This window comes from Canis lupus, chromosome 1 (genome assembly GCF_011100685.1).
Source record: "Canis lupus familiaris isolate Mischka breed German Shepherd chromosome 1, alternate assembly UU_Cfam_GSD_1.0, whole genome shotgun sequence".
NCBI classification, from domain to species: Eukaryota; Metazoa; Chordata; class Mammalia; order Carnivora; family Canidae; genus Canis; species Canis lupus.
This window is the reverse complement of record NC_049222.1, coordinates 434,219-567,338: the sequence shown is the minus strand read 5'-3', so window position 1 is coordinate 567,338 and position 133,120 is coordinate 434,219. Positions and strand designations below refer to the sequence as shown.

The 133,120-nt window shown below is 47.5% G+C and overlaps 2 protein-coding genes across 2 annotated transcripts; one reads left to right on the top strand and one right to left on the bottom strand.

Moving 5' to 3' along the window:
* Positions 1-31,328: 31,328 nt before the first annotated feature.
* PARD6G (par-6 family cell polarity regulator gamma) lies at positions 31,329-112,317 on the bottom strand. The gene is made up of 3 exons (XM_038525687.1): positions 112,150-112,317; positions 88,322-88,544; positions 31,329-33,984 (listed from the first exon to the last, which is right to left on the bottom strand). The coding sequence occupies exons 1-3, from the start codon at positions 112,219-112,221 to the stop codon at positions 33,152-33,154; spliced, it is 1,128 nt and encodes a 375-aa protein (XP_038381615.1). The 5' UTR covers positions 112,222-112,317; the 3' UTR covers positions 31,329-33,151.
* On the top strand, positions 112,220-112,810 carry LOC119870691 (basic proline-rich protein-like). Its single transcript, XM_038529556.1, has one exon. The coding sequence runs from the start codon at positions 112,220-112,222 to the stop codon at positions 112,808-112,810; it is 591 nt and encodes a 196-aa protein (XP_038385484.1).
* Positions 112,811-133,120: the final 20,310 nt, after the last annotated feature.

Sequence of the window (133,120 nt, the reverse complement as noted above, 5' to 3'; positions counted from 1 at the left end):
GCGGGGGGTGGGTGGCCGGGAAGGCGGACAGACGAGCACGTGCTCTTACACCCTCATCCTGCAGCCCCTTTAACCTGCTGGTTACTGTGCAGGCCCAGAGTTGGTAATAGTGTCCTAAACACAGCAACATGTGACTCTAAGAAGGAAAACCTGGCCCCAAACTCCACCCTCATTTTCACATTAGTTTTTAAGCAGTGTTTCTCAGCAGCTGTCGGCTGCTTCCTGTTGCTAGAAGATGGGCTGGTTACTGTCATAATAGTGCTAATGACAGTGTCACTGTTCACCTCTGCCAGAGAGCAGTCTGTGCCCTTGCAGTCCTCACAGCACCTGTGCAGAGTAAGAGGAGGCTCCCATCTCAAGTGCATGGGGATGGATGGGCACGGGGCATGCGGTGCCCAAGGGGTAAGGGCCGCGGTAATACTCGGGAGGACAGCTTCACACTCTGGATGTGTAAGGTGTGCTCCTCTTGTTTTATCTGTATTTCACAGGCGGAGAAACGGGGCCACAGGGAGAGTGACCAGCTGTCCCAGTTTGCTCTGGACTTGACAGTGCCCAAGCTGGGAACATCCAGGCAAGGAGGGACAAAGTGGTCACTCTGCTCACAGACAGTGTACTCCCCAGGGTGACTGCCCCTTCATGGTGTCCCTAATGCTGCACCTGCTGTCTCCAGACACAGACCTGGTTCTTTGTGAATCGAGGTCTAGAGGGTATCCTGCTATAGTGGAAAGTCAGACTAGAAATCTGTTGTCTGTGTCCACTGTGTTGTCATATCGAGAACAAACACGAATACCAATCATTCAGGCACACGATCTGCCGACACATGACCCTGGAAGCATCTAGAAGGTGCTGAGTAGGTGATCGGGGGGAACTTTCCTTAAATAGCCCTTACAGAAGGTGCTCCCCTGACCACTGTTCTTTGTCCCACTCAAAATCATGTGCTTTGTGTTTATTTTTAAAAAGACACATGAAATTCTTTTCAGAAGGGAAGCTTTTCCAATAAAAATTTTAAATTTTATTAAAATTTAAATCATAAACCAAACTTTAGCAATTGTATAGGCATACTTAGTACAAAGATTGTGTCATCTTACATTCAAATACAAATTCAGAATTAGTTGTCATGAATGAATATATTTTTTCAGAAATTGATTTCTTACAGCTTACAGTCCATGATCTGGAAAGTTTAATGTTAAATAATCTACCATTTACCTACAAATGAGCTCAGGAAATTGAATAATAGCAACGAATAATGCGGTTTTAATGGCTTAGTTTTTAAGACAACTTTTCTGTAAAGATATATGGATCTATCTTCAAAGATAATATTGGGGGCAGCCCTGGTGGCTCAGTGGTTTGGCACTGCCTTTGGCCCGGGGCATGATCCTGGAGACCTGGGATTGAGTCCCACGTCGGGCTCCCTGCATGGAGCCTGCTTCTCTTTCTTTCTGTGTGTCTCTCATGAATAAATAAATAAAATCTTAAAAAAAAAAATATTGTTAGTTGAGCTGTAAGATCCATAAAAAACAGTTTTGCCAGAGTTTACAGATAGGTTGTCTCATTTTGCTTCCCCAGCCCCCACCAAGCAGCTTTCAAAACTGGAAGACTGAAGACATAGAAAACCCTATGCATCTATGAAATAATCGTGCAGAGAAAAGCAGCGGAAAATAAGCAGAAAAGCCCACGTTCCCAGCACCGTGGATGCGGGAGAGAGTTCGCAGGCAGATTCCCGTTTTTTGGAAGAGGACTTCTGGAAACAACGGGAAATTCAGAAAGATCATTTACAGGGAATTAGGCACTTTGCAGGGAAGGTAATTTTTGGTTATTTTAAGAAACGTCTAAATTTTATATTTGCTTTTTTTTTTTTTTTAAGATCTTATTTATTTATTCATGAGAGACACAGAGGGGCAGAGACACAGGAGGAGGGAGGAGCAGGCTCCCTGGATCATGTGCTGGGCCAAGGGCAGATGCTCAATTGCTGAGCCACCCAGGCATCCCTATATGTGCTTTCAAATGACTAAACAGAATGACTGTATGTCAGGAAGATAACTTACACAAGCAGACACACAGTGATCCATGTGGGAGTTTCTGACATGTGCCAGGAGCCCTGAGGACCCAGGAGCCCTGTGACCCAGGAGCCCTGAGGACCTAGGACCCCCGCGACCCAGGAGCCCTATGACCCAGGAGCCCTAGAGGACCTAGGAGCTCTGAGACCCAGGAACCCTGAGACCCTGGAGCCCCACGGCCAGCCCCTCCCACTCGCCGCCCCACTCTGGTCACGGGACCCCCATGTCATCCCCAAGGGCTTGCAGCTACATTAGTTCCAGGGTGCTCTTGTAGTGACTCAAAGTCAAGAACGTGGTCTCACTGGATGCAGCTCCTGCAGGGCTCGTCATAAGGTGTTTCACTCTGACTTGGTTTTTCTTGCACGATGGTCCAGAGTGGTTCTGATTTAGATGTGAGCAGTAAGCAGAGGACACACATGGACACCCACCACTCTGCTTTCTAGCTGTTGACATGTCTGTGTAACCTTCTGTGTTAATGGATTTGATGAGATACTAACAATAGATTTATTGCTACTGAAATGCAAAATGTATTGATTCAGTATTTTAAAAACTAAATGAAAAAGTTGGTAAATTCAATGTGAGACCTAATTCAGTAATACAAGTTTAATGGTCTAGGGATATTACCAGGTGTCTAAGTCCCACTTAGAGATAAATCCTTAAATACATGTTTAGAACTGCCCACTGTTGGGGCGCCTGGGGGGTTGTGGGTGGAGCATCTGCTTTCAGCTCAGGTCATGACCTCAGGGTCCTGGGATCGAGCCCTGAGTCAGGCTCCCTGCTCAGTGTGGAGTCTGCTTTTCCCTTCACCTCTGCCTCTACCCCTGCTTGTGCTCTCTCTCACTCTCAAATAGATAAATAAAATCTTAAAATGAACTGCACACTGTTGTCCAAATGAAACATATGTTCTTTTCATGGTCAAAATACTTACTATAATGTCTGAGGGACTTAGTGTAATTTAAACAATATCCCCTCATTTCTCAACATTTAGGAAGTTCTGAAAAGAATTATTTAACCTTATTCCGTGTGAGAATGGATGCCAAGTTGTTGGCCTATAGGCTGGTTTTTCCATTTACAAAATGGTGGGTGACGGGGTGCTGGTTCCTTCTGTGTTTCATAAGAAATGGTCTCAGTATCATCATGCATCTTCTTTTCCATGCACTGGGAGTAGCAAATGCGTCTTTGTCATTCCTAAACACTTAATTAACAGCCTGCTTACTTGCAGTGAGCTGTGTAGTCGGTCTATAACTTGCTTTCCCACAGGGTTGCCAGTGGCTGCCCAGAAAGACTAGACACCTGGGTGGCTCAGTCGGTTGGGTGCCTGACTCTTGGTTTTGGCTCAGGTCATGGGCTCAGGTCATGATCTCAGAGTCATGAGATCGAATCCTGTATCCGGCTCATGCTCAGTGTGGAGTCTGCTTGTCTCTCCCCCTTTGCCCCTCCCCCCACAGTCTCTCTCAAATAAATAAATTAAATTTAGTATTTATTTGAAAAGTTCATTTGGTGATGTTATATTCTTCCAATGGGTGTTTTCTCATTAAAACTCTGGGCATCCTCTGAGATTATCAGCAACATTACGGTATTTTATAAATATTTCACTTAATAGAAGTGACCGCTGGTTCAACTGGGTTCCCATCTTTTTCCTGGTTCCTCCCTCACTGCTGTTAGTTGTTGAACTGAGAACATCGTTTTCACATGCTGGGCTGGCACACCACATGTGAGATGCGGTGCGTAGCAACTAGTGAGGCCATAGAGCGGCAGGCACAGCCATCTAGGTCTCCCCTGCCACCGTTCCCTCCATAATGAATAACAATGGTAGAGCGAGCAGGTGGGTGCTCAGGTTGACACCTCATGGTGCGTCCTGACCTGAGCAGCAGTTGAACACCTGCCCCTCTTGTCTGGATAAGAAATCTGTCCCCCTAAGCTTCTCTTTTCCAGTGGGAGGGAGAGTGTTCATACTACTTGAACCATGTAAACTGTGAGTAGAGAAACTTTCTTTAAAGGCCATTTTTGAGAATTCCAATGGGAAATAGGTATGGTTTTTTGGGAGGTTTCGGTAGAATGCTTCTTGAGAGTATATTCTACATTTATGTAGTGCCTACAGCCTGCCCATCGGAGTCTATTGTCCTGTGCAAGCGACACATAAGGCTTTTCTTTTTACAAACAAGCAAATGGGCCCAGAGGGTTGGAGGCCTTTCTTAGGTTATATGGGACAGTGGTTGGTAGAATCCAGATCTAAACTGGAGCTATTATTTCCTAGCAGAAGCTAGTCTTTATTTATTTAGAGAAGGGGAGGGGGGAGAATCTGAAGCAGGCTCCATGCCCATCAGAGCCCTACTGGGGGCTCCATCTCAGGACCCTGAGATCATGATCTGAGCTGAAATCAAGAGTCAGATGCTTCACCGACTGAACCACACAGGTGCCCCAACACAGGTCTTTAGAAAAACAATGTTTTTAGTATGTGAAAACCACTGACCTCCATGAGCTCATGGTCCAGCAGGAAGGAGGGTGAGGAGGGGTGCGATGGCTCCTGAACGCTGCTCTCAAGCTGGCCTAACACCAGCCTTCCACTTCACATCCCTGTGATTGCGACGGCAAGGGAAGCTGGGCTCTTCATCAACCCGGGCTTGGCTTTAGGCTCCCTAAAAGCGTTTGAAATGGGGGAGGCCAGAAAACACTACAGAAGAGAAAGTCACAGAAAGAACAGAAAGATTAAAAAAAAAAAAAAAACAAAAAAAAACCAGGGATCCCTGGGTGGCGCAGCGGTTTAGCGCCTGCCTTTGGCCCAGGGTGCGATCCTGGGGATCCAGGATCGAATCCCACGTTGGGCTTCCGGTGCATGGAGCCTGCTTCTCCCTCTGCCTGTGTCTCTGCCTCTCTCTCTCTCTATGTGTGACTATCATAAATAAATAAAAGTTTTAAAAAAAAAAAACAGAAGATGAGAGAAAGATCCTTGTGGAAGTGCAAACAAATTAAAGTTGCCAAAAGTTGTTGCAAACCTGACTGCAGCATCCCCGCCTATACCCTCCGCCGCCGGTTCCCAGAGGATGGCTCCCGTGTTGAGGGCTGCTCAGGTCATGCTGGGGAAGGTCCGATGCCTAAGCGAAGGCTCCCAGGTCTGACGGAGTCATGTGTGAGGAGCTGCCGGCTTCACAGGTCCAGAAAAAGCTCCGGCTAAGTCCTTACAGCGTCTGCGCCTCCCCTTTGGCGGGGATGAGGAGAGCCTCCGTGGGGCCCCCAGGGTGGGCGCCGATGCTGCGGGCGGAGCAATGATGCTGGGCAGCCGTGCAAGTGTTCGCTCTTCAGGACCCTTGGCGTGTGAATGGTGCCGGGGTTCTGCGTCGGCGGGCAATCTGTGCTGCTCCTGTGGGTTTGCATGTTCCTGCACGGGATTCAGGTTACCGCACCCTGACGTCACGCCGTTTCCCTCTTCCCCACCTCCCTGTTCCCGCGGGAGACACTCCCAGCTGTGCTCCAGTCAGCAATCATGCTTTGTCTCTTGCAGCTGCAGACTAGCCCAGTACCTGCCTGCGGAGATCAGCGTAATTGGGGGATGGTCAACCAACCGTCTGGGCCTTTCACACGGGCTGCGGTGATTCGCTGCTCCGTCTTGGTCCTAGAGTCTTCTCAGGCCACAGGAAACAGGACAGGTTTGTGCAGAAGAGCGGAGTCCGCGGGCACCCCTAAACAGAGGAGGAAGTAGTTTCCAGGAGGCAGCAGTCACAGATCCAAAGTGTATTTCTACAGAGTGTGCAGCTGGAAATTCGTACTCCTTTGCTTTTTAAATTTTGAGTTTTAAATTCCAGTTAACATACAGTGTGCTGTTAGTTTCAGGAAGGAGTAGGATTTAGTGATTCATCACTTAACACCTAATATGTGGCACTCACCACACCTTAATGCTCGACACCTGCTGGCCCATTTCCCCTCCAGCAGCCCTGGGTTCTCTGTCATTAGGAGTCCGTTCTGTGTTTGCTTTTCTTTCCTTTCTCCCATGTTCATCTGTTTTGTTTCTTATATTCCATATTCCACACATGAGTGAGATTATATGGTGTTTGTCCTTCTCTGACTGATCTATTTCCTATAGCATCATACCCTCTAGCTCCATCCATATCCTTGCAAATGGCAAGTTTTCATACTTCCCGATGGCTGAGGAATATTCCATTGTGAATACAGACGACATCTCCTTTATCCATTCATCTGTCAAAGGACATCAAGGCTCCTTCCACAGTTTGGCTCCTGTGGACATGGCTGCTGTGAACACTGTGGTGTGAGTGCCCCCTTCTAATGTGCATTCTTGTCCTCTTTGGGTAAATACCTAGTACTGCAATTGCTGGATTGTAGGGTAGCATATTTTCACCTTTTTGAGGGGTCTCCATCCTATTTTCCAGAGTGGCTGCACCAGCTTGCATTCCTACCAGCAGTGGAATAGGGCTCCTCTTTCTCTGCATCCTCACCAACACCTGCTGTTTCTTATGTTGTTAACTTTAGACATCCTGACAGGTGTGAGGTGGTATCTTATCATAGTTTTAATTTGTATTTCCCTGATGATGACTGATACTGAGCATCTTTTCACGTGCCTGTTGGCCCCCTACATGTCCTCTTTGAGAAAAACATCTGTTCATGTCTCCTGCTTGTTTTTTAACTGGGTTGTTTGTTTCTTAGGTGTTAAGTTTAGTAAGGTCTTTATAGACCTTGGGTACTAGCCCTTTTTCTGATATGTCATTTGCAAATATCTTCTCCCATTCTGTAGGTTGTCTTTTAATTTTGTTGACTGTTTGCTTTGCTGTGCAGAAGCTTTTTATCTTGATGAAGTCCCAAGAGTTCATTTTTGCTGCTGTTTCCTTTGCCTTCATAGATGTGTCTTGCAAGAAGTTGCTGTGACCAAGGTCGAAGAGGTTGCTACCTGTGTTCTTCTCTAGGATTTTGATGAATTCTTGTTTCACATTTAGATCTTTGAACCATTTTGAGTGTATCTTTGTGTCTGGCATAAGAGAATGGCCTAGTTTCATTCTTCTACACGTGGCTGTCCAGTTTTCCCAGCACCATTTGTTGAAGACACTGTCCTTCTTCCATTGCATATTGTTTCCTGCTTTGTGACCATAGAGTCGAGGGCCCATTTCTAGGTTCTCTATTCTGTTCATTGATCTCTGTGTCTGATTTTGTGCCAGGATTATACAGTCTTGATGATCACAGCTTTGTAATAAAGCTTGAAGTCAGGCATTGTGATACCTCCAGAATTGCTTTTCTTTTTCAGACTTACTTTGGCTATCAGGGTCTATTTTGGTTCCATACAAATCTTAGGATTGCTTGTTCTAGCTCTGTGAAAAATGCTGGTGGTATTTTGATTAAATGTGTAGATTGCTTTGGGTAGTACAGACGTTTAACAATATTTGTTCTTCCAATCCATGAGCATGGAATACTTTTCCATTTCTTTGTGTCATCTTCAATTTCTTTCATAAGCGTTCTGTAGTTATCAGAATATAGATCCTTTACTTCTTTGGTTAGGTTTATTCCTAAGTATCTTATGGTTTGGGTGCATTTGTAAATGGGATCAATTCCTTAATTTCTTATCATTAGTTTATAGAAATGCAACAGGTTTCTGTACATTGATTTTATGTACTGCAACTTTGCTGAATTCATGCTTTGGTCCTAGCAAGTTTTTGGTGGTCTTTCAGGTTTTCTACACAGAGTATCATGTTGTCTGCAAATAGTGGAAGTCTGACTTCTTCCTTGTGATTCTGAGGCCTTTTATTTCTTTTTGTTGTCTCATTACTGAGGCTGAGACTTCCAGGACTATGTTACATAGTAATGGAGAGAATGGGAGTCCTTGTCTTGTTTCTTGACTATAGAGGAAAAGCTCTCTTTCTCCCCATTGAGGATAATATTAGCTGTGGGTTTTTCATATATGGCCTTCATGACATTGGGGTATCTTCCCTCTATCACTACTTTGTTCAGGGTGTTTATCAAGAGATGATGCTATATTTTGTCAAATGCTTTTTCTGCATCTCAGCATCATATGGTTCATTCTTTTATTAACATGGTGTATTACCTTGACTAATTTGTGAATATGGAACCACCCTTGCAGCCCAGGAATAAATCCCACTTGATCATGGTGAATGATTCTTTTAATGTACTGTTGAATTCGATTTGCTAGTATTTTATGAAGAATTTTTGCATCTGTGTTCACCAGGGTTATTGGTCTGTAATTCTCCTTTTTGTGGGGTCTTTGTCTGATTTTGGAATCAAGGTAATTCTGGCCTTATAGAATGAGTTTAGAGGTTTTCCTTCCATTTCTATTTTTTTGGGAACAGTTTGAGGAGAATAGGTATTAACTCTTCTTTAAATGTCTGGTAGTATTCCCCTGGGCATCCATCCAGCCCTGGATTTTTGTTAGAAGATTTTGGATTCCTGATTCCATTTCTTTGCTGGTTATGGGCATGATCAAATTTTCTATTTCTTTCTGTTTCACTTTCGTAGTTTGTGGGTTTCTAGGAATTTGTCCATTTCTTCCAGATTGCCCAGTTTGTTGGCATATTATTTTTCATAATATTCCCTTATAATTGTATTTCTGTGGTGTTGGTTGTGATCTTTCCTCTTTCATTCATGATTTCATCTATTTGGGTCCTTTCTATTTTCTTTTTGATAAATCTGCTTAGGGGCTTATCAATTTTATTAATTCTTTCAAAGAACCAGTTCTTAATCTGTTCTACTGGGTTTTTTGTTTCAATACCAATTATTTATGCTCCAATCTTTATTATTTCCCTTCTTCTGCTGGTTTTAGGCTTGATTTGCTGTTCCTTTTCTAGCTCCGTTAGGTGTAGGGTTAGGTTGTGTGTTCGAAGCTTTTCTTGCTTCTTAAGGTAGGCCTGTATTGCTATATACTTCCTTCTTAAGACTGCCTTTGCTGTATCCCAAAGGTTTGGACATACGTGTTTTATTTTTATTTGTTTCCATGTATTTAAAAAAATTTATTCTTTAATTTCCTGGTTACCCCTATTCATTCTTTAGTAGGATGTTCTTTAATCCATGTATTTGTGGTCTTTTCAAATTTTTTCTTGTGGTTGACTTCAAGTTCCATAGCGTTGTGGCCTGAAAATATGCCTGGTATGGTATCAGTCTTTTTGTACTTGTTGAGGGCTGATTTGTGACCTAGTATGTGATCTGTTTTGGAGAATTGTTCCATGCACACTTGAAAAAAATGTGTATTCTGCTGCTTTAGGATGAAGTTTTATAATATATTTGTTAAGTCAATCTTGTCCAATGTGTCATTCAATATCACTGTTTTCTTGTTGATTTTCTGCTTAGGTGATCTGTCCATTGCTGTAAGTGGGGTGTTAAAAAGTCCCCTACCATTTTATTGTTATTTTAAAGATTTTATTTATTTGAGAGAGAGAAAGCATGTGAGAGAGAGCACAAGCTAGGGGAGGGACAGGGGGAGAAGCAGACTCCCATTAAGCAGGGAGCTTGATCCCAGGGTCCTAGGATCATGACCTGAGCTGAAGACAGGATGCTTCACCGACTGACCCACCCAGGCACTCCTATTATTTTATTATTAATGAGTTTCTTTATGTTTATTAGTTGATTTATATATTTGGGTGGTCCTAATTGGGGGCAAAAATATTACAATTGTTAGATCTTCATGATAGGTGGACCCCTTAATTATGGTATAATGACCTTCTTCATTTCTTGTTACAGTCTTTGTTTCAAATCTAGTTTGTCTGGGGGAGCCTAGGTGGCTCAGTCAGTTAAGTGTCTGCCTTTGGCTCAGGTCCTGATGCCAGGGTTGGGCTCCACACCGGGAGCCTTTTTGGGGTTTTCTCTTTCCCTCTCCCCCTGTCCTCTCCCTTTGTGTGCTTTCTCTCTAAAAAACAAGTAAGTAAATAACAATAAATCTAGTTTATCTGATATAAGTATGGCTACTCTGGCTTTCTTTTGACATCATTAACATGATGGATGTTTCTCCATCCCCTCACTTTGAATCTGCAGATATCTCTAGGTCTAAAATGAGCCTCTTGTAGGCAGCATATAGATTGATCTTGTTTTTTGTATCCATTCTGATACTGCCTTTCAATTGAAGTATTTAGTCCATTTACATTCAGATTGATTATTGAACAATATGAATTTATTGCCACTGTGTTACCTGTAGAGTTGGTGTCTGGTGATGTTCTCTGGTCCCTTGTAGTCTTTGTTGATTTGTCTTTTTATTTCTCCACTAGAAGAGTCCCTGTTAAAATTTCTTACAGGGATGGTTTAGTGTTCATGAACTCCTTTGGTTTTTATCTGGGAAACTCTTTATCTTTCCTTCTATTCTGAATGACTGCATTGCTGGATAAAGAATTCTTGGCTGCATATTTTTCCCACTCAACATGTTGAATATATCATGCCACTTCTTTCTGGCTTGTCTAGTCTCTATGGACAGATCTGCTGCAAACCTGATCTGTCTTCTCTTGTAGGTTAAGGATTTTTTTTTCCCTTGCTGCTTTCAGGATTCTTTCCTTGTCTGTGTATTTTGTGAATTTGATTATGCCATGCCTTAGCAATGGTCAGCTTTTGTTGAATTTAATGGCAGTTCTCTGTGCTTATTGGATTTTTTTTTTCTTTAAAGATTTTATGTATTCATGAGAGACACAGAGAGAGAGAGAGACAGAGACAGAGACACAGGCAGAGGGAGCAGCAGGCTTCATGCAGGGAGCCTGATGCGGGACTCGATCCTGGGACTCCAGGATCTTGCCCTGCGCTGAAGGCAGGCACCAGACCACTGAACCACCCAGGGATCCCTGGATTTTTATTTCTGTGTCCTTCCCCAGATTAGGGAAGGTTTCAGCTATAATTCATCTGAGTAAACCTTCTACCCCTTTTTCTCTCTCTTCATTTTCTGGAACTATGACATGGATATTATTAGGTTTTAATAAGTCGCTGACTTCCCTAATTATATCTTCATGATCCATTACCCTTCTTTCCCTCCTTTTTTTCAGCTTCATCATTTTTCATAATTTTATCTTCTATATCACTGACTCGCTCTTCTGCTCCATCCATCCTTGTTTTCATGGCTTACACTTGGGATTACATCTTGGTTACAGCATTTTTAATTTCAGCCTGACTAGATTTTAGTTCTTTTATCTCTGCAGTAAGGGATTCTCTAGTGTCTTCTATGCTCATTTCAAGCCTAGTTAGTATCCTTATAATTGTTTTAAATTCTAGTTCAGACATCTTAGTGATATCTATATTGATTTAATCCCTGGCCATGAGTTCTACTTCCTGTTCTTTTTTTGGAGGGGGTTGAATTTCTCTGTCATTTCATTTTGTCCAGAAAAGAAAAGAAGAAAAAGAAAAAACCCACAAACCACACAAAAAAACTGGATCCTGGATGTGTTTTGGTCTGCTTGTTAAAAGAATCTAGATCCCAAGGGTACCTGGGTGGCTCAGTTGTTAAGTGTCTAACTCTTGATTTCAGTTGAGGTCATGATCTTAAAGTTGTGGGACTGAGCCCTGCATCAGGCTCCATGCTCAGCAGAGTCTGGTTGAAAGTCTCTCTCTGCCCCTCCCCCTGCTTGTATGTTCTCTCTCTCTCTAAAATAAATAAAATATTAAAGAATCTAAATCCCAAAATAAAAAAAAAGAAGGGCACCTCGGTGGCTTAGTGGTTGACCATCTGCCTTCAGCTCAGGTCGTGATCCCAGGGTCCTGGGATTGAGTCCCAGATCAGGTTCCCCACAGGGAGCCTGCTTCTCCCTCAACCTATGGCTCTGCCTCTCTCTCTGTGTTTATCATAAATAAACAATAAATAAATAAATAAAATCTTAAAAAATGAAAGTAAACAAAAAATAAAGTATATATAAAAATAAGATTAATAAATAAAGGAATGAATAAGAAAATAGATAAAAAATAATAAAGAATAAAAGTAAAAAGGAAGCTAGATCCTATTTTGTCTGGAGCTGATGCTTTGGAGCACTCTGATCAGTAAACTTGGTGCAAACAAGTTGTTTGTGCTGGTTTTCTGTGGGAGGAACCTGTTGCTCAGATTCTCAGGTGGATTCACCCTAGTGGAAACATGCCTCCAGGGCACAAGGAGGTGGGGCTTGGTGAACAGGGCTCCTGACTCTGCTGGTGGCACTGTTTTGCTCCCTGAAGGCTCTCAGCACTGATGGGCAGGATGAATAGGGCTGTGCCCAGCTCTCTAGTCTCCCACTCTTCCTGAGCCCTCACAGAAGAGCAATTAATCACTCTGTGTCCTCAGTTTCCACCAGAATCCTGCATTCACCCTACATCATCTGAGCACACAACTGAGTTTCAAAACTCCAAATTTTAGGAACTCTCCTGGTGAGGATCCTTGCTATTCCTCCTGGAGAGGGTCTTGCCGTGCTTTTGCCACTTGCCAGGCAGTCCCAGGAAAGTGGTCACCTAACTGCAGTTTATGAAGTTTATGGCAAAACAGAGCAGAAAGCCGACACCTGCTGCTCTCAGCCCGCTTCCCTGCACCTGCGCTTGGGCACCACCTGTTCTTCTTGCGACCTGGGGCTCCTGAGACCATGAAGTCACACCTGGGATTTCACCACCTGAGCACCTTTAAGCAAGGCATGTCCCCCCACTGCAGCAGACTTCTGAAAGTTCTGAATTTATGCTTTGTTGCTTATAATACTTAGCAGTAGCCTTCATAAGCAAGCTTCCTCCCTGCATCTACATCCACAGATATGTCTTCCCCAGTTTAACTCTGTACTGCCTACCTTCCAAAAGGTGGTTGCTGCTCTATTTGTAGACTTGCAGGTTTTGTTCTTTCAGAGTGATTTCTCAGGGGTTCAGAATGATTTGATAACTAGTGTTTGAGAGACGAGATAAGCTTAGGTTCCCCTAATCCTCAGCCATCTTAACTCCTCCTCCTGTTTATTTCTGATTTCATGTACTTGATCCCTCTCTTTTTCCTGGGGGAATCTAGCTAAAGGTTTGTCAATTTTATCTTTTCAATTATCTAGTTCTCAGTTTAATTTTTTTAAAAGATTTTATTTATTTATTCATGAGAGACAGAGAGAGAGAGAGAAAGAGAGAGAGGCAGAGACACAGGCAGAGGGAGAAGCAGGCTCCATGAAGGGAGCCTGATGTGGGACTCGATCCTGGGCCTCCAGGATCACACCCTGGGCTGAAGGTGGCGCTAAACCCCTGAGCCACCAGGGCTGCCCTAGTTCTCAGTTTCATTGATCTTTTCTATTGTCTTTTTAGTCTATTTATTTCTGCACTGATATTTATAATTTCCTTCTTTCTACTACTTTCAGGCTTTGTTCTTTTTCTAGTTCTTTGAGGTGTAAAGTTAGATTGTTTATTTGAGATTTTTCTTGTTTCTTGAGATAGTCATGTATTGCTATGAATTTCCTTCTTAGAACTGCTCTTGCTGCATTCTGTAAATTTTGGTAGGTTGTATTTCCATTTTCATTTGTTTCAAGTTGTTGATTTCTTCATTGACTAACCATTATTCAGTAGTATTTGAGAATTTTCTAGTTTCCTTTTGTGATTGATTACTAGTTTTATATCATTGTGGTCAGAAAAGATGTTTGATATGATATCTTCTTAAAGATAAGAAGACCTGCCTGTTGGTCTAACATATGGGGTATCCTGGAGAATGTTCCATGTGCACTTGAGAAGAATGTGTATTTTGCTGCTTTCAGAATGGAATGTTCTGTGTAAATCTGTTAAGTCCTTCTGGTCTAATGTGTCATCTAAGACTGATGTTTCCTCATTTGATTTTCTGTTTTGATGATCTATTCATTGATTAAAGTTTGGTATTAAATCTCTCTACTATTATTGTATTGCTATTTCTCCTTTTAAGTCTGTTAATATTTGTGTTATATATTTAGAAGCTTCTATGTTGGGTGCATAAATATTTACAAACATTCTATCTTTTATTAGATTCCCCCTTATCATTATGTAACGTTCTTCTTTGTCTCGTAAAGTCTATTTTTTCTTTTTTTAAAAATATTTATTTATGAGAGAGAGAGAGAGCAAGAGAGGGAGAGAGAGAGAGTGCACAAGCTGAGGGGAGAAGAAAAGGGAGAAGCAGACTTCCCGCTGATCAGGGAGCCCCAAGTGGGGCTTGATCCCAGGACTTCAGGACCATGACCTGAGCTGAAGGCAGTCACTTAACCTAGTGAGCCACCTGGGTGCCCCTAAAGTCTATTTTTTCTGATATGGGTATAGTACCTCAGCTTTCTTTTGGTTTCCTTTTGCATTATTCCATTCCTTCATTTTCAGTCTGTGGGTATCCTTACATCTGATGTGAGTCTCTTGTAGGCAGCATATAAATGGGTCTTGGTAAAACCATTAAAATAAGTTTTTATCTGTTTATTGAAGTATAAAAAATACAGAAAAGTACAAACCACAAATGCACAGCTCAGTGAATTTTTTTTTTTTTTTTTTACAAAATGAATACACCAAGGACAAGAAAAAGAATGTGACCAGACCCCCAAAGTCCTCATACTATCTCCCAGGCCCCCTCTCTGCTCTGCTCCTCAGTGATTATTACTGTCCTGCCTCCCAACACCATCATATAGTGTTTGCTGACTTTCATATAAATGAAATAATTCAATATGTTTGTGTTTAGCTTTTTTTTGTTCAACATTATGGTTGGAAATTCATCTGTGTTGCAGTACATAGCTGTGATTTGTTTTCCCGTAAATATTCCACTATAGTAACATTATTTATTTGTCCATTCTACTGTTGGTGGGCATTTTGTGCTTTTGGTTTTGGCCTTTAGCATTTGCTGCTACAAACATTCTTGTACACAACTTGTGTTGTGCTTGGGCCCACATTTCTGTCAAATGATTTTTTAAAAAAATCCAACCACTGTGTCTTTTGATTAGAGAATTCAGTCCCTATACATTTAAAGTAATTATCCATGGCCATGTAGTTACTACCATTTTGTTAATTACTTCTGGCTATTTTGCTGTTCCTCTGTTTCTTCTTCTCTTTCTTTCTTTGTGGTTTGATTATTTTTTTCTATAGTATGTTTAGATTCCTTTGTCTTCTCTGTATCTACTAAGTGGTTACTGTCTGGAAAACTGTCTTTTCATCAATTCTGAATGATAATTTTGCTGGGTAGAGTAATCTTGGTTGGAAGTTTTTTCCAGCATTTTGTATATATTGTGTCACCTCCTTTTGAGCTGCCAAGTTTCTGCTGCAAAATCTGCTGCAACTTGTACATAACAAGTTGTTTTTCTCTTTCTGTTTTGAAGATTCTGTCTTTAACTTTTGATATTTTGATTGTAATGTGTCTCAGTGTGGGTCTCTTTGTATTTGTCTTATTTGGAGCTCTCTAGGCTCTCCTGGATCTGGATGTGTTTCCTTCCCCAGTTTAGGGAAGTTTTCAGCCACTATTCCTTCAAGTAATTTCCTGCCCCTTACTCTCTCTTCTTCGGGAGCCCTATCATGGGACTGTTTGTCCTTCAAAGTCCTTTAAGTCCCATAAGATGTCTTCACTTTTTTCATCCTTTTTTCTTTTTACTGCTCTGTGCTTGAGTTCATTGATTTCTTTCTTCTGATTCATATAGTCTGCTATTGAACCCTTTCAATGTATTTTTTAAATTCAGTTATTGTACTCTTCAGCCTGTTACTTCTAGTTGGTACTTTCTTATATTTCCTCCCTCTTTGTTGAAGTTTTCACTGTGTTGATCCATGCTTCTCTCAAGTTTGGTAAGCATCTTTGTGAACACTACTTTGACTTCTTCATCAGGTAAACTATCTCCATTTCATTAAGGTTATTTTCTAAAGGTTTATCTTGTTCTTTTGTTTAGAATGTATTCCTCTGTTTCCTCAGTTTACTTGATTCTTTGGTGCATTTCTTTCCTTTTTTAAAAAAAATTTTATTTGAGAGAGAGTGAGAGAGAGCAAGGGCATAGGCGGGGGGGCGGGGGTGGCGTTGAGCAGAGAGAAGCAGGCTCCCCGATGATCAGGGAGCCCAATGAGGGGCTTGATCCTGGGATTCTGGGATCATGACCTGAGCTGAAGGCAGATGTTTAACTGACTGAGCCACCCAGGCGCCCCTCTCTGTGTGTTTTTTTATATTAGAAGAAACAGCCATTTTTCTCCATTCTAAAGGAATGGCCTTCTGTGGGAGATGACCCTTCTTGTTCAAACTTGCCCTAGCTCTTTGTTGTCTCTAGAACCTTTGTGATTGTCCAAGCAGCCTATTTTAACAGCTCCCAGTTGTTGACGGTGCACCAGGGCCTGTCAGTGTTCCAGTGGGTGATATCTCTGTCAGCATCTAGATTCAGGCTGAATGGAAGCCAGCCACTCAGGCAGCAGCTTGTATGCAAATATGTACGGTCCTGTGGGATCACAAGCATAAGCCCTGTTGGCCACTAGAACAGATGATCTGGAGGTCCCCTGGCCTCTGTTCCCTGAGAGCAGCACTGGAGCTTCTAGATGTGTGCCAAATCTGAAGCATGCCCCTGAGGCTGAAGCCCCAGGACAAGCAAATAGGCCATTTTTACAGAGAAACTCAGGATATGTTCCAATCTGCTGTCTGCAGTGCCCTGGGGGTGGTAGGCTACCAAGAACAGCCTCTGTTGCAGCTCCAGGGAAGACCCAGGAGTGTAAGCCCCTTGGCCACCAGAGCCAGTCATTCAAGGGGGTGTCCAGGGTGGCCTCCACAAAAATTAGGACACTAGATGCACCAGCTGGAGCACGGCAGAGGGAGAGCATGAAGGTAGAATCCACCTTCCAAGCTCTCTAGGAGAGTTCATGGTCAACCCTTAGATGTATGTTTGATTAGAAGCCTGTTCCTCTGGCTGTGGCACTGAATAGCTTATAGGCCTCTTTCTCCAAAAGACTGAACTCTGGGCTCTGTTGCCTCTTACTCTGACCTGGGGGTGGTGGCTATTTGGGAGCTTGTTCTCCATTGGTTACAGGTCTAGGGGACCCGTGAGCATAAAGCCCCATGGAGCCAGGTGATGTAGAGGTGGTCCCTGGCAGCAGCTGCAGAAGCTGGGGTGCCAGAAAGGTATAAGCTCCCACCTGGGTGATCCCAGTGAGCTCCAGTGAGGCAGAGGAGAGTATACACTGGCCTCTGCTCCCCGAGAGCACCTCCGTAGCCCCCAGATGTGTGCGGAACTGGAGCCTGCCTCTTTCTTGGAGAGATGGAAGTAGGTTTCAGACTGCTGTCTGTTCAGTGACCTTGGGGAGGTATTTTGCCAACAGCTGTCTCTGATTTTTACAGTCCTATGGGCCCCCAAGCCCTCTGGCTTCGACAGCCAGACTTGACGGGTGTTCCTTGGCTGTAGCTGCAAGAACCAGGGCACCAGGTATGTGTAAAAGCTCCTCTCTGGGAAATACTATTATTGTGGAGTGTGGCAGAAGGGGAGCATAAACACGGTGCCTGCCATGCCTCTGTCCCCAGAGAACAGGCCAGGCCCTGGCCCCTCAGGCCAATGCTGTAGGATTAGCAAATGGATCTAAGGCACTTTTCACACTGCTGCTTCGCCCTGGCCCAGGGTGCTGAGTGGATGCGACCCCTGAGGAAGCATTTCTCCGGTTCTCTAGCACTCTGGGTCACCTGCCCCATTGTTTCTCAAAACCACGTTTTGAGGCTTTGTTCCTCCAGTGCAGCTCTTAGACTTTGGGGTGCTGATGCGGGGCAGAACACTTTGCTCATCAGGGAGAAGGTCTGGGTTTGTGAGTTCCCTCCCGATTGTGGGTCATTGCACTGGGGGTAGTGATTCTGGTGAAATCAAGACTTAGCCTCTCCTGCCTGCGGTGGTGTGGCTCTTGTTTGCAGATGTGAGGAAAATGAGTAGGTGCTCCACTCACTTCAGAGGCACTTGTTTTATGTGTGATGGTAGATTTGGCTCATCCATGGGTTTCAGTGGCTGTCCTGGGGCTCCGCAGGAGAACATCCTCTTGGTAGGAAGTTGTAACTAACAGTTCTGAGGCATGGGTTTGGCTACACTCTTCAGCCTTTTGCTGTATTTGTAACTTTTCTGTGAGATTTTTTTTTTTGAACTTCTAAAGCGTTCATACCTTTTCTTTTTTTAATATTTCATTTGACAGAGAGAGAGAGAGAAAGCAAGAGAGAGGGAGAGAGAGCGAGCACATAAGCAGAGGGAGGGGTAGAGGGAGAGTGAGAAGCAGACTCCCCCACTGAGCAGGGAGCTTGATGCAGAACTTGATCCCAAGACCCTGAGATCATGACCTGAGCCACCCAGGTGCCCCTGTTCATACTCTGTTCATTTCATTTCTAGCAATCTGACCTAAGCAAATAATCATAAACCCAAGCTAAGATTTAGGTACAAAGCTTACACACTTTTTGTAAATAACCCAATATCTATCTGGAAAATGGCAACTTAACCCAGGTACAGTTCCTATTTTGCAGCTAATTAATTAATTAATTAAAAATATGTTATTTATTTATTCACAGGAGACACAGAGAGAGAGAGAGAGACAGAGACATAGGCAGAGGGAGAAGCAGGTTCCCTGAAGGGAACCTGATGTGGGACTCGATTCTAGGACTCCGGGGTCACGACCTGAGCCGAAGGCAGACGCTCAACCACGGAGCCACCCAGGTGTCCCTGTAGCTATTTAAATACTGTTTTGGAACAATTTTTATTGCTTCAGGAAAATTCTTGTACTATATTACATGAGAAAGTAAGATGCATCTTGCTGGGTAGTGTCTCCATTACATATCTAGCATCTCTTGAGTTATATGTCTGATGACTTTCTTTTTTTTTTTTAATTTATTTTTTTATTGGTGTTCAATTTACCAACATACAGAATAACCCCCAGTGCCCGTCACCCAGTCACCCCCACCCCCCGCCCACTCCCCTTCCACCACTCCTAGTTTGTTTCCCAGAGTTAGCAGTCTTTATGTTCTGTCTCCCTTTCTGATATTTCCCACACATTTCTTCTCCCTTCCCTTATATCCCCTTTCACTATTATTTATATTCCCCAAATGAATGAGAACATATAATGTTTGTCCTTCTCCGACTGACTTACTTCACTCAGCATAATACCCTCCAGTTCCATCCACGTTGAAGCAAATGGTGGGTATTTGTCATTTCTAATAGCTGAGTAATATTCCATGGTATACATAAACCACATCTTCTTTATCCATTCATCTTTCGTTGGACACCGAGGCTCCTTCCACAGTTTGGCTATTGTGGCCATTGCTGCTATAAACATTGGGGTGCAGGTGTCCTGGTGTTTCATTGCATTTGTATCTTTGGGGTAAATCCCCAACACTGCAATTGCTGGGTCGTAGGGCAGGTCTATTTTTAACTCTTTGAGGAACCTCCACACAGTTTTCCAGAGTGGCTGCACCAGTTCACATTCCCACCAACAGTGTAAGAGGGTTCCCTTTTCTCCGCATCCTCTCCAACATTTGTTGTTTCCTGCCTTGTTAATTTTCCCCATTCTCACTGGTGTGAGGTGGTATCTCATTGTAGTTTTGATTTGTATTTCCCTGATGGCAAGTGATGCAGAGCATTTTCTCATGTGCATGTTGGCCATGTCTATGTCTTCCTCTGTGAGATTTCTCTTCATGTCTTTTGCCCATTTCATGATTGGATTGTTTGTTTCTTTGCTGTTGAGTTGAATAAATTCTTTATAGATCTTGGATACTAGCCCTTTATCTGATACGTCATTTGCAAATATCTTCTCCCATTCTGTAGGTTGTCTTTGAGTTTTGTTGACTGTATCCTTTGCTGTGCAAAAGCTTCTTATCTTGATGAAGTCCCAATAGTTCATTTTTGCTTTTGTTTCTTTTGCCTTTGTGGATGTATCTTGCAAGAAGTTACTGTGGCCGAGTTCAAAAAGGGTGTTGCCTGTGTTCTTCTCTAGGATTTTGATGGAATCTTGTCTCACATTTAGATCTTTCATCCATTTTGAGTTTATCTTTGTGTATGGTGCAAGAGAGTGGTCTAGTTTCATTCTTCTGCATGTGGCTGTCCAATTTTCCCAGCACCTTTTATTGAAGAGGCTGTCTTTCTTCCAATGGATAGTCTTTCCTCCTTTATCGAATATTAGTTGACCATAAAGTTCAGGGTCCACTTCTGGGTTCTCTATTCTGTTCCACTGATCTATGTGTCTGTTTTTGTGCCAGTACCACACTGTCTTGATGACCACAGCTTTGTAGTACAACCTGAAATCTGGCATTGTGATGCCCCCAGATATGGTTTTCTTTTTTAAAATTCCCCTGGCTATTCGGGGTCTTTTCTGATTCCACACAAATCTTAAAATAATTTGTTCTAACTCTCTGAAGAAAGTCCATGGTATTTTGATAGGGATTGCATTAAACGTGTACATTGTCCTGGGTAACATTGACATTTTCACAATATTAATTCTGCCAATCCATGAGCATGGAATATTTTTCCATCTCTTTGTGTCTTCCTCAGTTTCTTTCAGAAGTGTTCTATAGTTTTGAGGATATAGATCCTTTACATCTTTGGTGAGGTTTATTCCTAGGTATCTTATGCTTTTGGGTGCAATTGTAAATGGGATTGACTCCTTAATTTCTCTTTCTTCAGTCTCATTGTTAGTGTATAGAGATGCCACTGATTTCTGGGCATTGATTTTGTATCCTGCCACGCTACCAAATTGCTGTATGAGTTCTAGCAATCTTGGGGTGGAGACTTTTGGGTTTTCTATGTAGAGTATCATGTCATCGGCGAAGAGGGAGAGTTTGACTTCTTCTTTGCCAATTTGAATGCCTTTAATGTCTTTTTGTTGTCTGATTGCTGAGGCTAGGACTTCCAGTACTATGTTGAATAGCAGTGGTGAGAGTGGACATCCGTGTCTTGTTCCTGATCTTAGGGGAAAGGCTCCCAGTGCTTCCCCATTGAGAATGATATTTGCTGTGGGCTTTTCATAGATGGCTTTTATATGTTGAGGAATGTTCCCTCTATCCCTACACTCTGAAGAGTTTTGATCAGAAATGGAAGCTGTATTTTGTCAAATGCTTTCTCTGCATCTAATGAGAGGATCATATGGTTCTTGGTTTTTCTCTTGCTGATATGATGAATCACATTGATTGTTTTACGGGTGTTGAACCAGCCTTGTGTCCCAGGGATAAATCCTACTTGGTCATGGTGAATAATTTTCTTAATGTATTTAGGATCCTATTGGCCAGTATCTTGTTGAGAATTTTTGCATCCATGTTCATCAGGGATATTGGTCTGTAATTCTCCTTTTTGGTGGGGTCTTTGTCTGGTTTTGGAATTAAGGTGATGCTGGCCTCATAGAACGAATTTGGAAGTACTCCATCTCTTTCTATCTTTCCAAACAGCTTTAGGAGAATGGTATGGTTTCTTCTTTAAACGTTTGATAGAATTCCCCTGGGAAGCCATCTGGCCCTGGACTCTTGTGTCTTGGGAGGTTTTTGATGACTGCTTCAATTTCCTCCCTGGTTATTGGCCTGTTCAGGTTTTCTATTTCTTCCTGTTCCAGTTTTGGTAGTTTGTGGCTTTCCAGGAATGCGTCCATTTCTTCTAGATTGCCTAATTTATTGGTGTATAGCTGTTCATAATATGTTTTTAAAATCGTTTGTATTTTCCTTGGTGTTGGTAGTGATCTCTCCTTTCTCATTCATGATTTTATTAATTTGAGTCTTCTCTCTCTTCTTTTTAATAAGGCTGGCTAATGGTTTATCTATCTTATTAATTCTTTCAAAGAACCAACTCCTGGTTCTGTTGATCTGTTCCACAGTTCTTCTGGTCTCGATTTCGTGAGTTCTGCTCGAATCTTTATTAACTCCCTTCTTCTCCTGGGTGTAGGATCTATTTGTTGTTTTTTCTCTAGCTCCTTTATGTGTAAGGTTAGCTTTTGTATTTGAGTTCTTTCCAGTTTTTGAATGGATGCTTGTATTGCGATGTATTTCCCCCTTAGGACTGCTTTTGCTGCATCCCAAAGATTTTGAACGGTTGTATCTTCATTCTCATTAGTTTCCATGAATCTTTTTAATTCTTCCATAATTTCCTGGTTGACCCTTTCATCTTTTAGCAGGATGGTCCTTAACCTCCACGTGTTTGAGGTCCTTCCAAACTTCTTGTTGTGATTTAGTTCTAATTTCAAGGCATTATGGTCTGAGAATATGCAGGGGACGATCCCAATCTTTTGGTATCGGTTCAGACCCGATTTGTGACCCAATATGTGGTCTATTCTGGAGAAAGTTCCATGTGCACTTGAGAAGAATGTGTATTCAGTTGAGTTTGGATGTAAAGTTCTGTAGATATCTGTGAAATCCATCTGGTCCAGTGTATCATTTAAAGCTCTCGTTTCTTTGGAGATGTTGTGCTTAGAAGACCTATCGAGTATAGAAAGAGCTAGATTGAAGTCACCAAGTATAAGTGTATTATTATCTAAGTATTTCTTCACTTTGGTTAATAATTGATTTATATATTTGGTAGTTCCCGGATTCGGGGCATATATATTGAGGATTGTTAAGTCCTCTTGTTTGATAGATCCTTTAAGTATGATATAGTGTCCCTCTTCATCTCTTACTACAGTCTTCGGGGTAAATTTTAGTTTATCTGATATAAGGATGGCTACCCCTGCTTTCTTTTGAGGACCATTCGAATGGTAAATGGTTCTCCAACCTTTTATTTTCAGGCTGTAGGTGTCCTTCTGTCTAAAATGAGTCTCTTGTAGACAGCAAATAGATGGGTCCTGCTTTTTTATCCAGTCTGAAACCCTGCGCCTTTTGATGGGGTCATTAAGCCCGTTCACATTCAGAGTTACTATTGAGAGATATGAGTTTAGTGTCATCATGATATCTATTCAGTCCTTGTTTTTGTGGAATGTTCCACTGAACTTCTTCTTAAAGGGGAATTTTAAGAGTCCCCCTTAACATTTCTTGCAGAGCTGGTTTGGAGGTCACATATTCTTTTAGTTGCTGCCTGTCTTGGAAGCTCTTTATCTCTCCTTCCATTTTGAATGAGAGCCTTGCTGGATAAAGTATTCTTGGTTGCATGTTCTTTTCATTTAGAACCCTGAATACATCCTGCCAGCCCTTTCTGGCCTGCCAGGTCTCTGTGGAGAGGTCTGCTGTTACCCTAATACTCCTCCCCATCAAAGTCAGGGATTTCTTGTCTCTTGCTGCTTTAAGGATCTTCTCTTTATCTTTGGAATTTGCAAGCTTCACTATTAAATGTCGAGGTGTTGAACGGTTTTTATTGATTTTAGGGGGGGATCTCTCTATTTCCTGGATCTCTGAATGCCTGTTTCCCTTCCCAGATTAGGAAAGTTTTCAGCTAGAATTTGTTCAAATACATATTCTGGCCCTCTGTCCCTTTCGGCGCCCTCGGGAACACCAATTAAACGTAAGTTTTTCTTCCTCAGGCTGTCGTTTATTTCCCTTAATCTATCTTCATGGTCTTTTAATTGTTTGTCTCTTTTTTCCTGTTTCCCTCTTTGCTATCAACTTGTCTTCTATGTCACTCACTCGTTCTTCCACCTCGTTAACCCTCGTCGTTAGGACTTCTAGTTTGGATTGCATCTCATTCAATTGATTTTTAATTTCTGCCTGATTAGCTCTAAATTCTGCAGTCATGAAGTCTCTTGAGTCCTTTATGCTTTTTTCTAGAGCCACCAGTAGCTGTATAATAGTGCTTCTGAATTGGCTTTCTGACATTGAATTGTAATCCAGATTTTGTAACTCTGTGGGAGAGAGGACTGTTTCTGATTCTTTCTTTTGAGGTGAGGTTTTCCTTCTAGTCATTTTGCTCAGTGCAGAGTGGCCAAAGCAAGTTGTATTGGGAAAAGGAGAAAAAGAGAGGAGAGAAAGAAGGAAAGAAAAGAGAAAGAGAAAAAAAAAGGAAGAAAAAAAATGAAAAAAAAGAAGAAAAAAAGAAATAAAAAGAAAGAAAGGAAAAAAAGGGGTGGGGGAAGGAAACAAATCAAAAAGGAAAGCAAAACAAAACAAAACAAACAACAACAACAAAAAAAAAAGAAAAAAGAAAAAAGAACCACGGGGGAGTATCTTCTGATTCTGTATACTTTAAGTCCCTTGGCTTCCCCTGGAACTTGTCCGTCTCGCTGGTCTTCTGGGGAAGGGGCCTGTTGCGCTGATTTTCAGGTGTTAGCCCTTGGGGGAGCTGCTCTGCCCCCTGCCTGGTGCAGGGCTCAGTGGGGGTTGTTTACCCCGTGAGGCCCCAGGAGGAACAACCACAGTGGCAGCGGCCAGCTCTGGAGCCCTGGAGTCAGCTCCCGCAGTAAATACAGAGCTCTCAGCCTGCAAGGGCCTGGATGCTCTGGTGGCGGGGCCGCTGATCTGCTCAGCTCGGGGCAGGAGCGTCCTCGCTGTCCTGGGCCCTCCCGGCCTCTGCCTGTCCCGGGGGGAAGGCCGGATCCTGGGCTGTGTCCCGGCGCCCTGTGCTCCGGAGCCTGCGCTGGTGGATTCGCGCTCCCGGGCCGCGCAGCCCCCTCCGCGGAGCCACCACCCGAGCCCCCCCGAGCTGCTCCTGGAACCGCGCAGCCCCCTCCGCACGGAGCCTCTTCCTCTGCCCGAGCCCCCCCAGCTGCTCCCGCCCCGCAGCCCCCTCCGCGGAGCCGCCCCCGAGCCCCCCGAGCTGCTCCGGGCCCCGCCGTGCGTGCTGCAGCCCTTAGGGAGCTCGGCGCACTGTCCAGGCGCGCAGTTGCTCTGTTACTCTCCCGGGGAGCCCGAGGGCATCCCCGCCCTCCTGGGTCCTGCTCCAGCTCCCCGCGAGCCCCTTTCCCCCGGGAAGGTCGGTGCAGCTCCTGCTTCTCCGGGCCGCGGCTCTCCTGTCCTGGGGACACTCGCCCCGGCCTCAGCCCGGCTCCTCGCGGGGCCCCTCCCCCTCGGAGGCCTTTGTTTCTTTATTTCTTTTTTCCCCGTTTTCCTACCTTGATAGAAGCACGAACTCTTCTCACTGTAGCATTCCAGCTGGTCTCTCTTTAATTCTCAGGCCGAATTCATAGATTTTCAGGATAATTTGAAGGTTATCTAGGTAATTTGGTGGAGACAGGTGATTTGGAGACCCTACTCTTCCGCCATCGTGCCCCTCCTCCTGTCTGATGACTTTCAAGGAAGCCCCTGAACATCAACATGATTGTCTGCTGGGGTTACTGTGGGTGGTTTTCTTCTTTATGCACATGCTATTTTTCAGATTTTCCAGAATGAGAGCATATGTAATTTTTTTATTGAAAAGAAAAAAGTTTAAAAAACAGACATAATTTCACTGTCTCCCAGGAACCTTTCAGAGGCTTCAAAGGAGTCTGGGCACTTGAAGTCCTGTAAGCACATGGCAGTCCTAGGGCTTCTCTGTTACTGTCATTTGCTCTGTTTACTTTCCTTCTTTTTAAGTGAGAGATTCTGTATTTTTTCTGACTTCAGAATGGATTACTTGCATTTTTCTGAAAACCTCATTCCCAGATAACTGGTTTTCACGTTCATGCCTTACATTCTGTTTTGGTGTTGACCTGTGTGGATGTCTGTGCTGCTTTTCCTCAGGGGTTGTGTGCCTGCGATTCACACTTTCTGCAGCACTTTGTGGGTAGTTTGGGTTGGTGCACTTGGAGACAAGGAGGCAGGAAAAGGCTCTGAGAGTCAAAATTGTGGTTCGGTACGTGAAGACACCTGGTGTGAACTTCTGTACAAGCCTCACATTTCTCATGGCATTCCCAGGTTCCTGCCTGAACACCTAGAGGCCTGAGGGAGCTCAGGTGCAGGGAAGACTCCATGGGGCACCAAGTCTGCACCAGGTCTGGGCAGTGCAGGAATGTGAATCCTGAGTCAGAAAACCTTGCCTTTGTCTCAGCCACATATGACTGAGCGACTGGTTCAGCATGGCCGTGAGGCCATGTTCCCACCTTCTTTGGGGGTGTTAGGGCGTCCGGGTAGGATCATGTTGTGACCTAAGGGCTCCTGGCAGTGCACATAGGTATGAATAAAAAGTAAGCATCCGTAGAGGAAAAAGCAACTGCAGCTTGAAACCAAAGGTCTCTGTCCTGGGACGAAAGTCGTTTTCTCCCTCCAGCAGTGCTGGCTCCATGTAACCCTCCCTCCTCTGGATGATTAGTTTGAGGCCAAGATGGTTCATGTCAAGAAAAAAATCAGGTGTTCATTTTTATAGCTCCCTGGGGAAGGGAATTGGGAAAATGGCACTTGTTTCCTGGGCTGGAGAGACCAATGTTGAATCATTTTGTTTGCTTTTTATTAACATAATAGGGGTTATTCCATTCCTTGGGAAACATGGTTCATTAATGAAAAGTTCTCAATTCCTGAAAGTTCTCTTTTTATGAAGATAAAAGAGAAGAAAGCAAGATGAGGAAAGATAAAAGGGAAAAAGAGTTTGTATATTGACCTGGGGTGTCTTCCCGGCGGAGAAATACTGAGGACCTGGAGGGAAGGTGGGTGTACAGGTAGGGCAGAGAGTGTTCCTGCATGCTGGGAAGTCTGTGTTCAGGTCACTGGGGGTCACGTTACAGTCTCAATGCCAGTGTGTAACAGATGAGAGGAAAATCCCAGATGCTTGTTGGATGGGCTCTTGGTCATTATTGTCATTTGCTCCAAGGCAAATCCTGTAACTCTCTAGGCAACAATTGTTTTGGGGATTAGCCAATGGTTCTCAAGGTGTAATTCTTGGACTGGCAGGTTCCACATCATCTAGGAACTTGTTACAAATGAAAACTTTCAAGCCCTAGCCACAGATCTGCGTTTGAGCCTCTGGGGGTAGGTGAGCCAAGTGCTTTGGTTGATTCAGACATGGATGCCACACTCTGGGCTCAGGGTGTGGGAGCACCCTCCAGGCTGTTTTAGTGGGAAGTCTTGAAGTGTCTACTGAGTATCTTTTCTTCCTAGAAATTAGGAATCAGCTAAGCAGGTTTATACTTTCAATAGAAACAATGTATATTGAATATTTTTTCCAAGTTTTTATTCCAGTTCACAAATAGTGTTCCATTAGATTCAGGTGTAGAATTTAGTGGTGATTCATATGAAATATTTTTGTGCCTTTAGGGACTGGCCACTAGTTCAGCCTTTTTCTGTAATTTTAAGTTGAACTTTCAGACCACTGTGACTGATGTTTAGAGCTGCTACAAAAACCACAGCACACTAATTCCTGCTATGAATAAGTTTTCTCCAACAGAACAACCTGCTACCACCCAGTCTAGCAGCTATTTCTTTTCACGCAAGGACTAAAAGGGGGCCTTTCCCCCATATTTGGCTCATTCTTGCATCAGAGCTTTCATTCCTTCATTATAATCCCCATTTCACCTGTTTCTAGAGAACAGGTGTTCTTTAGTCCTTAAGGACTTTGCTCCTTACCTGGGCATTGGGGGAGGTTGTGGGGCAGCAGCCATGGGTCTAAATCGGGGTGGGGTGCTCAGTCCTTCTGTGCTTCCATGGAACGGAGCCTGACCACCTTGTTGCGAATGGCCTGGCTCACACAGTAATGTAGGTTCACATAGAGCTCAGGAACATAGGCATCCAAGATACTGGCTTCGGAAATGTCTGTGATGGTGGTAGCCTCCACTGTGTGCTGAATAACCAGCTCAGTAATGGCTGTGTCTCTGGGTCCACTGGGCGCAGCTGGTGTGGTGGATAGGCTTGCACAGCCCTGGCCCTCCTGGGCATGATCACTCTTCCTTCTTTTCCTGGTCATCTTGGAATCAAGGACCCCAGAAGTGCATCAGAGTTCTTAAGAAACATTTGATGGAGATGTGAAAATAACTTTATGGCCTTCTTTTGGAACACTTGTCTCAGATTTTTGCTAAACTGGATTTTTAAACAATCAGCATTTAAAAAATATTTAAATGCAATTTGCTAACATAGTATAACCCCTAGTGCTCATCCCATCACATGCCCTCCTCAGTGCCCATCACCCAGTTACCCCATCACCCCCCCACTTCCCCTTCCACGACCTTTTGTGTGTTTCCCAGAGTCAGGAGTCTCTCATGGTTTGTCTCCCTCTCTGATTTTTCCCACTTAGTTTCCCTCTTTCCCTTATAATCCCTTTCACTATTTTTTATATTCCCCGTATGAGTGAGACCATATAATGGTTGTCCTCCGATTGACTTATTTCACTCAGCATAATACCCTCCAGTTTCATCCACATTGAAGCAAATGGTGAGTATTCATCCTCTTTGATGGCTGAGGAATATTCCATTGTATCTATATATACCACATCTTCTTTATCCATTCATCTGTCAAAGAACATCGAGGCTCCTTCCACAGTTTGACTACTGTGGACATTGCTCCTATAAACATTGAGGTGCAGGTGTCTTGGCTTTCCACTGCATCTGAATCTTTGGGGTAAATCCCCAACAGTGCAATTGCTGGGTCATAGGGCAGATCTATTTTTAACTCTTTGAGGAACCTCCACACAGTTTTCCAGAGTGGCTGCACCAGTTCACATTCCCACCAACAGTGTAAGAGGGTTCTCTTTTCTCCACATCCTCTCCAACATTTGTTGTTTCCTGTCTTGTTAATTTTCACGATTCTCACTAGTATGAGATGGTATCTCATTGTGGTTTTGATTTGTATTTCCCTGATGGCAAGTGATATGGAGCATTTTCTCATGTGCTTGTTGGCCATGTGTATGTCTTCTTTGATGAAATTTCTGTTCATGTCTTTTGCCCATTTTATGATTGGATTGTTTGTTTCTTGGGTGTTGACTTTGATAAGTTCTTTATAGATCTTGGATACTAGCCCTTTATGTGATATGTCATTTCCAAATATCTTCTCCCATTCTGTAGGTTGTCTTTTAGTTTTGTTGATTGTTTCTTTTGCTGTGCAGAAGCTTTTTATCTTGATGAAATCCCAAGAGTTCATTTTTGATTTTGTTTCTCTTGCCTTCATGGATGTATCTTGCAAGAAGTTGCTGTGGCCAAGTTCAAAAAGGGTGTTGCCTGTGTTCTCCTCTAGGATTTTGATGGAATCTTGTCTCACATTTAGATCTTTCATCCATTTTTGAGTTTATCTTTGTGTCTGGTGTAAGAGAATGGTCTAGTTTCATTCTTCTGCACATGGCTATCCAATTTTCTCAGCACCATTTATTGAAGAGACTGTCTTTTTCCAGTGGACATTCTTTCCTCTTTTGCCAAATATTAGTTGACCATAGAGTTCAGGGCTCATTTCTGGGTTCTCTATTCTGTTTCATTGATCTATGTGTCTATTTTTGTGCCAGTACCACACTGTCTTGATGATCACAAGTTGTAGTACACCTTGAAATTTGGCATTGTGATGCCCCTGGTTACTCAAGGTCTTTTCTGGTTCCACAGAAATATTTTTTTTTTTTTTTAAGATTTTATTTATTTATTCATGAGAGAGACAGAGAAAGAGGCAGAGATACAGGCAGAAGGAGAAGTGGGCTCTGCACAGGGAGCCTAATGTGGGACTCGATCCCAGGACCCCGGGATCATGCCCTGAGCTGAAGGCAGATGCTCGCTCAACCATTGAGCCACCCAGGCATCCCTGGTTCCACACAAATCTTAAGATTATTTGTTCCAACTCTGTGAAGAAAGTCCATGGTATTTTGATAGGTATTGCATTGAATATGTACATTGCCCTGGGTAGCATAGACATTTTCACAATATTTATTCTTCCAATCCATGAGCATCAATACTTTTCCTCAGTTTCTCTCAGAAGAGTTCTGTAGTTTTTAGGGTATAGATCCTTTACCTCTTTGGTTAGGTTTATTCCTAGATATCTTATGCTTTTGGGTGCAATTGTAAATGGGATTGACTCCTTAATTTCTCTTTCTTCAGTCTCAGTGTATAGAAATGCCACTGATTTCTGGGCATTGATTTTGTATCCTGCCACACTGCTGAATTGCTGTATGAGTTCTAGCAATCTTGGGGCAGAGTCGTTTGGGTTTTCTATGTACAGTATCATGTCATCTGCAAAGAGGGAGAGTTTGACTTCTTCTTGGCCAGTTTGAATGCCTTTTATTTCTATTTGTCTGATTGGTGAGACTGGGACGTCTAGAACTATGTTGACTAACAGTGGTGAGAATGGGCATGCCTGTCGTGTTCCTGATCTTAGGGGAAAGGCTCTCAGTTTTTCCCCATTGAGAATGATATTCTCTGTGGACTTTTCATAAAGGGTTTTTATGATATTGAGAAATGTTTCCTTTATCCCTACACTTTGAATAGTTTTGATCAGGAATGGATGCTGTATTTTGTCACATGCTTTGTCTGTATCTACTGAGAGGATCATGTGGTTCGTGTCTTTTCTTTTACTGATGTGATCTCACACATCAATAGTTCTACGAGTGTTCAACCACCCTTGCAGCCCGGGAATAAATCCCACATGGTCGTGGTGAATAATCCTCTTTATGTACTGTTGGATCCTATTGGCTAGAATCTTAGAATTTTAACATCCATGTTCATCAGGGATATTAATCTGTAATTCTCCTTTCTGGTGGGGTCTTTGTCTGGTTTGGGGATCAAGGTAATGCTGACCTCATAGAATGAATTTGGAAGTATTCCTTCCATTTCTATCTTTTGAAATAGCCATAGTGGAATAAGTATTATTTCTTCTTTAAATGTTTGGTAGAATAACAATCAGCATTTTGAAGGTATCTTTGCAACTTGCCATGAGACCCACTGCCCATATATGATCACTTTGTCTAATACTGCAAGATGCTATGTAACTTGTGATTCATGGCTAGCCTCATTGCCCAGCTGACAGGCTGGCTCCTCTGAAGGGCAGCATAGGCCCTGGGGTTGACAATGTGGATTACCAGGTCAGGGAGATCTACATCTCTGCTCAGTGCCATCTCTTCAGACTGTGGAGGGACACTCCAGTTGTTTGAGTGTCCCCAGCTGTAAACTGTAAAGTCACTGACAGGGTTAAGTTGATGAATGCCTGTACAGAGCACATTTCTTCCAGGAGTTATTGGTGGTTGCTGATGTCACCAGAATGTCTGTAATGACTGAATGGGGAACTCATGCTGCTATGCATCGTACGTAATGTCAGGGTGAGAAAGGATGAATGGCAAATTTGCAAACCTGGGCATATTTAGGGAGAGATGTGTAGGAAGTATTTGGAAAACCTTTTTCAAAAGGACTTAAAAAGAAGTTTCTAGATCTAAGATGCATCCATCTCCCATCAAATACAACTATAATTTCATTATTTGAAATGACCTACACATGCTTGTGTTTGAGTCCATTTTCTCTCTGCAAAATGGGGATAATGCTATTGGCTACGTGTGATGATTAAGTGGAAACATATGGCACAGGATAGGCTCTTGCTAAATAGCATTCCATTCTGAGGGATGAGTTTCTGCTCATCACCAACACTGCTAACCTCTCCAACATTTAGAACACAAGTGAAAAATATTAAATGCAAAGAAAAAGTTTTTATTCTTTGATATATAAAACCAAGAAAACTTTAATGTGTAATACAACATAGTATTTTTGTTTTGTTTTGTTTTAAAAAGAAAATGGCAGAAGATATGGTACAAAAATACACTGAAGCAGCTGTTCCAAGAAATTCAGAATCCCTAAAATTATGAACAACAGCATACAAGTCTGAGGAGGCTTCTTTTTTTTTTCTTTAAAAAATTATTCACATTTACTTAATTTAAAACATGGTAAGAAATATAACGTTCCTTCTTGGTAACAGATCCAGTTACTCAACAAGATATTCAATAACCAGCAATAACTTAGTAAAAGAACATTTCATTTCTGATAGTAAGTAGCACTAGAGTTTTGGTTCTATACTTATTGTAGTAAGAAAAAACCCACTTCTGACTGCTTAGGTGCCAAAAAAGATGCTCATACAGTTCACTGGAGCCCGTAAGTTTGGGTGCATTTGGACTCTCTGCCTAGACCTCAAAGGGAGAGCATCTCTGGTCCTCCCTTTGCTTAGGAATAAAACCAACAGTGATCCCGGTATACAAATAATAACATCAAACATAGGTGCAGGAGACCACAACTACTCAATAAAAGCTATTTCTGCCCAATAAATAGTTTCCAAAAGAAAATTAATTTGCTTTTACACTTAACGAATTCAGGAAAAATGGAGATGTTGACATAGGGTTTTCCCGTTTGTTAGCAGCAGGACAGTTCTGCCACCGACCAGCAGGGGTTGCTGTGCCACAGGAGAAGCATTGCCTGGAAAGGCATCCTAGAAAAATATTTTTACCTGTATTTATATGAAAGCTTTGTTTGGTCAGAGTTCTCGAAGTATAAGTGTAATATTTTCTCCTCGACAGTGGACTCAAACAAAATACACTTCATGTAAAACTGGGTCAAACATGAATAAATCTTTAAAATTACTGAATATATAAAATATTTCTGGAAGATCAAAAAGGAAGTGACAGTGAATTTAATGTGTTAAAAATAATTAATTTTCATGTGACTTGTAATTTAAAAACAGAGATAAGAGAAACTATACAACCAAATGACAGCTTTTAAAGGCGTATCTGGGGTTTGTGGTAGGTGGATCCATCCTTTCTGCTGACAATATTTCAAAAATTGCCCTCAATCAGTCTACAAGACTAGTTTTTATCTATATTGGCTTTTGGTCAGAGAAGTATTGCTGAGCATACAGTGCCATCCAGCAGAGGTGGCGTTTGCCCTCAGAGGCTGAAGACAAGCCGCCTCTGACCACCTGCAGGCACTGCCGGACTGTTTCACACCAGGTCTTTTTTCCAGGGATGTCTGAGAGTTCGACACCCACTGGGCTATCTGAAATAGAGCTGTAAATAATGTGAAAATTTGAGATTCATTGTTTATAGTCCTACCTGTTAAAGGTTTGGTATGTATTGTTAGAAACCAGTCTCTGCAAGTCAGCTGGAGCACAGTAAAAACAGTGCTGACTCGACAGGTTGTTTTTGCACAAGTCACGTTAAAAACACAAATTCGACTGTATTTAAAAAGTAATTTTAAAGCTTCATTTATAAAAGTATCTTTAAAAATTTCTGAATGAAATCTTTTCTGCACGCAGTCAGATCCTTTCTGCCATTTCGGGAAAGGGCCGGGACCGACCTCGGCAGGACGCAGACCGCAAATGAGTGCGTGTGATGTTCTACGCAAAAGTTCTGTAAAAATAGCATCTGTATTTTCTGTCGGCAGGTTTGAATAAAGCGAGCCCGGGGTGCGGGCCAGGAGGCGGGATGGACGAAGAGCCGGGTGGCGGGCTGCCGGGCGGCGCGGGCCTACAGCGTGACCGCCGGGCCGTGCTCCTCCACCGCCCCCGGGGGCAGCGGCAGGGCCAGGCTGTGGCGCGGGTCTGCGCGCAGCGAGCTGAGCAGCCGGTGCGCCGGGCCCTCCCTGCCCAGCCCGGGGCCTGCGCCGTTGACCCGCGCCTGGCTGCCCGGCGGGGGCGGCGGGGGCGGCGGGGGCAGCCTGGGCACCGGCCGCGGCCCCAGCACGCCCTCCAGCACCACGTCGGGCTCGTCGTCGCTGTCCACGTCGTCGGGCTGCAGGCGCAGCAGGGCGGGGGCCGCGGGCAGGCTGTGGCGGCTGGCCCCGCTGTCCGAGGAGCGGCCCGAGCCGCCCGCCACGCGGCTGCCGCGCACCACGTTGTTCCTCTGGTTGGCCGGCTTGACCGTGACGATGAGGTTGTGGCTGTTGGCGATCATCATGTCCGTGACCTGGTCCAGCGTCTTCCCCGCCACCTCGATGCCGTTCACCTCCAGGACCTCGTCATCCACGGCCAGCAACCCGGTGCTCTCGGCCAGGCCGCCGGGCACCATGCGCGAGATGAAGATGCCAGGCACCTTCTCCAGGCCCTGCGGGGCCACGCGCACGCTCGTGCCATCGCGGATGTAGAAACCCAGCGGCTTCTGGCAGCCGTGCCTGTACAGCCTCACGCGGCGGTGCGTCTCGGGCAAGATGTCCACGTCGATGATGGAGGACACCGGGCGGAAGTCGTGCGGCAGGCCGATGTGCAGGTGCGTCCGCCGGCGGGGGCCGTCCTCACGCAGTGCCAGTGCCTTCCTGCGGCGGGACAGCGAGCCAGCCCCGAAGCTGCCATGCTCGGCCTCCTCTGAAACAGCAGAGGGGACGATCAGGATGGGGCACAGTAGTGGAGGGTGGGGGCCCTGGGCCCGCCTCTCTGCTGCCCACCTGTTGGCTGGGCCCCGGGCTGCCAAACTCCCAGGCACTGAGCACCACAGTTACCTCTGGCTTCCATGGACTCCCAGGACTCTCACCCACATGCCTAGCAGGTCTCAGCCGCCAGGATGCTATGGAGGGACTTCCTGAGTTGTTTCACTGAGTCCGCAGTGATCCTGGCATCACTTGAGCTGGCCCAAGAGTTCAAGTCCAATCCCTAAAGTTAGCTCTCTGCAAATCTCCAGAACCACCCACAGGCAGTCGACAAAATGAATGAAAGGTGGAGAGGAAGAAACAAGAAACTGCAATAGATGGAAAGTTTAAGTGCCTGATTGGACTTTGGGAGGAGGGCAGCTCAGGGAGCGCCAGGACTCTCCCCGACCTCAGCGACCACTGCAGGGGCAGAATCTGGCTGATGGGACTATTTTGGGATAGTGGAGTCTGCTGAAGGATTCCAACTGTCCAGCAGAAGGAGCCAGTTCTGGTCTATTCTAGCTTGGAGCACAGGGGCAGCTACTCAGCCCTGCAGCAGGCAGCTGTGCATGTGTTTCAGGAGCCGCCTGCTGACGCCAGGTCAGCAGGAAGGACCCTTTCCTTCCAAGAGCAGAGTCTGTGCTCTGACTTCACAGGTGCAGATACAGAGGCTGCGGCCACTGCTGTCGCTGCTCTGGCTCCAGCTTGCGTGACTGCAATGGCACTGAGAGGGCGGGTGCCCCCTGATGCCCCTGTGGTTTCTCACTTTTCCCCTTTGGGGAGCCACACATTAGGACATTCAGAAACAGCTGCACACGTGGGAAATTAGGACGGATGGTGCCTGCCCAAGGGAAGGCTCAGAGAAGACCCCAGAAGACACTGAGCTTGCACCTTGGGCTGATCCTCAGCACAGAGGCAGCCTGCCACCATCCAAAGAATGATGACAACAAAACAGCAAAGCCTGGGAAAGGGGGGTGGGGAAGGGGAGTCTGATTTCCAGAGTCACCACATCAGGAGATTCGAATGTGCCATGTTCAGCCAAAAAATCACAAGGCACAGGGAGTTTGGCCCATTGAAAGGAAAAAGGGAATTCTACAGAATCTGTCCCTAAAAAAGACCTGATGTCAGATCTACTGGTCAGACATTAACATGAATGCCCTGAGACCGTGGGGCTGAGAGTAGAGGAGTCTGAGCTCACCTCCCCCCACGGACACACAAGGCATCCACCACACAGAAGGCAACTCAACCCGAGAACCTGAGGCTAGCAGGACAACTCTTCCACAGCCAAGGACAGAAAGAAAAAGCCACACCAAGAAGGGCAGGAGGGGCAAAGACAGGAAGCAAATTCCTGGCACATGACCCACATGCAGGATGGCTATCACAGTTGCAGAGGTCCTCCCTGAGGACTGATGGCATCAAACCCCCAGGGTGACCCTGTACGAGGAAGATGAGCCCTCCTGATGTCTAGCTTTGAAAATCAGCAAGGCTCAACCCCGGGAGCTTTGAAAACTAGTGGAGCCTAACTCCAGGAGAGCAGGGCTGCTTTTGGAAGGCTAGTGTACTGTATCACTTGGCTTCAGAGCCAGTACAGAGGCAGCAGTCTGAGAAGTGCCTGGAGTATACGTAAGGGAAACTTACTGACAGATTTTAGGGCATGTGTTGCAGGGGCAGGAATCTGCAGGTGCTTTCTTTGGGAATGGAAGTGCTGATGGACACTACTGTTTTGCCCTCTTTCAGCCTAGCTGGCCAGGCACCACTACTGGCACTCTCCATCTAACGTGCTGGTCCTGCTTGCCTGGCCTTGGCAGGCACTCCTCCATCTGCCACACCCAGGGGGTAGCCCCAGCTGGGACGGACACTGCTGCACAGGGACTCCTGGCCCCAGGATGGGGGACAGCTCCCCCTACCAACATACTCCCAGCAGCCCACCCAGGGGACAACCCTGAAGCACATGCTTCTGATGACCAGAGGGGACTATGGCCCCAAAAGACATCTTTTGTGTGAGTCTATCACTTCAAGACCAGGAGACATAGCTGATGGATCTAATACATAGAAATAAACACAGAATCAGACAAAACCTCCGAAAAGGACCTAAGGAAATGAAGATAAACCACCTTCCTACTTGATAAAGAATTCAAAGTAATGGTCATAAAGATACCCACCAGACTTGAAAAAAAGAGTAGATGAACTCTGAGAACTTTAGTAATGAGAGAGTATTAAAAAAGTTGAATCCAATAAGTATAATGAAAATTATATCAGAGAAAACAAATAGCAGATTTGAGGATGCAGAATGGATCAATCAATGGTCTGGAAGACAGTCATGGAAAGCACCCATGCTGAACAACAACAAAAGGAAAAAATTAAATGATGAGACAGGTTAAGGGCTAAGTGTTTAAGATTCATGGGACAGGGGTCTTAGAGGGAGAGGAGATAGAGAAAGGTATAGAAAACCTATTTGAAGAAATAATAACTGAAAACTTCCCTAACCTGAAGAAGGAAAGGGATCTAGGTCCAGGAAACAGAGAGATCCCCAAAAAGATGAACCCAAGGAGTTACATACCAAGACATATGATAATTAGAATGTCAATGTTAAACAGAGAATCTTAAAAGCAAGCAAGAGAAAAGCTACTAGCTACGTAAAAAGGAAAGCCTATTAGACTGTCAGTTGATATTTCAGCAGAAACTTTGCAGGGAGGAGTAATAGGTTATAGTCAAAGTGCTGAAAGGAAAAAACCCTACAAGAAGAACATTCTGTCCAGCAGGGCTATCATTCAGTACTGAAGGAGAGATGGAGTTTCCCTGACAAACAAAAATTAAGAATTCCTAACTACTAAGCTGGCCTTATAAGAAACATTAAAGGGACTTCTATAAGTGGAAAAGAGAAGGCCATAACTAGAAGTACAAAAATTATGAAAGGGAAAAATTTCACAGATAAAAAGCAAAAACATAGTAAATGTAGTATAATTAATATACTCATTAAGAGTTACAAAACTAGTATGAATATTAACAAGCAAAAGTGGTAAAATAAATTATATCTATAAAACTTGGGGATACACAAAATAAAGTAAAATACATCATGTCCATAAATTATTTTTTAGAGTGCTTTTGACTTAATATAGATTGCTGTATATATGCTATACATATATCATGAATCTCATGATAACCACAAGCCAAAAACCAATAAATAGATACACAAAAAATAGAGAGGAATCCAAGCATAACACTGAAGAAAGTCATCAAATCACAAGGGAAGAGAACAAGAGAAGAAGAGAGGAACAGAATTATATCAGAAAACAGTGAACAAAATGGCAATAATTACATAACCTATTGATAATTTAATGCTCCAATCAAAAGACATGGGGTAAATGGATCTATAAACAAGATCCATCTATATGCTGTCTGTAAGAGACTCACCTTAGATCTAAAGACATACACAGATAAAAAGAGAAGGGATGGAAAAAGATATTCCATGCTAATGAAGAAAAAAAAAAAAGCAACTGGGATAGCAATACTTATATTGAACAGACTAGACTTTGAAATAAAGACTATAACGAGACAAAGAAGGGCATCGCATAATGATAAAAGGACCAGTCCAACAAGAGGATATAACAATCACAAACATGCATGCAACCTGAAGCAACTAAATACATAAAGCAACTACCAACATTCTAAAGGGATAAACTAATAATAATAGTAGGAGACTTTAGCACTTCACTTGCATCAATGGATAGATATTCCAGACAGAAAAATCAATAAAGAAACAGTGGCTGTAAATGACACATTAGACCAGATGGACCTAACAGATATATGTAGAACATTCCATCCCAAAGCAAAAGAATATACATTCTTATCAACCACATGTGGTGCATACTCCAGGACAGATCATATTTGGTCACAAAACAAGTCTCAATAAATTTAAGAAGATTGAAATCATATCAAGCACCTTTTGTGACCACAATGGTATTACTAGAAATCAAATGCAAGAAAATGGAAGAAGCCACACACATGTCAAGGCTAAGTAACATGCTACAAAGGATCAACAAAGAAATCAAGCGAAATAAAAGTTCCTGGAGACAAATGAAAATGGAAACACAGTAGTTGAAATTCTTTAGGATGCAGCACAAGCAGTTCTAAGAGGGAAGTTTATAGATACGCCTACCTCAAGAAACAAGAAAAGTCTCAATCTAACCTTACACCTAAAAAAGACTATTAAAAAACCTAAAGCCCAAAGTTAGCAAAGGAAGTAATAAAAGATCAGAGTGAAAATAAATGAAGTAGAGACCAAAAAGATAATAGAAAAGATCAATGAGGGGGTCCCTGGGTGCCTCAGCGGTTTAGCGCCTGCCTTCGACCCAGGGCATGATCCTGGAGATCCAGGATCGAGTCCCACATCGGGCCCCCTGCATGGAGCCTGCTTCTCCTTCTGCCTGTGTCTCTGCCTCTCTCTCTGTCTCGCATGAATAAGTAAAGTCTTTTTGAAAAAAAAAGATCAATAAAACTAAGAGCTGGTTCTTTGATAAGATTTAAAAAATCGATAAACCTTTAGCCAGACTCATTAAGAAGAAAAGACGACTCATGTAAATAAAATCAGAAATGAGAGAATTTAAAACTGACATCACAGAAATCCAAAAAATTACAAGAGATTGCTATGGAAAATTATATACCAACAAATTGGACAACCTAGAAGAAATGGATAAATTCCTAGAATCTTCAAAGACTGAATCAGGAAGAAATAGAAAATCTGAACAGACTGCTACTAATGAAACTGAATTGATAATCAAAACCCTGGAAAAAAAAAAGTGCAGGGCCAGATGGCACAGGTGAATTCCACTAAACATGTAAAGAAGAGCTAAAACCTGTCCTTCACAAGCTCTTCCAAAAAATAGAAGAGGAAGGAAAACTTCAAAATTCATTCTTCAAGGCCAGCATTACCCTAATGCCAAAACCAAAGACACTACAAAAAAAGAAAATCAGAGACCAATGTCTCTGATGAACATAGATGTGAAAATATTCAACAAAATATTAGCAAACCAAATCAACAACACATTAAAAGGATCAAGTGGGATTCATTTCAGAGATGCATGGAAGGTTTGGGATCTGCAAATCAATCAATATGATGACCACATTAGCAAAATGAAGGATAAAAATCCTATGATCACCTTAATGGATGCAGAAAAAGCATTTGGCAAAGTCCAACATCTGCTTATGATAAAAATTCTCAACAAAGTGGGTGTAGGGAATATACCTCAACATATTAAAGGCTATATATGACAACCCACAGCTTACATTATACTCAATAGTGAAAAGCTGAAAGCTTTTCCTCTAAGATCAGAAATAAGTCAAGGGTGTCCACTTACCAGATTCATTCAACATGGTACTGGAGGTCTCAGATGGAGCAGTCAGACCAAAAAATGAAGTAAGGGGCATCCAAATTGTGAAGGAAGAAGTAAAACTATCACTATTTGCAGACTACAAGATAATATATATAGAAAACCCTAAGGACTCCACAAAAAAACTATTAGAATAAATGAATTCAATAAAGTTGCAAGATACAAAATCAATATGCAGGAATCTATCAGGTTTTTATACACTAATAACAAACTAGCAGGAAGGGAAATTAAGAAAATAATCCCATTTACAGTTGCAGCACAAAGAATAAAAAACCTAGGCAAAAACTTAGCCAAGAAGGTGAAATACCTATACACTGACAACTCTAAGACACTGATGAAAGAAACTGAAGAAGACACAAATGAATAAATGAAAGATATTCCATGCTCATTGATAGGAAGAATTAATATTGTTAAAATGTCCATACTACCTAAAACAATCTATAGGTTCAATGCAATCCCTATTAAAATTCCAATGGCATTTTTCACAGAAATAGAACAAACAACCCTAAAATTTGTATGGAATCCCAAAAGACCCCAAATAGCCAAAGCAATCTTGAGAAAGAAGAACAAAGCTGGAGGCATCATGCTCCCTGATTTCAAACTAGATTACAAAGCTCTAGTAAACTAAACTGTATGGTTTTGTCATAAGAATAGACACATAAACCAAAAAACCAGAGTAGAGAGCCCAGAAATAAACCCACACATATACGGTCAACTAATGACAAAAGAGACAAGAATATATACTAGGTAAAGGATACTCTCTTCAATAAATAGGCCAAGAAAACTGGGCAGCCATATGCAACAGAATGAAACTAGAGTACGATCTTATACACAAAAGTTAACAAAAACACTAATTTGAAAAGATATAGGCACCCATATGTTTATTGCAGCATTATTTACAATAGCCAAGGTGGAAGCAACCCAAGTGTCCATGATGGATAAATGGATAAAGATGTGCTGTATATACATACAACAGAATATTACTTAACTATAAAAAGAATGAAACCTTGCTATTTGTAACCATGTGGATGGATCTTGAGTGTATTATGCTAAGTGAAATAAATCAGAGAGACACAAACACTGTATGATTTCACTTGCATGTCGAATCTAAAAAGAAACCAAAACCCCCAAAATCAATAACAATAACAACAGCACCAGAAAGAGTCCTAAAATACAGAGAAAAAACTGGTGGTTGCCAGAGGGAAGAGGGGTAGGGGACAGGGTGAAAGAGGTGAAGGAGATTAGGATTATAAACCTCTAGGTATAAAGTAAGTAACACTGATGAAAAGTACAGTGTAGGGAATATAGTCAATAATACTGATAACTTTTTATAATAACAGATGGTAATTACACTTATTGTGGTGACCATTTAATAATGCATATAATTGTTGAGCAACTGTCATATGCCTGAAAATATAATGCAACTATTCTCTAAAATCACTAGGGAGATTCATGGTATGAATAGGTAGAAGGAATCAGGGAACCTGGAACTTGGCAACAAAAGTTATCTTGTCTGAGGAACAGAGAAAAAAGTTTGAAGAACAGTTAATAGAACTGAAAGAAACTTTGAGACACCATTTAGGAAACCAACATGTGCATCATGGGACTCTCAGAAGGAGAAAAGGGGGAAGAGGGAATAGTGGAAGAAATAATGCCCAAAAACTTCCCAAATTTGATGAAATGCATGAATATAAACATCCAACAAACTCAGCGAACTCTAAGATGAACTCAGATCCACACCTAGACAATTACAATCAAACTTTACAAAGACTCTTGAAAGCAGCGAGAGGGGAGTCACCATATATGAGGAGCCTCATCAGATGATCATTAATTTCTCATTAACATTTCTCATCAGAAACTGGTGGCCTGGAGGCAGTGGGCTAATATACTCAAAGAACTAAAAGGGAAAAACTGTCAACCAAGAATCCTGTATCCAGCACACTGTTTTTGCAAAGTGAGGGAGAAATTCACACATTCCCAGATAAATGAAAGCTGAGAGAGTCTGTATCTAGACCTGTTGGGCAAGAAATGCTCAAGGGAGTCCTGCAGGTGAAATGAAAGGCAACTAGACAGTAACTTGAAGCCATGTGAGAAATAAAGATCCAAATCAAGGTAAGTCCATGGGCTATTACAAAAGCTATTATTGTAACAACAGCCTGTAGCTGCTCTTACTGTTACCACATGGTTTAGACTAATATATTTAAAGGATAAACATTATTTGTCTAAAAGCTGGTATTATTGTAACTTTGGTTTGTAATTTCAAATCTTGTCTTCTACATAACATAAAAGACTAATACATTTACAAGAATTATCAGTTTATGTTTCTGGTCATGCAATGTATAAAAATGTAACTGTGACAACAACTACAAGAGATGGGGGTTGTAGAACTGTTATGCTTTGTTACTTAAATTCTGTTGCTATAAGTTAAGTTTAGAATGTTATATCCATAAGAAGTTCGATGTAATCTCCATGGTAACCACCAAGAAAACAGCTACAGAACAGACACAAAGGAAATTAAGGGATTTAAATATTTCACTACAAAAAATTTAACTGAAAAGAAGAGAGGAATGCAGACAATGAGGGAGGAAAGAGGTATCGGGTGTATAGAAAACAAACAGCACAAGGACAGAAGTAAGTCCCTTCTTACCAGCACTTTATATGTAAATGAATTAAGCTCTCAAATCAAAGAACAGATTGGGATAATAATGAAAACACATGATCCAACAATATGCTGTCAACAAGAGACTCACTTTTGGCCCAATGACACAAACAGAAAGTGAACAAATGGAAAAAGAGGTTCCATGAAAATAGTAACCTTTGGAATGGCTCTACTAATGTCAGACAAAAAGACTCCAAATAAAAAAGTTACTCAAGACAAAGGACATTATATACTAATAAAGTGCTCAGTGGAGCAAGATAATAATAATTACAAACATTTACACACCTAGTGACAGACCATCAAAATATATGAGGCAAATCCCGACAGAACTGAAGGCAGAAACAGTTCTAGAGTAACAACTGGAGACTTCAGTGCTCCTCTCATAATAATGGATACAAAAACCAGATGAGAGAAGTAGGCAAATAGAGGACTTAATGCAATAAGCCAAGTGGCTTTAATACATACGTGTAGAACCCTCCACCCAGCAAGAAGAGCATACTCGATTTTCTCAAGTGCACACATGTGACACTTTCCAAAACAGACCAAATGTCAGGCTACAGATTAAGCCTCAATAGATGTTAAAAGATATCTTGTATGCATGGTATCTTCTCTGACCACAACATGACAAAGTAAAAATCAGTAACAGAGAACTGGAAAATTCACAGAAATGTGAAAACTAAACACCACTTTATAACAACAAATGGATCAAAGAAGAAATCACAGGGAAGTTAGATAAAAACTTAGATATGAATGAAAACAAAACACAACATACCAAAACTTATGGGATGCAGCAAGAGCAGTGCTAAGAAGGAAATGTATAGCTATAAATGCTTGCATGAAAACCAAGAAACATCTCACATTAGCAACCCAACTTTACAACTTAAGGAGCTAGAAGAATAAGAACAAACTTCAAAGCTACCAGAAGAAAGAGAATAATAGAGATTAGAGCAGAGATATACAAAGTAAGAACAGAAAAACAATAGAGGAAATCAGTGAAACAAAAAATTGGTTCTTCAAAAAGATCAACAATATTGATAAACCTTTAACTAAATGGACTAAGGAAAAAGACTCAAATTACTAAAATCAGAAATAAAAGTGGGGACATTACTACCATTTCTATAGAAATAAAATGGATTTTAAGAAAGTACTATGAGTAATTGCATGCCAATAAATTGGAGAGTCTATGTGAAATGGACAAATTTCTAGAAACACAAAACCTACCAACACCAAATCATGAGGAAATAAAAAACCTGAATAGATCTATAACTAGTAAGGAGATTGAATCAGTGATCAATAATCTCTCAACAAAGATAAACTCAAAATGGATGAAAGATCTTAATGTGAGACAAGATTCCATCAAAATCCTAGAGGAGAACACAGGCAACACCCTTTTTGAACTTGGCCACAGTAACTTTTTGCAAGATACATCCATGAAGACAAGAGAAACAAAAGCAAAAATGAACTATTGGGACTTCAAGATAAGAAGCTTTTGCACAGCAAAAGAAAGAGTCAACAAAACTAAAAGACAACCTACAGAATGGGAGAAGATATTTGCAAATAACCTATCAGATAAAGGGCTAGTATCCAAGATCTATAAAGAACTTATCAAAGTCAACACCCAGGCAACAAACAATCCAATCATGAAATGGGCAAAAGACATGAACAGAAATTTCATCAAAGACATACACATGGCCAATAAGCACATGAGAAAATGCTCCGCATCACTTGCCATCAGGGAAATACAAATGAAAACCACAATGAGATACCACCTCACACCAGTGAGAATGGGGAAAATTAACAAGACAGGAAACAACAAATGTTGGAGAGGATGTGGAGAAAGGGGAACCCTCTTACACTGTTGGTGGGAATGTGAACTGGTGCAGCCACTCTGGAAAACTGTGTGGAGGTTCCTCAAAGAGTTAAAAATAGACCTGCCCTACGACCCAGCAATTGCACTGCTGGGGATTTACCCCAAAGATACAGATGCAGTGAAATGCCGGGACACCTGCACCCCGATGTTTATAGCAGCAATGTCCACAATAGCCAAACTGTGGAAGGAGCCTCGGTGTCCATCGAAAGATGAATGGATAAAGAAGATGTGGTCTATGTATACAATGGAATATTCCTCAGCCATTAGAAACGACAGATACCCACCATTTGCTTCGACGTGGATGGAACTGGAGGACATTATGCTGAGTGAAGTAAGTCAATCGGAGAAGGATAAACATATGTTCTCATTCATTTGGGGAATATAAAAAATAGTGAAAGGGAATAAAGGGAAAAGGAGAAAAAATGAGTGGGAAATATCAGAAAGGGAGACAGAACATGAGAAACTCCTAACTCTGGGAAACGAACAAGGGGTGGTAGACAGGGAGGTGGGCAGGGGGTGGGGGTGACTGGGTGACGGGCACTGAGGGGGGCACTTGATGGGATGAGCACTGGGTGTTATTCTATATGTTGGCAAATTGAACACCAATAAAAAATAAATTAAAATAAATAAAATCTTTTGTATTTCCTTGGGGGGGAAAAAGTATAGTCCTGGACCTGACCGTTTCGCTGGTTAATTTTTAAAAAATTTTTTAATAAATTTATTTTATTTATTTATTTATTTATTTATTTATTTATTTATTTATTTTTTAATAAATTTATTTTAAATAAAAAAGATTTTGCATCAGTTGAGATGGTCATTGACTTATTCGCTGGTTAATTCTGCCAAACATCTAAAAAGAAATAATACCAATCCTTCTCAAACTTCTCAAAAATTCAAAAAAGAGAGAATATCTCCTAATTAATTCTAAGGCCAGCATTACCCTGATACCAAAGCCAGACAAAGACACAGACCAATATTCCTTATGATCACTGATGCAAAAGTACTCAACAAAATATTTGCAAACAGAATTTAGGAGGTATATTAAGAAGATTATACACCATGACCAAGCGGATTTCCCCTTGGAATGTGAGGACAGTTCAACACGCAAAAGTCAACATGATTCACCACATCAACATAATGAAGGGAAATACACATGACCATCTCAACTGATGCAAAAGCTTTTTTATTTAAAATAAATTTATAAAAAATGCAAAAAAGCTTATGACAAAATACAACACCCTTTCATTAGAAAAATATTCAACAAAACTGGGATAGAAGGAAACTATCTCTGCATAAAAATTTACATAGGAAAAGTTCATAGCAAATAGAATACTCAATGGTGGGAAAAAAAGCTTTTCCTCTAAGAGCAGGAAGACAATATCGACTCCTTCTCTGACTTCTATTCAACATAGCACTAGAATTTCTAGCCAGAGCAAATGGCAAGAAAAAGCTCAAGATGAATCCAAATTGGAAACGAAAAAAAATAAAATTAACTGTTTGCAGATGATATGATTTTACATGTAGAAAATGCTGAAGACTCCATAAAAAAAGCTATTAGAGCCAATAAATGAATTCTGCAAAGAGGCAAGACACAAATACAGTACACAAAAAGCAGTTTTCCTACACAAGAAATGAATGATCTAAAAAGAGTATTACAAAAATAATTCCACTTAAAATATCATCAAAAAGAATAAAAGATTTAGGAATTAACTTGACCAAGGAGGTGAAGACTTGTACAATGAAAACTACAAAATGCTGCCAAAAGAAATGAAGACATAAACAAATGGAAACATACCCCATGACCATGGACTGGAAGACTTAATGTTGTTAAATGTCAGTACTACCCTAAATGCTCTCCAGATTCAGTGGAATCCTTATCAAAATCCGATGGCTTTTTTTGTAGAAATAGTAATACTCATCCTGAAATTCATACTGAGTCTTAAAAAAATCCCAACAGCCAAAATAATCCTGAAAACAAGGAACAAAGCTGGAGGACTTACACTTCCTGATTTTAAAACTAACCCCAAAGCTCTATTAGTCAACACAGTTCAGCACCGGGATAAAGGCAGATCCACCCCTGGGGCAGATGGAGAGCCCGTGGGCAAGCCCCCATGGATGTGGTGAGTGGGGTAAAAAGCGTCTTTTCAACAAATGGTGCTAGGAAAACTGGACATCCACAGAAGAAGAATGAAGTTGGACGCCGACTTAATGCCACACACGACAATTAACTCTAAATGGATCAGAAACTTAAATGTAGGACCTAAAACTATAAAACTTAGGAGAAGACACAGGAGAAAAGCCTCAGGACACTGGATTTAGCAATGATTTCTTGGATGTGACACCAAAGGCAGAGGTGACAAGAAACTGAACTCTGAAAATTTTAAAAATGTGCATCACAAATGTGATCAAGAGTGAAAAGGTAATGGGCTGAATGGGAGACAACGTTTGCAATTCGCATATTTGATCAGGATCTATATCCAGAATACAGAAAATGCCCCAAACTCAATAACAGGATTCCAATTCAGAAATGGGCAGAGTTTGCAATATATGCAAATATCAAATAACTCCTGTAAACCTGGTATACACATATTATACACTACCTGTATACCTGAACTAATATAATGTATGTCCACCATTTATTTCTCAATTGAAAACACAGTTATGGTTATGGCAAAACAATAACATAAAAAGGCAAAAGAGGGATGCCTAGGTGGCTAAGTGGTTGGGCACCTGCCTTCCGTTCAGGTTGTGATCACGGGATCTGGGATTGAGTCCCACACTGGGCTCCCTGCGAGGAGCCTGCTTCTCCCTCTGCCTGTGTCTCTGCCTCTCTCTGTCAGTCTGTGTCTCTCATGAATAAATAAATAATAAAAAATCTTTAAAAAAAAGGCAAAAGATTTAGAAACATCTTGTCCAAACAAGATACACAAATCACCACGAAACATTCAAAGATGCTCAACATCATCACTGATAATTAGGGAAATGTCCACAGCATCCTTATTCCTAATCGCCAAAAACTAGAAGCAACCCCAAATGTGGTTGTAACCACACAATGGAATGTTATTCTGCCTCTAAAAGGAGGGTGCTCCTGATGCCTGCTATGACGTGAGTGACCCTGAAGGACACTGTGCTCAGTGAGATGAGCCAGAAAGACAAGCACCGCAGGTCTCATGAATACGAAGTACTCAGAGGAGTCACAGTCCCATGGATGGAAGGCGGGGGGGGGGGGGGGGGGGGGGGGCGGGTAACGCCAGGGCAGGGGTTCATGTTTCAAGGGGACAGAGTTTTGCAAGATGGAAAGAACTGATGGGTGGCGGTGAGGGTGGCACGAGTATGTTTAATTCTACTGAATCCTATACTAAAAAGTCACTAAGATGATCAATGTTATGGGCATTTTATCTCAATACAAAAACCTTAACAATCCAAAACATTCTCCTGGGTGACAGCATTCCATGTCCCCTTCTGAGGAAGCATTCCAGCCTGGTCACCTTGTGTCATGTGGGTGGGCTCAGGGAGGGGGCAGCCCGTGACCACCACCTCCTTTGTCTTCAGCAGTATGGATTTTCAGAACTTATGCCACCTGACCAGGGAAATATGTATATTGTGTACATGTGAGCAAACAATTTGTGCGGGGAATGGGAAGCCCTGGGGCCACTGAGAGCGGGGTGCACTGCAGCTTCCTGGAGCACTTACAGGAAGTCCAGGGCGGGGTGCTCTCTGACGGGGCCACATTCATGCCTGTGTGTCCCCACCACTCCTGCAGAAGAGGGCTCCAGGCCCCAGGAGCTTGCACGGGGACAGGACACTGGCCTCCACTTACCCCACTGCCTTCCTATAATGTTCTCTGTAGGTCCTGTCTCTCACCCACAGGTCATTCGTTCTTTTTCTAGGTTAGCAGACATAAACACCCAAGAGCCAAAGTGTGAGCTAGCAGTGCAACCTAACTGAAGACTCGGGAGGGAAAGTGAATCACTCTTACTTAGTTTTGGTTAGTAAGTGACAGGGCGACAAAGGGGTGGAGCAGAAAACAGTTGCTCCTCCTGATAGTTGCTCAGATGTTGGTGGTGGCCAAGGAAGCGTCCTGCCCGCATGCCCAGCTCAGACCCTCCTGGGTATCGGGGCTGCAGGTGTCGTGAGACCCCGGGAGCCACCTGGAGCACCCACCTGCCTGTGCAGGATGGAACAAACACCAAGTGAACTCATGAACCAACCAGGGCGACTGTAAAGCAAAATTTTTAAAAATCAAAAGAACAGGAAGGAACCAGGCAGGTGACACTGGGATGCCCTGAAGAAAGCATTTCCTCATGTCGGAAACACATCTTGTTTCATGTCATTTCTGCTTTGTGGCTGCACAGGAAAAATACTCTGGGACCCAATGGACGTGGCTCCCGGCACAGCTGCCCAGGCTCATCTGCTCCCAGCTGGGGGGTCCCACAGCTGTGTCCATGTTTGGCCCCCGACCCAGGGCGTCTGCTGCACCTGACAGCCTGCCCTGTCTGCCTGGGCCCAAGTCTGCTGCTCCCCTGACATCCCCTCACCCCTCCCCACGCAGTGGGCAGAACCCTCACGGGCACCCATGAAACCATCTGCATGTCAACCCCAGCCCTTCCTCGTTCACCTGGATGCAAAACAAAAGATGGATCAATTGGAAGGAAATCAGCCAAGAAGCCTGAGCAGAACAGCTGGGTGGGAGAAAGAGGGAGGAGCAGAGGGGTCTATAGCACCTGTGGGAGCCACCACAGAGCACCCGTCAGTGCCTATCAAACAATTTCTCCCCGTTTCATCCCCCGGAAATGTGTAGCTCAGTCTCTAGGATGGGCTGCAGGCACGGAACCACGAAGGGAGAGGACCGGGTCCTCGGGGCCAGGACCAGGGCCGGGCGCCAGCCTGCAATGTAATGGCCAAGTCCATCGGTTGGTCGATTGCACCACTGAGTTACTGTCATTTCTTATCCACATCAATGTAGCAAGGGCCTCACTTTTTTAGAAAACATGATTTTAAAATTGCATTTGTAATATATGAGTGTGTCCTGCTCTTGTCCACAGCTGTGATCCCTGATGGCTGGGGTACCTGTCACACACGCACACGTGCGCTGTCTGCACCTCTGTCATTTTACAGGAATGGACCTTGCTCTGCACTCTGCCCAGCAGCTGCTTGTGCCCCTTCATCTGTGGAAGGGTTTTGGCTGCTGCTGGTGGCCCACACTGGCCTCTGGGAACCTTATGTGCTCAGCCCTTGCTCATTGACCTCCTTCCAGTGTCGGGAGTCCCTGACCTGAAGAAACCAGGAAAGCAGACAGCGAGACGTGACTCCAGATAACGCTGTCCAGGAGGTGCCTCAACAGGACCCCATGCTGGACCTGACAGGACCAGCAAAGGCTGGCGCATCCTCCAGGGAGGCAGGTGGAGAGGTGAGCACGCAGCTGGGAGGACGGTGGTCCGAAGCTGTTGCCAGGATGTGGCTCAGGGCCTGGGACAGAGTGGGCTCCCCCAGACTAAAAACTGAGCTCAGCAAAGGCACTTGCCCCCATGACCAGCTCGCCCTCCCAAGCAGGCTGACCCCGGGTGGAACCCACATCAGAAATGGCAGCTCCTGTGGCCAGGGAACTTGGAGATGTGTCCATGGATAACATGGGAACAGCTCCGTAAAGGACAGCAGTCCTCACAAGCTCCTCCAGCAGCTGAGCACCGCATGTGGCCACGAGCCCACCCACAGCCTTTCCTGCGGGTGGGCCGTGCCTGAGGCTCGTGTTCTGGGAGCTGCAGCAGGCCACGCACTGCTCAGGAGCTCAGAGCTCCAGAGGCCAAGCCCTAGAGCAGACGCTGGGCGGCCTGAGGTTGGTGGGAGACGAGGCTAGCCCTGGACCAGGAAAGACAACCGCCAGGCACCTCCGTGTGCGAAGGATTCAAGCACGAACTCAGGGATAGTGGGGGGCGGCAGGGGCTGAGCCACGATGACCGAGGTGCTGCCTGAGGCCCTGTCCACACCTCTGTCTCCCAGATCCAATCTGGGGCTGCACCAGCACCCGTCCCCTCCTAAAGCTGGCTCATCCAAGCCCCAGTTCACCTGACTCCCTCAGGCACGTTCCCTCCGGCAAGCCTGGGTGTGGCTTGCTCAGCCCCTGTGGCACCAGGGCTGGGCCCACCAGCAGTGGGCACTCTGCATGTGATGCATAGCTGACTCAACTGGGGCTCCGGGGACACCTCACCTGTGCACCCAGCACCAGCCTGCAAGTTGGGGCACAGAGGACATGATAAAACGGGGCTCCCCACCTAGGCAGACAAGGCCTCCAAACAGCAGAAGACACGTGTGGCCTTCTGCTCCCAGAAGTGGGTGTGTATCTCTACATGTGACACCACGTGAGGACACGCCGGGGGCGAGGCGCACATGGGGCCCGAGCCCCAGCTGCTCTGTTTATACCGCAACTGCCACAGATGAAAGCCAAGACCCTGCTCTCCAGAGGCCAGAGGGGGCAGCGTGGAAAGACACATTCAGACCCTGGTGCCCTACCCTGTCCACCACCACAGGAGACAGCAGAAGCCGAGAGAGGAGCCCAGTGGGGTCAGTGGAGGCCACGAGGGGGCCTGGGTGTCTACCCCGTGCCCGGGGCAGGGGGCGCAGTAGACAGTCCCAGGGATCAGCCGGGCTCCCCCTTCTGGCTGGGTGTCTTCAGCCCCACCTGGGCATGGATGTAATGGCACAGGCAGGATCCAAATAAAAGGTGAGACCACATGCACGTTAGTCACCTGCAAGCAGGAGGGGCTGCTATCCTGCGACTGCCTGGCTGCGTGCAGCACACAGAGGAGAACCAACAAGCTGGCAAACCCTGCAGGAGCTGAAAGGGAAGTCCAGAACCTTCTGTCTGTGGCTGACATCACACGTCCACAACATGCCATCAACCACCGGTCCGGCAGGTGTTTCCAGAGCAGCCAACCACAGCGGAGCACACACTGCTTTCACCCGCCTAGGGGACAGCCATGAGGACAGACCAACTCCCAGCCACTTCATGCTTCAACACATGCTGAAAGGTGAAAACCGCCATGTGTTTGCTGACCATGTTTCTGATTCGTGAGCTCACCCCAGATATAAGTAAGAGAGACCACAGGAAAATCTCTGAACACTCAGAAAATAACACCCTTCTGCATGATCTCCAAGGGAAAAAAACCAACAGTGACCAGGGTGAAAATGAAACAGCACAGGAGAGTGTGCAGGACACTGCTCAGGGGGGCGTGATGCAGCAGGTGCTGGCACTGGGGCCCCACACCTCCTAAGCCCAGAGAGAGCACACAAAATGAGCCTAGGAGAGGCAAGGGAAGAAAATTACAGACAGGAAGGGATTCCATGAAGGTGAAACAACAGAAAAATCAATAGCATTAAGAGCCGGGTCATCCTGTCACAGTGTCATGGGGGCAGAGTCATCCTGTGGCCCTTCCCCCTGAGTCCTTGGTCCTTCTCCCCGGGTCTCCCATCCTCCTTCGTCAGCTCCCCTGTTCTCCGTTGGCTCCCCGTCCTCCTCCGTCAGGTCCTTGGCTCTTCCCCTGGGTCCTGGGCCACTGGTGCCCCCATCTGTGCTCCAGGTCCTCTAGGGCTCATTCATCACTTCTGTTCCTCCAGTACTTAGCCTGCTAAGCGTGTCTTCCAACTCCACCACGGCCTCTCCTCCCCATCTGCCGTATGAGCTCATGAGGCCATCCAAACTCCTTGCCATGCCAAGGCACGTTAGCACGACTGCTAACATGTTCTTTCCACCTTAGAGTTGGAACCCGTTGAACTTAAAGGGGCATCACCTCCAGGATATTTTCTCTTCTTGTCTAAAGAGCTTCTAAGACTTTCATATTCGAGTATTTTTTGTAGGGTCCATATTGTTGTTCATTAACACTGTGAGTGCTAGGTCCTGGGCCTTCTTGGACACTAACAGAGGACTGGGTGTGAGGGACCCACCTGACAACAATATAAAGTATAATCCCATCCAACTTCACATTTTAATAAGTGCTTTTTTAAAAATGGTGTTGAATCACTAACCTCTAGGAAGCTGCCAGAAAATGCTATCATTTATCATTTCCAGTTATTTCCTGAGTGACAAAGCTACCACTTTGTCACCATCTGGACTTGTAAACAAATGCTGAATCTTCTGGTGTGTTTCTCCTCTGAAATGAAGGCAGGCCTGCTAACAGTGCTGACTGAGGCCATATGTCAGGTTGGCACCAGTCATTAACTACTGTGTTCCTGCTCTCAGCTGCATCTACCTCAAATGACATACGCCCGGCAGTCCCAGCCCCAGGTCTGGGAAAGCTCACCTCACTCTGCCAGCGAGGCAGGACCATCTGGGGGCATCTGTGTCTGGCAGGTGCTGCTGACCCACCCATGTCCACAGCCTGAGAGCACCGGGAGGACTCCTCATCCTGGTGGGAAGTTCTGGAATTAGGTTTTTTTGAGACGGGCAGACGGAAGGCAGGAAGGCCAGGGAGCTGTGTCATCTCAGCATGGATGAATTATTAGTGTTTTCAGGGTTTTGAGCTGTGCTGATGTTCTTAGTCAAAGACTGTTCTTTCTAGCAATTCATGTACAGAAATACCAACTACTTTCCCTTTTTACCTGACTATGAGAAAATTACTGTAACAAAAGCCGGCTTGTACTTCCAAATAATACTCTACAAATTTTTTGTTCAAGACACTATTAATTCCATGCAAAAAGCATATCAGCATGAAGTTGGCAGTCTCGGAGTTCCTTAATCCTTTCTCATGCACAATTTTGGTTTTGACGCTTCCTTGAACAACATGTACACCAGGGTTTCAACACTAAGATTGTAACCTGTTCTCATTGATGAAACACGCTAGCCCTACCAGATAAATACTTAAACTGAATGTTGGTATTAATTATCCAATTACACATACGCACTTACACATACCTCCCCCTCCATTTGAATCTAAAGACCAACAAGTTCATATGGTAGGCAGTTAATTACAACCTGTGTCCAAGAGGTGACCTTGGGTCTGCCCCTTCTATTGTGAGGTGTAATTAGTTGCTAGGTAAGAAAGCACACAACTGCTCAGTGCCAGCTTAGTATTTAAAAACTAATGTTTTCAATTTTAGTTAAATGTCCTCAGCAGAGATTATCACAGGAGTGGGGAAGACTGTGGCCCATTTCAACCCATCCCTGCTTCTTATAGCCACCCAGCATGTGCATCTGTTCTCAGTGACCTTTGGGGGAGCAGTGCCATGCACAAGTGCAGGCCCAACAGGGGGTTCAGGGCTTGAAAACCCACAGCCAGAGGGCCCTGAGCATGCCCTGGGTGATGTGGGTCCTTTCCTGATACCACGGCAGCCTCCTTTATTTAAGGACCCTACAACACCTGTAACATCTGACCTTTATCATGCTGGCAGGACTCAGCGTCCAGCACTGACCCTTAACCCTGCATGTCTAGCTGCCCTGGTTTATTCATCAGCACCTCCAGGAAAGTTTGAGCAAATGTAAAGGTGACCCAAAATGTCAACACATTGGATGCTTATTACTTTTTGGTACAAACAGGTCATTAGAAATGAACACTGCAGTAGCAGGTTCTCTGCTACAGTTTCCATCCTGGGAGCGCCTCGTCCCACTGGAAAACACATGTAAGCATAAGGTGGGCAGCAAGCACAGGTGCAGAGACCTGAGCGGGGCTCCTCAGAGGGGTGGATGGGGTCCCAAGAAGGGCCTCCACAATGCTGTGGCTGTAGACACACCAGACAGGGTGGGGGCACCACAGAGGGTCCTGCAATGCGGCCTTGCCATCGTTGCCCACCTTGCACCCCTCTCCAGGAGGGAGGCGTCTCAGGCCCCTGAAACATGTTTGTGTTGGTCAAAGCCCTCCAGGGGAACAGACTGATGGGACACGTGCGCACAGGGTGGGGGTGTGTGGACACACAGGTTTATCACACAGTGGCACTCACAGAGGTCCCACAATCTGCATCTGTAAGCTGGGGACCCAGGAGAGCCCACGGTGCACCAAGCCCCACAGCCCAAGAACCAGGGCACTGATGTCCCAGGGCCCTGACGATGACCTGGGGCACTGACGATGACATCCTGGGGCACTGACAACAACGCAGGGTACTGAAGATGACTCAGGGCACTGACAATGACCAAGGGTACTGATGACGTCCCAGGGCACCGACAACGACCCAGGGCACTGACGACCTGGGGCACCGATGACAACCTGGGGCACCGACGATGACCCGGGGCACTGACCATGACCCAGGGCTCTGATGACGACCCGGGGCCCTGACGATGACCTGGGGCCCTGATGATGACATCCCAGGGCACCGACAATGACCCAGGGCACTGACAACCACCCGGGGCACCAACGATTACCCAGGGCATCGACGACGACCTGGGGCCTGTCCCAGCTCAAGCCAACAGAGAATTCGCCCCTCCTCCATCCTCCTGCTCCATCCAGGTCCAGTGGATTGGGGACTGGATGTGCCCCCTCCACATTGGAGGGGGTGGTCTGCTTTGCTTGCTTCCAGAAACACCCGGGGGGACACACCCAGAAATATATTATGTGAGGCTGGTTGGCTGTCCCGCAGCTCCCTAGGCTCCGGGGCTCCCGCCTGCTGCTCTGGGCCTTGGAGCTGCTGCTGCCGAGTTCCAGAAGGCGGCCTGGGACGAGTGTGTGCAGGGCCTGCCTTGTAAACAGGGCCGTGCGGTGTTTTCCGCAGACCCTGGGTTGCGCGAGTCTGACTTCAGCCTGAGTGATGCCCTTGGTTCTTTGTCTGACCCTGACATCAAGGAACTGAGGAGGGAGGACAACTCCGGCACACGCGGCAGCTGTTAGGACGGTCTCCGGGCATCGGTGGGAGGCAGAGCCGTGCAGACGGCCTCTCAGGAAGAGGGAGCGTGGGCGTGGGGTCCCCAGGTGGTGGGCCGGCCTGGCATCTCCTCGCACCCAGGAAGCCCGTCCTTGCACTGTCCAGTGAACCGTGGCAAAGGCGTGAAGGCACACGGCTCCTGCTGCGTCCAGCACGTGTAGCTTCCTCACGCGTTTACACAGAAACCGTCACATACGAACTTCCTTAGTCAAGAACGCCCAACTGCTTAAAAACAAAATTCATTACAAAGAATAGCCCATTCTTAACATTCCAACATTAAAATAGTTTTTATAAGAGCAAAACCGTCAGCCTCTTTATGCCAAGTGATATGTTAAATCTCATGTTTTCTATGAAGCGAACAGTTGAGGGAGATTTGCAGATGCAGCCAAATGCCCACTCGCCCCTCCCCCGTTCTGTCACATTTTCACTCCAATCATATTTTTTTCTCTACTTCTATTTCTAGATGTCTTTGACAGGAAGAGAGAGAGACACTGGCCCCACTTTCCCCCAAGCAAGCCCGAGTGCGCAGGTGGGCGCAGGTGCTGGCTCTCCCTGTGCCCGGGTCCAGCCAGAAGGGTTCTGATAGGGGGGACAGCACCAACCCCTTGGAGGAGGCAGGTCTTCACCAGCTGCCCAGCTCCCCTGCTCACAGCACAGAACCCGCGACACACATATGGGAGACACGGCGACACCTTCGTGACAGGAGCTTCTGAGAGTTATCTTTAATTGGAAATGTGTGACATAACAGTGTTGCAGGGCCTGGCTTGAGCGCAGGCGGCCGATGGGCGTGGATGTGCTGTGCTCATAGGGCCTCTCCACCAGGGACCCTTTCTAGGCACACACGCTGAGCAGCTGAGCCCAGCGGGGTCACAGAAACCCAAGCCCACCAGGACCCTGACGCCGCACCTGGGACCCGGGTGGGAGCCACTGGCCTAATGGCTGACCTCGGCGCTGACCTCGAGGACGTGTGCAGTGTCTGCCTCCAGGTTCATGGACCTGTCTGAGAATTTTGGTGGCAACCTTAGGAATGTTCTTGCTATAACTGCAAGCATGACAAAAAGATCATGACAAAAGTAACCAGAGGTAGCAGCCCTGCCTGCTCAGCTGCGTCAATGGCCGAGGTACACCGTGTGCTGTGGCTCCTCCACCCCATGGACCCCTGTAACACAGCAGGGAGGGTACAGGTGGGGCTCGGGCTCATCTACAGCCATGGGGCAGGGATGGAGGGGAGGGACACGTGGGGCAGGGTCCCTGGAGCCACGAGACCAGAGGAGGAAGGTCGAAGGACCCAGAGCAGTGCAGGGAATCACAGTGGAGGATGGCCGGCTGGTTTCTGATGAAACTGGACCTACTTTCATCACACAACCCAGCAAATGAGTCCCTGGTTTCACCTAAATAAACTCAGGGCCACACAGAAGCTGCACTGGGATGTTCACAGTGGCTTCGTTCCTCATCATCAAAACCCGGCAGCAACCACAGGTGCCCCCAGCAGGTGGCAGGTCCATAAACTGTGTTCGTCCGCCCTGGAGACACAATTGGCCCTCAGGTGTCAGGGGCAGGAGCCATCGGGACCAGCAGTGGGAAGGAGTGGAGGGGAGTGTTCCCAGTCTCGCTGGTCACCTGGCCAACATAAAGCAAAGCTCCACGTAAGCAGCACACATATGTCCCTCTCGGCCTCGGCGACTTCGTGTGTGTCCAGGATGCAGGAACATCCACAGCCTCTACCCAGGAAACGGGGAAGGGGGATTTTGTTCAGTGGCCTTGGGCTGAGCTTGAGGAGGAGGAGCTTCGTGCCCACGAAGCGGTGGTGGGAGGCACCTCTGCCATCCCTGCTCACTGAGGAGGGACGCACAGTCCGGAGAGCCCACCTGTCAGGATGACATGGTGGCCGAAGTGGGGCCAGGGTGTCAACAGTGAGGATGGCAGGGCTGGCCCTGATGCCAGAGAGCTGGCATGGGGCTCATACGCCCGTCCAGGCTCTGCCCCCACGGCCCGAGGCCCGGGAGGCCCCGCACCTGCACACATGAGGCCGTCCTGGTCACAAAGGGCTACCTGCCCGCTGCTGCTCTTCTCTGGGGGTGGATACGCATTCAGTAACTCTGCCTCCTCCTGGTTTCTGGAACAGGACACGCTCAGGGGATTCTAAGCTGCGTGCAGACCTAACAACAAAATACCCAGCTCTACCGCTTGAGGGGACTTCGCTGACCTGCCGTTGCCCTCGTGTATGCGGGGAGAGGGTCGCAGTCTGGGTGGCAGTGCTCCTCTCATCCGTGCCATGGCGCAGAAACACTCGCTCAGTATATGTGTTGCTTTGAGAGACTCTGAGGGATGAACAAGATTCCAACACATGGACTCGCCTGCGTTTGTCCAACCCAGCCGTTGCAGTCGGACCGTCGGACAGCTGGCAGTCGGCAGCGAGGGGGCTGTGCACACCTCCACCCCAGGTCGGATGGTGAGCACGTCCCGGGGGTCATGCTGCCAGGTGTGGGCAGAGGGCCCGGGCTGCTCCTCTGGCCTGCAGACGTGCCTGTGGCCGCACACCCCCCCACTGGGTGTCATGGTGACAACACGGACACAGACACATGAGGAGACACCGTCTGTGGTGGCCATAACCTGCCGTTTGGGGGTGGCCTTGCGCACATGCTTGACCTGCTCTGCCAAGCAGCAGTCGGCATACTGCCATGCAGGCCTCATGCGGAGGAATGATAGACGCTGCGGGCACACACAGGCTGACCGGGGCCAGGGCTGGGGTCGGATCCACGCGTTGCTCCTGCCGCATGCTCCGACAGAGGTGGAAACTGCCGGCCCCCCAGGCCTCACTTCTCATAAACCAGTGGAGGCTCTCCCTCCCTCGACTTGAAGGCCTCGTGAAGACAAGAGCTCACCCATCAGCCCAATGTGGTCCAAGAATGACAAGATGAGCCCCTGTCAAGTTCGCCCCACCTTGCTCATCCAGGGGGTCACCTGGGGGCAAAGCCTTTCGGGAAGGGGTGCTGGCCAGGGGCTGCTGGCTTCAGGGGAAAGGAATTCTAGAAATAAAGAATAAAAGGAGGGAGGGAGGAGGAGAGGGAGGGAGAGGGAGAAGGGGAGGGAGGGGGAGGATGATGGGAGGGTGGAGGGGAGGGAAGGAGAGGTTGGAGGGCAAGAGGGTGAGGGCAGCATGTTTTCACTCTGGGTGGGGACAGGACACGGCACGCAGAGGTGACTGTAAGCACCGGCAGGGGTGAAAATGCCTTTCACGTCTCAGCTTGTCCAGGGCAGCGAAGACCAAACCCTCCTCTTTCCATAATTAGACAAACATGCAGACGCCATAGAAAATACCCTGGAAGAACCGTGCACCCGATCAAACACAAGTCAGCACAAGATTTTATTCTGAGAGATGCTGGAAATGTTAACATTCTAAGTCTGACACCTAAGCTGCAAAACAAGATGCGCCACACATGACGGAGGAAAAACACGACTCCAGCAGCGTCCGCCCCAGGCGCTGTCCTGAGGCTCCGGGCCCCCTCCGCCTTGGTGTCCCCCAGCAGGCGCTGCACTTGGGGGCCTTGGGCTGCACCCCCGCCCTGTGGGGTCTTCTTCCCTGCGGCACACCCCACCCCAGGCTGCCGAGGTGCTGGGTACATGTGCTCCCCGACATGCCTCCTGTGCTCAACATCTGACCTGGTGTCGTGGTTGCTTCATCAGGGCGGGTCCCAGGTTCCAAGTAAGTTTAATAAGCGTTTTTACAGAAGGACTAGAAGTGGCTGTGCAGTAAGAGGAAGGTGGGTCCATGTGGACTCTGGCACCCAGCAGCCCAAAGGATGTAGGAAATAGGAAATGCCGGCAGCTGAGAATGCAGGGCCAGGTCCTGAGCTATCCCCTCATTCTGCGAGGGCCCACTCGGCAGGCAGCCTGGGAGGGAGCAGCACTCCAGGGGCTGGGCCAGGGACTACGTCAGCGCCGCAGCATCTGTGCCCCTGGTCCGGGCAGCGACGGCCAGTGTCTTCAGGGCAGCTGGGACCCCCTCCCAGAAGCCAGCTGAGAGCAGGTAACAGCTTCTGATCATGTCTGTGGATCCTCCCTCTGTGTGAACCGCATCACGACAGTCTCAAGTTCTTCATTATGAGCGGTACTAAGGCACTGGGCCCTGTCTAGTGTGGCGGGGGCGCCGTGGGATGCCAGGTGGTACTCAGGTTGGGGCGGTTAGTAGGTGGGCTGAGATGCACCTGTCTGCCCAGGCAGCCGAAGGCACCTGGGCCTGTGCTCCTTGGGCCCTCAGAAGGGGACGCAGAGCTGACCCCGTGTCCCCAAGTCCACACCCACTGTGGAGACCACCAGTCCTGGAGCCCTCCTTCCCACTCACTCTGAAACATATTCTTTCAAAATCAACTCTCTTCATGTGAGATTTCAGAGGGGCTGGGAGCTAACCAGCTTCCTTTTTGACAAAACACAACACCCACGGAAATACCAGTTTTTACCTCGGTAGTGTTTTCTGTGACTTTAAAGAACATTTTATTTCTACTATGACAAGAAGGGAAGCCCAGGACTTGAAGTTCTTGACTGACTTAGGGGCCCGTTTCTGGAATGTTCCCCCGCTCCCAGGCCCAGAGCAAGGAGATGCAGGGAAGGAAGCAGCATAATAGAGTTTAAACATTTGCTGGGGGCATGTAAGAAGCATCTTGTTTGGTTCTGATTTTCTATCATTTCCCTTTAATAAAAAAAATCAACTCAAGAGATCCATATTTACTATGGAAATTGTGGCAGCAAAAATAAAGAAACCCAAAGACTGCAACCCATTAGCCTTTCAGTACCTCTGCTCATAACTGGGAGCCCCTGGGGAAGATCATGCAATACCCCTGCCCTGTGTGCTTCTCGGGCCCCTGTCCTAGCCCCCCTGCCGGTCAACATGTGTGTCCACCCTCCCCCCAGGATGACCTCTGTGGCAGGACACATGGCCCATCCTCGCCACAGCTGGGTGGTGGGAGGTCAGCACAGGGGAGCGAGCACCAGGGACACAGGCACCTGCCGGCCCCTCACATCACTAGCCTGTGTGCGTACGAGATAAGTTCATGTAACAGAACTTCACCATTTACACTATCCTAGGTGTACAATTCAGTGGTTTTTACTCTCCCTATATATAGTTAAGTCATTTTTGGAGAGAGAGAGAGAAAGAGAACACACATGCATGGAGCTGGGAGGGGCAGAGAGAGAATTGCAAGCAGAACCCGCTGAGTTCAGAGCCCGACACAGGGCTCGACCCCAGGGCCCGGAAATCACTACCTGAGCCCAAATCAAGAGTCAGACGTTCCACTGACTGGCCCACCCAGGCACCATGTGGTTTTTAGTATGTTAACAATGTTGTGGGATCATCACAATGATCTCATTCCAAAATACTTCTATCATCCCCAAAAGCAGCTCACGTTATGATGTCCTCCTCCCTCCATCCTTGGGCAAATACTGATCTACTCAGGGTCTCACTCCATGTCTCCATAGATCTGCCAACTCTGAATACTCTGTATACGTGGACTCATCCAGTATGTGGCCGTTTGTGTCTGACTTCTTTCACTTGGCATGATGCCCCCAAGGTTCAGCCACACTGTAGTGGGGTCACTGCTCTACTGGCTGAATGATCCCTCCTGCTGTGTGGATGGCCACCCTGTTCCATCCATGTGTCGCTGGCGGGTTGGGTTGTTCTCACCATTTGGCTGCTGTGGGCAACGCTGCTTGGACGCCAGTACACCTGGTTCTGTGTGCGTGCGTGTTCCCTAGGAGTGAGGTCACTGGTCACACAAGCCCACAATGCTGCAGCGTCTGAGGATTTCTCCACGTTTGCTCACTGGTCTTTCACCCTTCTCTGTGCTCACAGGCCATTTGTATGTCCTCTTTGGAGAAATGTCTATCCAGATCCTTTGCCCGTTGTCACTTGGGCTGCCTTCCTACCGACGTGTTTTTTACATACTCTAGATATAAGTCTCTTACGTATAAACTGGAGATAGCTTCCTCTATTCTGCAGGTTGTTTTCATTTTGTTGATAGTATCTTTTGACACAAAGTTTTAAATTCTGGTGAAATCCTATTTTACCTATATTTTCTTTTGTCATTGATGGTGTCATATTTAGGAAACCATCACCTAATCCAAGGTCATGTCCCAGGTCATTTCTAAGCAAAGCAGCTATGGCCCCGGTTCAAAATGAACAGGACCGCGAATAACACCCCATGCCTGGGGTCTGGCCTTCTGAGCTCTTTCTGCTTGTCCCAGACACAAAGTCCAACCCCAGATCCCAGGCGTTTACAGAAGTTGTCTGGAACCAACATCATGTGAGAATGAACAAACCAACTGTGCCCTGTGTAAAGTCCTAATTGAAGGAATTAAGAACCACTGAGGTCGGCTATCAGTTTCCAGACTCACGTGGGTGTGATATATGCCAGGAAATGCACTGCTCTGGAATGCTGGAAAAGTCGACCATGGAGGAGAATTCAGGACACAGACCAGACAACGGCAATGGTCCCTGCCTGGAAAGTGACCCCACCCTGGCAGACACCCCCCAGCAAAGGGAGAGACAGCGGGGTGCCTGGTGGCTCGGTCAGTAGAGTGTCTGCCTTTGGCTCAGGTCGTGATCCTGGGGTCTGGGGATCGAGTCCCACATGGGTCTCCCTGCTCAGCAGGGAGCCTGCTTCTCCCTCTGCCCCTCTCCCTGCTCTTGCTCTCTCTCTCTCTCAAGTAAATAAATAAATAAACAAACAAACAAGCAAATAAATAAACAAATTCTTTAAAAATAAAGTAAAAACCAATGTTTTTTTTCCTGCTAAAAGTTTCCTCAAACAACAGGTCTTTCTGGAAACCATCTCAAAGTCAGCTCTAATGTGCTTTACCATGTCTAAGTTTTGGGGGCTCTTGGATGTTCACAGCCTGTAGGGAGGGGAGCGGGGGCTCCTGTCCTGGGCAGCCCTTGACTCTCTCTGCCAGTTTCAGGGTTCCGCTTACTGTTGCAACCACTGAGGTTGGCGACACATGCACCACTGAGCCTACTGTTCTCTGTCATGTGGCTTGAGGACGGAGGGAGAAGCCAGGCTGCGGTACAGCCCTGCCAGCTGAGGGCGGCCTTCTGCCCTTCCAGAGCCACTGCTCACATCATCAGGGGTCCTGAGCATGAACCAAGGGGCTGCAAACACATGTCTGATGACATTCGCTGCCTCAACTGTCCTCAGACCCCCTGTGGCTGCTTGCTTGGTGCCAGGGCCCAGCCCTTGAGCCCGGCACACGAGAAGCAGGCTTGCGGGCCAGCCAGGCACTTCCGGGGACCTTCCTGAGGCCACACCAGGCCACGCGGGATGAGAATGCTGCTTGCTGGAGCTGGGCCCGGACGAGCTTCCCAGCCATTTCCTCCTGGGTCCTGCCCACCTTGAGGTCTCCTCCATGGGGGTGAGGTGGGGTGTGTGGGGACGACACTGACCCAGAGCCAGCAGCACCCCGGACAGCACGCAGAGGAAGACCTCACGGCACTGCTCCTCTGCTAAGGTCAAGACGGCCCTGCAAACCCTATGCTTGTCCCCATATGGTCATTCATTTAAACAACAGGCAGAAAGAAGGGCAACCCCAGTGTTGGGAGCAGGATGGATCTGGGGTTAAGAAGAAGGAAAACACCCCGTCATCTTGCCTCCCCACAGTCTGTGGTCCTGTCCTCCCCCCATGGTCTGTGGTCCTGCCCCCCAACAGTCCATGGTCCTACCCCCCCCATGGTCCGTGGACCTGCCCCCCCAGTCTGCCCAGGACAGACTAAGGCTTCGAGGGCACCCTGAGGGAAGGGACGTGCCTCCGTTTCACCGTTTGACACCAAAACCCCAGTGTGTACCTGAAAGGGGATGCTAAGCATCACAGCCAGCACAGCTGTGAGCCACTGTCCAGCTGACTCCCGTTACCCCACTGCCCGCCAGCACCAATGACCTGCTGTGTTGTTGTTCTGGTCAGAGGACAGGCAATCCCAACAGGCTTCCTGGAGGAGGTGCTTTGGAAGGGTTGGTTTGGGATCTACACTGATGGTCTATGGGGAGGAACAGCCAAGGATGTGGAGAGGACATGAGGAGCCACAGTCATGATGAAGACAAGAGGTTGGGGGAGGTCAGGAGGGATGTGGGGCCTAGGGGTCCCTTCTTAACACTGATGGAGTCACGTCTAACCTGGAAAACGTCATAACCGAGAGAAGTATGGGCACCAGGAGGGAGGAGTGGCCACAGACACAGGAGGAGCAGGATGCAGGGCAAGCACCCAGCAGACAAGCCGTCTGCATGAATACTCCATGTTCTCCCTAACGTCTGTGGCTGGAAAATCCAACACTCCCGAAGCCGCACACCCGGTGTGTTGTCTGAATGTAGAAAATGGGAGAAGCTCCCAGAACCAGTTGTCCTCCTTATGAAGCATATTTCCTACTCCCATCAAAACCTAAACCAAACATGCCCCAAAGCCCTGAACCACAGAAGCAGCTTTCACTGCCTGCAACTCGGCTGGGGACAAGGGCCAGATCCGCGGCTGGGGCGGCAGGAAACACGGGAAGAAGTAAGAGCACAGGCCAGCATCCAGCTTCTCCTGCCGCTGCCTCCGGCAGCGAGGCCCAGAGCAGCTCCACGCGGCGGGAACGAGTGTTGACAGGTGTCGGATGCAGGCTGCGGGCGGGACATTCTGTCAGCAGGCCGCCCCAGCCCTGGAAACTTTCTCAGGAAACAGGCTTAGGGTAGATCCCGGCCCAGGGAGATGGCGTGTCTCGCCACAGATGCTCAATGGTGACTTTGTGTCTGGTTTTCCCAGAAAATGCTGAGATTTGCCATTAAAAACTGCACAAGCACCCAGAACAGTGTGTGAGCGACGTGCGGCAGGTGTGAGTGAGGAGGCGACAGCCAGGCTTCTGGGGCTCTGTGTGCTCTGACAGCTGCTGTCCCTGCAGGCAAAGCCCAGCCCAGAGCTCAGGGGCAGCCCGGTCGGGGTGCTGGTGCCCCTCCCTCGGGGCTCTGGGGTTTCTGTGGCACCTCGGGCTATACTCAGGTGGGAAGACGTCTCTGGGCCTCCTTTCCCTGGGGAGCCCCTGAGCCTGCCTGCTGACCCTGTCTGTCCCCCCCTCCCCCATTAGCCTGTGGCCCAGCTCTCCTCCCGGCTCCGCATCAGCTCCACTCCGGGATGGTGGGCACCCGTGGCTTCCGCACCACCAACTGGTCACGCCCTTCTGGAAGACCAGAGGTCTTTGTCCACAGGGCACCAGCAGCAGAGAGCAGTCACTCCTGCAGAGGGGTCTGTGGGGAGACACGGTGGCTGCCGTCCCACACGGCTCAACGGGGACACAAGGGGAGGGGCCTGTTTCCTGGGCCTTCGACACCTCCCCGGAGCCAAGCCTATAACCACTGACCCTGGGCAGCGTTGGCTCTCCTGTCCTTGGTCCCCTCCACTCCTGAGTCCTCAGTGGCCTTTGGGATTTGTAGCAGCGGCCCCTCCTGCTGGGAAGCAGTGAAGAGCCAGGAGGAGAAAGAAGAACCCACACTGCCCGACTGTGCCTTAAGAACGTGCAGAGTCAAGGGAAACAGCCGCCTGCTTTCCTACGTTCTTGCAGAAGCCACGGGGGGGGGGGGGGGGGGGGGTCTGGTCACAAAGGCCCAACTGGAAGGCACCATTCCTGCCTCAAGCGCATGTAGGAGACTTTCTCACCAAACCTCGAGGCACCCGGCCCGAGCCTCCACAAGGGGGGCCTGGAAAGATGATGGCAGACGCGCCGTAACTGCACCAGGCAGAGCCCGGGAGCTGACATCACTCAGGTGTGTGTCGGCGGAGCAGCTGGCGGGCAGGATGACCTCACTTGCACAAGCCCCGAGCTGCAGCCACATGCCCCTGCCCGCCCACCCAGCGCAGGGCACGATGCTGTTCCTTGCCAGGGCCGGGTCCTACCATCAGCAGGTCAGAGCCCCCAGGGCCCCCAATGCTGCTACGTGCCCCCCAGCCCGTCCCCACCACCCGCAGGGGCCGCGCTCGCTCTGCAGTGTACCCGGCCTCTGTGCCTGAGTCCCCCCAGCAGCGCCTACGGCCGAGGGGGAAGAGCCTGAGTTGAGGCGGCATGGGCGGTGGGATGGCGGCAGATGAGTGCAGACACCCCAGGGGCTTCGGGTTCAGCCACTGCCCCAGCCCCTTGGCCCCCAAGGCTGCACTGGCCCCTGGATCAGCGAGCTCAGGGAAAAGGGCAAAGCCAAGGGTCAGCTCTAGCATTGAACGGCTGCCCCCAAAGCCCGGTGTGGCCACCACAAGAAGTCCCCGGGGAGGAGTCTGCCTTCCCATCAGAGTGTGGCTCCACAGCGCTCCTGCAGATGCTCGGTCACTTAGGGTCAGGAACGCAGGTGTCCTGGTCCGACACCGAGAGGCTGCAGTGGATGCCCTGCCCCGGGCTCACAACCTGGGACACGAGCAGCAGCAGTGACGGGTGGGGCCTGGCTGGCCCTTTCCCCATGGACAGAGCAGAGGTCGAGCAGGGTGCCTACCCCAACTCCGCCAGGGACAGAAGTTGTGCCAAGAGAAGGGAGAGTCACGTGTCCAGCGTGAGGGACACGAAGGCCCCGCCTGGTGGCCCCGCCTCTGGGCTCTGAAGTTGCTCAGCTCCAGGAGACCCACGGGCTTATGGCCCCAGGCAGGCAGCTCCTGGCAGACAGTGGACACGGCAGCAGGTGACAGTGCCATGCTCAGCACTCTGCCCGCAGGGGTGGGGTCCTTGCTGCCCTGGGTTCCCTGGGAGGGCACAGAGGCGGGGACCCCGCACCTCAGGCTGTGCCCCGGCCGCCCTGGTGGGGCTGTGCGCATGGAAACATGGACGTCAGGCCCTGCTGGGGCCAGGCTCTGGAGGGCCAGCACTCAGGCCCTGACTCCCCTCACACTCCCTGGGACATCGACCTACAGCGAAGCTGGGAAGCACCCCAGGGGCTGGGGCCCACATCTGCCCCTGGAAGTTTCCAGAATGACCACCTCATTCTCAAACCAACTTGTCTCTATCACGCTGCACGATGGGGACTCTTGATCTCCATGAGAAGCAAGACTGGTCTAGCTCTGGCCTTTCCTGGGGAAGCAGGACCTTCAGCCTGCAAGCCCGCTCCTTCCTCGTCACAGCACAGAAAACCCGCAGGGAGCCATCGTGACCCACCTCAGAGGTTCCCAACCCCAGGGACACGCGGTGACAATGGGCGCCCCACAACATAGAGGCTGGTGTTCGGGGGCCTTGTCAGGCTTGGAAGGGGCTGTGGGCCATACAGGGAACAGGCCCAGGTCACAGGCTGGGAGCTGGGGGGGCAGGTGCCTGGGGCTGGCTGGTGGCCTGTTCCACTTGACTGTCCTCATCCCAGGCAGGATGTCCCTGGATGGGGGAGCCTGGGCCGGGGCCACCATCACACAGCTGACCTGTGGGTAGAGCCGGGGTCTGGTGGACCTGGACGTGGTCTGCAGAGGATGAACTGGCTCTGGCAGATGATGCGTGTGGCTGTCCTCCGCTCTGGCCGGGACTCGGGGAACCTGCTGCACAGGGCAGCATGCATGGGCATTGGGATACCCTTCGGCCTGGGCCCCTGTGAGGATGCAGCCCCAGCGGCTGGGCTCTGCTGGGGGACCTGGGGTACATGCTGAGCCTCCTGTGGAGGTTCCTCCCCTCTCATCCTGCATCCTCCCTGGGGGTCTGACCAGGGCCCTGGCCCAGGGGGCTGGGGCAGGAAGCTGGGCCATTCCCCCGGTCCTAGTGGGGCCCCTTCTGCTGCTGGCCCTCCTGCCAGGGTCTGGTCTCACCCTGCCGTCTGCAGAGCAAATGTGGAAAGCAGGCCCCGGGGAAGCGAGCTGGGCCAGCCGATGGAACCCGTGCTCCCACAAGACCCTGGGACGGCATGCACATGGCAGGGGGGTGGGCAGCTTCGTGGAGGCCAGAGCCCTCACACCTGTGTCCACCTCCCCTGTCCTCCCCGCCACGGAAACCGAGGCCAGGGTCTGCAGCTGCTGGGCTGGTCACCCAATGCCCGCCGGGCCCCTCTGCATCCAGCATATGACCCTGCACCGTGGTGTCCCTGTCCCAACATGGCTGGGCCACTAGGGAAGCCTCTGCCGGGGGCTCAGAAATGGCAGCCCTGCTTTTGCACTCACACCAAGTAAGCGGTGATGGGGCTGTGTCTGACTCTTGGCTCTTGGCTGCGCTTAGGGAACTGTTAGCTTCCGCTGATCACAGACACATTTATTTGTCTTTTTTAAAAGACTTTATGTATTTATTTGAGAAAGAGAGTGAGTGAGCACAAGCAGAGGGAGGGGCAGAGGGAGAGGCAGACGCCCCGCCACGCAGGAGCCCCACGCAGGGACCGACCCAGGACCACGGGGTCAGGACCTGAGCCGACACTTCGCAGCCTGGCCACCCAGCATCCCCATATTTGCTAATGGCTGAGAACGACCTGGACACATGTACACACCTTAGCTTTAAACTTATTTCTGTCAATATCTGAAAATATGCATTAAAGTTAATTCACACTTTAAGGTAATAATGTTTTTGGCCAATGTGTTCTGATGACACGTACAAACTGGGCAAGGACAGCTTCCACCGGGCAAGGTGGGTACCCTCTGACTCTGCATCACCTGGACGTCACCCGGAGGTGTAGGCAGCCTTGCTCTATCCGCATTAGCCAGAAGTGCCAAACAGTTGAAGCAACATGCCGGCTGCAGAAACCCCTCCCCAGCGTGTGGGTGCACAGGGCTACCGCCTGTGCAGGGGGAGCATGGAGGGGATGCACCAAGTCCTCCAGGGGGATGGGCCTGTCCCCTGTGCCCTCCTGCATGGTCACTGTTAGAAGGTGGCATCTACAGGAAAATGCGGCAGACGGGAGAGCCATGGTGGGGCCGGGGGCAGGTAGGACTCAGAGCCTCAGTGTCTGCGGGAAGCTGGCCACAAAGGAGCCTGGTGCAGAAAGATTCGCTGGCCTGCCCATGGCTCCTGTAGAAACTACGACTAAAGTGACCCAAGAACATGAGCGGCAGCATCTGTCAGACAATCCTCCATGGCCCCGAGGACCAGGCTGAGGGCGACCCTGGATCCTTCGTCTCCATCCCTGTCCAACAAACAGCACAGAGGAACCAGCATCCTTCTGGCTTCAGCTCCCTGCCAGTCCCCACGCCTCAAAAGCTGAATTTAATAAACCAGTCACAGTGCTTTTTTTAGATCAAAACCAGCTTCGATGACTTCTTACACAACTTTTAAGTAAAAAAGAATGGAAAATACAAAAAAGAGAGAAAAATCTGTAAATCAAGCTGTGGAATGAAGTTAAAATTCTCCAAATCAGGAAATGAATTGACATGTTGTTGTGTGAGCTGAGCCCACAGATGAGGAAACCACACACAGACTAGGACAGACTCTAGGGACGTGTGTCCTCGAATGTCAATGCTGCAGAAACAGCTTTAATTGCTAAATATGTTGGAGCAGCCCCGGTGGCCCAGCGGTTTGGTGCCGCCTTTAGTCCGGGGTGTGATCCTGGAGACCCGGGATCGAGTCCCACGTTGGGCTCCCTGCATGGAGCCTGCTTCTCCCTCTGCCTGTCTCTGCCTCTCTCTCTTTCTCTCTCTGTCATGAATAAATAAATAAAACTTAAAAATTGGATTTAAAAAAAATTGCTAAATATGTTGGTGCTTATAGGTCTATCTTCCTGGGTCCTTTTTATATTCAAACAAGATGAATTTAAGAACCTGTCCCCAGATGAATTTGACCCCTGAGTAAGAAAGCAACACTCAGGTCTTTAACCCTACGAACCCACAGCACACCTCACACTTAACTGTGGATGCTCCAGGTTGGAGCAGGACAAGGACACTGCCTTGGATGTTCCAGCAAAACAGCGAGCCGAGAAACAGACAGAAGAGGCATCCAGGTGGGAACACAAGATGTAAACTTGACCCCCGAGTGGAACTGCGGGGCCGCATGGGAAGTACGTTCACCCTCTTGAGGAACCGCCGAAATGAAGGCAGCCACGTGTCCTCACAGGAACTGGATGGACTATGGCCATCTGGATGCGGAGCAGTACTGGGCCCAGAAAGGGACACAGCACTGACACTGCAGTGCGGCTACCTGCAAGGAGCACAGGCTCAGTGACCCATGCTGCCACCCAAGCCCACGCATTGCCCAACTCTAGCTCCATGACGTGTTCACAGACACACACAGCAGATTTGTGGGCACTGGGGACGACTTAGCGGGTACATAGCTTCTTTCTGGGGTGACAAGAAACACCGAAGCTTTGTTCGTGGTGCACAATTCTGTGAACCACCTAAAGGCCGCTGAATCGCACATTTGAAATGGGTGAATCATAAAAAAAAGAAAAAAGAAAAAGCCTATGTCTTTGCCTCTCTCTGTGTGTCTCATGAATAAATAAAATTAAAAAAAAAAAAAGAAATGGGTGAATTACGTGTAATTACGTGTAGATGTAAACTACATCTCAAAAAGTCTTTACTCAAAACACTTTATTGAAAAATAAACTGGTCCTTCCCAGCTTTGGGGGAAGGAACAGGTCCCAGCAGCCTAACACAGTGTGCTTTCCCATGGCTGCACCTCAGGACCTTCTGCAGGATGAGACATGGGCCGGTGACCCCAGCGCTACCCTGACTCTCTGTCTTTGCTCCTTCCCAAGTGCACCAAAGCCATGGGCACTGGATCAGTCCACACCATGCAGCGCATGCCTTGCCGTGTCCTGGGTGCATGTGTTAGTGTCTCGTTTCCTCACATGCTTCCTGTCCCCGGGATGAGGGCCCGTGGGAGCAGGGATGGGGCTGCAGCCATGAAGCCCTGGCTGATGTGCTCTCCAGTGCGTCTCTGAACGCAGTCACCAAGGCTCCTTTCCTCCTACTTCGTCCATAGGAGCTTGGCGCTCGTTCCAGGCCGTTCCATCCCTGCCTCTGTGCCAGTCTCAGAGGTGCCACAGGGAGGGTGGCAGTGTGTGAAGACTGGGCGTTGTCTTTCCAGGGTGATCCCCATGGGGAGGTGGGAGTGGCCTCAGGGGCATGTCACACACACCAGACCTCGCTGACACTGTTTCATTAACTCTGGTAGCACAGTTTCCAGACAAGCGAGACGCAACACGATCTCCACTGTGTATGAGACAGAGACGATGGTGCCAGGGTGAACGTCAATGCGAGTCCAGAACTACGATCAGAAGACAGAGGACGAGTTGCCTCATTAGCTCTGAAGCTGAGGCTTGAGTGACACCCGGTGCCCCTCACCACGCCCACCAGCAGCAGCATCCTCGCTCCCCTAGTTTGGAACAAGGTCCGGCCCTCTGACTGGGCAAACACTCAGCCAAGATCTCACAGATGGGCCATCCAATGGGGCAGGGAAGACGAACCCAGACAGCATGGCTGGGCTTGGGCTGGCCGACTTCCTGTCATCTGCGCCACACTCTGGGGTCACGGCCTCCAGGGCCTCGAGGGCACTGCAGACACCCAGAGTCTGACATAAGGCTGAGGTGAGTCTCCACCAGGCCACCTTATTACCCTCCCAGGCTCTGCTCTGGGCTCAGGGGACACTATGCTTTCTGGTAAGTTACTAGAAGATCATTCCGTCTGCAATGACCCGGCAGGTCCTGCAGGCGGCAGGTGTGCGGCCTCATGGTTCCAGTAATGTACCCTCATGGGTACACAACCTCAGAGGGCTGCTTTGCATTCCTGGCACGAGTGATCAATTCCCTCTAGCCCACAGGTGGCAAAGCCGGCATCTCTACTTACAGATCCATCTTGAATTACATCTTCAGAAGGGTCTTTAACTACTAACGTACTAGAAAGCAGTGACTTAGAAACTAATATTAGAGAAAGTAGATTAACTTTGTCTTTCCTACTTCACTACAGTCGGACTAGCGACCGGAATGTGACCTGAAGCAGAATCAGTCCCGACACGTAGTAAAGACCTGGTCACAACATGTGTCACGCACCCTGACCCCGGACAGCGGTGTGGCCACATCTGTGAGGGGCGCTAACAGTGATTTCACTGCAGCTGCTGCTTCTTCTATGGTTTTAAAAGTAACATAGGGATCCCTGGGTGGCGCAGCGGTTTGGTGCCTGCCTTTGGCCCAGGGCGCGATCCTGGAGACCCGGGATCGAATCCCACGTCGGGCTCCCGGTGCATGGAGCCTGCTTCTCTCTCTGCCTGTGTCTCTGCCTCTCTCTCTCTCTGTGACTATCATAAGTAAATAAATAAAAATAAAAAAAAATCTTAAAAAAAAAAAAAGTAACATAAAGTGGGGTATCTGGTGGCTCAGCCTGTAAAGTGTCCCACTCTCGGTTTCAGCTCAGGTCACCATCTCAGAGTTGTGGGGTTGAGCCCTGTGTCAGGCTCCAGGCTAACCTGAACCCCCTTCCCCTCTACCCACTTGGGTGCATGCTCTCTCTCTCTAAAATAAATTAAGAAATCTTAAAAAAAAAAGTAGCATAAAATTCCACCCCCAATCCCTAAAATCTGCTTCACGATCAATGTCCTCTCTTCTTTTTTGGTCTTCAGAATCAACGTCAGACATGGAGGAGGAATCGTCAAGAGTGGTTCTTATGGCGCTGTGCACACACACGGGACAGCCCCAGGCTTTGCACACCACACGCCTCCTGGTGAGGGCTCAGCGTGGAAGGAACCTCATTCCACAAGCAGGACACACGTGATGGGCCGCATGAGGGGCCCGGACCAGGAGCAGCAGGTGTGTGGCATGCTTGGGGACGTCCTGTGTGCCTGCCTCCTGTACCACAGCCCCTTCCAATGCCTCCAGGGGCAGGACAGGGAGGCAGGATGGCAACAGCTATGCTCAATGCACCTGATGTGCCAGGTGCCGTTCTGACAGGTCTGATGGGTGAGGACGCCGAGTCCAAGATGGGCGAAGAGACCCACCTGGGCCCATGTGGCTGCTGAGCCAGGGGCAGGGCCCCACATTCCTGGTGGCCCCTCCGAGGACCACGGCTGACCTAGGAAGTGGAGGACAGCGGTGACTCCCAAGGAGTGAGACTCAGAAAACCTCCAGTTCTGGGAGCTGATCTCACGCAGCAGACTTCACAGGATGTACTCAGATCCAGCACTGGCTGGATGTTGCGGGCACAGTTGGTCCCTCCTGGTCCAGGGGGCTCCTGCCGCCCCAGGTCTGTGCTGTTTCATCCTGGGTCCTGATCCACATTCAGGAGCCACTGAGAAGTGGGTGGGGTGCTGCTTCCACAGCACCAAGGGCCTAGTGATCACCAGCCCAGACCGGGGGGGAGGGAGCACAGGGTCGGGGACCCAGGGGGGCATGGGGGCCGGGAGGACAGGGGGGCACAGGGACAGGGACCTGGCACCCCCCAGCCTGGCTGGTCCGTGCACCTGCTCTGCCGCCCTCCCGAGCTCCGTTCCCACCATGCAGCGCCTGTGCTCTGCCTGTGGCGCTCCCTGCGGTGAACAACAACCAAGAACAGGGTCTGGCCTCAGCGGGCCCACCTCGCCCACATCGCGCGCCCCATCGGAACGAATGCCCTGTGCTCCCCCCTCACATTGAAATCTCGTTTGTGGTGTAAGAGGTGGGAAAACAGGGGATGCCTGGGTGGCCCAGTGGTTGAGCGTCTGCCTTTGGCTCAGGTCGTGATCCTGGGGTCCCGGGATCGAGTCCCACATCGGGATCCCTGTGAGGAGCCTGCTTGCTTCTCCCTCTGCCTGTGTCTCTGCCTCTCTGTGTCACTCATGAATAAATAAAATCTTAAAAAAAAAAAAAAAAAAAAAGAAGTGGGAAAACAGGAAGGAGAGAGAACCCTGATTCCCCCCAAATGGCAGGACCGACTGACTTCCCACAGTGTCTCAGCAGCAGGGTGTCTATGCCAGTCACTCGGTGCCGGGATCGCCAGGCCAGAAAGCAGCTTGTCCAACACATGTGCAGGCCTGGGGGCCACCCCGAGGGTCAGGGCCATGGGCAGGCACTGCCGTCACACACCTGCAGCCACAGGGGTTGGGGCACTGGGCAGGCGGCGCCAAGTCATAGACCATAGGCCATGGCCACCAGCCCTGCCTTTTGAGACGCTGCTTCAAGCTCTTGGGATCACCGTCCACGTGTCTGCCCTCCCAGCCCCAGCTGTGCCTCGGCCTGTGTTTGCAGGACACCGTGGCAGTCACCAGAGAAGACAACTGTAATCAAAACGCCGAAAATAACTGCTGGCAGGGAAGCCCATACTTAGAGCAGACCTCCTTCTGTGGTTCTCATGGCCGCATTCCGTGCCCAGGCCTGGCTGCGGCGCCGGACCCCTCTTCCTTTCCAGGAGGACGGCAGGGGCTCCAGAGAGGCCTGTGATGAAGCCCCTGCTGACTCTGCCAGGGCCCAGCCACGGGGAGCAGCCCTTGCAGAGCACAGGGCCACTGGGCAAACGGCTCTGCTCCCATGAGCCCACCAGAGACCCCCAGTTTCTGCCGTCTTCCAGCCCTGCGCACAAGCACCGGCGAGAGCTACGCTGCAGCCACATAGCACTCCTTCCCCGCCCTGCTCAGGGCACGACCCCTGCGCTCACCCTTTCCCAGACAAACACGGCTTCACGGGGGGGCCTCCGTCCCGGGGTCCCCCTCACCCCATTTCCTCCTGGAGGGAAGGGGCAAAGCACCAAGAATTCAACAGTGTCAAATGACTGTACAGAGGCCCCGAGCCAAATGCAATGCCGCCTCAAGAAGAGTGAAGTGGCTGGATGGAGACGTGACACGGTGTGTGATTTCATCTACCGCAACGCACTGTGTGCCCCGCGCAAACCTATGCTTGTTGTGCATTCCCAGAGCTGCGTGACCAGCACCCACTCCTGCCTGATTCCAGAACATTTCGAAGGCTGTGATTTCTGCAAGTTCATTTAGTGTATTAACCTATAGATCATTTATGCAAATACAAGCAATGTGAACACAGATCACATCCTCTTGTTCTGTTACAGATGGAATAGAAGGCATTCTGTTCCTGTGTTTTCCACTTAATACGTCCTGGAGACCCTGGATTTTAAGAACTGAACATGTCACCTTCCAGCATCTCTAAGAGGCTACCCAGCACAGTAGCAGCCATCTGGGCATCTGGTCATCACAGTGGGCAGCGTGCTGCAGGCTAGGAAACACAATGCGTGTCCGCCTGCCATACAGATGTCAGTGTCCACAGGAATCTGCTGTCCTGGGCCACTTCCTGACGTTTCCCCTTCCCAACCTGTGTGCCATTCAGTTCACAAGCCGAGGGCTCTGCCTCCTTCACAACTTAAGCTGCGGGAAGAAACATGAGAGCAAGGACTGTGGAGGCTGCCCCGGGCACAGGCTGGACCCCTTGGCTCTCTCGGCTCAGGTTTATCCTCTGTGAAAGGGACAGTCCACCCTGATCCCCACAGGCTGGCGCAGGGGTGGGGCAGGGGTGCTGTGGGGTCTGCGGGCCAGGACACCCCAACTTGCCCATGATAGCTGCACACCTTCACTGGCCCCTGCCACCCACACAACGGGCAGGAAACAGGGCTTGTGTGTGCGTGGCTGTAAGCCTCACCCAGCAACCGTCCGAGGCCTGCGACCTGCCCAGCAGTTGTGTAGCCCCACCTATGGTCCCGGGAGTGCCTAGCAGTCACCCCATGGCCTGGTGGAGCGTGCGCAGCACAGTGGTACCTGAGTGCTACCTGGGTCTCCAGCACCAGGTGCACAAAGGTTGAAAGCAGCAAACAATAAGGAGGATGCACATTCTACCCAGAAGTGTGTGGCAATCCCCAGGAACCATGCTCCCTGCCTCATAAGTTCTTTTTGCGGAATTGGCTCTGCACGTGAGGTCTGTGTCCTCACCTCGGGGCAGGAGCTCACAACCCTACATTTGCAGCAAGTTCACTCCTGTGACTCTGAGGGGCAGGCGGCTCTATCGGTGTCGGCTGAATCCCTGTGTCTGCACACGTGGCAATGGTGGGGGGACCTGCAGGAGCCATCTACCTCTTCAAGCTAACGAACCCCGATTCCTAACGTTGGTCAAAGCTCTCTGACTCTGCCCTGCCAGCGAAATGCCCGCTTCAGGACAAGGAACCCCTGACCCATCACTAGGGGAAGCTGGAATGTCCTGGGAGGTGCTTGGGTCAATGGCGAGAGAGCACTCTGAATGTAACACACCAGGGCAGGGAGCACAGGCCAGCAGCATGACCTCTCTGCTCGGGTCACACAGGGAAGTGCAGGGTGGGTCAAGGCTGAGGGCAGGGCAGACCCTTCTGACACACAGAAAGGTGTGCTGTGCCATGGGCCCCGTGCGGCAGCTCAGTGATGCCCAGGGATGCAGGCAGGATGCAGGCAAGGATGGCTACCGGCCCTGATCCTCAGTCAGCACAGCCACAGGGAGGGAGCTGAGGGGCAGGGCTGTCACGATGCCTACTCGCATCTGGGAGGTGGAAGGAGAAATGTCCAGAGGGAAGCACATCTGCCACACTGTTGGTGGAGCCCCGGAGCCCTCGGGGCCTCCTGCCCTAGCATAGAAAGGCAGCACAGAGGCTGCCATCACAACACAACTCACTTCCCAACCCAGGCTCTTTACAACATATAAGGCCCCAAGCAGGTAGAGGACAAGGGTGTGGTGACCCACTGTTCTGAGTCATCGCTGATGCCCTGATACGTCCAGAGGGTCTGGGAGGCGCTCTTTCCTGGGGTGACTCAGCTGGAGACTCACAACCTGCAATCTAAGGTCCAGGATGCCAGCCCTGGTGCCGCTGTGGTCAGTGCGGGGCCCCAGGCGTGAGCAACCAGAGGGAGCAGGGCCAGCCACGGTCACTGCCCCCTGGGAAGGCCCAGTCCTCTGCGGGGGTGTGGGGACCCCATCAGCTTCTGCACAAGTACGCTTCCTCACCCTTGGATCTGAAATATTTAACAAGATGATAGACGTGAGACACACACGATGTGCAACAGGAACATGTGCAAGCAGAGCTCCGTCTGGACTCACCCGACACACAAGGTTCAACAGGTAGTGTTTCCCTTGGGAGGATGGAAAGTTCGGGAGATGGGTGCTGACCGCACAATACCTTGAACGTCCTTCACTTCACCGAGCTGTACACTCAAATGTGGTTAAAATGATGAATTTTGTGTTATGGATGTTTTTCCACAATAAAAAAAATTAGATTAGCCTTTATCGTTGTTCAGTACACACTGTGGTAACACCACCCTTTCCAATGCACAGCACTCCCCAGCTGGCAGGAGGCAGGAGGCAGGCGCGGGCTGGGCAGCCCAAAGGGGCCCATCCTGCACCTGCTCCTTGGCCCACCATCTGCCTCGTCCCTGATCTGTCTGCACGTGTTGAATGCCTCAGAATGGCCCAGGGCTTGGAGACCTGGGGTGCCAGGGACGTGCTGTGGCTGCTGGCCTCTGTGCTGAATCATTTTCCCACAGGACAGGGTGGAAAGTAGAGATACCGGGCAAAAACAGGAAGACAAACCACTGTGCAGGAGGAAATCCAAGTCTTGCTTATGCTTCTGGGAGAGAAAAGTTCACAGTGGAAATTTTTATATCTCTGGACTCCACATAAGCGCAGGTAAATCATTCGTGTGTGTGTGTGTGTGTGTGTGTGTGTCCTGCCCAGTATAGCCTGTCCAGGGGAGTCACAGAGACACGTGGAAGTGGGCAGCGCTGGCACAACAGTGCCGCCAGTGGGCAACAGGCCTGTGCTTAGGAAGGAAGGAAGCGACAGACGAGCAGGTGACCCTCTCCAGGGCCTGTGAGTCCAGGGGCCTAGGATGGTGGGGGCACCACCACGACTTTGTTCAGGGCTCTGAAGATCATTTCTACGGCAGAGCATCGCCTGTCCTGCCTGGCTGCTGGCAGTCTTCCTGGTGAATCCTTGGCTGGAGTGGGGGCCCCCGACACTGCCTGCTGGCCTGCACTGCTGCCCTCTGGAGTGAGAACACCTTTTAGAAAGACACGGTCCCCAGAGTGGGTGGAGCCTCTCCCTGGAGCGGTCCAGCTGGTGTGCTCCATGGGAGCTGCACCCAGGGTCCAGCCTCTTCCTCATGGGCCCTCCAGGGCCGTCAGTAACTGCACGTTCTCTCCAGCAACCTCATTCCTTCCTAAAAAGATGTTTCTCCAAATAGAATGGCATCTGATCAGGTTCAAAATGACCAGTAATCATACCGTAAGTAGCATACTCAGCCTAATTACCCTAAGAGCATGACTCAGGTGTAGATTTGGGGGCCTCAGGCTTAGGGAAGAGCCTCACCGGGTCCAGCATGCTGGTGCCTCTGTCTAGCAAAGATGCTTCAAATGCAGAATGCTTCAGAGAAAACACCGTGACGTTAATACCCACCAACTAGTTCTCACTTACACAGATGTTTCAGCCAGCTGCTTCATAAACAGGCCAAGAAACATCTCAACTCAGGGTAATCTGCGTACAGACACCCATGAGACATGCAAGTAGTCACAGAGCCCATACGATCCTTTGGTTGCTTCTCCTACGTGTCCTGTCTTCCTGTCCGCCCGTCCTGTGTGGTCTCTTGGCCAGCGGTGTCGTCTGCCAGCATCTGGTCCCCAGCTCCGCAGTGCACACCTACTGTGTGCAGGCAGGGACACAGCACCAGGGAGTTCCGCTCTGCGGAGCTCCTTGGTGCCATCTCACCATCTCTCCAGTGCTTGCTTCAGCCTGGCTCTCCTGGACTGAGCCCCCCAAAACCTTGTGATCTCCTGTGACTTCACACACTCTTCAGTTGGCCTGGCTCCACATCCTGAAGAAGCCAGGCTTTCCATTCCCCATCCCGGGGCTCCCACAGCACACTCACTGGGGTGGTCACTGTGCTCCTGGGCAGGATGTGGGGTTGCAGAGCCCTGAGGGCAGAAGACCCTAAGTGACCTGTGACTGTCTAAGTGCTGGGTGCTTACAGGGCTGCTAACTGGAGGAGCAGTGGCACAGCCTCACAAACTGGGATGAGCCTATTAGTATAGCAGTTGAGCTAAACAAAGAAATTAGCCAAGAGCTGGTAATTCTGTCACCATCACGAGTGACATCGGAGAAGCTGAATCTGCAGTGGAGGGTCCTACAATGTATGGTGCAAAGTCAGTGGTGGCTGACCTCCCTCGGACCATCACCCAGGTCAAAGGGGAATGGCAAGGACCTGACTTTCAGAAGGTACGCAAGGCCAGATCATCCCTCCAAAATTTCTGTGCTCACACCTGTGGCTGCCCATCCCCAGAAATGGCCAGAATAGTTCAAAGTTAACCCCTTGCTTACAAAGGCCCAAGGGGCTGGCATTCCTCGTTCTTGCAGAGTTTTTTTTTTTTTTAATTTTTTTAATTTATTTATGATAGTTACACAGAGAGAGAGAGAGAGGCAGAGACATAGGCAGAGGGAGAAGCAGGCTCCATGCACCGGGAGCCTGACGTGGGATTCGATCCCGGGTCTCCAGGATCGCGCCCTGGGCCAAAGGCAGGCGCCAAACCGCTGCACCACCCAGGGATCCCCCTTGCAGAGTTTAATTCAATAGTACATCAGGTTTCAACTCCATCCAACCCAGACAAGTAGGTCCTAACTGAACCCAGCGTCCTGTCCATGAGAGATACTTACAAAGACACTTCTGCTTCACAGAGCATGTGGTCCAGGACATTCAGGCGTGTGTACTTATCACCAGGCTTCAGAGAAGGCAGCTCAGCAGGCTTCCCATAACCTGCCACCTGCAGCAACATGTCTGTCGGGTCCCACGGAGGCCCTGCTGACCTTTCCCATGGCTCTCCAATACCAAACAACCCCTGCGCCCGTAGTAGACACCTGCACTCAGATGGTGGGAAGAGTATCCAGTTTGCTCCCACGCTGTTTGAGGAAAGTGCGAGATCTAGTAAACCCAGGGAGGGATGACTAGTGTGCAGGCTTGCGTGATCGGCTGGGCTCCAGGCCTCCACCTCCCATGGGAGGTGCCTGAGTGCCCAGCTCTGGCAGCTTCCAGACAGGCACACGGAGGAGGCTGTGAGTGCAGGGCATAGGGCTTACCAGGCAGGCCATCGGAAGGGCCAAAGAATACCTTTCTTCTAAAAATAAGTGAAGGCACAGAACCCTAACACACCCTGGTAACAGAAACACAGCCCTGTTATAGTATCTGAGGAGTATGCTCTTTTTGTTTAAAAAGATTTTTTTTCAAAGAGAAATCCTGCTAACACAGACAGCTTGATAACCAGTCAGTTGGCTCAGGATCGTCAGCTTAAACATGAAAAGAAAGCCCCACGCTGTGCTTCCATGCTTGGCCTTTCCCCTTCAAACGGGACATCCTTGAGCTCCTCCTCTCTGACAACTGGCTTAAATAAACATGTTAATTATCCAATGACCAGCCACTGTGACATGATGGAAAGGAAACAAGTGGGATGGTCACCTCCAGACAAACCACTCTGGCCTCCACAGAGGCTTCAGCAGGAACAGTGGGTCTGCGTATCAGCCACGGTTTGCAGCTCCCACCAGGAAGGCCAGGCTAAGAGGAGCTCCCTAAATTGCAGGACATCTGATACCAGGTATAGTAGGATAACAGCCCCAGAGGGTCCTAGCTGAGGGCCCAGACTTGCAGAGTCCCAAGCTGGGTGCTGTCTTAACAGGCGAGCAGCCTACAGCCTACACTTAGGCCAGACCCTCACTGGCCTTCAAGAGGGTAGATGAGTGTTCATGCCACACAAGGACAATCTTCAACGATGTGTTCAGAATGATTCCATCCAAATATCATTCAAATGCCCTGCTAAAAAGAAGACCACTGGAAGTATGTATCTTAGTTCAAAGTACACACCTAGCAAGACATCTCTGCTAACTTACCCCAAAGATAACCTGACACATATGTAAAAATGTACCACACAGTTTCTACGAATAAAAAGTTGGAACAGTTGAAATAGAAAATAAGAGGTTGGTTACATTTTTTATATTTATAACTGATATCTCCTGTTAAAAGGATGGTGTGTATCTACATACATCTACAAAAAGTAAAAAATACAATGCCAGCTTAAAACAATGTCTAAAAATTAATTTAAAAGTATGTGTATTATGACCCTATTACTATAAAACTATGTCCAACTAATTTACCTATACCAAGCCGTCAGGAAAGGGCTCACCAAAATGCTAATGTGGTTACCTTGGGGTGATGGAGTTGTTTATTTCCACATTGTTTGAATTTTCTTTTACAAATATGTTACAGGCAGAAAAGACTTTTTAAATAAAGTCTTACAAAGAGTTTAATGACAGGATATGCTTATGATATATTGGGGCTTTAAAAAGCATGAGTCCAAATCATAAACATACCATGGGCTTGAATATGTAAAAGTAAATAACACTAGAAAACAAGAAAAGAGTAGATTCCAATTCCATCTCACCATTCCTGTACAAGGTGTTTGCTGGGATGGGGGTTCCTCCCTCCCTCACACAGGTCAGCTGAGGGCAGGGGCAGAGCGGGTGCACAGGTGTGCCATGCTGGCTGGAAGATGCCGATGACCTCGTGGCTTCCGACCATCTGCACAGATGGCCAGCCTTTCCAGGACCAGCCCCTGGATTCTTCTGGATGGTGGGTGGCTCTGGCTTTGTTTTCTTTTTAATGAGCTACATCAGCACATTCTCTCCCCCCATCCACTCCCACTCCAGGGGTGAATGTGGGCTTCAGGCATTTTGTTTTCTGCATGTTCCCACGATGGAGCAGTGGGAGACTGTTTGCCCTTTCTTTCAATTATTAAAAAAAAAAAAGAAATTCTCCAAACATGCAAACTTTCAGGAATCAGTGGCAATTAAAGAGGCAAATGTGTCAGAAGAGCCAGCAGGGGGGGTGTTACATCTGCTCCTACAAGCACAAGGACATAGACAAGGTTAATTCAGCAAAACTATACATTCCGCTGCCTCAATACACACAGCCTCAAACCCTGGGCAGAGTATGGAGAAAGACAGAGACACTGAGTGTCTCCTGCTGCACAGTGAGCCCCCAACCTAAAACAAACGCACCTCTTGGTACTTAATGAAGAATCTGAGAAAAGCGATTATAAGCAGAATTTATATACCTAATATTTTAAGATTCTACCAGTGTGTATAACCAAATTCTCAATGATTACATACGGTTTACCTTGAAGAACATTCTGCAATTACTTTTTCTAGCAACATCCTTAAGTGAAATCATAAGCAAATACCTCCCTGCCATCCCCGATCATGCAACCTCTGATTAATCACACAGTTAGCAGACACACGGAAATAAGCAGTATTTATGTTTACTGTAAAGGTAAATATTTCAGAACATTTTAATTGTGCTGAAAATCCTGTGGCACAATTAAGTCCTCACAAGCCTCCTGTGACATCCTGAGATGCTAATCATCCGAGCCACAAAACAGCTACTAAAAGTCAGCTAGAATTCCATTTTGAGTTCTGGGCTGGGGCCGGTGCGGGGTGGGTGTGGGGCAGAAAGGCCCATCTCTTAAATAACAAGAGGGCTGGGTGGGAGTGCTCGTGTTTGAGGGGTTTATTTGATGGATAAGTGGTGAAAAGTTAGTGTTTGCACTTCCTGTTTATTCTGCTAAAAATAGACATACTCTGAGTGTCTCTGCTTGTTTGGGCCAACTTTCCAAACATTCCTGAGTCTTTAGGGAGGACTACAGGAGCACACAGGGGACAGAGAAAGTAGTTCCTCAACACGGACAGTGTGTGCGACCCAGGTCCAAGTCCAGAGTCTCCCGCTGTGAATTCTTGATTCTGTAACTTATTTAATGGGCAAAACGTTAAAGTAAAAGGCTAGTGATGTGTTATATACACACAAGGAGGCCTCAGAGTCCACATCAATGGACTCAAAACAGAACTCCTCAGGAGCCAATTGGAGGGTCCTTAGCACTGTCTTGAGTTGTGATGCCAAAGAAATTAATTATAAAGTGTAAGTATTCACACCTATTGAAAATGGCTGAATTTTGGAAATAAAGGCCAAAGATGAGCCCTAGATATCATCTAGGATTGAGGCTCAGAAACAGGACAGTCTGATTTAAATCTCCTATTTTAAAATTTATCAGAGGTATTAAGATATAATTTATTCATTAAAAATAATTTAAATACCATAACATCCTTTCACTTAAAGAGTATAATTCAATGGTTATGAGTATATTTACAAAGCCCTGTAATAAACACCACTATTGAATTCCAGAATATTTCCACTGTCCAGTAAAGAAGCCCCAACCTACCAATACCCTCTCCCTCTAGCAACCATGATCTGTTCTGTCTCTATGGATTTGCCCATTCTGGACTTCTCATACAGAGTTGATTATCATTATTCTTGGTGGTTACGTTCTATAAAGTCTCCTTGAACACTGAGCCATGGCTCCAGGGAGAGTATAGGGTTAGGTTCCTGTAAGCCTTTCAATCATGTTTTCTCCACTGAGCAAATATGAACCCTTGTGCTCTATGTGTTTCTATTTAAAGACATGTGTTTGGTATATATTACCAATTCATAATGTTGAACTCACCACCAAAGAGCATTTTCTTTTTCTTTTTTCTTTTTTTAAAAGATTTTATTTATTTATTCATGAGAGACACACACAGAGAGAGAGAGAGAGGCAGAGACACAGGCAGAGGGAGAAGCAGGCTCCATGCAGGGAGCCCAATGTAGGACTCGATCCCGGGTCTCCAGGATCATGCCCTGGGCCGAAGGCAGGTGCTAAACCGCTGAGCCACCCAGGCATCCTGAGCATTTTCTACATAAGAACATCACATCCTTCTGGCACTGATGAAAACTCAACAGCACTCCTGCACTATGCTTGGGGTCATTTCCAACAGTCACATCATAAGAAAAGCACAGGGGGATTTTGGGACGAGGGCAGTGCAGGGAGCACCAGGACTTTCTCCCCACCCCAGCGACCACTGCAGGGGCAGAATCTGGCTGACAGGACTATTTTGGGATAGTGGAGTCTGCTGAAGGCTTGCAACTGTCCAGCAGAAGGAGCCAATTTTGGTCTATTCTAGCTTGGAGCACAGGGGCAGCTACTCAGCCCTGCAGCAGGCAGCTGTGCATGTGTTTCAGGAGCTGCCTGCTGATGCCAGGTCAGCAGAAAGGACTCTGTCCTTCCAAGAGCAGAGGCTCTGTTCTGACCACACAGGTGCAGATACAGAGGCTGCGGCCACTGCTATCGCCCCTCTGGCTTCAGCTCGTGTGACTGCAATGGTACTGAGAGGGCGGGTGCCCCCTGATGCTCCTGTGGTTTCTCACTTTTCCCCTTTGGGAGCCATATATTAGGACATTCAGAAACAGCTGCACACGTGGGAAATTAGGAAGGATGGTGCCTGCCCAAGAGAAGGCTCACAGGAGACCCCAGAAGACACTGAGTTTTCACCTTGGGCTGATCCTCGGGACAGAGACAGTCTGCCACCATCCAAAGAAAGATGACAACAAAACAGCAAAGCCTGGGGAAGTGGGGGAGTCTGATTTCCAGAGTCACCGCATCAGGATATTCGAATGTGCCGTGTTTAGCCAAAAAATCACAAGGCACAGGAGAGTTTGGCCCGTTGAAAGGAAAAAGGGAATTCTACAGAATCTGTCCCTAAAAAAGACCTGATGTCAAATCTACTGATCAGACATTAAACCCACAGTCTTAGAGATACTCTAAGAAGGGCACCTGGGAGGCTCTGTCAGTGAAGCGTCTGCCTTCAGCTCAGGTCATGATCCTGGGATCGAGTCCCAGGTAAGGCTCTCTGTTCCAGGGGGGTCTGCTTCTTTCTCTGCCCCTCCCCCTCTTCACCACTCATTCATTCTCTCTCTCTCTCTCTCCCCCTCTTTCTCTCTCTCTCTCCCTTCCAAATAAATAAAGTAAAATCTTAAATAAAAGATGCTCAAAGAATTAGAAAATGTGGGTAAAATCATGAAAAAAGTATGAACAAAATGGAAATATCAATAAAAAAGTAGAAAACCAGAAAAGAAATCCAAAAGACATTCTGGAGCTGAAAGTACAGTGACTGATATGAAAAATTCACTAGAGGGATTCAAAACAGATTTTAGTAGAGAGAAGAAATATCAAAGAACTTGAAGACAGGATAATGGAAATGATCAACGCTATGGAAAAGAAAGTACATGAGAAGAACAAACAGGCCTAAGGGATCTGTGGGACACCATCAAGAGAACCAGCATACACACGGGGGAGTCTGAGAAGGAGTAGGGGGCAAAGAGAATATTTGAAGAATGTTTTGAAAACTTTCCTGTTAGAAAGACATGAATATAAAATTCAAGATGCTCAACAAATTCCAAGTCAGATAAAGTCAGAGATCCACTTGGAGATGTGTTATAACCAGACTTCCAAAAAACAAAGAGAGAAGCATGAAAGCAGCATGAGAACATCCAAAGGATCTTCAGTAAGGTTATCTGTGGATTTCTCATTAAAAACTTTGGATCTGAGACAAAGAACACCAATACGATCAAAGTGCTGTAAGAAGAAAAACCTGCCAACCGAGAATCCTACATCCAGCTAAACTGTGCTGCAAGGTGAGGGAGAAATCAAGACATTCCCAGACAAACAAAACAAAAGCTGTGGAAGTTGGTGATCACTGGACCTTTCCTGCAAGAGCTGCTCCCAGGAGTCCAACAGGTGTAAGGAGAGGACAGGAGACAGTAACTTCAAGCTGTGGGAGAAATAAAATCTCAGTGAAGACTAACACAGCCAATTATAAAAGCTAAAAACCTAAATGTAAGACCTAAAAATATAAAACCCTTGGAAGAATATTTAAGACAAAGGCCTCAGGACATTGGATTTGGCAGTGAGTTCTTGGATATGACAGCAAAGGCACAGTTAACAACAACAACAAAAAAATTTACAAATTTAACTTTGTAAAAAATTACAAATACATCAAAAGACATAACCTACAGAAGAAAAAAGCAACCCACTGAATGAGAGAAAATACTTGCAAGTCATATATCTGACAAGGGATTAACACCAGAATATAAAGAACTCCTGAAGCTCACCAACCAAAGAGAATCTGGTGCAAAAATGGGCAAAGGACTTGAACACATGTCTCTCCAGAGAAGATGTATAAGTTGTACAAGTGGCCATTAGGCGCTAAAAATACACTCAACATCGCTAAATATTAGGGACTTAGGAATCAAAAGTACGAGATCCCACCTCATACCCACTGTGATGGCTACTATTGAAAATCAGAGGGGCACCTGGGTGGTTCAGTCACTTAGGTGTCCAACTCTTGATCTCAGCTCAGGTCTTGATCTCAGAGTTGTGAGTTCAAGCCCCATGTTGAGGAAAAAAAGATTAAAAATTTCAGAAAACAATAGGTGTTGGTGAGGAGGTGGAGAAACTGGACCCCCGTGCAGCCACTGTGGAAGGCAGTATGATAGTTCCTCAAAAAATTAAAAATTGAACTACCACGTGAAGCAGCAATATATATACTACAGGGTCTATACCCAAAAGAATTGAAAGGAAAGTCTCAAAGAGATATCTGTCTCAGGCTCACAGCAGCATCATTCACAATAGCTACAATGTGGAAGAAACCCCTATGTTAACTAATGAATGGATGATGAACAAAATGTGCTCTGTCCACACAAAAGAGTATTATTCAATCTTAAAAAGGAAGGAAATTGTGCAATATGATACAATGTGGATGAACCTTGAGGACGCTGTGTTCAGTGAAACAAGCCAGTCACAAAAAGACAAATACTGTGGGATTCCACTTATGTGAGCTTCTTAGAAGGGTCACAACCATACAGATACAGAGCAGGGTGGCAGGTGGCAGGGCTGCAGGGAGGGCAGCATGAGGAGTTAGTGTCTATGGGACAGAGTGCTCAGTGTTACAGAGAAACGGTCGTCCATCCTTGAGATTGTGTTCATGCTACTGAACTGCACAATGGCAAATTTTATGTTATATGGATTTTACCTCAATTTAAAAAAAGAATACACACAAGAAAATGACATATATGACACTACACAGTGTGGATAGGACACGAGTTTCTGGCATAAGAGCAGAGGCAGGAAGGTGGAGCGGTGCCCTTTCCAATCTCAGTGGTATCTCTGCCGCCAGCATGTCTGTGAATGGCCACCAAGGGTCCTGAGCATCAATTCTGGGCAACAAACACATTTGAGCCACTTCACAGACACAGACTCTGCACGTCAGAGGACATACTGTGAAGGGGGGCCCCCCGGCAGCAGCCTGCACTCCCGGTGGTTCCCACCTCACGCCCTCCCCAAGGTGCCCGTGTGTGCGTCTGTCCCTTCAGCTGTCCCACGGCACATCTAGGGCACCCACCCCTGGTCTGTGGCCTTCCACACAAGGTCCGCTGTGAGAACAGGACTCCACATCCTGGTGCTTTGGGGAAGAGTTTCCACGTCCCTATCCATCAGGGATGTTGGTTTGAAGTTTACTTGTGACATCTGTGTGGCTTTGGAGGAGAGGGCAGCTTTCTCTGAAAGTCCACAGCAAGGCTCATGAAGTTATTAAGTGAAGGACAAGTGACTGAAGCCATAGTGAAGCCATGAATACAGCATTACGTGACTGATGTCTCAGAACCCTTGCTGTGGGAAAGGACATGGGACTTCAGTGTTGCCTCCCAGGGAGGCCCCAGCAGCAGCCTGCCCACGGGGACACTGTCTTCCTCACAGCGAGTGGTCTGTCCTGAACATGGAGCCCGTCAAGGGGCTCCTGCTTCGCCCCACCCACAGAGACACAGCTGTCCTGCTTCTAACCACACATAGTGAGTACAGTGAGGGTCCCTTGGGGATAGTGAGAATACAGCCTTAGTTTCCCCAGCGATGGGGGCCCGAGGCAGAGGCTCTGTTGTCATACAGAGCAGGTCATGACAGACCTGCTGGCCACAGAGCCAGCGAGAAGGTGCGGAGGCAGTGACGGAATGGAGGTCCCCCAGCTCCTCACTGTCACATGACAGAAGGGGGGGGGGTCAGCGGACACCTTGACCCTGGCCAGCCAGGAAAACTGAGCATAGTGAATAATGAAACAGGAGGCAGGGCCCAGCCAGTGGCGTGTGAGCCGCCCTGGAAAGTCAGCGTGTCTGTCCCCCTTGCAGGCACACGAACCCTGGAGCTCCCGGCACCACCGCAGCTTCGGGGAGTCAGCAGCACAGGGCGTCACGACCACTGGCGCTTCAGGGAACAGTGCCCTCGGCAGTGCCTCCACCTCAGCTCCGAGCCTCAGGCAGCCCTCACTTCCTGGGGACAGGAGTTGAGGCTCACACATCCACCGTGAGGCCTTTCTGTGAAAGGTGAGCGAACAGCACAGCCTCAGATGGCTGGGGCAGAGCAATGGATGGTGGAGTGTGGCCAGATGCCAGGACAGCTCTGAGGATGGCGACACACATGGCACAGAGACGTGGAATGACAGGATACAAGCTGGGTGGAGGGGACGCGAGGTCACGAGGTGCAGTGGCCTGAGATCAGGCCTCATGGAGAAGAGTGGTGTGGAGCAACCACTGGTCGACAGGCAGGGCCACGCCCCGGGGCCAGCAGGGAGGCGAAGTCCCCGTGAGGAAGTGACAGCTGTGCTGGCTTCTCGGTACCGTCAGCAGGATGTCCCGGCTCAGCACAGCCTGCAGATGCTGAGCTGTGTGATCTCGTGCCAGAGGACGGGTCAGAAAGGGATCTCCTGCAGTTTACTTTCCACGTGTCCCCTTCTATTGCCACAACAGCGGGCACTCACAGCACGGCCTGCTTACTTCCTCAGGATGGCGTGGGGACCGTGTGCTCAATCAGGCCTCACACCCAGTGGGGACTGTGGCACCTGCCTGCCTTTAGGACCAGGCGCCGGGCCCTACACCACGGCCCCGAGCCAGGCCTCCTTGTCCTCCAAATGTTGCAGCTGCTACTCACTGTGTCCATGCAGCAACCTGACTGGTCAGTGAATCCCCCACAGCAAACACAGTGAGCCCCAGAGTCACCCTGCAAGGGCCCCCAGGGTGCTCTGCCTCCATGGGTAGCCAGTGTGCTCATTACGGCACAGAAGGTCCAGGCATGACCAAGTCAACCAGGAAATACCATTTGCCCAACATCAACCCTCTCCTGCAGGCAGTACCTTCCTTCAGCGTGTTATTTTGAAATGTGAAGATTCTCCCAAGTTTAGAGATGAGAAAGCATATGTAAAACGCAGCTGAGAAGCGAGCAGCACAAGGACCCCTTGACCCAACAGTCCCTCTCAACCATTCACTTACAGCTTGTTTCCCATAAAGTGATACTGTTACAGCAAAGCTAGGTCCTCAGAGCGAAAAGTTAACCAAAGTTATAATTTAAAGCCAGCATCATTTTCCAATCCTAAAGACAGTGGGAAGCACACACAGGAAACCACAAGTTTCATTCTTGGGTTACTGGCTAATGCCCTTCTTTCAGTGACCCCCTTGCTTCCAGTTAAAATATGAAAGTATCAATATTATTTTTTCCTCAGTATTTAAAAATCAGAAGTCAACACTATTTAAGATGGAAAATGCATTAAAATTTTTAAGCCCTTCTAATAAATTAATGTTGACCAAACCAACATGACTTTCTATAATCTACCAGCACAGGCTACAAAAAAGAACCATAAGGTGCTGTGCTGCCCGACGTCCCTGGATGTGGCCTGTGTGTGATGGCACTGACAAGCAGCTCCCCATGCCCCGGTACCTCGCTTCTGGATGAAGACCCGGAGCAGAGGGTTTGCGCTTGAGACCGCCTTGCAAAAGTTGTCATCGTTGTTGATGGGCAGCAGGTCCCCGTGCACATCTGCATAGCCGATGGTCACATCTGTGTTGGCGATGTGGTGCGTGTGCACGACCAGCTTGTAGAAGTCTTCAAACTTCCCAGGCTTGTGCCGGTCCAAGGAGAACCTTCGGAACTCAGCCCCAAACTAAAACACAAGAGACAAGGTGTAAATGAGTAGCTTGTTCACTTAATGACAGGTGTGTGCCATCCTCCGTGAGGCCCAGGGACCAGCGGGGGTAGCTTGTGCAAAGTCAAAAGTGTGCAAGATTGTTTCTGTCACCTCTGACCCACATCCTGAGGACAGGACGGGTGCTAGAGCTCAGGCTGTCGAAGAAAAGCCCTGTTGAAATTAATTACAATGGGGATCCCTGAGTGGCTCAGCGGTTTGGTGCCTGCCTTTGGCCCAGGGCGCGATCCTGGAGTCCCGGGATCGAGTTCCGTGTCGGGCTCCCAGCATGGAGCCTGCTTCTCCCTCTGCCTGTGTCTCTGCCTCTCTCTCTCTCTCTCTCTCTCTCTCTATCATGAATAAATAAATAAAATCTTTTTGAAAAAAAGAAATTAATTACAGGGATGGTGGATGAGATGAACTGATTTGATATGATTTGCATTTCAAAAAGACCAAAGGGCTGTCCTTCCAAAGGATGGGAAGTGGAAGCAGAAGTGAAGGAAGTAAGGAAAGTGGTAAGAAGGAGGCCTCGGAAATCTCGGGAGACCTGGGTGCTGGCCAAAAACACAGAGCAGGTCTCTCTCCCTAAAAAGCTGGTATTCGCTCTGTCTGCTCTGGGGAATGCCCAGGCCCATCTTTCCTGACAGTCCCTGGCTCGGGGCCGAGAGTTATCTGCTGGGACAGGACCCTGGGTCACCTCCCACAGGCCAAAGTATCCTGGGACCCTGGCACACGGCCTGCCTGGCCTAAGGCTTTCTGGAGTTTTGCTGTTCCTCACTTGGCAAGAGAGACCTTTATTCCTCAGGCAGGACAAATGCAGCGCTCTTCAACATATCTGAAAACTAATTACAGGGGTTCCAAAATACACAAAAATGAAACGTCTGATGTTTATACTAAAAGAGTCATTACATCATCTAGATGTTATGTCAATTAGTCAAGGGCAAATCAACTCAGACCATATGGGTCTGTGTGGCTTTCCAATTGGGTGGGCATAAGAGCTACCTGAAGGCCCCAGAGGTCTGGACTTGGCTGACCTGGAGACCAGCCCGAGAATCTGCATTTTCAACAAGTTCCCAGAAGAAGCTGGTGCTGCTGGGCTGAGAACCAAACACATGAAACCTCTGATTTTAAGGCAATCTCCAAATCTCCAAGTCTGCAGATCCCTGAGAACCAGTTTCCCGATCCGTTTCCCTTTTCAAAAAGCAGAAGAAAACCAAGTCCTCAGCCATCCTGCATTGCCCCAGGGATAAAATACTTAAAGGCGCACAACAGTGAGACGTTCCAAAATACTGGTTTGAGAAAAGCCACCTTGGATGAGTAAGCAGAAGCCCCAGGGCCTCCCACACACTGGGTAAGGGGAGGAAGGCCCTGAGCTCACCAAGGCTCTGCTCATCCCTGCCGCAGCAGGAGGCGCCCTCTGAGCCCGGGCCTGTGAACACCGCACAGCAACCCCAAAATCCCTCCTGCATTATCTTCTCAGTGTTTATCCCGAGCACCATCACCTCCTGGCCCAGGGTGAGCAAACCTTTCAAGATTCAAGAGTTCACACCTACAAGATTTAAAGTGGTTTTGTTCAGATTTGGTTATGTCATCACATCATGAATATCTATTTCAACAAAAGCCATCATCTCTGCCATCTCTATCTAAGGCAAACTAACTTCTGGAGCAATTAGTTTTTACTCGTGTCCATGTTCTTTTCATTAAATACATAAAGAGAGTTGGAAGTTGGACTGTGTCCAGTGAAACAAGAAAGTGTCTCTCTTTTCCCAGGTCATTGGTGGGAGGTGATTCCAGCTGAGAGCCCCCCGGTGCGCCCCCATGAAGGGATGCCGGCTGCCCCCATCTCTGCAGGACTCAGGCCACATCCCTGGCAAGTGGTGAGTAAATGTCGCACAAGCCAGCCTGTTCTGCACAGCTTCTGCCCTGTCTTTGGTCTAAGAACCTCTCATTTCTTCTCACTGCTTCTAGTTGTTTTCTTCAAAATATGTCCTAATGTGTTGATCTGAAGTGAAAATGAATCCAGACTTCTTCCTGACAGGAGGCAAGTCTGAGTGGTGCTGATGAGGCTGACCTTGTTAATTCAGAAGGACGGCAAACACGGTTCCTATGCTGAATGGAACCCAAAGTTAGCAAAAAGAGATAGGAAAGGGGATGTTAGCATTTTCCCTATTTTTTATTGTGGCAAAATACACAAAACATAACATTTACTGTATTAACCATTCTTAAGTGTACAGTTCAGTGGCAGCAACACATTCACAGCGTTGTGCGAACATGCGCACCGTCCACGTGCCGTTTCCTCCTGTGAAGCTGAGTCTGTCCCGTCAGAAATGGATGCTGGGCCCTGTCCCTAGCCCTGTCCCCAGCACCATCCCCAGCACCATCCCCAGCCCCGTCTCCTGCCATGGCTCTAGGACCATGACACCTCCAACTCCTTCAAACAACTGCAATCCTATAGTTTTGTCTTTTTGTGATGGGCTTGTTTCCCTCATCAGACACATGATTTGAAACACTGTGTCTGTTCTGCTGGTTGCTCTACTCTTTGGATCTTAGTCCTTCTGAGGGAAACGTGATGGCTGTGGTTGGGGTGCAAGGAGAAGGAAGTGGATGGTCTCTCACTTGCCCGCTGACCTAGAGCACCAGCCATAAGAGCTTTTCTCAAAACTCTCCTCAGTGAGAACTGAGCTTTGAAGTGGTAACTGATTTGGAGTGAGGGGCTGGGTCTCCCCAGAGCAGCCCCCACTGTGGAATCCTGCTGGTTTGCAGGGACAAACGTGGGACAGCCTGCAAGTGACATGCACTCATCACTTGCCACCTTCCCTGGGGACCAAACGCCTGCGGGGGTCTCCGACCTTTCAGGCTGGTCTCCAGCCAACTCTGATGCTGGTTCAGGCATTGTCCTAGGCATCCCTCTACACAAACGCAGTTGTCTTCAAATGCCACATGCCTCCTAAAGAATTTTGAAAACTACCACTATAAAAAGGATAATATATTTTTAAGCTAGCATCTACATTTTTCATAATAAAATATAATAAAATATTTCAAAGTAAAAAAATATTTCAAAGTAAATAGGATATAATTTCTAGAGATGCCTGGTGGCTCAGTGGTTGAGCATCTGCCTTCGGCTCAGGTTGTGATCCCAGGGTCCAGGGATCGAGTCCCACATCGGGCTTCCCATAGGGAGCCTGCTTCTCTGCCTATGTCTCTGCCTCTCTCTGTGTGTCTCTCATGAATAAATTAATAAAATCTTGTTTTTTAAAGGATACAATTTCTAGCATACTGTAAACATTTCTTTTAAAAATAAATATTTTATCAGATGATCTTTTAATACAGTCAATGAAATCTAAATGCCAGAGTGATTTGATGTTGCCACCATGCATTTTAAAACAGGAAAAACAAGCTCTTTTATAACCATCAGAAATTCTACAGGGTTCCTTTAGAGTTCTGCTTGGTCTATCATTTCTATTATATTGCCCCAAGAGGTTTTAATCCTAATATTTTATCATGATAATTTATGCTTGAGTACCCTATCACTCTTCTATGCAAGAAAAACAGATAAATTGAATTAAACTTTTTTTTTTTCACATAGCCATTGTGAAGAATATTTCTACATCATTGTCAGTGGGTATGAAGTTTTAATTTTGCAAGATGGAAAGAGTCCTGGATCACACACACAACAATATGAATGTAACTAAAACCGCTGAATTGGAATCCCTGGGTGGCTCAGCGGTTTAGCGCCTGCCTTTGGCCCAGGGCATGATCCTGGAGTCCCGACATCGAGTCCCACATTGGGCTCCTGGCATGGAGTCTGCTTCTCCCTCCTCCTGTGTCTCTGCCTCAATCTCTCTCTCTATGTCTATCATAAATAAATAAATCTTAAAAAAATAAAATAAAAAAATTAAAACTGCTGAACTGCTCAAAAACTGGCTAAGATGGTAAATCTTAGCTAAGATGATATGTGTATTTTACCAAAACTATAAAGTAAAAACAAACAAACAAAAAAAAAAACCATAGATTTTCTTACAGTATAAAAGATTCTAGCCTGAGTCATAACAATGATTTTATCATGATTAGAACAGTTACAAGATTTCATAAATAATCATTAAACATCCAAAATAAACATTTAAAACATCTTTCACTGAATGAAAAGCGTTTAATGCCAGAAGACGCAAGCACAGCATCGTCTTTTTTGCTACTTCTTGCCTCAAATGTCAGCCCTGAGAAGCTGTCTCACGTCAGCAGGTAGATAGGACTGAGCACTCTGAAGGCATGCCACACGCCAGCTGCCTGACACTCAACAGGTAATATGCCAAAAATAAATAATCATAAAGTGGTCTATCATTAAAATTATTTTTAATAATCTATTAGCTGACAATTTGATTAGGGCAACTTTCAATGCTGTTGAAAGCAAAGTACTAGAAACCAGTGGACCTGGAAGATTTCCTACCCAATCCTTGGAACAATTCACTTTATCAATTTCTGAGAAGTACACCAAGAATTATATGACCATGAATTTTGCCTGCTAATTATTGCATTTAGAGAAAACTTGTGTAACCTAATGTAATGGGGAGATAAAAATATAAGACTAGTGGCCCATGCCAACATATATTTGTAAATAAAATGCTTTTATCACAATGAAATTGGATTCTTATGTAACACCATTACCAAAAGTCACTCAAAATGGATAAATGTGGGACTTAGAACTATAAAATTCTTAGATGAAAACTTAAGGAAGGGATCCCTAGGTGGCGCAGCGGTTTGGCGCCTGCCTTTGGCCTAGGGCGCGATCCTGGAGACCCAGGATCGAATCCCACATCGGGCTCCCGGTGCATGGAGCCCGCTTCTCCCTCTGCCTGTGTCTCTGCCTCTCTCTCTCTCTCTCTCTGTGACTATCATAAATAAATAAAATTAAAAAAAAATGTTAAAAAAAAATAAAAAAAGAAAACTTAAGGAAAAAGCTTCAGGACACCTGGTCTGGCAATGATTTCTTGGCTACAACACCAAAGGCACAGGAAGAAGAAACAGACATTGGTCTTAGTGAAATCTACCTTTTGTGCATCAGATGACACTAGCCACAGAGGGGCGTCTGGGTGGCTCAGTTGGTTAAGCATCTGAATTTTGGTTTTGGCTCAGGTCATGATCTCAAGATCATTGGATTAGAAATAAAATCTTTTTTAAAAAAGAAGACACTATTTACAGAGTGTAAAAGCCTATAAAAAGGGATAATATTCAGAATATATAGAGAACTCCTAAGTATAACATGGTATCTATTCATACAGTGGAACATTATTCAGCCATAAGATGGAGGGACACTGTGGCACCTGCAATGACAGAGGTGATACTGGAGGATACTATGCTAAGTGAGGCAAGCCAGACACGAAAGGATCAATGTGCTGTGATTCCACTTGTAGGATGTTCCTACAGCCATCTGATCATGGAGATGGAAAGCAGGCAGTGGTTGCAAGGAGCTGGAAAATTACTGCTTAATTGATAAGAGTTTTGGTTTCACAAGATGGAAGAATTCTGGAGACAGTGGGGACGTCAATCAGAGGTGGCTGGCTGAAGAAAGAATCAGCCAACATGAGGACGGGTAAATTGAGACTGTACAATCTAAGAAGCAGAAAGAAAAAAAGAATGAAGAGAAATGAACAGAGCCTCAGAGCTCTGTGGCACGCTACCAGACATCCCCAGGAACATATTACCTGTTGAGAGTCAAGCAGCTGGGGTGTGGCATGCCTTCAGAGTGCTCAGTCCCATCTACCTGCTGATGTGAGATGGCTTCTCGGGGCTGACATTCACAGCAAGAAGTAGCAAAGGAGCTGATGCTATACTTGCCTCCTGTAGCATTAAACATTTCTTCCTCAGTGAAAGGTTTTTTAAATGTTTACTTTGGATGGTTAACTAGAGAGAAAAAGGCAGAAAGAATATTTGAAGAAACGATGTCCATAACTTCACAAATCTGATTAATTTAATCTACCTATCCAAAAGTCCAACTACAATTAAGATAAATTCAATGAGTTCCACACCTAGCTGTATCATAGTCAAACTGTCAAGACCCAAAGCCAAAGAGAGAATCTTAAAAGCAGGAAAACAATTCGTTATATTCAAAGGATCGTTCAATAATATGACTGACTTCCTGTCTGAAATCACAGAGGCTAAAATGTCGTGGGTGGAGAATGTCAACTGTGAATTTTATCTCCAGCAAAACTATCCTTCAAAAACAAAGAAGAAATGAGATAGTCTGAAACATACAAAAACTGGAAGAATCTGCCACCAGCAGACCTCCCTTACAAGAAGTATTAAAGCTATCTTTCAGGCTGAAATAAAAGGACACTACATTAACTTGAATCCATGGTAAAAATAAAGAGCATTATTAAATGTAACTATAGATGTATGTAGAAGTGAAAGTCAAACTGTACCTGGCTTTCTCTCTCTCTCTGTCTCTCATGAATAAATAAATAAAAATATTTTTAAAAAGTATACCTGGCTTGCTTGTAACTTGTTTATTCTGATTAAAAAACAACTCCAGAGGCAGCTTGTTTTCCTACCTCCGACATTTGTAGCTGCTGGGAGCCTCTACTTGGTCAGGCACACTGACCCCACAGCAAGACTGGGTGTGGGGCCGCTGGCTTTCCCTGGATCCTGCCAGGCTCTCATGAGGGGATCCTGGTCTACTCTGCCCCCATAAATGAAGTACTGATAGATCCTACAACAAAGATGAGCCTTGAAAACATTATGCTAAGTGAAAGGTGCCAGACACAAAACACAGCAACCGTGTGAGTCTATTTACATGAAATGTACAGAACATGCAGATTCATAGAGAAAGCAGACTAGTGGTTGCCAGGGACCAGTATAAAAGGGTTTGAGAATGGCTGCCAATGGGGAGAAGGTTTATTTTTGGGGTTAACATTAACATTTGGGGGTTAGAATATTAAAATGTTCTAAAATTAGATAGTGGTAATGACTCTGCAACTCTGTAAATATACTAAAAAACTACTGAATTTATACTTTAAACTTTTGAATTTCATTTCATATGAATTATAGCTTATAGAGCTGCTGCTTTTTTAAAGTTTCACCTCAAAGAATAATTCTTTTAAGTAGCCAATTGAAGGCTGATGGAAACCCCAGAGACTGACACTGAACAGGTTCAATGCAGGCTCTGCTTTTGCTCCCGGCATATAGGAAACCCTAAGGGACCAGGTATCCAAGCATATCTTGTGAGCACAAATGGATTTAGAAGATAAAGACTTAAGAAGGTAGGGAAGCCCCCCCCATTACTCCTGGGTCTTCAGGGCAGAAACAGGATGCCAGACTTAGTCCAAGCTGGTAGGGCAAGCTCTTCCAGTTTGAGCTGGTTAAGGACAGAGGGCAGGCTCTTAGAGCAGGGTAGGACTTGCCTTCTCTCACACCCATCTCCACCCTGGCCCCAAACTGTAAAATGCCCTCAGTCCCTCTTCTCCAATTCAGAAACTCAAACTTTATATGAATGATATTTCTAGAGTTGCACGGCTCTGGCAATACAAATCTATTTTCATCATTCAATGTCATGTGACTCCAAGGATTATCCATTACTGCTATCATGATTCTTATTTTCCAGGTTAAAAATATTAAAAATGTAAAATTTTTATTTTCTTGATACATAATGAGATCTCTCTACTTTCCTGTATATTTTTTTAAAAATCTGTTACATGCAGAACACTGCAGAGCACATAAGGCTTGTTTGGGTTAGCTGTGTTCTGTCCATGACTAAATTTTAAGCTTCCCCCTGGAAGTGTCCCCCCCACCCCACCCCAAGCATCCATACTGATGGTCTCAGAGAGGGTGAGACATCTGCCCACAGCCACAGAACACCTCGATTCCAGGCTGGAAATAAGACCCTATTTCCTGCTTCTGATGCTATTCGAAGTCTGCAGCACTAAGCTGCTGCCACTTCAAGCAAACCTTAAAGTCATTCTTCCTACAATGGAAAACACGGTCCCTAGATTTCCTCTTAAACTTACTCAGGTGCTATTTTCTTAAAAACTCTAAAATGGCACAGTTTTCTGATGACTAACAAGCAGCTCTGGCTCAATGTCATCCCTCCCGTTAGGGCTAAAGTCAAAGGGAAGAGGACAATCTAACGGAGCACTTTCTTCTCACCAAGTCCCCTTCTGCTGCTGTCTTTCCAGCCAGGGAGGGTGATCCGGGCTTGAACCCCATGTGATGTGTCTGCATGTCCCAAAGAGCAGAGGGAGGGCCAATTATTCACTTTTTCCATCACTTGAGGATTAGGGCTCACACATATTCGTATTTCTAACAATTTCATGGGGGCAGGAATACACGCACACCATTTTTCATCTCAAGCCACTTGAGAGATATGCATGAACCCCTTCATCCCCTTCACAAGGTGGCAGCTCCAACGCAGGGGGTGAAATAACTGGCTCATGGTCTCTGCTGCTACAGTATCTGATGCAACTGCCCCCACCCCAGCTTACCTCTCCTCTCAGGGTAGTTTTCATAAAAACGGAAATCGAAGGGCAAAGGTGTCTAATTCTGAATTTCTATCCTCCTTCATCTTCCCCTTTAAAAAGGGCTTCTTTCGTCTTATGCATATAAACCAAGGTAGTCTTTGCCTATGACACAGTCAGAAAAGCTGGCCACACATGCCTGTGAACACAGCTACTATGAGGAAACCAGCAAGATCCATTCAAGATTTAAAAAAAAAAAAAAAAAAAAGAAAAGAAAAATTAAAAAGGAGGAGGAAAATCAAGGTCTAGCATCTGGAATGATGCTTTGAGGTGCCATCTGGAACGAGAGTGCATCTGTTCTGGGGTTGGTCCAATACCTGGGTTCGTTCACAAGGGTCCCATATAGGGACATCTGTGCCGTGTGAGAACATGCTCTTGGAGGCTTCTCTAACATGCATGCTTTTAAAAAAAAATTGGAAGCACATGCTGTTTGGTATGTTTTTCTTTATGGTTTGAATAGGGATAGAACCACATAGGTACTCAGTAAGAAGTCTCCCAGCCCCCTAGTCCCCTCCCTACAGGAACCAGTGACTGTAGCTGTATGTGCCCTTCAAAAGGCGTGTGATGGCAATCAGTGTGAACTCTATCTATGTTCCCTCTTTTCTAAACTTATGATAGTGTACTATCCACACTGGTCAACTCCGTGCTTTTTTTTCGTTTATCTGCTATATTTTGAAAACATTCTTTTTCTGGATGTTTGTGGTCTAGTGGAGGAGGTATCTCTAACTCTCAGATGGCCCTGAAGTGAGAAAGGTTAAGTCACTAGGCCCTGGTTTGTAAGGTCCTCACAGGGATATGACAAGGTATTGACAGATTCACCAGGCAAGGCCACAGGAGTCAGGCATTAAGGCAGAGTCCAGTTAGAATTTGCTTAGTAACTGAGTCACTTCTAAGACACCTCCCAAACCCCACGCAGCCACAAATTGATAATTACTGTATGAGTGACGGCAGCAAAATGCCACAGCTCACCACTGGATTACAAGCCCATGAGAGCAGGGTCTGCTTGTTCTAGACTAGCATAGTTCCTACACACAAATTGTCATTGAGTTAATGAATTAAACTTCTATTATTTTAAAATAAAATTCTAGAATTTTAATTAAATGGATATTGACTGACAGTCTCAAAACAGGAACATGGGAGGAGATATGGGCATGAAGTCCTACACCAGGTCCCATGCCACACACCAGTTCTGTCCCGTGTATTAGATTTGAAGCCATCAGCACCACCCTCCACCCTGGATGTCAGTACAAAGGTGATGTTTTCACCATCAAAACCAAGGAGGCAATGTTCCAATGACTATTTGCAAACAGGTGAGTATACAGGTGACATGGAGGGGTCTTTAATCACATAAAACAATTTCTGTGGTAACCAGTTTGTGACTACACTTCAGACAGCTCACGGAGTCTCAACCACACCCAGGGGCTGTCTGAAGGTGTTTCTTGAAGAAAGGCCTTCTTTCCAAATTAGTCCCCCAGGAAGGAAGGGCAGTCAGTTACTCTGACCACATGCCTTCTGCTTGGATAAACTTGGGCAGGAGCCCTTGGGTCAGTGTCACCAGGCTGCGCCCTCCACTAGGCACCACACAGTAGGCACCATATATGTGCTGCAGGCAGATGGATCCACCAAGAGGCTCTGAGGCCATGTCCTACCTGCATCCTAGCTCACATCCTTTCCCTGAGTAGAACTGACTCTAAAGAGAAGAATGTCTGAGAAGCATTACTCGCTTTTGCTGCTGCTTCCTTTCACCAGACAGCAACCCCCAGGACTAGCACACCAGCAGGACACTTGTGAAGGTGTCATATTAAGCAACATGTATGTGAACTCATTCCTCTAAACTATCAAGTGGGAACTTATTCATCAAACAAATATTTTCTTGCATTTGGCTTTGCAGTTGTAAAAGAAAAATATGGTCTCCATTTTATCCACACCCTCTTTTCCCGATCCTGGTATGTAGTAGGCACAAAAATACATTTACTGAATTAGTGCAGTACATGGCCCCTGCTCTTATCATCCAATAAATATGTATGCAGTGGCTCCAAACAATAGGTACTCTATACACTGGGCAGGGTGAGTAAAACAGAAAAGGCCTGTCCTCATGAAGCTTATATCCTAGAGGGGAAGACAGGGGGCAAACAGTACAAACAAGGAGCCGCTGTAAACCATACAGTGTGTCAGAAGCTGGTAAGTGCCACAGGACAAAGGACAGAATATACTGAGGAGCCAATGGGCACTCCATCCTGCTGTGAGCCCCAGAAGCAGCCCAGAGTTTAGAGGGCTTTGGTGTTCAGCCTGGCCCACCACAGGACGCGGTGCTGGGAGCCCCAGGACCAGTACGCAGGGCAGGAGGCCAGCTGCCACAGCCACTCTACTCATCATTGTATCAATGCAAGTCTTATCAGAACACTATTTTACTTAAAAAAAAAAAAAATCCTTCAGGGCCAGACTCCTCAGTGATCCTGAAAGTGCTTTAACTGTGAGGGGTCACAATTAACCGGGAGGACCCTAGACACTAACCTCATTCTGACATCCACTAAGGCCTGAGGCTGATGCATGCAGATTCCTAGGGTCTTTTCTGGTGTAAAATGTTATCTTGGATAAAAGATATCCTGAAGGGCATCCAGGGAGTTACTATGTCCCTTAACGCATAACAAACACAGACTTAAAATGATGCACTCACATCACCTAGTTATCTACCCCATTATCCAGGTTTCCGAGCTCTCCCTGCAGGGCACCACCCCTCCCAGCCCTAGGGGCCCTGCATCCAGGTTCCCCCCCAAAAGAAGGCACTTGAAGCGCTGGGGTGAGGCCAGGCCTCCGACTCAGGCCCCGCCCCCATCAGGGCTGCCTCACCTGGGCACCTGACCCCGAGGGCACCTGGCCCCGCCTCCAGGCCACTCAGGTGAGACCAATCAGGGGAAGTCATCAGAGACAGATTTTCAAGGAAAACCTTCACCAAAATACTTACAGTAGTAAAAAATGTTAACTCCATTCCTAGGATGGAGTATAATTACACCATCAGAAATGCCTCATTGGAAAGGGTTTAATGACTCCCAGAGGCCCTTACTACACCGGAAGTGAGAGAAAACAGGCCGAGCTGGATGCAGTGAGATCCTTGAGGCCAAGAGCCCACGGAGCCGTGAATACCTGCCCCACCTGCAGCCAGTGGAGCCGGACTCTCGGGCTGCACATAGGCACCTCAGGTTCAAAACCTCCCCAAAGTGTGTCCACTGAACCATTAGTATCATGGGCATCTGGGACCTGCTGGAGACGGTGACCTCAGACCCCAGGGCTTAGGGAGTCAGAATTCTGTCCCAACTACGTTGCCAGTGAGTCATGTGCACATCAGTCTGAAAACATCCCAGTGAGCCCCTTGTTGGGCCCTGCTAGGGCGTGTGTTTTAGTATTTGTTCACCGAACAAAATTTTACTTCAGACACGTGTGGCACCCGGTGCCAGTACTGAGCATCTTCATGGGGCTGAAGGGTGTCTGAGAGCCCAGGCCTGACAGTAATCACACACGCAAATGTGTAATTACAAACCAAGAAATGCACACATAGAAACTGCAGCACAGGCTCGAATTCAAACTGTGTATATGAGGAAAAGAATTATCCAGGTAGAGAGAACAGGAGCAGCTCACCCACAGCACAATCTAAAGGAGCCCAGACAGCCGCAGACAGGAAAGATCTCAGGTGCACACTTCCGCGTGGTAACGAAAGCACCTCAGACTGTTTGGGGACAGGGCCAGGGAGCAAGAGTGCACATGTAGGCCACAGAGACAACCGTGGGAAGACTCCCACTTAGGGAATGATCAGGAACCACAGGCTGTTATGCTCGTGTGGCATCTGTTGGAGCGTGGGACCCCGCCAGGGGACGACTTCCTGGGCTGACATGTTGGGACAGTTTAAAATCAGGCCACAGACCTGTGAGTCAGATGGGGCGGAGCTGAGCACAGAGCCCAGCCCCTTCCTGTGCCCCATCCACCCACCCTGATCTGGAGTCTGGAGTGATGATGGCACAGACACGAGTAGCCACAGAACTGCTCAGACGGGCACCACATCCTTTGTGAGGCTGCTGAGGACGGAGAACCCAATACACCTGGATCACCTTGGTGAGTGTGTGCGTGCTGTAGGTCCCATGTGTGCTCCTCTGCTCACAGACACGCACACCAGTCCGTATGTGCGATCTGTGTCTGGGGCACCGACTCTGGTTAATGCAGGGCTGGGGCAGCACTGAGAGTGGAGGACGTAGAGCCTTAGGGACAAGTCTGTGGCTTCTGTGTGGCAGGGATTTCCAGCATGGCAGAGGAGACAGGGTCAGTGCCACGCTTTGTGCAAAAGCTCTCCTCTTTAATAGTAAGAGCCACTGGGAAGTGTCACTGGTCCCATTGTAAAGGCCAGGCTACTGAGACCTGGAAGGACCTGATCCCTGATCACAACCGCGAGGGTAGTAAATGGAGGAACCGACGCTAGTACCGGGGGGAATGCAGAAAAGAGTGCAAGAGCTCCAGTGGTGGAGCGAGTACACCCTGTGGATGTAACACCAGGATGCCCCATTGGGAGTAGACTCCCCAGGGAGGAAGGGGCGCCTGGACCTCTGACAGCGTGGACAAAGACAGGCTGTCAGCAGGTGCAGCAGGTAGACTACTCTAGGAGTAGAGGTCCAGGGGCAGGACACCGGGCTGCTAGGAGAGGTGGAGCCGGGGGACTGGAGTGACTGCTCAGGCCAGGTTTCTTGTCTGTCCCTGCCTTCATGGGACTTATCAGAAGCAGAAATCCACTCCAGGAGAAGCTTGGGACCCTGGCCCTCTAGAGAAGCAAGGTCACATCCCAGGATGAACTCACTGTGCATGAAAAGGAGGCAGTTTCCAGGGATGGGGCTGGGCTGAGGCAGGAGGGGTCTGGACCAGTGGTGTCTCCGCAACACTGATGGGAAGGCAGAGTCATTGGACACAAGGCTGTGCGATGGCAAGTTCCTGACTCATCTTACTGGCTGTGTGACTTTGGATAATTCAGACTTCTCTGAGCTTATTTCCTCCTTTGTAAAAGCAAAGGGATAAAAATATATTTTTCATAGGGTTTTTGTGAGACTCCCACACATGTGCCATTCTGAGAGTGTGTGGCCCCAGCAAAGGGCCACTGTTCAGCAGAGTGCCTAGAGAACCTGCATGGTGTACAGGTGTTCACATGGCCGCAGGCTGAGTCCTCCTCAAAGCCTGAAACTTGTGGGGCGCCCAGGGGGCTCAGCAGTTGAGCATCTGCCTTCAGCCCAGGGTGTGACCCGGGGTCCTGGGATCAAGTCCCGCATCAGGCTCCCCACAGGGAGCCGGCTTCTCCCTCTGCCTCTCTCTCTCTCATGAATAAATAAATAAATAAAATCTTAAAAAAAAAAAAAAAAAGCCTGAAACTTGCAAACACAGTAAAGCAAGTCCTTTCACACACATGGATGTCATAAGCACACCGAGGACCACAGATAGCAGCAGGTCCTTCCTCAGTGGAGCTACCTTCGCAGTCTCTGAGAAGCCACCGCTTCTTTCAGCCCTGCCCCTTTCATCACTGGCAGGCAGCTATGTCTCAGGTCCATTTTTCCAAATGAAACAACTTTTGTATGATTCTGTAAGAGAAAAGCTGTGCTCATGGGCACGACCCAAATGCCGCAGCTCCAGGTGGAGGCTCAGAACCCAGCTGTGCACCCCTAGCCATGCAATTCAAAGGGCATCTGCTCAGTGACATATCCAGCTGTGCCAGGGCCTAGGGCGTTGCCAGTACTACTCTGTGCACAGCTGCAGCTGCAAAGAGGAGGAAGTGGGAGAGGTGGTCAGGTTCTCCCTGTACCCACCATCTCCCAGCAAATAGATGGTGCACAATGGCCAGAGCTCAGGGCACTGCCTAGGACAGGGGCTTTCACAGGATGCATGAGGGATACTGAGGAAGCAGCACAGCCTGGAGCCAGTGTCCAGGTGGTGCAGGAGAGGGTGGAGGGATAGAGGATGTGACTTCAGAGCACATTCAGGCAGGTAGGTGTTGTCTATTTTCCAGGAGGAAGAATCAGGGAATAATGTGAAATTGAGGATTTAAGACCTGTTTTTGCCACTTCTAGCTGGGACCTTGGTTAGGTGACCTAACAGGCTGGTCAAGACCTCAGGGTCCCCCTCTCCACCACCCTTGCACACGGTGTCATGAGCTTCAAGGAAAACATCTGTGGTAAAGACCTGGCGGGAGTGCTGGCAGAAGGCCGAGCACAGCTGATGCTCCAGGAAAGGGAGTTGTAACCATGAGATATCACTGGAACACGGAAGGTCCCACCCACCTAGACTCTCCTCCAGGTGATGTGACCCTGGTGGCAGCTGCTCCCACCAGAATCACCGAGGCTCCCGGTGCAGAGAGGGAGCCCAGAGACTGCATGCCTTCCAGAAACACAATCAAGGGGCAGCACCCACAGCACAACACTTGGCCACTCCAAGAGGGCCAGATGCTGATCCTCAGCAGTGCTGTGACCAGTCCTCAGCCCATTGGGCAGAGAGGAGGCACCAGTGCTCAATAGGCAGCGGGACCACAGCCCTGGGAGGTTGCTCCCAGCTTGGGTGGTGGGGAGATAGTACAGGCCACTCCAAGCTCATGGTGAGAAGAGACTCCAGGGCAGCTCATCTCCTGAGGAATGGAGGGGGGTCCCTAACACCCATGTCTGCTGCCACTGTGCAGATATGCAGAGCCCCTATACCACCTTCCAGTCAACAGGGGCACGGCCCAGTGAGGTTGGAGTCTGTGCCCCTTATGCCTGCACCTGCACAGTCACTAATGGGCCTGAGGGGACCAGAGGTTGGGTGCCCCCACCTCATCCACAGGAGGGACCATCCTAGAGGCACAGAAGTTTGTTTTGTTCCATAGTAACACCTCGTTGTTGTTCCAAACCAGTGAGGGAAGTGAGGTCAGGACTTGTGGGTAGGGAGCCAGTGGCTCAGACCCCACGCTGTGGAAAACAGGATACTGACATTACTTTAGTCTCCAAAGCCCTCCAGCACGGCAGCCCTGATGGCCCTCACAATTCTCTTCCACAGCCCTTACTGGGGACCTCAGGGTCCTTCCACAAAGCACATATCCCCCAACAGAGGCTCCTCGTCTGTCCCAAGCCTGTCTCAGAAGCAGAGGCTCTGAGAGAGGTCCACTGACTGACCAGTGCCTAACCCGCCTTTTGGCAAGTATGCCGCTGTGAGAAAATGGAGAATATACTTGCTGTCTAGGTAGAACTTTTAGGTGGAGCAGACAAAGCCCTACTGGTGGCTTCGCCATGACTGTCAACATCTGCAGGTGTGTGAGGGTACAGAGCTGTGGGGCAATAGCCAACCACTCAGGGGGAAGGCTTAAAGTTCTTATGTCCACCGGTATCCCCGGCCCACCCAGCTGGAGGCTGCTCATGGGTCTTTGTTCCACATGTGAAGCTCAGACACTTTCTAAAAGGGACACTTCCCATCCTCATTGAAGAGCCTGAGCATGAGATGCCTGAGGACCCATCAAGAGGCCCCAGGTCCATCACTGCTCATCTGGAGTCTCAGCTTCTCCCACAATACCAGGCTCACCAGATGGGCCCATGGGCCTTTGGTTTGGACCAAAGGAAAGCCAGGAAAGGCATGACAACAGCAACTGGAACCAAGGAGTCATGTGGGAACCTTAAATTCTACAAGACAAGGAATCTCTTCCTGATTTATTAATCAATAAATACTTAATACATTATGGTTCAAGGCCTTCAGGATTCCCAAATGGCCAGACCTCCTACAGCAGCCACTCCCCCTAAAAACAGTCTACTCCAGGGCTGGAGTAGAAAACAGCCACCCCAGAATGTGGGTTAGACTAACCAAGGCCACCCAGGCCTGCTCGATGTCTCCTGGCATGGGAGTATAGCAGCATCACAAAAGGCTAGCGAAAAGCATGGGTGCGTGCACCAAGAGGCACTCATGTACACAACCACCAAAGGACATGGGTGCAGCGTGAAGCACCATCTACACAGGCGGTTGCACACAACATGGATGTAGCCTACGTCATGCCCATCAACCAGCACATTTATCTTTGGTGACAGAAACCCTGATGGTGTTTACAATGGGGGTGGAATCTTCCCGGATACTGGAATGTTCCATACTTTGATCGGCATAGTGGTCACTGGGTGTGCCCCACCACATTAAGGAGGTCTGGAACAGCCTCTGCAAAGGCTGTTTCAGCCCTGAGGTAGAGCAAGACTAGGACAGGGGTGGGTTGTAAGAAGGTCAGCCTGTGGAGCATGGGCAGGAGACACAGCAAGGATTTAACTGGGCTGAGCCATGCACAAGGCCCAGGGCGGTTTTCAAACTCTGTAAGCAGCAAAAGCTTTTTTTCTCCCCCCAAGTAAAATGCAACACACACATCCTAAAATACAGAGCGGATGCTCCGGTGGGGGATACAGAGGGGAGCCGTCCAGCAAGCACCTGCTCAGAGTCCCAGCAAGGAACACAGCATTGGGAAGAGAGAGAGAAAGACGGATAGTGGGGTGTGGGAGACACACCCCTGGACCCCGAGAACTGAAATTAGGGGACAGACCACAAAAGGAATGGATGGTAGCTGATGTCACAGCCAGGATGGTGAGTATCCTGTGCTTCCTGCCCTATCTATAGGTAGCACTGGGTTGCCCAGGGGACTCTGCAGGGGGAAGCACATAGAGCTGATGGTCCGACAAGGAAGGGGTATGAACCCTGATCCTGGAGATGCTTTGAGGAGGGGCTGCAGGCTGTGCCCCTAGAGCTCTTCGCCTGTAATCAAACACCAAATAAGTCAGCAGACACCAACAGTGCAGAATAGCAACATGGACTTTTAAATCAATTTCCTTTTTACTTTCAAAGTTTCTCTCTTTTTTTGTGCAATTCATTTTCTCCCTGCTTTTGTCTGTTCTTTCCTCCACGGCAGGGAGCAGGAAGGGACCAGGCCGCTGACCCCTCTCTGAGGTCCCTAGGAATAATCCCAGTGGTGAGTCAAGATTTGCTGGCCAACCTCAAAACATAGTTCTTTTCTGAGGTATCCTAACAACTTCTGAACTGATAGCTATTGGGAAAATCGCGTTATTCCTTATCTGAATTCAACCCAACCAATATTTATGGGGTCCCTCCTCTATGCAAAACACTGTTCTTCACACTTTAGGTGCTGAGTTTTTCTTTGGAGCATCCTTCTCAGAAATGCAGCTAACTTTCTGAACTGGCCTCCCCCAGATGGGGAAAAGTGGAGGCCAGAGCCCAGCTGCTTCTGGAAGCACGAGGGCAGAAGGTGCTCTGACTAATCTCAAAGCAACCATAGCCGACTTCGACATCGCTGATGTAGAACATGGGCAGGACTGGTTCTGGAGCCTGAGTACCACAACAGGTCTTGCTGGGAGGGCAGAGGAAACCTCTGAGCTCAGGGAGATGTGAAGTGGTGACGCTTTGGACATTAGAATGAAAGACCCTGCCCCCCACTTCTCACTTGCCAGACCAAACTTTCACTGGATGGTAGGTTCCTATGGAGGAGATACTGTCTATCTTGACTATCTTTGTTCCCAGGACAAGCCCCATGCCTGACACATAGTGGCTGCTCAGTAAATGAATAAACGAATAAATGAATGGACTGACACATGGGAGAATCAGACCTTTAAGGACAGTACTGAATACAGAGGACTTCCCTTGAGACCAAGCCACAGAACCTGCTGCAGTTAAGTAAGAAACACAGAACCTCTTGCCCCAAAGCACAAGAGCTTGTCTCATTCTACACAAGGCCAGCTAGGGACCCCTTCATCAATACCTGGACCTGGATTCAGGGCCTGTCAGAGGAAGGCCTCCTTCCCCAGTGGCCACAGACATTCATGGCAAACAACATCCACCCTGGAGCCAGACTGCTCTCTGACCTTGGCAGCTTCATGTAACTCCTTAGTGTTCTCTCTTGTATTATGGTGGTGATAAGAGAACCCATCTGGCAGGGTTGTGATGGAGGCTAATGAAATATTATTTGCAGTTGCAATGTATTCAGACATTCAGGCATATATACACACATATATATTGGGGCAGATGGTTATCATCTTAAACACTTCTAAGTACAACCAACACACAGACGGCAGTGTCCAGCCTGGACCTTCTGTATATCCCCAGTGGGAGGCTAACACTCCCATGGCTCCCCAGGTTCACAGAAGAGTATAATTTGCCAAGAGGAAGTGCTCAGCCAGTAAACATGTACACAGCCAGCTGAACGAGTCTGACACTAACCCTGATGCTTCCTTTAACCACTGTGGTAATGGATGCTTCTGTAGCCGCCATTCCAAGCTCCCTGGTTGCTTGTCTCTGACCATTGGGAGGCCCATTCATGGGAAGGGTCAGGATGATTCTAGACACGATTCACAAACGTTAGAGCTTCTGATACCTTGAATGGTTACATCTTCTAATCCTTGACACCCCTTCCCTGAAACTGGGAGAACTATCTGAAATTCCATGGTTCCTAGGAAAGGGTCTGAGTCCCTGGCTAGCTGGGGTGTCCCCTTGGGAGAGGTCATAGGGCTCACTACCTACTAGAGACCCACATCAACATCACTGGTGCCCACCTGGGTCCCTAGTGAGAGTCTCCTCCAGATGCAGCTTCCCACATCAAGTCACCGAACCTGTCTGAGCACAGACATGCACACATACAAAACTGCAATCTTAAAAGGGTGTAGCTGACATACATGGGTGAGTCAAACAGTGTTAGGCAGTTCTCAGCTGGCCCATGGGTGGTAAGTGCTCAGTTGCCTATGGGGAGGGCCTGGCCCAGCCCCCCGCCCCTTAGATGGACAGACATTTACCTGCCACATAAGCCAGAGATAAGGTCTGAGGATCAGGGGAAATGTGTGGCTGAAACCCTGTAACCTCAGCACCGAATGGAAAATCTATCGTCAAGCAGTTCCTATAACTCAACAAAAAATAATAACACAAACAGAAAAAAAAAAAAAAAAAAAACAGGTGGGAAAGAAAGAGATACCTAAAAATAGATAAATAGCCCACAAATATAAAAATGTTCAATTCACTAATAATTCAGGATCAGATTAAAACAATGGGAGGAGGTTCCACTTATCTAACAGGAAAGAGTAAAAAAATATGCAATACTGGAAGGAGAGGAGAGAGAGCGATGGACAGGCACCAAACAGTATATAAATCTGCAGAAGAGCTTTTCTGCAAGAAAATTTAGCAATATATATTTAAAGTCTTCAAAATGTGCATCCTTTTAACATAGTAACTACACTTCCAGGAGTTTGTCTTGAGGAAATAATGAGTTCTGCACCAACTTAATAGAACCAGTAGCTCTTTATATCCTTCATGTAACATATCTCTACTTACTCTGTATATAATGTTTACGTAGAAGTTTGAGCACAAAGATGTTTTTCACAGCATTGCTTATTGTAGAAAAAAACTGGAAATGACCCAAATAGGATCCTGGTTAAATTAATCATGGTTTACACATAAGATAGAATACTAGGTCATAATTTTAAAAATATGTTTTTTATAAAATACTAATGCCATGAGAAAACACTTGCAGTGTTAAGCTGAAGTGGGGGAAGCAAGCTATAGAATAAGATGCCTGTAAAATGTGATCCTGATTCTGTAAGAGTTGTAGGCATGCATATGTGCACAGAAAACACAAGGAAAGCAGCAGCACTGAGGGGCAGCCAGTTTGGGATGGGAGAATGAGCCCACTTTGTGCCTGATATGGGTTCTAAACATTCAGCAATGACAATGTATTTATTTAGAATCCAGGAAAGCCCCCAACATGATTTAAACAAAGCAGCACATGCTGGAGTGAAAGCCCTCACATCACATCTCCCCCCACACAGGGCACACGGCAGGCCCTTAAAGAAGAGACCAGAAGGGGTCAGAGGACGGAGAGAGCCTGTCCGGCCTGGAGGTGACATCTCGATGGATCTGCAGGAGAGGGCAGGCGCACAGGGCAGATTCTCAGAATCTGATGTGGCTCTCAGGCGGGGGAGGGCCACATCACCAGGGCAAACAGACCACCAGGCTAAGAGAGCAGAGTGAGGCTCGACTAGAAGGCAGGGGCTGCAAGGGGGCACATGGCTGACAGAGGGTCCCGTACTCCTTCTCACAGCTAGAGTCCTCTGTGATCGCTTTGCCCCTTGCAGACTCAGCCCTCGTACTGCTCCTCCTGCTTCCCGGGCCCTGACACCCGTGGCCACACCTGCACACAGCCTCTCCCCTCACACAGCAGGTCTAACCACAGGTGGGAAGCGGGGGCCTCAAACCAGACCGAGGGTCTGAGGTGCATCCTGCTGGTTTGGGGAAGAGCAGAGGAGTCACAAGTACTAAAGCAGAGGTGTCGGGAAATGGAAGGGCCTATGTGATGGGGGAGAGCCACCGGGGAAAGATGGTGTCCTCAAGGCTTTGGAAGCTGATGACCTGTGGCATATGGGCAAAAGTTCTGAGAGGACGAGAGGTGAATTCAGACCCAATGTCCTGAAATGTCATAGAATCCTGAATAGCAGTCACTCTGCAGCTTCCAAAGTGCTTTCTTTTCTTTTCTTTAAAGATATTATTTATTTATTCATGAGAGAGACACACAGAGAGAGAGGCAGAGATACAGGCAGAGGGAGAAGAAGCAGGCTCCATACAGGAGCTTGACGTGGGACTCGATCCCGGGTCTCCAGGATCAGGCCCTGGGCTGAGGGTGGCGCTAAACCACTGAGCCACCTGGGCTGCCCTCCAAAGTGCTTTCACATCAACTCATTTTGTCTTGGGAGGTAAGCAGAATGGGAACAATGCCCATTTTACAGATGAAATAATGGAGGCTCTGAAGGGTCAAATGACTTTCCTGAAAACTCCCAAGAGGAGTAGGCAACAGACCTGGCTGGACTCAGCCCCCAGCCTCACTTTTGCCACAGGCAAACCCAGGCGTTCGGGCACTACATTTAACATGAATAAAGACATCATCATCACAAAGTTTTGCTTCCTGTATTTTGACAACAGCAGCTGCAGTAAATGCTCCCAGCAGAGATGGATTCCATGGTAGCAAATACTAATTTTTTAGGGGGTCAGTGGGAAGGTGTACACAGAGGGAAGAGCCAGGAAGACTTTGGACAAACGGCAAGGCAAGCCCCAACATCCAAAATGGTGGGTGTGCTGAACTAGCCCGTTCAGCAGGGCCCACGCATGTTGGTCTGGCCCTTCCAGGGATGCTCCCAAATTCAACAAAAACCCCAGCTCTGCCACTCACCTTCAGGGGAACATTTACTGTATCTGAACCTGAACCCAAGCCCCCTTTTTTGACTAGGGAGCTAGAGGGGGCAGTCTGAGGCAGCCTGCTGGGCAGCCAGGGCATCCACTGCCCCCACTCCCCTTCTGGAGGGAAGACAGAGACAGGCGCTTCCTCTCTACCTCCCAGCAGCCTGCATGATCCCAGCGGTCCAGAACTGTGGATTAAGGGCACTGCCTCCAGATGGGTCCTTCTAGATTGATCCTTCAGAGCCACCGCAAAGTGCATGTAGCTACGGTGCACGGTGCACGGTGCACGAGGAGTGTGGCTTGTGTGACTCAGGAAAAGTGTTCTTTGTTAGTCAATTTACACTTAGAATCAAATAGCCAGTGGGAGAGCAGCAGGAGCTACCCTTGATGGAAGGGTTCTGTATCTCCACTGAGCTTGCTGGTAACACCACGAATGTGCAGGTCAGGGGAGTCTCTTGTGTTCTTCCTACAACTGCCTGTGAATCCATGATGATCTCAGAAAGAAAAAAAACAAACAAACAAACTTAAAAAGACCCACCACATGTGCTCAGTGCCTATGGTAGTGGTCAAAGCTCTCATCAGCCACATTCCCAAGCCTGTTAAAGAAACCAGCAGTCGTGTGGAGCTCCCACCCAGGCTTGCGGCTTCTTCCCTCAGTAACTCACAGCGGGCACATTTGATCTGGGAGGGTGGGGGCACTCCTGGGCCAAAGGGGAGAGTTCCGGGCACAGATCACGGAATTAGCGTTGGGGGAAGGCTGCGACCTTAACAGAAGCGAGGAGTTCATAAAGAAACTGTCTCCCCAAGATGAGAATGAAATCCTGCAACTCAGGGTTCATCGCAGAGAAGCCGCCCCCCACCCTCGGCAGATGCCCTGTAAATCCCTTGCCCAAGGACTCCCTTGCCCTCGGCCGGCAGGGGTGGCCTGGGCGGGAGCCGGCCGAACTGGGCTCCTCAGGCACCACCGCCCCGCGCGGGGTTGGGGGTCGGAGCCCCGCTCCCGCCCGCCCCTCAGGCTGCTCCGCCTCCCTTTCCCCGAGGCGGGAGGCACAGAGAAAGGGCGAGAGGGCCGACTCCCGAGCAGCAGCACAGCGGAGAGCCCGAGGAGCCCCCTCCTCCGGGACCCTGAACAAACTGCAGCCAAGACCCTCGCAGACAAAAGCGCAGCCTCGCAGCCGCCTCTGCAAAGGGCAGAAGCGCCAGATCCTATCAGCCAATTACCCGAACGCTCACAGCAGCCCGCAAGTTGGGGCACGCTCGGGCCGGGGCGCGGGCAGCGGGAGGGGCCCCCGCGGGCGCGCCGGGAGAGCCTGGGCCTGGGGCGCGCCCGCGGGGCTGGGGGTCCGGCCGGCCGCGCCCGCGCCCGCGCCCTCGCCCGCGCCCTCGCCCGCGCCCTCGCCCTGCCGGCTCCGAGGCTTCTCCGCAGCCACAGGGGAGGCGCGGCCCGGCTCCCCCCGGCCCGGGCCCCCCGGGCTCGCGACCGCCCCGCTCTGAGAAGTCCCCGGGTCGCCCCGGAAACGCCGCCCCCCACCGTGCTGCGCGCCGGGTCGCCTCCCGCTCGTGGAACAAAAGAGCGGCTCCCGCGGGGTCCGGAGCCGGCGCGGCCCTCTCGGCGCCGGGCCCCAGCTGCACCCCGGGGCTGCCGGGCTTTGTGTCGGTGCAGGGGCGGGAGGGGCGGGAGGGGCGGGAAGGGCGGGGGGACCCGCGTGCACCCCGCCGCGGCGCCCGCGCCCCAAAGTTGTCGCCAGCCGCGGCCCCTCCCGCAGCGCCCGGCGCCCCGCGGCCGCTCATTCATTCGCAGGGGGGCGCAGACCGCGGCTCGGGCTCCGGCTCACCTTGCTCTTGACTTCCACCGCGCTGCAGTCGTAGAAGCGCAGAATCTGAGACTTGTGGAAACTCCGATTCATGGTTCCGGCCGCGCTCAGCCTCGTCGTCGCCCTGGCTCCCCGCTCCGGGGGCCGCAGGAGGACGGTGGGGGCGGCGCCCCCCGCCCCGGCCCCGGCCCCGGCCCCGGCTCCGGCCCAGCCCGGCCCGCGCTCGCTCGGCCGCCCCAGCCGCTCGGAGTGCGGCGGCCCGAGCTGGGCTGGCCGCGCGCCTCGGGATCCAGGGGCCGCGCGCGGGAGGAGCCGGGTCGGGGGTGGGCGGACGCCGGCGCGCGCCGCCCCGAGGACCCGCCCCCAGTCCTGCCCCACGAGCCCCAAGGACCCACGTCCCGCCCCGCGTCCCCGGGACCCGCTGCCAACCCCCACTCCACGCCCCCCAGGACCCGCCCCCAAAGCTCCAAGCGCCCGCGTCCCGCCCGCGCCTGAAGACCCGGGCCACAGTCCCCGCCCCGCGCCCCGAGGGTCCGCCCGCCCACCCATCCCCGCCCCATTCCCCGAGGACGCGCCCCACGAGTCCAGAGGATCCTGGCTCCGCCCCGCGTCCCAGGCCCCGCCCCCGCCCCGAGGCCACCGCCTCCCCGGGAGGTGCGCGTCTCTGTCAGCGCAATACTGAGCCGCTGGGAGAAGCTTGCACCGACCCCGGGCGCAGCGTTCCCACCTGGGCACCTGCAACTTCTGTGTCATGCGCGCCCCCACCGTGATTCTGTTTACCTCCACTAGATGACCAGGGGAGGGTTCTAATTTGGGCCGATTTTTGCCGTTATCTTGGGCGATACGGGAACCAATAGTGGCTTGGCTCCAGCTGTCCATACTAGCTGCCAGGTTCTGCAGGGAGGCCAACTCCTAAGGCGTACTTTAACACAGGTAGAAGTAGAGGGTCGGCAGCACCTCTAGGCCTACCTGGAAAAGAAAGTCTTCTGCAAGGACGGTGGAATAAAGAATATCTTAGGAGGTGGATGGAATAAACCTAACCAAAGAGGTAAAGGATCTATACCCTAAAAACTATAGAACACTTCTGAAAGAAATTGAGAAAGACACAAAGAAATGGAAAAATATTCCATGCTCATGGATTGGAAGAATTAATATTGTGAAAATGTCAATGTTACCCAGGGCAATTTACACATTTAAGGCAATCCCTATCAAAATACCATGGACTTTCTTCAAAGAGTTGGAACAAATCATCTTAAGATCTGTGTGGAATCAGAAAAGACCCCGAATAGCCAGGGGAATTTTAAAAAAGAAAACCATATCTGGGGGCATCACAATGCCAGATTTCAGGTTGTACTACAAAGCTGTGGTCATCAAGACAGTGTGGTACTGGCACAAAAACAGACATGTAGATCAATGCAACAGAATAGAGAATCCAGAAGTGGACCCTCAGCTCTATGGTCAACTAATATTTGACAAAGCAGGAAAGACTATCCCCTGGAAAAAAAGACAGTCTCTTCAATAAAAGTTGCTGGGGAAATTGGACATCCACGTGCAGAAGAATGAAACTAGACCATTCTCTTACACCAGACACAAAGATAAACTCAAAATGGATGAAAGATCTAAATGTGAGACAAGAATCCATCAAAATCCTAGAGGAGAACACAGGCAACACCCTTTTTGAACTCGGCCATAGCAATTTCTTGCAACATACATCCATGAAAGCAAGAGAAACAAAAGCAAAAATGAATCATTGGGGCTTCATCGAGATAAAAAGCCTCTGCACAGCTAAAGAAACAGTCAACAAAACTAAAAGACAACCTACAGAATGGGAGAAGATATTTGCAAATGACGTATCAGATAAAGGGCTAGTATCCAAGATCTATGAAGAACCTATTAAACTAAACAGCAAAGAAACGAACAATCCAATCATGAAATGGGCAGAAGACATGAACAGGAATCTCACAGAGGAGGACATAGACATGGCCAAGAAGCACATGAGAAAATGCTCCGCATCACTGGCCGTCAGGGAAATACAAATCAAAACCACAACGAGATACCACCTCACACCAGTGAGAATGGGGAAAATTAACAAGACAGGGAACAGCAAATGACGGAGAGGATGTGGAGAAAGGGGAACCCTCTTACACTGTTGGTGGGAATGTGAACTGGTGCAGCCACTCTGGAAAACTGTGTGGAGGTTCCTCAAAGAGTTAAAAATAGATCTGCCCTATGCCCCAGCAATTGCACTGCTGGGGATTTACCCCAAAGATTCAGATGCAATGAAACGCCGGGAAACCTGCACCCCGATGTTTATAGCAGCAATGTCCACAATAGCCAAACTGTGGAAGGAGCCTCGGTGTCCATCGAAAGATGAATGGATAAAGAAGATGTGGTCTATGTATACAATGGAATATTCCTCAGCCATTAGAAATGACAAATACCCACCATTTGCTTCGACATGGATGGAATTGGAGGGTATTATGCTGAGTGAAGTAAGTCAATCGGAGAAGGACAAACATTATATGGTCTCATTCATTTGGGGAATATAAAAAAATAGTGAAAGGGAATAAAGGGGAAAGGAGAAAAAATGAGTGGGAAATATCAGAAAGGGAGACAGAACATGAGAGACTCCTAACTCTGGGAAACGAACAAGGGGTAGTGGAAAGGGAGGTGGGCAGGGGGTTGGGGCGACTGTGTGATGGGTACTGAGGGGGGACACTTGGCGGGATGAGCACTGGGTGTTATGCCATATGTTGGCAAATTGAACTCCAATAAAAAATTTTTTAAAAACCAAACTTATCTTGGAAAACTCAAAAAAAAAAAAAAGGAAGTGGATGGAATAGGGAGTTAGCAACCTCACTGAGCACTTCTTTTCTAGAGGGCTCTGGAAGAGGAGCTGCTGAAATAAAATCCTCACCCTTCAGGAATTTGTGAAGAAGCTAAGAAGACAGGATAAATAAGTGTCTTATTTCCATTTTTATTTATTTATTTATTCATGAGAGACACAGAAGGAGAGAGAGGCAGAGACACTAGCAGAGGGAGAAGCAGGCTCCATGCAGGGAGTCGGACCTGGGACTCATTCAATCCCGGGTCTCCAGGATCATGCCCCGGGCTGAAGGTGGCGCTAAACCGCTGAGCCACTGGGGCTCTCCCAAATAGGTGTTTAAAAATTATTATAAAGTATACTATAAATAATAATAATTTATAAGTTATGTAATTGTAAAATTACAATACATTCATTGTAAAAGAGATCTGGAGAATACAAAGAATCGAAAGACAAAAGTTGCAGTCATCCAAAATTATACTAGTCACCAGTCAGTTCTGTTAACTTTTTGGTATATATTATCTTGTTCTTTTTTCTGTGTATATATTCATATATTTTACAAAATTGTGATCATGCTGTGAAACCAGTTTTGCAACCTACTTTTTTCACCTGTTATTTAAGGAACATATTCATTCACTGTTCTTAAGAAATACAGTTTTTAAGACCTGCATATATGAATATACGCATCACTTTTAATCATTCCATTATTGGATATTCAAGATGTTTCCAATGTTTAGCTGTGTTTCTTGAACTCACTTATTTCTGATTACGTCATTAGAATTGACTCCTAAAAAATAGAATTACTATGCCATGGAGTACAATATCCTTTAACACAGATTACCAAACTGTATCACTCAGAATTTAATTTTTACTTCATTTCACTAAATACCCTCTTATATACGTGCCAGCAGCTACAACCACAGAGATACAGAGTAACAGTCCTGCCTGTAAGAGAAACACCTGTCTGGTTAGGGGTCCAGACATATAGACAGAATTCCAAACTAAGGACACCTGCGTGGCTCAGTGGTTGAGTGTCTCTGCCTTTGGCTCAGGGCATGGTCCCGGAGTGCCAGGATCGAGTCCTACAACAGGCTCCCCACATGGAGTCTGCTTCTCCCTCTGCCTGTGTCTCTGCCTTTCTCTGTGTGTGTCTCTCATGAATAAATAAAATCTTAAAAAAAAAAAAAAAAAGAATTTCAAACTAAGGCAAAAATGCCAAGAAATTCCCACAGAAGAAAGTCAGTAAAAAAACATTCCAGACAAAAGGTTTTGGATGTGCACTGGTCTTGAAGCTACACAAGACCTGACATAATGGTTTATTATTAATACAAATTTTAATAAATTCTAGGCAGAGAGAGCAAAATATGCACGGAGGTGCTTTCTTTCAAAGAGAAATCCCCTAAACTGCATGTAGGTCTGTGGTTGCTGATTGTAGAGAATGGGCCTCACTGACAGCCAACAGTGGTCATGCTGAGGGGAGAGCTCCCACCTAGATTTCTGTAGAAGCTGGAACTAGGGGCTGAAGGAAGATGGACAGCATTCCAGGTGATGGGGGCAGGTGCTGGGCACCACTGGTCAGGGCTTGGAGATGAGGAAGGAGGGCTGGAAGCTGCAAAATTCTGTCCTTGATGGAAGTGAGATAACTCCTGTCATGCCTGTGGCCCCCATGGGGTCCAAGGCCCAGCAGTGCTTGCCCTACCCAGCACCCATTATCAACACCCCTCTCAGACCCACTGAATCAACACCTGAACAAGATCCCCTGGTGGTCCGCATGTACTTTTTTTGTACTTTGTCAGCTATTGCTTTGTCAGTTCTTAACTGGCATGGTAGGCAGGAGGGAATGCATGTGGAGAGGCCCCTAGTCTTCAGCTGGGCTTCAAGCTTGTGTGTGGGTTGAGTGTAGACAAAACCAAGTGACCAGGCAGAGTCTTCAGATGGAGAAGCTTCTTTATAGTCGGGCAGCATGATTGAAGAACTCCCTCAGGTCCTGGCCTGACACACAACCACAGGAGCACACAGCCTTGGAGGCTCTGTTGTTGGCTCCCTCTGGCAGGCAGGTAGGCTCTGAACAGCTTGTGCCATGCCCCAGTCACACATACAGGCCAGACACACAATCCTAATTTCCATGCTGTTCATTATTGCTGAGCTAGCTGCCTCAGCATCATGTTCAGAGATTGGGATGAGGTTAAATGAGGAGACTCACAGCAAAGGTGTTGGAAATTTTGGTTGGCTTTGTCTTTGCACTGTGTGTTCTGCAAGCATCCCACAAAGGACCTGCATCAGGTGAATTTTGGCATGTTACTTATGTGAGCCTCATGTTTCTTTATTTGTGAAGTGGGTGCCTCGGTCCTCCCCTCACCTGTTTGCTGGCAGTATTCCAGGAATGAAAAAACACAGTGGATGTGGCCCCATGGTGGAATCTCAAGACACTCTACCAGAACAAGTGGTCAGAGGGGTCTCCCGCCCAGCCTGGGGTGCACTTCCCCTGAGAGTGGACATGGAGGAGCCAGAGGCCTGGTCACAGAGATACATCCTTACCATTTGTTACAGGGTGAGCATCTGGTTTTAGAGAAAGAAAATAGAGAGGGGCCTAATCCTCCACAAATAATCCATCCAAAACTGGTGACCGAGCCGCCCTCAAAAGTCCCCCTCAAATATTGTAGGCCCAGAAAACTATGTTCCCCCAAAGCCCTAGGTTTGACCTCACCATTGTCAGTATCCACAGTGGAAGGAGCAGTAGAGTTAAAAATCTTGAACTGATAAATACATGAGGACTTAAGGCTTCTTCATCAGAAAGAAGAGGGATTTAATAATGAAACACACAGTGTTAAATTGTTTTTAGGATCCTGATCATAGGGAAGAGAAATGTTAACCTCATGTGTGTCACTGAATCAGCTGTCAACACATCCTGTTGATTCCAAGTGGGATGGAGCAGAGTCTATGAAGGAGCAGAGACTCAGCTGCTCCCCACCCCCACACCCTGGCCCCTCACCCCCGCACCTTCTCCCACCTCCTGGAGTGCCTGGCTAGGAGGGGGTCCTGCATGCACGGTCAGCCTCAGGGTGGGCCAGAGCCCAAGTCTGTGCAGCAGGGTAAGTTCAGGTGTTCCTCAACAGAACTCCTGTCCTCTCTCCCCAGGAGCACTTGGCAATGTCTAGAGAGTGTGCTGCTGACCACCCTGCAATGCACAGGACAGCCCCCATTGCAAGGTACAATCTTGCCCAGAATGTCAGTGGTGCCGAAGGTGAGAAACATGGGCAAGTGGTAATACCAGTCTCCAGAAGATGCTCAGGATCCCAGCACCTTCCTCTTCCATTCCCCCATAGGTGGTCCTCTGCTCTACCTTGGCAAAGTTTAAGGATCTTCTGTTGTTCACTGATGATGGGTCATCCAGTGCTCCATCCTTAGAAGTCAGGAATAGAGTTATCTGCCTGTCATGGGCTCAGAGTGACCACCCCAGCACCCCCACCTCACTCCTCCCTCCTCTGCTGTGGAGTCTAAAAAGCTCGATCTAGTGGCTGCTGGCTTTAGTGCTAGCAGGTTTGGTGCCAGACTCACTGGTGACATAGGCTGTGGTATTAGGTTAGAAAGAGACAATTGGCAGTGAGGCTGTGGCTGCTCTGTGCACCATCCTTGAGTAGCAGAGGTCTGATGAAGACACACTCTCACACTCCTACCCCAAGCCCAGAACCTTTCCCAGTCCACATCCCCGGAAGGCTCTCCCAGCTACAGACACCTTCCCTTAGGCTCTCAGCATGTTGCCCAGCTGTGTACCGGGAGGTCCAGGGACAATGTGTAGCATGATGTCCACTCCAGATGAAGCTTTAGGTCAGAGCAGCTCAGCCTGAGGCTGAAGGAGACCTGTCAGTAGGTTAGTGGTGGGTACCTCTTTGGGTGGAGTCCTAAGAAATGTGTATTATTTCCAGTGACTTGCATTTTGAAAAGCCTGCCATCAGCGCACATTGCTGTAATGAGTGACTAACAAGCTGGTAGCTCAGTGCAGGTCCGCAACTTTGCAAAAGGGTCCTGTCTTGCTCTTGGCCAGTCCCTTCAGCCATGGCCCCATCAGCAATGGTGACCTTCTGCAACACTGATGTCTTCTGACTTCCTTTTGTAGATTCCCTGGTTGAGGAATTTGAGTTCTGTGATTCTCAGCCTCCTCCTCTGTGGAGAAAAAGGGCAGAAAATGTTGACAAATGTCCAGAACACTTCTTGGGGAACCTGCCTCTGGGCACAGACATGTGCTACAGAAAGAGCAGGTGATGCTGGTGTCTGCCTCTCACGGCGCAGGCTCAGTGACTCAAAACAACTAGCCATTTTGTTTGTTTTCTTTTGCAGACATTCGTTGAGCAGAGTCCTGATACTGCTTTTGAGTTGATAAGAGTCTGAGCTTGTGTGGAGGAAGGGGCCGTGAGAGGGTCCACACACTTTTCCTTCCCAGCCGCATGTGTCCCGTCCCTCCCCAAGCCCTTTTGCTCTTACACTAGGTAGCACCTTCTTCCTCTTCTGTTATCTAGGCTCTCCCAATCTGTCTTCAGTGTTTCCCAGAATTGCAGCCTGAGGTTGCAGTAACTTGGCAGCACAGATTATTTAAGAGTCTTGAAGGGATTTATAATAAGGATCCAGCAGGGTCTCCTAGAACCTGGGTTTGGATGTGGCTACATTTCATGGGGGGCTGGAGCCAGAATCTTCCTCATAGGTTAAGGACATTTGGATTGTTTCCAGCTCTGATCACTCATCATGTATGAGGCTGGATACTTAACTCCCCTGCTCTGCCTCAGTGTCCTCATCTGTGGAGTGAAGGTAATAGTGGTACTTGCCCACCTGTGGTTGTTATGAAGATTGGAAGTGTGGAGCAGTAAGCAGCCCCCCTTGCAGCAGGAGGCACCTCTGTCTGTGTCCTTATCACCAGAGTCTGACTCCACCAGCTCTTTCTTCAGTGGAAAGCAGGGAGCAGCTTTGGAAGAAGGGAGAGAAGGGTACTAAGCAAATGGAGACAGAGGGAGGTCCACCGGATAAAGGTTTCTGCAACCCATGGGTGGGCCTGGGAGACAGGCTGAGATGTAATGTATGTGATCAAGGGGACTTGGCCAGGAGCAGAGTGGCTACCAGCCAGGCTGGAGGTCTGCACAGGAAGACACCCACTGTGTGCTACATCCTGGATGCAAGGACGTGAAGCAATATTCCCTCCTCTGTCGCCAGTCCCACAGAAACAGAGAGGGGCCGGTCAAAGTTGCCAAGTATGCATGGTATGCAAGAGATCGGTACCACATGCTGTCTATAGTTAATGATGCTGTGTTGCAAAGTTAAAATTTTCTAAGGGGATGGCTTTCGTGTTAAGTGTTCTTACCACATATGTAAATGATGCAGATGATGGCAGTGATGATGATGATGAATACATGGGGCAGGAAGAAGCTTTTAGAAGTGATGGATATGTTTATGGTATAGATTTTGGTGATGGTTTCACAGGTATAAATCCATCTCCAAACTGATCAAATTGCATACATCAACTACATACTGCTTTTTATGTCAGTCATACCTCCATAAAGAGGTTTAAAAACTAAAATAGAGAATATAGTCAAAGCACTGAGCATGTTACAGGTCATAATAAATACAGAAGTAATTATAATTATTGTTAAACCTCAGTTAAGGGCTGGGAGTTGGTCCCCTCGGTACTGGATAGGGGGCATCCATGGCCAGGACATCCATGGCCAGCACAGCCATGGCCAGGACATCCATGGCCAGGGCATTCATGACCAGCACATCCATGGCCAGGGCATTCATGACCAGTACATCCATGGCAAGCACATCCATGGCCAGCACATCATGGCCAGGACATCCATGGCCAGCACATGACAGCCAACATGTCCCTAGCCAGTACATCCATGGCCAGCACATCAGGGCCCAGCACATCCATGGCCAGGACATCCATGGCCAGCACATCCATGGCCAGCACATCCATGGCCAGCACATCCATGGATAAGCACAGCTTTCTGCTAAGCCTGAGGGCAGCACAAACAGAGGAACCAGGTCCAGGTGTGGCTCCCTCCTGTCAGCCAGGGCTCATTCTCAGCAGGTAGAGAAGATTTTAGACACTATGATACCTTCTTTTGATTACTTGCTATCTGTCCCCCATTTTTGTCACCCAGATCCCTGAACTGTGCCAAACCTCAGCTCCTTTCTGTGGGAACTTGGTTTTACAGATTTCCGTAGACATTTCAAAGTGTGCACATTCATCTTGCTTTTGTTCACAGTCCTTGGGTCCAGATACAGGTGGGAAAAATCAACAATAATAAATGTCAGGTGTGTTCTGCTCTTTGAGCCTCAGAGAAATGGCAAACTACTCACCTCATTTTATACACAATCTGTTTTAAGGACCCATATAAGGACTCATGTAAAAGGAAAATGTGCTGAAAGACATCTCATTACTGAACGTTTGCATTATAGAAGACACTTTGGGATAAAAGTCCCTAAGAAAATGTTTTTTAAGGAAGCATAAATGCAAAATATGTTTCATGAATAGAGTTCTTTCCTTCTCTTGAAGGTGAAATGAGCAGACAGTATAGCTCAGAATCCAGCTGCATCTCCATCACTACCACCAATTGTGCGTAGGGGGAACCCAGAGGGCTAGACGTTGGGAGCAGCTGATAGCGTTGGGTCCCCTGAATGCAAGCATGGTCGGTGTCCTTGGTGCTCTGGGTCCAACAGGTCTGGAGATGGGTGAGAAGGGAGGTAGGAAGAGACATGAGGACACAGATTGCCCTGATCTAACATGGTAGATGAAGGTCAGTGACTAGAGAGGTCCAAAGCAGACATGGCTGGGCCTGAGACAAGATGAATGACCACAGCTAGGGTAGCAGGGATAAGATGAAGGTTCAGGTTCGGGTTTGGGTTAGGATAGGGTTAGGGTTCAGATTTGTGTGAGGGTTCAGGTTTGGGTTTGGGTTAGGGTTAGAGTAGGGTTAGCATTCGGGTTCAGGTTAAGGTTAGGATAGGGTTAGGGTTCAGGTTCGGGTTAGGGTTAGGGTTCGGTTAGGGTTTGGGTTCCGGTTTGGGTTAGGGTTGGGGTTCTGGTTCGGGTTAGGGTTCGGATTCGGATTCCAGTTAGGGTTAAGGTTAGGGTTAGGATTAGGGGTTAAGGGTTAGGCTTACGGTTGGCATTAGGGTTCAGTTGTATGTGTTAGGGGCTTGGGGTTTGTGTTTGGTTTTCGGTTAGTGATAGGTCTAGGGTTTGGGTTGGGTTAAGGTTAGGATTAAGTTTAGAGTTATTGTTATTATCTGGGTACAGTTAGAGTTTGGGTCTCGGCATGTGCCTGGCATCTGGGGCTCCCAGTATCTTCGGTGAGTTAGTTTTAAGCACTATATTTAGGTTTTGTGTTCGAGGATGGCCTGGCTCCACCAAGTCCAAGGCCTCTCCAGAGAATGAAACTTCAGGCATCTGCTGGGATGAGAATAGCTATGGCAGCCACCTCTTGAGCTGAGATAAGGAGGGGATTTGTGGCTCTAAATAGTCTTTTTTTTTTTTTTTTTTTAAAGATTTTATTTTTTTAATTTTTATTCATTTATGATAGTCACAGAGAGAGAGAGAGAGAGAGAGAGAGAGAGGCAGAGAGAGAAGCAGGCTCCATGCACCGGGAGCCCGATGCGGGATTCGATCCCGGGTCTCCAGGATCGCGCCCTTGGGCCAAAGGCAGGCGCCAAACCGCTGTGCCACCCAGGGATCCCTCTAAATAGTCTTTATATGGATATTCAATTTATTTTCTCTTTTTTGTCTCTGTGCACACCTGTTTCATGAATACTAACAATTGTTATTTTTAAAAGTTTATTTAAATTCCTGTTTGTTAGCACAGTATATTAGTTTCAGGTGTACAACATAGTGATTTAACACTTGGATACAATGCCCGGTTCTCATCACAGGTACCCTCTGTCATCCCCATCCCCTGTTTCCCCATCCCCCCTCACTTTCCTCTGGTATTTATTAATTTATTATCTATAGTTGAGAATGTGCTTCTTGGTTTGCTTTTCTCATCACCCCCAACCGCCCCCTCCCCGCCTTTGCCAGTTTATTTGGTTTCTTAAAATCCACATATGAATACAATTGTATGGTATAAGTCTTTCTCTGACTGGCTTTTTCAGTTAGCATAATTCCTTTCATGTTGTAAATGGCATCATTTCATCTTTTCTGATGACTGAGTGATATTCCAGTGTGTATATTTGCCACATCTTCTCTGCCCATTCATCTGTCAATGGACATTTGGGCTCTGTCCATAGTTTGACTAGCTATTGTAGATAATGCTGCTATAAACATCAAGGTGCATGTACCCTTTCGTATTTTTGTATCCTTTAGGTAAAGCCTAGTTGTGCATTTCTGAATTGTAGGGTAGCTCTATTTTTAACTTCTTGAGGAACTTCCATACTGTTTTCCACAGTGGCTGCACCTGTTTGCATTCCCACCAGCAGAATAAGAGGGTTCCCCTTTCTCCCCATCCTCGCCAATGCCTGTTGTTTCTTGTGTTGTTCATTTTAGCCATTATGACCGGTGTCAGGTGACATCTCATTGTGGTTTTAATTTGCATTTCCCTGATGATGGGTGATGCTGAGTGTCTTTCCATGTGTCTGTTGGCCATCTGGATATCTTGTTAGAGATGTTGTCCATTCATGTCTTCTGTCCATTTTCAATTGGATAATTCGTGTTTGGATGTTGAGATTTCTATTTTGGATACTCTTTATTGGATTTGTCATTTAGAAAGATCTTCTCTCATTTTGTATGTTGCCTTTTATTTTTTTTAACATTTTATTTACCTATTCATGAGACACACACAGAGAGAGAGGCAGAGATACAGGCAGAGGGAGAAGCAGGTATATATAGGGAGCCTGATGTGGGACTCGATCCCAGGTCTCCAGGATCAGGCCCTGGACTGAAGGCGGCACTAAACTGCTGAGCCACCTGGGCTGCCCATATGTTGCCTTTAAGCTTTGGCTGTTTCCTTCACTGTGCAGAACCTTTTTATCTTGATGAAGTCCAAATGGATTATTTTTGCTTTTGTTTCCCTTGCCTCAGAGGCATATTTAGAAAGAAGATCCAATGGCCAATGTCAAAGAAATCGCTGCCTATCTTTTCTTCTTTTTATGGCTTCAGGTCTCACATTTAGGTCTTTAATCCATTTTGAATTTATTTTTGGGGGGATCCCTGGGTGGCTCAGCGGTTTGGCGCCTGCCTTTGGCCCAGGGCGCGATCCTGGAGTCCCGGGATCGAGTCCTGCATTGGGCTCCCAGCATGGAGCCTGCTTCTCCCTCTGCCTGTGTCTCTGCCTCTCTCTCTCTGTGTCTATCATAAATAAATAAATAAATAAATAAATAAATAAATAAATAAATATTTTTCACATATGGTGTAAGAAAGTGGTCAAATTTCATTCTTCTGCATGTGTCTGTCTAGTTTTCCCAACACCGTTTGTTGAAGAGACTGCCTTTTTGCCATTGGATATTCTTTCCTGATTGTTGAAAATTAATTGATCATAGAGTTACAGGTTTGTATCTTGTTTCAGTTTTCCATTCTGTTCTATTGATCTATGTGTCTCCTTCTTGTGCCCGCACCATACTCTTCTGATCACTAGAGCTCTGTAAAATAACTTGAAGTCTGAAATTGTGATGCTCCAGTTTTGGTTTTCTTTTTCAACACAACTTTGGTTATTTTCAATCTTTGTAAGTCCATACAAATTTTAGTATCGTTTGTTCCAGCTATGTGAAAAATGCTATTGCTATGCTGATAGGGATCGCATTAAATGTGTAGATTGCTTTGAGTAGTATAGCCTTCTTAACAATATTTGTTATTCCAATCCTTGAGCATGAAACGTCTTTCTATTTTGTTTGTGTTATCTTCAGTTTCTTTCATCAGTGTATTTTTAAAAAGATTTATTTATTTATTTATTTATTTATTTATTTATTTATTTGAGGCACAGAGAGAGGCAGAGACACAGGGAGAGGGAGAAGCAGGCTTCCTGCAAGGAGCCCAATGTGGGACTCGATCCCAGAACCTGGGATCACCCCCTGAGCTGAAGGCAGATGCTCAACCGCTGAGCCACCCAGGCAACTCTCATCAGTGTTTTTATAGTATTTACAGTACAGGTCATTCACCTCTTTGGTTAGGCTTAATCCTACGTATCTTATTGTTTTTGGTGCTAGTATAAATGAGATTGAGTCCTCAATTTCTCTTTCTCTGCCTCATTATTGTGCATAGAAATGCAACAGATTTCTGCACATTAATTTTATATCCTGCAACTTTTCCAAATTCATGTTTGACCTCTAGCAATTTTTTTTGGTGGAGTCTTTTGGGTTTTCTACATAGAGTATCATGTTTTCTGCAAGTATTGAAAGTTTGACTTCCTCCTTGCCAATTTGGATCCCTTTTATTTCTTTTTGTTGTCTGATTACTGAGGCCAAGACTTCCTAGGAGTATGTTAAATAGGAATGGTGAGAGTGGACATCTTTGTCTTGTTTCTGAGTGTAGGGGAAAGACTCTCAGTTTTTCCCCACTGAGCATAATATTAGCTGTGGATCTTTGGTATATGGTCTTTATCATGCTGAGGTGTGTTCCTTCTATCCCTACCTTGCTGAGCTTTTTTTTTTTTTTTTCAAGAAGAATGCTGTATTTTGTCAAATGCTATTTCTGCATCTACTGACAGATCATATGGTTCTTATCCTTTCTTTTATTAATGTGGTGTATCACGTTGATTGATTTCTGAATGTTGAACCACCCTTGCAACCCAGGAATAAATCCCACTAGATTGCAGTGAATAATTCTTTTGATGTACTGCTGATTTTGATTTGCTGATATTTTACTGAGAATTTTTGCATTCATGTTCATTAGGGCTATTGGTCTGTAAATCTTCTTTTTAATGGGGTCTTTGTCTGTTTTTAGGATCAAGGTAATGCTGGCCTCATAGAACTAGTTTGGAAGTTTTCCTTCCATTTCTATTTTTTGGAAACATTTGAGAAGAATAGGTATTAACTCTTCTCTAAATGTCTGGCAGAATTGCCCCAGGAAGCCATCCAGCACTGGACTTCCATTTGTTGGGAGAGTTTAAAAAAATTTTTTTAGATTTTGTTTATTTATTCATGAGAGACAGAGGCAGAGACAGACGGAGAGGCAGAGGCAGAGGGAGAAGCAGACTCTCTGCTGGAAGCCTGATGCAGGACTTGATTCCAGGACCCTGGGGATCATGACCTGAACTGAAGGCAGATGCTCAACCACTGAACCACCCAGGTGCCTTGCTGATTCAATTTCTTTGCTAGTTATGGATCTGTTCACATTTTCTATTTCTTCCTGTTTAAGTTTTGGTAGTTTGTACTTTTTTTTTTTTTTTTTTTGAGGTTTGTCCATTCCTTCCAGGTCTCCCAGGTTGTTGGCATATAATTTTTCATAGTATGCTCTTATAGTTGTTTTATTTCTGTGGTGTTGTATGTGATCTCTCTTCTTTCATTTGTGATTTTATTTATCTGGGTCCTTTCTCTTTTTGACAAGTCTGGCTAGGGTTTTTTTTTTTTTTTTTTTTTTTTTTTTTTTTTTTTTTTTTCTGGCTAGGGTTTTATCAATTATTTTGAAGAACCAACTCTTAGTTTAATTATTCCATTCTACTGTTTTGTTGTTGTTTCTGTATCATTTATTTCTGCTCTAATCTTTATTATTTCCCTTCTACAGACTTTAGGCTTTATTTGATGTTCCTTTTCTAGCTCCTTTAGGTGTAGGGTTAGGTTATGTATTGGAGACTTTTATTGTTTCTTTGGGTAGGCCTGTATGGCTATGTACTTGTCTCTTAGGACTGCCTTTGCTGCATCCCAGAGGTTTGGACAAATATGTTTTCATTTGCATTTGTTCCCATATATTTTTAATATTTCTTCTTTAATTTCCTGGTTGCCCCATTTATTCTCTGGTAGGATGTTCTTTAATCTCCATGTATTTGTGGTCTTTTCACAATTTTGTCTTGCAGTTGACTTCAAGTTTCATAGTGTCGTGGTCTGAAAATGTACATGGTATGATCTCAATCTTCTTGTACCTGTTGAGGGCTGATTTGTGGCCCACGATGTGATCTGTTCTGGAGAATGTACCATGTGCACTTGAAAGGAATGTGTAATCTGCTCTTTAGGATGAAATGTTCTAAATATATCTGTTGAGTCCCTCTGGTCCAGTGTGTCAAAGCCATTGTTCCCCTGTTGATTTTCTGCTTAGATGATCTGTCCATTGCCATAAGTGGGTGTTAAAATCCCTTGTCATTGTATTATCATCAGTGAGTTTCTGTATATTTGCTGTTAATTGGTTTGTATATTTAGGTACTCCCATCTTGGAGGTATAAATATTTATAATTGTTTCATCTTCTTGATGGATAGTCTCCTTAATTATTAAATAATGCCCTTTTTCATCTCTTGTTACAGTCTTTGGTTTCAAATCTAGTTTGTCTAAGTATGGCTTCTCCAGCATTCTTTTGATGTCCATTAGTGTAATAGATGATTTTCCATCCTCTAACTTTCAATCTGTAGGTGTCTGTATGTCTAAAGTCAGGACCTTGTAGGCAGCATATAGATGGATCTTGTTGGGGTTTTTTTAAAGATTTTATTTATTTATCTGTGAGAGAGAGAAAGAGAAAGAGAGAGAGAGACAGAGACAGAGAGACAGAGAGAGAAAGGCAGAGACACAGGCAGAGGGAGAAGCAGGCTCCTCACAAGGAGCCCAATGTAGGACTTGATGCCAGACTCCAGGATCATGCCCTGAGCTGAAGGCAGACAATCACTGAGCCACCCAGGCATCCTGGATCTTGTTTTTTAATCCATTCTGATACCCTATAGCTTTTGATTGGAGCATTTAGTAGTCTATCTGAATTCAGAGTGATTATTGAAAGATATGAATTTAGTGCATTGGTGTTACTAGTAGAGCTGGTGTTTCTGGTGATATTCTCTGGTCCTTTTTAGTCTTTGTTGCTTTTGGTCTCTTTATTTTCCCCCCCTAGAAGAGTCCCCCTTAAAATTCCTTGCCAGACTGGTTTAGTCATCATGAACTCCTTTATTTTTTGTCTGTCTGGGAAACTCTTTATCTCTCCTTCTATCCTGAATGACAGTCTAGCTGGATAAAGAATTCTTGGCTGCATACTTTTCCCATTCAGTATATTGAATATTTCTTTCCACTTCTTTCTGGCCTGCCAAGCTTGTGTGGACAGATCTGCTGCAAACTTGGTTCATCTTCCCTTGTAGGATAAGGACTCCCAACCCCCACCAGCCACTTTCAGGATTCTTCCCTTCTCTGTATTTTGTGAATTTGACTCTGAGGTGCCTTGGCGATGGTCAGCTTTTGTTGAATTTAGTGGGAGTTCTCTGCACTCTTGATTTCAGTGCCTGTGCCCTTTCTCAGATTAGAGAAATTTACATAATTTGTTCAAATAAAACTTCAGCCCCTTTTTCTCTCTCTTCATCCTCTGAGTCTCCTATGATATGAGTGTTATTGTTTTAATACATGGCTGAGTTCCCTAAGTCTGCCTCTGTGATCCATTACCTTTCTTGTTTTTACGGTTTCCGCGTGGGACTGCATCTCAGTTATAGCATTTTTAATGTTGGCCTGACTAGATTTTAGTTATTTTATCCTTACAGCAAGGGATTCTCTAGTTTTCTTCTGTGCTCTTTTTATAGTCCAGCTACCATCCTTATAATCATTGTTTTAAATTCTGGTTCAGGGGACACCTGGGTGGCTCAGTGGTTGAGCACCTGCCTTTGGTTCAGGTTGCGATCCTGGAGTCCTGGGATTGAGTCCCACATCGGGGTCCCCATGGGGAGCCTGCTTCTCCCTCTGCCTATGTCTCTGCCTCTCTCTCTGTGACGTTCATGAATAAATAAATAAAATATTAAAAAATAAATAAATTCTAGGTGTGACATCTAACTTATATCTGTATTGATTAACTTCCTAGCTGTTGGTACTACCTCATGTTCTTTTTGGGGGATGAATTTCTCCATCTCATTTTTTCCAGAAAATACAAAAGAAAGAGAAATATAAGAAAAAAACAATAACAACATCACTCCCTGCCCCCCAAAACTAGATCCTGTGTGTGTGTTTTGGCCTGGTTGTTAAAAGAATTTAAGTACCAAAATAAGAAAGAAAAAAAGTAAAGTACAATGAAAGTAAACAAAAAAATATGTATATACATAAAAATTCAGCAATTAATAAAAAAGAATTGAAGAAAAATGAAAAAATAATAAAGAACAAAGTACAAAGGATCCTACTTTCCCCATAGAGCTGAAGCTTTGCAGCCCTCTGTGATCAGTACACTTGGTGAGAGCCCGTGTACTTGTCTGTGCAGGGCTTCTGGGGGAGGGGCCCGTTGCCCTGATTGTCAGGTGCACCCCTGCCTTAGTGGAGATGCACCTGTAGGGCTCAGACACGGGGCTCGGTGTAAGTGCCCCTGGTCTTCACCAGGTGGCGCTGTGCTGCTCCCTGAAAACAGTACTGATGGCCTGGATGAGAGTGGGGGCGCCGGGTTGTCTGGCCCTGGAGCTGAACATCCAGCCCCCCAGTCTGCAGTGAGCCTTCACAGAAGAGCTATCAAGCCCACTTGTCTCCACAGTTTCTGTCAGAACCCTGCGTTCACCCTGCCTGCGTCTGAGTTTTATTTGTTTGGTTTTTTTTTGTTGTTGTTTTCTTGTTTTTGTTTTTTTTTAAATCTCAGACAAGTGACTCAGTTCCAAAACCCCAAATTTTAGGGACTCCCTGTTGTGCCCAGGATTGCGAATCCGAGAAATCACCAAGGAGCCGACACCGATGCAAGTGCACGAGGGTTTATTTACAAGCTCGAGCTTGGGTCCAAGTACACCCGACACAGCGGAGCAGGGACTTGGACCCCGAGACTAAGAGGCGTAGCAGCTTTATAGGGGCCAGTGGCCCATGGGATACACAGAAAGTTGCACAGTCATGTCGGTCCCCACGCAGGTGGCCGATTGAATTACATCTTCCCCTATAGTATCCACTTGAACTGGCCTATTACTCGTCAGAATTGGCGCGCAGTTTTGGCGGGCACAAAGCAGGGTTACATGGTTATGAGCCGATTTCTGATTAGGGTGTGCCCAGCGGCTTGACTAGGCTGGGGCAGCGCCTTAAGCAATAAGCAGGTCATGTGGGTGTGATACAGGAGGTGGCGGGTGTAGCACAAAATGGAATTAGTCCTGCTCTGCTTGTCCAGCGTTGGGGATTTTTGTTAAATTTCCTGGGTTCCACACTCCCCTGGTAGAGACCTGTGCTCTTCCTGCCCGGAAGGGTCTCCTTCCACTTCTGGCCTTTGCTGGCCCGTCCCAGGAAAGCGGTCCCATGATTGCACAGGGCTTTGCAGTTTATGGCCACATAGGGCAGACAGCTGGCCCCTAGACTCGCTGCTTTCAGCGGGTTTCCCGCTCCTGTGCTGGGAACAGTTGGCGACACCATCCTGGTGACCCCGGGGATCCTGAGGCCACCCTGTCACTCCAGGGGCTGCCCCATACATTGCCACCTAAGCACCGTTAAGGCTGATGTGTCCCACACTCTAGCAGACTTCTGAAAGTTCTGATTTTGTGCTCTGCTGCTTATAGTTCTGTGCATAGACTTGTAAGCTGGGTCCTGCCCCTGTAGGATCCATGTCTGTGTCTCCCCCAGATCAACTGATTGAGTGATTTTTTTTAAGATTTTATTTTTCTGTAATCTCTACACCCAACATGGGGCTTGAATTCACTACTCCAAGATCAAGAGTCGCATGTTCTTACCAACCACATTGAATTGGCCAGGCTCTCTTTGATTGATTGATATGTATTAATTGAACCAGACATGCAGCATGTGTCAGGGCAGAAACTGAGCCCACACTTTGAGGTTTGGTGGAGTTATTTGGACTTTGATCAATGTTAAATAAATAATAGCTTCCCTGGGAGCCCAGGGAGCAGGGCCTACATGCGTGAAAAGTTGACAATTTCCTTTACCACTATTCATTTTCTGACTATTTATTTAAAGTGCTATTCAATGGCAAACATCGTTTTAAGATTTGGAGGTAGTTAAAGCTCCTCCATCATGAACTCAAGTGTTCCAGTGGTATGAGGAGATAGGCAAGCAAGCAAAGAGATATAAAACGTGGCACTAGGGTGCCTGTCTGGCTAGGTCGGTGGATCTCAGGATTGTGAATTTGAACTCCATATTAGGTATAGATGTGACATAAAAATAAAATATTTAAAAAATAATAAATGGATGAACAAATAAAGCATGCCATCAAAGGTAAGTGCTTGCTTTAGGAAAAAACTCAAAGCAGACTAAGTCTAACCCAATGGGGAACCACTGAGTGTCTTTACCCTAAGAACAGGAACATGACAGGGATGTCCACTCTCACCACCGCTATTCAACACAGTCCTAGAAATCCTAGCCTCAGCAATCAGACAACAAAAGAAATACAGGGCATTCAAACTGGTGAAGAAGAAGTCAAACTCTCCCTGTTCCCAGATAACATCATACTGTACCTAGAAACCTGAGAAGACTCCACCCCAAGATTGCTAGAACTCATACAGCAATTCGGTAGCGTGGCAGGATACAAAATCAATGCCCAGAAATCAGTGGCATTTCTATACACTAACAAGGAGACTGAAGAAAGAGAAATTAAGGAGTCAATCCCATTTACAATTGCACCCAAAAGCATAAGAGACCTAGGAATAAACCTAACCAAAGAGGTAAAGGATCTATACCCTAAAAACCACAGAATGCTTCTGAAAGAAATTGAGGAAGACACAAAGAGATGGAAAAATATTCCATGCTCATGGATTGGAAGAATGAATATTGTGAAAATGGCAATGCTACCCAGGGCAATGTATACATTCCATGCAATCGTTTTCAAAATACCATGGACTTTTTTCAGAGAGTTGGAACAAATCATCTTAAGATTTGTGTGGAGTCGAAAAGACCCCGAATTGCCAGGGGAATATTAAAAAAGAAACCAGAGCCAGGGACCTCATAATGCCAGATTTCAGGTTGTACCACAAAGCTGGGAGACAGAATCCTTCCTTGTCTGCAGCTTGCCACTTGCCTCTACAACGTCTTCTGACATGCATGTAACATAAGGGATTTAGAAGCACAGGCAATGTGGAGCTATTAGAGACAGCAAGTTTGCTCAACCCTCAGAAATATTTATGCCTTGAGTCCAGCTTTCAACTAGCCCTCTCTCCCATGGGAGTTAGAATGTAGCTCCATTCTAAGTGCGGGAGTTCCATGGAAATCTCTGTATTGATCTCAGACACGCAATCCTCCTAGGCCTGCAGTTTGCCACTTGTCTCTCACACGGCTTCTGTCAAGTATCTAACATAAGGGACTTAGAAGCTAAGTGCACAGGCAGTGTGGAGCTGTTAGGGACAGCAAGGGTGCTCAACTCTCAGAAATAATACGTCTTGCACCCAGCTTTCCACAAGCCTCCCTCTTATGGGAGTTAGAATTGAAGTCCATTCTAGGTGTGAATGTGCTATGGAAAGCGCTATATTGAGCTCGCACACACAGGCCTTTTGGGCCTACGAGTCTTGTTACCACTTGTCTCTCAAAGATCTTCTGACATGCATCTAACATAACGGAGTTACAAACTAAGTTCACAAACAGTGTGGAGGCCTGAGCGACAGCACCTTTACCTAATTCTCAGAAATAATTCCACCTTGATGCCAACTTTCATCTAGCCTCTCTCCTACAGGAGTTAGAACGTAGCTCGATTCTAGGTGAGGAGGTTCCATGGAGAGTGATATAGTGAACTCAAAGAAGGAATACTTCCTGTTCTGCAGCTTGTCACTTGACTCTCACACAGCTTATTTCAGACATGTAACATTAGGAAGTTAGAAGTTATAGCACTTCAGTTTGGAGCCGGAAAGGACAGTACCTGTGCTCAACACTCAGAAATATGTGTGCCTTGAGCCCAGCGTTCAACTAGCATTACTCCTATGGGAGTTAGAACGTAGCTCCATTCTAGGTGAGTAGCTTCCATGGAAAGCGCAGTATTGAAATCGGACACACAAACCTTCTGGGCCTGCACATTGACAATGCCTCTCAAACAGCTTGTGACAAGCATCTAACATAAGGGTGTTAGAAGCTAAACCCAGAGGCTGTGTGGAGCTGCCAGGGTCAGGCCCTTTGGTCAACTCTCAGAAATA

Coding starts and splice junctions, on each gene's coding strand:
- LOC119870691 (XM_038529556.1), top strand. CDS start 112,220: ATGGTTCCGGCCGCGCTCAGCCTCGTCGTCGCCCTGGCTCCCCGCTCC.
- PARD6G (XM_038525687.1), bottom strand. CDS start 112,221: ATGAATCGGAGTTTCCACAAGTCTCAGATTCTGCGCTTCTACGACTGC. Junction 88,545..112,149: donor CGGTGGAAGTCAAGAGCAAG/GTGAGCCGGAGC, acceptor CTTGTGTTTTAG/TTTGGGGCTGAGTTCCGAAG. Junction 33,985..88,321: donor GGTCTTCATCCAGAAGCGAG/GTACCGGGGCAT, acceptor CTGCTGTTTCAG/AGGAGGCCGAGCATGGCAGC.